This window comes from Gossypium arboreum, chromosome 3 (genome assembly GCF_025698485.1).
Source record: "Gossypium arboreum isolate Shixiya-1 chromosome 3, ASM2569848v2, whole genome shotgun sequence".
Taxonomy (NCBI): Eukaryota; Viridiplantae; Streptophyta; class Magnoliopsida; order Malvales; family Malvaceae; genus Gossypium; species Gossypium arboreum.
Window position 1 is genome coordinate 138,887,885 of NC_069072.1, and position 114,417 is coordinate 139,002,301.

A 114,417-nucleotide genomic window follows, 5' to 3' on the forward strand; every position below is an offset into this window, starting at 1 on the left:
AAAGAAAATAAAATACAATCCGATTCTCTTATCATACTTTTATTCCAGTTAAAATATGTACATCAATCATTGTTGAACAAAAGGGACTCGACATGTAAAAGGAAAGATATAATAAATTGTAATGAAATAAGAAAATCATACACCAAACATTCCTTAAACGACAAATAATTGAACATTGAACGACGGGCAAATTGCCAGACACCAAAAAAACAACAACACGCAATAAGGAGAAGTCTAGAAACCCCGTGGGACCCACCAGTACTAAACTCACCGTTACGTGTCATGATCTAAATGTATTAGTGAAACGTGTACGATAACAACTGGTCGTTGATGCTTCCCCGAAACATGATTAACGACAGCTCGTCTCGTTGTAACTCGCAGAAGAGTTTCCCGAGGAAGGTAACACCTAGGTTCTTGTGTACCCACGGAAATGCAACGCGTCGTTTGATGATTGGTTGTTGTTGATTCCCACAGTTGTCACACCGAATCTTCACATGGCTGCTAAAACAATAAATAAATTAACAAATTTAAAATTTAATCTACAAAAATTACGTACCAAATCTATAACTTTTCCAATATTAAAGAAAAATATAATAGGGTAAATTGCAACTAAGGTCACTAAATCATTAGTAAAATTACTTTTTAGTTACTCAACTTTAAAAAATAATAAAATATTTACTAAATTATTTGAAAATTTTTAGTGGGTTACTAAAATCGTTGTATGTCATTCTCTATTCGCACTACATGTACCAACGAAAGTTTTTCTTCCTCTTCTCTTCTATGGTTCAAATTTTTTTTCATGAAACAGCTTTAGATGTCACAATTTGCAAACTAAAATCCAAATAATTTCTTTCTTCGATATTCGACACTAGTCATCAAATCAGTTAGGATCTGAGGTATGTTCTTCTACTTGTCTCCACCATATTGATAATTGAATTGTGGGTTAGAGCTTAATAGCCAAACTTAAAAAAATAAAAAAAATAACAATTTAGTGACTTAAAAACTTTCAAATAATTTAGTGACTTAAACGAAAAATTTTAAATAGTTTAGTAACAAAAACATAAAATCACTAATAATTTAGTAACCTTAAGTTTAATTTACTTAAAAACTTAATTTCAGTATAGTTCAATGATAAAAAATAAACATATTAATAATTTAATGATGTAACTTAAATTAAAATAAATCCCAATAAAATTCACATATAATCAAATTTAATTGAGTAGATATTTACTAGGGTTAGATATAGGGTTTAGGGTGGATTGAAGTTGACGAATAAAAAAATCAACAATTAATTTTCCATAATAAAATATTCATGTTTGGTAGACTTCCCTTTTTTTAATCATAAAAACCCATCACATTACCTCATAAACCTTTCAAAAAAAAGTTCATTTGTTCACATTTTCATTTTCTCACGCCTCTGTTTGTTTCCTAGGAAAACAAAGTGAAGAAAGAAAACATTCTAAACCCATTTGAAGGTACAATTTTCAGCCTTGAATTTATAGTTTTTTCATTACTTTGGGGTATCATAATTTTGTCTCAGATCTTTAAATTTTGTTCCTTTTTTTTATATATTTTTATGGAAAATTGAGACTTTTTGAAGATTAGAAACTAGAGATTGTAGTTTCATGGTTGCTAACTAGTTATGCTACTTAGGGATTAAATAAATTTTGATCCACTCAATTAATAATTTTGAAAAAAAAAGGGTTCAATTTTATGTTAAATAAAAATTCCCCCTCTGCTACAAATCAATAAAAAAAAAAAGAAGAGACCTTTATTAAAGATTTCATTTTTTTCCCTTTAGATTTTTCAAAGATTATACCTTTAATTGTGTGTTTCATATGCAATTTGATCTTTAATTAAGCACCAATTTTATAGATTTTGTTTGAAACCCTTTCTGTTTTTTTCAGGTGAAAAATCCCATCTTTTTTAGGCCAAATCCGAAACCGGGGTCTGGTCCGGTCTGGTCTAAACCGGTTCGTGGTTCACAAGGGAAACCAGGGAATGCTGAAAGATGAGGTTCAAAGTTGAGCACCATTTGTTTGAGATTAATGAAGATATTGCTTCATTTGAACTGCCCTTATTATTATCTATACCTAATGAAAGTCAACATTTAACTTTGTATAGTCAACTGTGTTTCAATGGTATTTTGACTAGAAATTTAAGGGAACATGTTATGTCAAAGCATGATGTTTGTGAAGATGGTTGAACTTTTCGCGGTTTTCGGGTCGGTTTTCGGTTAGTCGGTAACCTAGGTGAGATATATAATACTAGTTAAGGTATAGACTGGTGTTGTTTTGGACTATATTCGGAATGGAACCGAAAGGGGTTGTGTTGATGGGAAGGTATGAAATAGGGAGGTTATTAGGGCAAGGAACCTTTGCTAAGGTTCACCGTGCTAGGAATCTCGAAACTGGTATGAATGTGGCTATTAAGATAGTTGACAAAGAGAAGGTATTGAAAGTTGGGATGATTGATCAGATTAAACGAGAAATCTCGGTTATGAGATTGGTTAGACACCCGAATGTCATCGAGCTTTACGAGGTGATGGCTACTAAGACGAAGATTTATTTCGTTATGGAATATGCTAAAGGTGGTGAATTGTTCAATAAGGTTGTGAAAGGGAAATTGAAAGAGGATGCTGCAAGAAAGTACTTTCAACAGTTAATCAGTGCTGTTGATTTTTGTCATAGCCGAGGCGTGTGTCATCGAGATCTTAAACCGGAAAACTTGTTGTTGGACGAGAATGGTAACCTTAAGGTTACAGATTTTGGGTTGAGTGCTCTTGCTGAATCGAAACAGCAAGATGGGCTGCTCCACACAACGTGCGGGACACCTGCTTATGTTGCACCTGAAGTGATCAACAGACGAGGCTACGATGGGTGCAAAGCTGATATCTGGTCTTGTGGGGTAATCTTATATGTTTTACTGGCTGGTTATCTACCGTTCCAGGATTCGAATCTGATGGAGATGTATCGTAAGATCGGGAAAGGTGAGTTCAACTTCCCGAACTGGTTTGCTCCCGATGTACGCAGGTTGATATCGAAAATCTTGGATCCGAATCCAAAAACAAGGATCTCCATGGAAAAAATAATGGAGAATCCATGGTTCCGTAAGGGGCTAGACCCGAAACCTGAACTTGTCGATCCTGAAGTCAAAGAACCGGCTATTGGACTCCAAACTGGAACTCCTTGCAACTTGAATGCTTTTGATATAATCTCTTTGTCTGCAGGCTTCGATTTATCCGGTTTATTCAGGGAACAAGAACAAAAGAAAGAGGTCAGATTCACGTCCAACAAAACAGCTTCGACTATCCTTTCAAAACTAGAAGATGTAGCTAAGCGTTTACGGCTGAAAATAAAGAAGAAAGGAGGAGGGTTGATGAAAATGGAAGGGTGTAAAGAAGGACGGAAAGGTGTATTGGGGATCGATGCCGAAATCTTCGAAATCACACCGTTTTTCCATCTGGTTGAGGTAAAGAAGAGCAATGGGGATACATTGGAGTATCAAAAGGTAATGAAACAAGATATAAGACCGGCTTTGAGTGACATCGTTTGGGCTTGGCAAGGTGAGCCGCTGCCGCAACAACTGCCGCCACCACCGCCTACGGAGGAGCAGCATCAAGAGTCGCAACCATTTCATGTAGTTTCAACTCAGAGTTCATGATGATCATCACCATGTCAAGTCACTTTAAACTATCTTCTTCCTTAATAAGCTATATATACATATGCATGTATGCATGGTTCGTGTAATAAAACTAGACTTGTGAGTTGTGTTTGGATTGGTTCTTGTTAGGTTTGTACAAGTACTAAAATTAAATCAGATCTTTGGTTTGAGTTTGAATTGAGTTAATTTTAGATCTGTTTTCAATTTAGTTCATTTCGAGATTGAATCATTATGAGTTTAGATTATTTGGATTTGATATTCAATTTCTTGTGTTGAGACATTACAAGGTCAATATCATTTCGAGTTTAAGTCGTTTCAAAAGATTAAGGTAATTTTAAATTCAGATCATTTCGAGTTTGAATTAGTTGGAGCTTGAAATAGATAAGCTTGAACTAATTGTTGCACACTACACATTTTGAGTTATGTCTTTCCAATGAGTACCACAACACATTAAATATATATATGATACTAGTTCGAGTTTGAATAGAGTTTCAAGTGAATTAAATCTAAACATGGAATAATATGGCAAGGCATAAAAATAAGGTTTTCAAAATTGGACTATTGGTTAAATCAGTTAGGTCACTGTCCACTTGTTTGTCAATCCAATCAATGCATCCGGTTCGATTAAATAGATCATTAATAATATTTGAAAAAAAAAGTTCAACTAACTTTTTACTCGGTTCAACTAATTCATAATGATTCTCAACTCAATCAATCTAATAGCTTTCTTCAAATTGACACCCCGATCGAACTGGTTCAACACGGTTCAAATATCATTACATGAAAATACACAAATTTGTTAGCGAGGGGATGACAAAATCTTAAATTTATGGATAATTCATAATAAATGATTCAAACCATATTTCATATCAAAACATATAATAAAGACGAATTAATAATTTTTTTTAAAAAATTTAAAAAAAAAAGTAAAATACCAATAAATAAAAACGAACTCTTTTTATGGTTATGGTGACCTTTAACCACAACGAAGGTAAAAAAAAATCACAAATGACCGTAGTGATAGTGAGTTGGAACAAAAATTACAATTCACCGCAATACCAATGGATAAAAAGCCATTATTCTAAACCGGTGGCACAGTTGAAATCGATTTCTAAGCACAAAATACATGTCGATATGACTAATATTTAACCCCGTTACAAGGTTGGAACATAGCATAGAAGGAAAAATTTCAAAATCATAGAAATTTGATTACTGGAAAATATTATAACTTTATATAAAATATATTCCTTATACAAAAACATAAATCGATGACATAATTTTTCAAAATACACTCTATATACCAAAATATAATTGGATATCATATGTATACCAAAAGCAATATCCAATAACATATTACACTTGAATAGCGATCTTCGTAAATCCCCTAGTTGCCTAAAATTTTAAGAACGGTACTTGAAAATTAAAATTCGATCAATATATTAGAAGTTTACAGAGTTACGTATTTCATCTCAGTCGTGTGACAACCCCTAACAAAATAAGACATAATTATACATTTTAATAGAACTATATTTTACCTCAAAAATAAGTAAATCAAATTTAATAAATACATACATGTTATAAGAAAATTTAATAAATCAATAAAAATCAGTTTAGTATGGTTTTCAACCAAATAATATGTATTTGGACTGAAAATATTTAAAATAAATTAAAAATTAAAATTTCGAAATTTCGAAATTTTAAATTTCATGATTGTTTGGCTTACTTGAAGCCATTCAAACTCAAAATTTACTTGGTATTTCAATAGCCAAAAAACACGAATTTAAAGAACAAATGTAATACTAAAACTTAAAAACTTGTTTCATCCAAATCAATAACCAAAAACTTAAATTTCGAAAACCAAAATATAAAAAATCGTCACAATCTGCTCAGATTTTTTTTAGTTAACGGTTTTGACTAGCTTACTTTGGGGTCTCATATCTTTTAACACATGACTCATATGATCGAGATAGAAATACCAAATGAAAGTAAAAACTTCATACTATGAAAAACATCTAAATTTCAAAACAAAAGAATACCAAAATATGATTTCTAGTGTGTCAAAATTGACTACTCGAAATTATCAAAACCCCATACGACAAAAACTTCAAATTACTATTTTTGGTCCACCGTATTATCAATGACAAAAACCCTGACATTATGTAAGGCTTGTATCTCGTCATCATCCAGATTATAAGGGCTTGATGAATTGGTGTATGGATTAAAATATCTATATTAGCACAAGCGTCATCAAGACCACATAATTCATCTCATGAATATAAAAAATACACCTATCTAGAAATATGTATATATAAAATAAAAGAAAACTCACTTTTGATCCTTAAACTTGACATTTCTTGATACAAACCTTCCATTACTCACCAAATCCCATATCCCTTTTTATCCTTCTTTTGTCCCACTCAAACAACATCAACAAGGGACATATTTAGATAAAATATACAAGTGAAGATCTTAACCTCAAAAAATGGGGGTTTAACATCACCCCCCAAGCAGCACCAAATTTATAAAGCTATAACCAAATGAAGAATCAATTGAGCAAGAATGATTGTGTCAATGGTGATGGCAGTCCAAAATGGATGGGATTGTCAAATGTTTTGTATTATTGAATGAGGGCATATAGGGTCTTCAAAAGATTAAAATTTAACATTAAATATAATGAGAACCAAATCAATATAAAATATAGGTTAAAATCCGAAATAATTCAAATTAAAATCTATGCATGATAATAGCACATGACAAAGCTAGAGATTTAGATACAACAATTACGCATGGTGAGACTTAAACCTGAATATTAAAAGACTCAGAACCTTAACTGTTGCCAACAACATTAAAGACTCGTTCACAACTTAAGATCTTTTGACTTTTAATTTCATGCATTAAGTTTGATGTTTTGATAATCTTAAATATATGGAATATTGTAAAAATAAAGTAGCTTTTAGGCATGTTCATAAATTTTGGGTAAACTTTAAAATAATTAATTAATTTAATATCTAAAATGATTATTCCATAAATTTATCATTTGGGTTATAATATTTATATTTATAATTTCTTTTAATTTTAAATTATGATTTTTAATAAAAAAATAAGAGGAATCTCTGAAGAAAACATGAAAATGAGCAGTGCAAAGCCATTGTTCATAAACTTTTTGTTCTTTTTCTTTTAAATACTAAACTCCAAACAACTTTAATTAATGGAGTTTTGACTTCAAATATGCAATGATTATAAAATTTGGACATTTTACTAAAAAAATTTACTTCACTTGTATAATAAATTTAGAATTGATGGTTCTTATTATATTTGCTATTTTTGATACAATATTTAGAACTACTTATAGCCTATCAATCCTTAAATAGGAGTATGATGCACTTCAACGCACTCAAACCCATACTCTCCTGCATTGGTAACAATACATATATCAATCGAATTAAGACTCAATCGACTAAATTTTAAAGATTGAGAGTCAAAATCATCTAATGAAAAAAAACTAAAACTAAAATGAAAAAAATAAGTAAACATTAGGACTAATTTTAGTATTATTCCTAACAATAATAATAAGGGTAAAAAAACCTAATAAAAATGTTGCAATTCCATATGACCCATGCCATAGTAAGAAATGGTCTATCAAATATCATTTATCTTTAAAAAGTATCTTTAAGAACTCCAATCATTGCATGCTTTGATTTGACATACAATGCATTGTATTCATCTTAATCTTATAAACACATTTTATTAGCTCCAAGCAACGTTTTGATGATCAATACAATAGATTAGTATCCATTGACGAGTAGAAATTATCTCAAAGATTCAAGTAAATCTGATAATCAATGTTGGAAATCAGAGAAGAAAGTTGTTTGAATTTTGACTCGTAGATTTGTGACGTTTAAATCTGTTTCATGAAAAAAAAATCGAACTATAGAAGAGAAGGGAAGAAGAGTTTTCAATTGATGCAGGTAGTGTAAATAGAAAAAGACATACAACAATGATTTTAACAGTCCAGTGACTTAGATGAAAACTTTCAAATAGTTCAATGATCATTTCGTATCTTTTTAAAGTTGCATAACCAAAACTTAAACTTACTAATAATTTAATGACCTTGGGTATAGTTCACCTTATGATTTATACTCTTTTTGGTACCATACTTAGAACTACTCATAACCTTACCGACAACCCTTAAACAAAAGGATAAACACACTTTAGTGTATTTAAACTCCATCTCGACTCACGTCCCGTTAAATTGATAATAATATTGATGCAAATCTATTACACCATTTTTAACATTTAAACATCATGCAAGTATTCCAATTAAGTTGTAGCCTATTGAGCCTTGTCCTTGAACTATGACATTTTATTAAAATGGTCAAAATATGTTATCCATCCCTATATTTTGATAAAATTTAAATTTTAATCTTTACTTTAAAACTCAAAAATGAGATTCTCCTTTTTCAATTTAAAAAAAAAATTGAAAGACTAAATTTTAACCATATTTATTTTCACTTACAATCGAATCCGAATAACATAAAATCGAACCAAAAAAAATTATAAAGATATCCTACTTAAGCTTGAGGCATCTCATCATCGTCCCCCTGAGTAGTAGTAGAATTATTGAAATTTACATTAGTTCTTTGATTCACCAAATTGTTTTCGGCCAATCCCAAATATTCAAAACAATATAAGTCCCGATGCCTCCAATTAGACCATATGCAATGGAATATGTCAATGGCATCAAAATCATTGTCACAAATGCAGGGATGGCCTGCCTCATGTCCTCCCACTTCACCTCCACCGCCGATCTCATCATCAACACCCCAACCAGTATCAACGGCGGCCCGACGGCCCATGCCGGGATCGATGCCAACAACGGTGTAAAGAAGAATGCCAAAAGGAAATACCCCGCAACCGTTAAGGCAGTTAGGCCAGTTCGTCCCCCTTCTCGAATCCCTGTTGAAGATTCGATGAATGTGGTCACCGGTGATGTCCCGAGGAGCGATCCCACTATGATGGACGCCGCGTCTGACATGAAAGCAAAGTACTGGCCCTCGAAATCGCCGGTTTCGTCAACGAAACCGGCGAATCGAGCCATGGAGTATAATGTAGCCGTGGTATCTAATATGTCCACATATAGAAACGTTACCAATGCTTCCCAAAAGTATCCTTTATTCATACCCTTGAAATTCAATGCCCCCGCCGTGGTTTTTATACCGTGAACGTCGACGATGTTTCTGAAATACCGATATGCCGAGTTTCCGGCATCGGTGTCCGGGAAAGCCGTGACGGAAGTGTTCCGAAACCACGAAACAACGGTGACGAAAAAGATACCATATATCATTGCACCTTTGATGTTTTTCACTAAACAAACGGCAATGATACAAAAACCAACAACCCCAAGCCAAAACGTAGGGCTTTCCATACGGTGGTTCATACAAAATACGTCACTCGACACGGTTCCGCCATCGACAAAGCTTAAACTACTGTTCGCCGCAGTAACAACCGGAGCTAAACCTTTCCTTGAAGATCTAGGACAAGCTGCTAGTGTAACCAACGTTGAAGGGCTAAAACCAACGAGACCAATGCCTTGGTTACTTTGTAAACCGATGAAAGCGAGGAACAATCCGATACCGGCCGACGAAGAGATTCGTACCGGTTTCGGAACAAGTTTAGCAAGCTTTGCTCGTAAACCAATGGCGGAAACGATGAAAAAAAGTAACCCTTCAATGAATATAGCTGTTAAAGCACTTTGGTAAGGTAAATTACCAGTACCATGATACCCCACAACGGTATAAGCAAAATAAGCATTAGTGCCCATCCCTGGAGCTAAAGCTAAAGGAAGGTTAGCGAATATACCCATGATTAAACACCCAATAAAAGACGATATTATTGTGGCTACAATCAAGTCCTTACGGGTCCTTTCGAGGCAAGCTGCATAGCCTGGGTCAAGTGGTGGAAACTTGCAGGTTTCGCTCGGGTTGTGACAGTCGGTGAGGCCGCATGAACCGCCTGAATCCGTTAATATGCTGGCGTTTACGGCTAAGATATAGGCCATGGTAAGGAAAGTGGCGGTGCCGGCTCTTAACTCGGTGGTGAAACTGGTGTTTCTTTCGGTTATTTTGAATCTTTTGCCTACTTTGGTGTTGGCTATGAAAGAATTTAAACGGGTTGGGATTGAATGGATTGTGGATCCTGGTGGAGTATCCATTGAAACCCAGGATCCGAAATCTTTTGCTAAGATTTAGCTTGAAGTAAGTGTGATTTGGTGAAGGTGAAATGAAAGGGAAAATGTACGAAAACGTGAGCTATGGATTTGGTTTCGGACAAGGAAGAGATTTATGGGGGGTTTTGGGTTTGTTTAGGAATCGATTGAAAGGTGTCAATTAATCAACATGTTGAAAAACAGATCAGTGAAAAACAGATCAGTAAATTCGATTATGTTTGGTTCAATTGGTTTCATCATTTAATTTATTGTTTTTATTTAATCGATTTAATTAATTTTTCATTTAATTTAATTAATTTTATTAATTTCGAATCAATCAATTTAATATCTATTTTCCAAACTCGTAATTCAACCATCTGATTTGATTCAAATAACCTTAACTTTAATCACCATGATAGCAGATTAAGTCGGATAAAAATGAGAATTCAAATTAGAATTTTAAAATATATATTTTAAATTATCTTAAATATATGCTCAACAGATAAAAATTAATCTCAACTTTGATATGATTTGAAAACTTATATTATTCCTTTTAAAATTTTTAATTAAGTTTTCATAAAGTTTTGAAACTTTTATTAAACTCTTTAAATTTTAAAAGTTTTAATTAATTCCACTAGATTTTTAAAAATCTCATTAAACCTCTAAAATATTTTAAAATTTTAATTAGAGTCTCAAAATTTTAAAATTTTTAATAGGCCTCTAAAATGTAATGGCACATTTTACCATCGGTTGAGAAAAATTGAGAAATCGAAAATTAAACTGAACCAAAGTGACAAGTAAAAAAATCACGGTTACTTGAATCGAATCATGTTTTATTTTTATTTAATTTATAATTAGTTTAATTTTTACAATGACTTAAATTTTATATAAAAATAATTTTTAAAGAAATACTATATAAGAATTATTGATTATTTTCTATTTATTTGAGAAATTAATTTTTATAAATATTTATAAAAAATTTAAAATTTTATCAAATAATATTTAAAAGTTATAAAACTTATTAAAATGGATAAAAAATTTTTGAACAATTTCATTACATAGCCCTCCTAGATCTATAAATAGGAGAATAATACGTTTCAACATACTTGAATCCACATTCTCTTACATTAATAACAATACTATATCAATCGAGTTACGACTCAATTCACTTTTAACGAGAATCAAATCAAATTATTTTAGAATTTAATTAAAAAAAACGCAATGATAAGGAAATAGGGAAGTATGAGAAAAAGGAGGCAGAAGCTTTGAATCATAGCATAAAAAGTGGGCCAAAGGCTGTCTTATTATGTTTAAATATTTTTATATTATTATAATTTAAGAATTAGATGCACAAATGATTGTGTATATTAATATTATAATATTTTATGATTTTATATTTGTTTGAATTAATTAATTATTTGAAAAGAATATATTTTTGTTAATTTAACCTTATTTTTATTTAAATTTGAAGTTCAACTTTTTTTTAAAAAATCATCTTTAAGTATTAACTTTTAAAAGAATCGAATTATTTTTAAATAGAAATACTAAGTAAAAGATAAAATTTAAAACACAGAAACTCGTAAGAAAGCCCAAGTGTACTTCATATCTTTTTTTTTATGAACTTTTATAATTTTTAAATATTTTATAATTTTTAAATTATTTATTGACATGACATATAAGACAAATAATGTCACGTCAAGATGAAGACACGTGGACTACCACGTAGATTATCAAGTCAATATTATTAAAAAAATTAATGTTTTAGTCAACTTTTCCATTAAAAAAAAAGTAATTTAACTCTTTTTGAAAGGTTGAGGGCCAAATTTAGTTAAAAAAACAGAATAAGGATCAAATTAAGAAAAAATATAAATATTAAAGGCTAAATTTATCATTTTGCCAAGGAATTTGCCTTAAATTAATTTTTGATTCCAAATTTCTCGAGATATTAACCAAATATAAAGAATTTTTTTATCCCAGATTCATCGTTATATTTTTACAAAGAATTTGCCTTGAATTATTATTTTTTAAAATATAGTTCACTGTTACACGTGACAGATTATTATTGTGACAAATCGTAATTTATAAGTTATGCCACATAGAATATAGAATTTGTTTCTTTTTCTTTTCTTTTCTATTTTTTAACATCATATTGCTATACTGTGTGTATATATATAAAAATTAGATTTGGATATAAATTTTGTTATTTTGTTTAAGGTAAACAACACTCAAAATCTTTAAATTATTAGTAAGTTTACACTTTGGGCACTTGATTTCAAAAAGTTACAAAATAATCACTAGACTATTAAAATCATTGGCCTTCTCTGTTCTCACAACTTGCACCGATCAAAAGCTCTTCTTCCCTTTCTCTTTTACAATTCAGTTTTCTTTTTCATGAAACAACTTTGAACGTCATGAATCTACGAACCAAAATCCAAACAATTTTCTTCTTTGATCTCTAACACTAACTGATAGATCACTTAGATCTATGTTCCTTTACTTATTTGTGAGTATTGACTGATTTATTGTATCGGTCGTTAAATTATTGCTTGAAGCTTACTAGTTGGACTTAAAAGAAAAAAAGAAAAAGAAAAACCTTAATAAAAACTTCCGAATAGATAAACAACTATTTTGTAACTTTTTAAAGTTGAATGACCAAAACATCTAATAGTTTAGTGATTTCGGTGTAATTCACATTTTGTATATTTATGGTGTGTTAATTTTTCTATATTGCATTTTAATTTTTTAGTTAAATTATGGTTTTAGTTTTTTTATATCTTAAAATTTAAGATTTAATTTTTTTATTTTTATAATGTTATTAATTAAACAAACTTAATAACACCATTAATTGTTGTCATTAAAGTGATCTTATCTATGTGACTAGATAGAGATAAGGAAAATTTAAAATATGCTTCAAGTCTCTATACTGTTCGTGCATTTTAATTTTAATCCATCTACATATATTTCTAGGAGTTTGGTCCTTCTATTTTTCATATTTAAGAATTTAGGTTCAATTGTTGAAATCATTAAAATTATTCTATCAAGTTTGACGATGCAATGAACTAAATTTAACATAAGAATTTTTACCAGGTTCACAATTGGACTTTAATTGTTAAATCTAAAAATAGAATTATTAAATTCCAAAAAAATATAAATAGAGCAACTAAATTTCAAATGTACGGAAAATACAAAAAAAAAAGCTTGTATCAATTTTAACCTAAAAGTTCTTTTTATATTAAAAATATTATGACATATTTGATTGTTAACATTGTAAAGGATGATTTGTGGATCATATTTGGATAGAACCTCATGGCATCAAGGCATTTTGCACAGTTTATTTCAAGGTGGATTAGATAAAGATAATATTTAGTGGGTTGATTTAGTAATTATTTTTAAAAATATTTATTATGGTCGATTGAGTCTTTAACTCGATTAGTATCGGTATTGTTGTTAGTGTAGAAAGATGCGGGTTTAAACACGCTGAAGTGTATTATTCTCCTATTCAAATGTTGGAAGGAACTATAGGTAGTTTTAGGCATTATATCAAAAAGAGCAGATATGATAAAAATTTATAACGAGATTAATGTTCAAAAAAAATTTATAATAAGATATCCTCCGTATCCTTTCATTTTCTTTTACTTAAACAAAATTATCAAAAATAATGTTATTTTTTTAAAAATCACTTTATTTATTTCATTTAAACCCAAAATTCCTCTTGCGAAAATGTTGATATAATTCTCAAATAAAATTTTAAAATAAATAAAGAAATAAATAAAAATATTTCATTTCTTCATCTGATAAAAAGAATCTCCTACGGCCAGTTATGAACCCTACATACTGGCCAAAAATTAAGTAATAATATAAAAACCCGGTTTTTAAAAAATTTAGCTTTGCTCCCATTTCCCGGGGAAAAAAAGACGCGGCGACTGGTACGGCGGCGCTGACAGCCTTCATTTCCGGTTGGGTTCTTTCAGAGTTACCCCATCAAATCCGTCCATCAAAGTTCACTTTCAGAATTATAGACCAGATCGGAAAGTCTGGGTTTCAATTTTTCATTCCAGATTTCATCACTTGACCCGGCGGTGAGTTCCCGGCGACCAGCTTCAACCACCACGAGCTCCTCCGTCAACTGGTTAATATCAATAGCAATAACCAAATTATTCCCCTGGTGTTCTAGCCGTATCCCACTTTCTCTCGTACTTATAACCTCCACATTCTCCATTTTTGCCACCTCTTCTTTAATTCTCTCTATAATCCTCCACTGCTTCTCCGCCGATACAAAACGTTCCCGTTGAACGGAAAATTCAGTATCATTAAATAAACCGGAAAGATCAAAACCGGTCGAAAAAGAAATTAAATCAAAAGCATTGAATCGAACATTGCTTTGAGTTTCTTCTTTTAAATCAAAATCAACCGGCTGAACTTTAACTTCTTTATACCCGTTTTTAAACCATGGGTCATTGATGATTTCATCAATGGTGATTCTTGTTTCTGGGTTTGTATCTAAAAGGCGGGAAATCAATCGCCGGAGCTCCGGTGATGTCCATTTCGGGAATTTATATTCACCTCTGTAAATGTTACGATACATTACCGTCATATTTGCATCATTAAAAGGAAGATAACCAGCATGAAGAACGTACAAAACGATGCCGCATGACCAAATATCAGCTTTAGCACCGTCGTATCCTTTTTTAGATAAAATCTCCGGCGCTACGTAAGCTGGGGTACCGCAAAACGTATGGAGGAGACCGTCTTGTCTGACTTGTTCCGTCATGGCGCTGAGTCCGAAATCGGTCACTTTTAAATTCCAATTCTCGTCGAGTAAGAGGTTTTCCGGTTTCAAATCACGGTGGAAAACGCCTCTAGAGTGGCAAAATCCGACGGCGGAGATTAATTGTTGGAAATACCGGCGGCAGAGTTCTTCACTGAACCGGCCTTTATTTATCCTTGTTAAAAACTCGCCACCTTTAGCGTATTCCATTACGAAATAAACCTTGCTCTTCGTTGCTAAAACTTCGACGAGTTTCACGATGTTGGGATGGTTCAGCCGGCGCATGATAGCAATCTCTCTTTTAACTTGCGCCATCATCTTACCATGGAGGACTTTCTTTTTACTCACCGCCTTGATCGCCACCGTCTCCCCCGTCTGCATGTTACGCGCTTGGTAAACCTTAGCGAACGCGCCGTACCCCAACAATTTCCCAACCTCGTACTTCCCTAACAACGCCATCTCCGATGAAATCTCCGACAAGTCATTGCTAGTGCTAGAACGGTCTCCGGTCTCCGCCATTGTTGTCTGAACCCTGAAAAACTGTTGAGTACTGAGTTCACAAAACCGAGTTTAAAACTTTTAAACTCAGTACTCAAGGTTTTTTTTTTCTTTTTTTTTTTTTTCTGGTGGGGAAGAGATTTACTTGTGTTTTTAAGGGGCCCGGTTAAGGGCATATTTGTCTTATTCTATCAGGTGAACACGTGGAATTTTGTAGAATTTTAATTTATTTTTATATTGAATAAACTGTTGGTATTCGTATAAGTGAGCTGTAGACAAATGGTAGCCATCCACGTGGCATAGTTGATTTCGTTGCAAAACATAGTTAGTAGTTTTGTTTTGTTACGTTTAACGGTTAACTATAACGAAAAAGAAAATTCGTATTATAATTTATTTTTTAAACTAATTTGTTAATAAAATTAGTTTTAAAATTATTTTCTTTCCAGATATTCCCAGAAAAGAATTGTAAAAATTTCAAATATTTTCTTTTTTTTTATTTTGAGAAATATTTAAATTTGGCACCTTTGATTTCAACTGAATTTTAGTTTCATTACAATACAACTGTATTAGTTTTTTTAGTTTTAAATTTGTAATGAAATTATATTTTCCTTTCTTGTATTAAATAATTAAAACATCAATAATTAACAATTTATATAGCAGTACATATGTGCTTCATGCTGACATGTCACTACTTATTTTATATGTCACATCAATAAATAAATTTATAAAATTATTAAAATAATAATAAAATAACTCAAATTTTAAAAAATTATAAATTTTAAATAAATTTAAATTAAAAAATAATGACCAAATTAACAAAAGATATAAACATTAAGGGTGAAATTTATCATCATACCTAATTTTTATATTAATATTTATACTAATTTATATTTTAATATTTACATGGGAATGGAAAATAAACAATTTTAAATTTTGTTAAAAATAATAATGAATAAGTGGACCTGACTTTGATAAATTCCAAATTCTGTTCAAAATCTGTGTACGAATCTGCAAATGCTGATTAGGATTGGTGGACTACGATACGATTGGATAACCATTTAAATTTGATAATTTTAAAGGATTAATATACAATTTTGTACTTAAATTTGTTTTCAATGTTCAATTTGGTACTTAAGCTTTTTTTTCTCAATTTGGTATCTTGACCAAAAAGCATCATGTGGTTTAATGAATATTTTATTGATGGGTGCATCAAATATTTTCTATATGCATGATAAGAGAGAAGTTCGGGAAGTCGTTTGCCAAAAACTGATGGACCCCTTAACGTATTCAGTACTAAGCTTAGGGTGATTGTGCTTGGTTTTACTCTTGGGTTTTGTCTACTCAACTTCATCTAGAGCCTCGAGGAAAGGAGAGAGGGTATTCACGAAGTGGTAGCGTCTTCACTTACCAAGGAAATTCACAATTTGATATTGCTCAGATTTAAACCCATGCCATAACATTTATCGATAAGATAAGTAAAACCTGAAGGCAAAGCGAAACACATATTAATACTAGATGAATACAACATGAACTAATTCTTGTATAGATATTCATTTTAACAAAATGCGAGACGCATTTCATAATTTGTGATATGTAGAAGTTATCACAGATATTAATTATGTAAATTCATTTTCAAGAAAAATCTATGAAGCAATATTAATAAGCTTCCACATCCTTCTCCATCGTTGAATGCAAGAAAAATCTTAAGTTAAACCTACACTTAGAAGACTGGTAATTGTTGAGATGCTGACATCAAACTATATATATATATAGTTATATATATATATATAGTTTAAGATAAGATTTTTAACTAGAATATTTGTGAATGGGTTTCAATATCTTTGGCTGAATGTAGAAGCAAATTAATCAATAAGAGAAGGAAGTTGAAGAAGTTGATTGTTTGAAGAGTAAGCAACTTAAAATGCTGCTAAGTTTTCAATTTTCTATTATTAATTTAATCCCATATTATTAATCAAAAAATTATTTCGATTAAATCGTAATTCAATTGACATCATTATTAACGCAACAATTAAAAGAATGGACAAATCCTCAAAATTTAACCCTCGGAATTAAAAGAATGAAACTCGTGGAGAAGCAAATTTATTTGAAATATTGATGGCTTAATGAAATACTCTAGTAAAACTAAAGTTACCAGAGTAAATAGTGTAAATCCTAAAGGGATAATATTGTATAGAGTTTAAATATCTTAGAACTCTCAATTGTAGATAAACTCTAATCTTGATCGTCAATGTAACTCAATCAGTATATGTGATTCTAGGAGAGTTACTTTCAATTGTAAATAGATAAAACTCGAGAATAAAATCAAATACATACACCTCGAGTTGAAAACCAGATGAGTACTACCTGAGCTCATTTTCTTTAACAAAATGTGAATCATTTTTGTAGAGATATTTATTTTAAAAAAGAAAAAGCAACATTAAATAAACTTCCACATACTTCTCCATAGTTGAATGCAAGAAATATCTAAAGTTAAACCTTCCACATACTTGTTGAGATGCTGACATCAATATATATATTAAGATAAGATTCGGCTAAATTAGCTTTATATGCTATTTATTTTTAATTACGTGTATAAGTCGATTTTTTAAAAAAATTTAAAGAAATATGTCGTTTTTTGAGAGAGAAAGGGAAATGGGGCAACGGTCAAATCTAATGACTTTTTGAATTTTAGTCGTGCAACGGTAAAAAAATTTTAAAAAGGGGAACAACAATAACAATTTTTTACCTATAAATACCCCTAAATTTATTTTTTTCACTCACATCCCATTTTTTCAAATCTCTCAACGTAGGGAATGAGGAATGAATTAGGAGATGCTTTTGCTCATATTAGAGAAAATTCTTGTAACAACCCGTTTTTTCAATAGTTTCAGGACCACAATTCAGATATATCAGTCTGTACATATTAATTATTTAATATTTACAATGCCATAAGTGTCGTATTAAAATTTAGTTGAGAAATTTCATTGTTTAGATAGTTAGTTAATAAAAAGGACTAAAATTTAAAAGATGAAAAAAAGTGCAAGTAAATACGAAGAAGTTACCCAATTTCAATAAACGGTACACCATGCGATTGGATCATCAATTTTAAAAAATTCATAATTGAATGACCTATAGTGTAATTTACCCTTAAAAAAACAATGATGTATTTATTACCATCTTAAACCATTGAAAAGCCCAATGGATCAACTATCTTTATGCCATGCCCAAATCTCCCTATGCCTTACTAGATACAAACAAATTGCATGTTAGCAATAGCTTCTGGTCTTCCACACATGGATTTGTAATTCTCTCTTTTTTTTCTCTTTAAATTTATGACTAAATCGATACAGTATGTAAAAACTAAAACCTATTGTCACATCACAACGGAAATAGAAAAAAAATCTTATTAATTGAATCATAAAATTTAAAAAATTCATACCATAATTGAATGATTTATAGTGTAATTTACCCTTAAAAAATTTAATGGTGTATTTAAAAAAATGAAAAGCAATAAATGTGCAACAAAACCAAGAGCTACGAGCAATGGTGTGTTTTTTTTCTTTGCCTAGATCTATATTCGATTTCAAAAAAAATTTAAACTCGAGTCCAGCCCATCTTGGCCCGACCAAATGGTTCATTTCACTATTCAAAAAATAAAATATGTATTTAAATTTAATTATAAAAATAAATAAACATTACTGTAAAATTATTTTGGTGATAAATTTAGCACTCAACGTTTACATTTTTTGTTCATTTGGGCCTTATTCTTTTTTTGAGCTAAATTTGGCCTTAAATATGTTAAAAAGAGTCAAATTCGACCATCAAGCTTTCAAAAAAGAATCAAATTATTATTTTTTATGAAAATACCAAGTTAAACATTGATTTTTTTTTAAACATGGCAGCATGTATGACAATCCACATGTATTTCATGATTTTCTTTAAAAATTTTATGAAATTTTTATTTTTAAATATTTATAATTTTTAAAATATTTATTGACGTGATGTATAATACAAATAATGACATGTTATCATAAAATACACGTGGCATTAAAAAAATAATGTTTTAGATTACTTTTTATTGGAAAGTTAACGATCAAATTAAGAGTTAAATTTACCATTCCACCTATTATTTTTTATAATTTTATTATTTTTAGACAGTAAAGCAAGACGAATCAAATTAGCTCAAAGTTCAAAGATATAAAACTCATATCCGAATCAAAACCAACGATATTACCCAAATCACCCAACCTTATGAATGCCTCTACGATACCCACTTTTTATTGGATCTTTTTGTCTAATTTCAGGCCAAACCTTAGCATACTTCCATTATTTTGGTTAATTATAAATTGAGCTTTTCAATGGCCAATGACCTCATCTTTAAGAGCTTCCTCCACCTACATCAATTTCCTTTGGATAAATAAAATACTCATTATACCTCACTTTGTATGTTTGGTAGATGAGAGAGTGTGGACAAATGATATATACATATTATATATACATATTCTCCTCCAATCATAATGGTGGTTGAGGACCATGCCATAAAAAGCAGCTCAAATGGCATTATCACCATACCTTTAGCAGTGCATCAATTTCCACATATAAAATGCTCCAAACCCTTATCATAGAAGCCTAGAATCTTTTCAATATGAAATATAATTGTCATTAGAAAATGAAACTCCAACAAACCCAAACCCAAAACTTCCATCCAACATTCACCCAACTTAGCAATCTAAAGCTTAACTATGCTAGTGGCCGCCATTGATGAATGCTTCTTGTATGAATATTTCAATTCCATCCATATGAATATTTCAATGCATGTATGAAAAAGATAGTTTCCAAGGATGTTGTATGAAACATTCAATAAAGAATCAAGGATTATTTGATGCGATACTTTTAAAGAAAGAACTCATATTCGAACTCTGAAAATGATATTATTAAGAGAAGTAATCACGGATCATAAAAAATTAATCTTCATAAACAATAAAAAAAAATTAAGAACACATTGATCTTACCAAAATAGTATCGATTTGGTCTTTATCAATATGTATTAATTCAACACTCACACTTTCACACTTAAATCCGAGTAAAAGTGTAATATCAACAATCCCATTAGATTTAAGTAGTGTAAATGCCCATACTTTTGTCCTTTTTTTTCTTTCGTCTTCTACTTGAAATTTACTATTTATATTTTTATTTAAATATTTAAATAATTTTATTAATTTAATATATAATATCTTAAATATTTTAATATTTTTAATTATTTATTAAGTTTTCAAATATATTATAAATTTTTCTACATATAAAAATTATTTTAATATTTTTAATAATCATTTTCTCTCTCGTTATAATTCATTTTACTATTATCACTATGATTAAATCAAAACATATATTCCACCATTAATTTTAATCTTACGATTATAAATATCATTATTTTTAATTTTACGAGATCAATATCCGAAACACCCATCAAGTTATTATTGCCTCAAAGCATTAAATTATGACATAGAAACATTATCCCATAAGGAAAAACTCTATTATAGGAAGTCATGGGCACATCATGTAGCAGTCACTTTCAAGCTTTTGATTATGTTCATAGATAAGAATATCTTCATTTATTTATTATTTTATGTTAATCAAATTTGAGAATGAATGTCATGTATGTATATTTTTCCTATTAAATTTGACTTGAATATGATGATTTGTTTCCATCAATTTAAATTTATATCCGATTTAACTTGATTTGGTTATAAAAAATTAATAATTTAAATTTAATGTGATTCGAACTTAAAATTAATTCAATTTGAAATAATTTAAATAAGTAATTCAAATTATTTGAATATATAATAACTCAAACTAGAATTAATCCAAAATTGAAATTAAATTGAATTGAATTGAAGATTTTAAAACTCGAATCTATGTTATTGAGATTAACCTAATCCAAAAATTATGGTAAGATTCAAGTATTAAGATTCAAGTTTCACCAATTATGGTAAAATTAGTATCATAGAGACTTTTATATTAGGAGTTAGATTGTGTTTTTTTTTTACTCAAAAAATAGGCAAATTAATCCTATACGTACGAGCATACGAGTCCTCCTCTCAAAACTTCCATCAATGTCTATTATTAAAAATTAGTCCATGTACATTAGTATGAGGTATACGTAGCATATACCACGTATAACAATCTGGTTATTTCGTCAATCACGTCAGATTTTAATAGTAAAAATAGATGAAATTTTTAATCAAAAGAATATCAATTTGCCCTTTGATCTAATTTGCATGCGTCAGTTTACCTGTTTTTTTAATAAATGGAATATAATGTAATCTAACTCCTAATACATGAGTCTCCATAATACAATTACCCACCAATCATCACGAGAAAAGATCATATGAAATATGGATATTATCACTTTCCAATAATTTAATGCCACTTTAGTAATTTCATCCTGAATTTCAGGATTTTCATTCGGATTTGATTTTTTTAGAATGAAAATACTAATGTGACATTAAACTATTAAAAAATATAAAATACGTGACGTCACTATTTCATATAATTCTTTCTCGATCCATCATCGCATTTAAAAAGTAATTTTTTTAATCTTTATCACCAATAGTAATAATCTCATTTTGACATTAATAAATAATAATTAATTAATGCGATGATTATTATTATCCCCAAATTGACTAAAAACAAATACTGATTTTGACTTTTCATTCAATCTCCAATGACGGCGTCATCTTTTAATTTCCCCACTGAAAACCCACAAGTGGTGCATTATCTAAAATCAATCATCTTTATCAACACTTTTCTCTTGACATTGACTCCCATTTTATCTTCAATGCTTCCTTTCCAAATTATCATTACTATTAGTCTTTTACTTTTGAATTTTGTCTTTATACTCTTCAAATTTTAAAATTTTAATCTTGACCTAAACAGTAGCAGTTAAATCTGTTTGATAAAATTCAATTCCTAGTCCTGTTCTATGTGTACAATTATAGATTTAGTCAATATTCTTCAATTGGATCATTTTAAATCCCTATACTCTTCGAATTTTGAAATTTTAGTCTTGAGATAAATGACAGTTGTTAATCTGTTATCTGTATTTTTAATGAGTAATATGTTGAAATAACAAGTTGATATGACATTACGCATATGATAATATGTTTGTCGCATTAGATTTTAGAAAGAGTAATATCTAACAGTTATTGTTTAGTGAAGACTGAATTTTAAAAATTTTAAAAATATAGAGACGAAAAAATAACCAAATTAAAATATAAAGACTAAATCCATAACTTTTGCCAAGTAAAGAGACTAGGCAGTGGTATTTCAAAATTATGAAATTTGTTGTGTTTTTTCTTACTTGTTTTACCTTATTAGTTTGTTTTCTATATAGAATGTTTTAAAGTTAATTCAACAATTAACTAAACTTGAATTAATTAACTATAATGATAATGAATTTGGAGAAAAACTCGTACATTTACATAAAGTGAGATTCGAACCCGAAATTTAAAAATTCTCAAGATCTCAACTTTATCATTAAACTTGAATTTTATTGAAGATCCTAATAAAATTTAAAGTATCCATGTTTGATACATATTTAAATATAGATATAAATTATAATTTTTGAATATATAAAAATCCTATAATTGATACTAATCTTAACGTAAGTTTAAAACATTATAATTATTTATTCAGGCCTAACTCTAGAGGTTATCTGGAAGTGTGGCCGTTCATAACCCAAGGCCGAAAGGAGTTAAAATATTATTTTCTAGTTTTTAAAGAACCTAAAACCTTATTTTATTATTTTGTCTAGAGCCTCAAAAATATAAAAACGAACCTGATTTATGGAAAGGCGAATCATTTTAACTGAATTAATCAAAATAAATTTAAAGAAAAACTGACGTATTTACATATTCGAACTTAAAATTTCAAAATTCTCAACACGGTTGAAATAAATTATTACTTAAAAGTAAAAGAGAAAGAAGAAATAATGCATTAAAATATAAAGTAAAAGAGAAAGTGGAGGAGGAGTGATTGAGAACAAGTCCACAACAAACTTCACCTACTGTCTCATTTGCCATTTTTGTTTAAACATATTTATTATGTGTCTTTTAATTCTATTATTCATTATTATCAATTTGACATTTTATTAATGGACCATTTATTTTAACTATTAAAATAATATTTCCATATCTTTTATTATATTCTTAGAATCTCTTTACTTATTTAAATAAAAATTATTCTAAAAAGATGAATTACGTTTGGAAATAACTTTCGAGTTAAATAAATTAAATTCGGAAATATTTGAGATACGATTAATCTCTTTCTCGCGAGTATAAACATCTAATCATCAAATGTACTCCATTTATCATTCATTAAACTCTTGATTACATGATTGAGACTGAATAAAACTCGATTCAATTCGATTAGGAAAAATAAAAAAAAATTAGAATTTCGAGTTGTTCAAGTTAAAATCTACGACTTGAATAATTCGAATAATAGATTGGTATAAATACTCTTTTAGTCCTTCTCAACTTGATTCGGAAAAAATTGAAATAAAATTAAGACGATAAAATAGGACTTGTAAACTCGATTAACTTAAAAAAATCTTATTCAATTATTCATTTATTATTTATCCGAACATACACTTTCATTTTGATTCCGCAACTTTTGTGTAAAGGTTGTTGATATAAGACCAAGTATTACCATAAATTATAGCATCCCAGCCGGAATGGATAAGCCAATAGATGAGCTGTAGAATGAGACGCAAGCAGCCGGCATATTTGTGTGTTGGAGCTTTAAAACAATGTGATGGAAAGCAATAAAATTTTCTTACAACACACAAATTCTTACTTGGTAAACCGCCAGCCCCAAGCCAACAGCAAATTTAAAAATTCCAGTCAAAAACCAACTCCTCTTATCAAAATCATATAAATTAATCACTAATTGCACCATGATTATCGTTTTATATTAAATTTGAAGCAAAACCCAAAATCATTTTCTTTTCGTAATCAACTACTATACCACCTTCTTCTGGAAAGTTGCAATGGCTGTTTCTCCTCATGCTTTTCCGCCGAGAAAGCGGCGGCCTTCGGCCGGAGCTTTTGTATCGCCCAAACTAGCCGATATCAACTTGGTAAAGTCCCTTCTTTCTTTGTCACAAGAAATCTCTTCTTTTAAACCATTTCAATGTCTTCTAAAACGGAACTCGGTTTCCGCCATTAACAAATCCAAGCTTCTCTCGATATTATTCGACGAGCTGATAAAAAACCCAGCTTGTGTTTTCTTTTCTCCTTCAACCCTTTTGTGCTTTGAAGAAATGTACATAGTTTTACAAAGGATTAAAACATTGCTCGAAGATTGTTCAAATGGAAGTAAGATGTGGATGTTAATGCAAATCCAGGTATTATCTAATAATTTTCATGAACTCACCCTCGAGTTATCGACTCTACTCGATATTTTCCCTTTTAAGGAGATTGAACTGAGTCAAGACGTGGAAGAACTCGTGGTTTTGGTACGGAGACAGTGTGGTAAGTCGAAGCCGGTTGTGGATCCCGGCGATGTGTTTCTCCGGCGAGAAGTTTTGACCATGTTGGATCGGATCGAAAAAGAGATCGTTCCCGATCAGTTGAAGCTTAAAAAAGTCATCGAGGATCTGGGATTACGTGACGGTTCGAGTTGCAGAGAAGAAATCGAGAGCTTACAAGATGAAATCCAGAATCAAGTCGACGAGAAATCGAAATCGGATATCGTTTCTTTGATTGGCCTTGTTCGTTACGCTAATTGCGTGTTGTTCGGATCTTCGACGGCAAGTAAACCGGATCATCGGCGGCAAAAATCGACGTCTGATTTGACGATCCCGGCTGATTTCCGGTGTCCGATTACTCTTGAGTTGATGAGGGATCCGGTTGTCGTGGCGACGGGACAGACGTACGATCGGGAGTCTATCAATCTATGGATTGAATCTGGGCATTCCACATGTCCTAAAACGGGTCAAACCCTGATCCATACCAACCTTATCCCGAACCGAGCTTTGAGGAATCTTATAGCTATGTGGTGCCGTGAGCAAGGAATTCCGTTTGAGACCGTCGGAAATAACGAGAAAGTTAGCAGCGTTAAAGGTACTAAAGCCGCCTTTGAAGCTACGAAGATGACGGTTTCTTTTTTGGTCAACAAACTATCGGGTAGTCAAACCATGGAGGCGGCTAACGGTATTGTTTATGAGCTTCGTGCTTTGTCGAAAACCGACTCGGATAGCCGAGCCTGCATTGCAGAAGCTGGAGCGATTCCGATCTTAGTCAGGTATTTAGGTTCAAGTGTTGGTTTGGAGCATCCGAACCTCCAGGTCAACGCTGTTACTACTATTCTCAACCTTTCCATCTTAGAAGCAAACAAAACGAGAATCGTGGAGACCGACGGAGCTTTAAATGGCGTTATCGAGGTGTTACGTTCAGGTGCCACGTGGGAAGCCAAAGGGAATGCGGCGGCGACGATATTCAGCTTATCGGGCATACACGCGTACAGAAAAGGTTTAGGAAGGAAGACTCGTGTCATAAAGGGATTGTTGGATTTAGCCAAAGACGGACCCACGAGCTCCCAAAAGGATGCACTCGTGGCTATTTTGAATTTGGCTGGAGATAGGGAGACTGTAGGGAGGTTAGTTGAAGGAGGGGTGATACAGACGGTGAGCGGAGTCATGGACGAGCTACCGGAGGAAGCGGTGACAATACTCGAGGCGGTGACTAGGAGAGGCGGATTGGCGGCAATCGCGGCGGCTTTCAACATAATTAAGAAACTGGGTGTTATCCTGAGGGAAGGGTCAGATAATGCAAGGGAAAGCGCCGCAGCTACGTTGGTCACCATGTGTAGGAAAGGGGGACCGGAGATGGTAGCGGAGTTGGCAGTGATTCCCGGGATTGAAAGGATAATATGGGAAGTGATGGGTGGCGGAACCGCAAGAGGGAGACGGAAAGCGGCGACGTTGTTGCGGATTCTTCGAAGATGGGCGGCCGGTTTGGATTTGGATACAAATAATGTTGTGGATAGTTCAAACATGATAACCATGACTGTTGGTACATCAAGAACAATATTGCAAGCATGATAGGATACGATTTTTTTTTTTTCAAATTTATTGTCAAATTGTAAATTGTGAATGAAATTTGTAAAATCTTAATGGGAAAAAGATCATTTTTTATAATTACATGACTTAAAAGTTATTTTTTAATAATTTTATTATAAGATTTAATCATATCTATTTTTTATAGAATATTTAAAATTATTAATAACCTTTCTCGACATATAAATAGGAAGATAATTCATTTTAATAAACTTAAATTCACGCCTTCTTACATAAAAAATAATTCTAATGCCAATTGAATTAAGACTCGATGAATAGGACTTAATTATTTTTAAATAAAATTATTGTACTTTTAAAACAGTTTATTTATATGTGTTGGGAAATTAAAAAGAAGAATCGATGCTTTATTGGCTATAATTAACTACTTTAGCAGACAAAAAAGGTCGCTTGATTTATTTATTGGCTGGAAATCAAAGCCTTTTTAAGTTGCTTTTATGCCATTGTTAAATGCTTGTACTCTTTGATGTAACAACCATTGGTGAAGAAGGAAAACAGAATGACAAATAGAAAAGGGTAAACTAGATATAAGTTCACTAATTTATTAATAAATTTACATTTTAGTCATTCGATTTCAAAAAGTTATAAAATAATCACTAAAAATTGTCAATTAAGACACTGGACTATTAAAATTGTTGTTGTATGGTATTTTCTGTTTGCACCGCATGCATCAATCGAAAGCTCTCGTTCTTTTTTTTTTCTACAATTCTGTTTTTTTCTTCATGAAAGAACTTTAAACATCACGAATCCACGAACTAAAATCGAAATAGCTTTTTTCTCCAATCTTTGACACAAAATATCAAATCGAATTGGATCTAAAGTATATCTTTCTAATCATTAATGGGTATTGATCCATCATATTGATCGTCAAACTGTCGCTTGGAACTCCTTAGTCATATTTTTTTTTAAACTTAATAGCTCGATAACTTAAGCAAAAACATTTGAATAGTTCAGTGACTTAAATGAAAGCTTACGAATAATCGAGTGACCATTTTTTAACTTTTTAAAATTGAATGACAAATACATAAACTTACTAATATTTTAGTGACATTGGGTGTAGTTTACCCAATAGAAAATAATTATACTTGTTTAAGGGCCAGGTTATCGGTCCAAGTTCGAAATTTGGAGAAAAATATTAGCCAAAAAGTATACTTGAATAAAAAAAATTAGACATGTTTAAAGTTTAGCGTTAAATATAATTTTAGATCTGACACAGAGTAAACTTAAAACATATGGATCGAACTATAAGCACATGTGTACTTATTGCATGAAGAGTTGAGGGCTAATATGTTTTAACATGCTCTAGGTCATATTTCTTTCTTTTAATACGTCTCTTTTTTATATAATGCCTAGAATTAGTTATAACCCTTCTGCAACTCTTAAATAGAAAGATAACGCCCTTCAGCACACTAGAATCCATGTCCTCCTACACTAACAATAATACTGATACTAATCGAACTAAGACTCAATCGACTGATTTATGTGTTTTAATATACTCTAAGTTACATTTGAATTGATATTTAATGTTTAAACTAAATGCCACGTAGGCAAGAATAAATATTCTTTTTCCTAATGGATCCAAAAACCCACTTAGCCACTTTCTGCAGAATTTTCTCGGGAAAAAAAAAGGGCTTGTTTGTGCTTTCACTCTCCAAATCCAGTACACAATCAATAAGCCCAACAATGTGAAAAAGATTCTAACAGAAAAACTACACAAACATCATTGTCAATAAAAAAACATTCTGGGTTTTTGTGCAGAAAAACATAAAAGAAAAGGAAAACAAAAAAACCTTCTTGAAGTTTATTCCTTGTCCTTGGTTGAAGATACCAACAAGGCAACATTAACTGCAAAATATTTTCAGGCACCACAACAAATCATTAGGTCCCCCACTCTCAATTGATTAGGGTTTTGGAACCATTTCCTTAACTTAAACCTTTTGTTGTGTTGTTCTGAGCGATCAGTTTGATACCAACAAAGTGTTGAACGGAGCAGTACGTCAGTCACGAATTTTGAAAAGATTAACTTTTTTTACATGGATGATATTTTAGCTATTAAAAAAAAGAAATTATCGTAATAATTTTTAAAATTGATATAATAATTATTAGTGGCTAAATTTAAAAGTTATTATTTCATCTTTTATTTTTCATTTAATAACGAGTGACTAAAAAATTAAATGAAAATTATTTTCACAGTTAAATAATAAAAAATATAGATAATCAAGTGATTATCGATATAAATTTACCCTAAAAAGAAGGGACCAGTTGACTAGAAACCTCAAAGGTGCATATAGTTGTGAAACACCGCCATACATGACCATGAATGCTTTGATAATGATTTGGAAAGACAAAGAAAAAGGCTATGGGTAGAAGCCAATCACTACTTTGGTAAGAGAATTTCATGTGCTTTCGAGCTGTTTCTGTTTTGTTGTCACTTGCAGTTTTGTCTTTTTCTTTAAAGGTCTTAATTAATGAGACGACTCACCGCCCAGAGCAGATAAAAAGATTGCTTGGTCTTAATGGCATTTGCGCATATATATACATATAGGTTTTTGAGCTTTTGGAATTGGTCACGATGAGATATGTTTGGGGGTGTGTGAAAATTTATCTAAGAGATAAGGTTGTAATAATCATCGGTACGGTAAGTTAGTGTTTATCGATGAGTAAAATAATATACATTAAAATTAAGTATTAAAATTAAGTCGATTTGAGGTTTAATGTATATGATAAGAAATTTATTTGAATTTGAATTTTTAATTTTTTTAATATTCAAAATTATTTCATAAAAAAATTTAAATTGTGGAAGCAAAATGAATGAGAGCTTTCAATTGGTGCAAGCAGTACGAATAGAAAAAGCCATGCAATAATAATTTTAACAGTTCATAGATTTAAATAAAACTTTTCGAATAATTCAATGTCTATTTTGTAATTTTTTAAGTTAAAGGATCAAAACTTAAATTTACAAATAATTTAATGACCTTACGTATAGTTCACTCATTAACTAATTAGAATAAATCTGGAAAAAACTGTCAATTGAGTCTTAGCTCAGTTAGCATTAGCGTTGTTGTTAATGCAAAATGATGTAGGTTTGAGTGTGCCGAAGTGTATTATCCTCTTTGTTAAGGGTTGAGGAGGAACTATGGGTAGTTCTAAGCATTTTATCAAAAAAATAAAGACTAGAAATCGTGATGTTGCACTCGTATGAAAATAAGTAAATAAAAACAATCTAGAGAAAACTTGAACATGAAGGTTACCCAATCTCAAACTTACCTTTGAGTCAAGGTTTTATTGTCTACTTTACTTGTCGGAGGCACCAAGGGTGGTTAAGAGCCTTCCCCAAGGGCATAGCCATGGTAGGGGTGTAATCGAGTTTAATCGAGTTTGAATGTTGTTAAGCTCGAGCTTGACTCAAAATTCGAAGTTCGATATTCAGTTTGGACTCAACTAAATATCTGTTTTTAAGCTCGAATTCGCTTAAGATATAATTGAGCTAATCAAATTCTTGCTCAAGCTTAGCTCAATAATTAAGCTTAAGGTTAATAATATATATTAAGAGTAATAACATAATTTAAAAATATAAAACTATGAAAAATTCGATAAGGCTCACAAACTATTCATGTCAAGTATTACTAAGCTTAAATTCGGCTCAATTGGCAGCTCGAGCTTAGTTTGATAATTACCAAATCAAGTTCAATTTTTTTCGAATCAATCTCGAGTATTCTAAGCACTAGTATTTCAGTTACACCTCCTAAGGTGTGAAGCCTTGGCCTCCCTTGGCCAAATGGGCAAATTGTTATTTTACCCTTCTCAAAAATTAAAAGCTTCAATTTAATCCTTTAAACCTTTGATTAAATATAAAATTTGAATTTTTTTTTTTATAATTTTATCTCGACCTGCTTAAAATAAAAAATTTTGTTTCACTGGCGTTCCTTTTTTTAATATTATAAAACTGTAAGCTAATTATAAAATTACTGAAAAAAATATAGCTAATTTATAAAATTGTATTAATAGATAATTTCTATTGTAGGCAAAAAACAAAAGGAAAAAAAAAAAAAAAAAGAGAAATGTTTGTGGGGTCAATCCAAGGGCCTGCATGATAGCCACGTCGATGGAACTTATGGGGAAAACCATGCAAAACCACTATTTTAGCCGTACTACCAACACAAACGTTCGAATTTTAGGCCTAATTGTGGTTTTAGTCCTTTTAGCATATTTAAATTTAATCCCACTACTTTTTTTATATTTTTTTTCTGATCCATCCATAAACCCTTTACCTTTAAACTAATTAAATGTAGGAAGACGTCTTGTCTAATTTAACAACAATGGTGCTAATCTAAACTAGGACTTGATTGGAAATTCTTCTATTTGGTATAATTTGGTTTACTTATTTTTATAATGTTATTATTAGGTCTAAGTTGACAATATCGTTAGTTCTACTGCTAAAGTGACGATATAAAAAAATTATTGTTATTCGATTATATAGTTAGAGTCAATCATGTTTAATTAATTATAAATTTATATGTTAATTTAATGGTTAAGATTGTTTTTTAAAGAAAATTGAAGCCTTTACTAAGGATTAAAATTCAAATTTTGGTAAATTAGAAAAATTAAAATCATAATTAGACCCAAATTTTTAACCAGGTTAACTGGATAAAAGTATCATGGAGGGCTCTGTATTAAGTGTGAGATTGTATTTTGCCCTTCTAATCAAAAAATGGGGAAAAAGACCTTTCCAGACCCTCTCAATTTTGAATTTGAGCAAATTGGTCCCTTTAAAAAAATTAGAGCAATTTAATCCCTATGAATTTCAAAAATAGCAACTAAGGCACGACATCGATGCTTTCTCTCAATTGTACATGATTTTGGTCGGTATAATAGCCCTCAAAGTTTACACATTCTACAATTTGGTCCTAATTTAATGAAATTTTCTCATAACATTTGTGTAACTGTGTAAATGTTGAGGTTGAATTTATTGATTTTTTTTAGACTTAAGACCAAAATGACAAAACCTATAAATATTAAAAGCTAAATTTATTATTATACCAATCAAAATTATATACAATTAATGGAAGAAATAAACTCGTGATTAATTACCATTAGTTGCGCAATTTCAAAATTGATAAACATTTAAGAAGGTTTTTTTTACCAAAACAATGGACTAATTAGTCCATTAACTTTTGCAAAGTACAAGAATTTATAATAAAATTTAACAAAAAAATTACTGAAATAATAAAAAAAATCTTGCAAATAAAAAATAAAAAAAAATAAAGCAAAAAGCTAGTTACCACCTGGGACCAATGTTTATTTTCCCTTTATGCCAACTATTTTTTCTTCCATTGTGGACCCCCAAACTTTTCTTTTCTTTATTTTCAATCACACTTTCCCTGTTTTTATACACCTTCTTACTCTCCCTCTTCTTCTTCAATCACTTCCCCCCATATCTCTCATCATCATCATCAAAGTTTTCATATTTCTTCAAAATAATCCCTTTTTCTTCATACAAAAGTTGCCATTTCCAATGGGTAATTCCAGGTTCAAGTTATCAGACATGTTCCCCAATGTCTGGTTTTACAAACTCAAAGACATGAACAAATCCAAACACCATGAAAAAAAACACCACCACCCATCATCATCAAAACAAGAACAACCCCATTTTAATCCCAGAAAATCCTATCATTTCACTAGAGAGCTTGTTCCAATTCATGTTTCCCCAGATCAACCACTGAGAAAATCCACCAAGAAACGAAATCCCAGAAGGAATTTCCGGTCACCGCCGTCAAAGGTGCTTACTTCTTCCGTCTCCGCCGGTTGTAGTTGCCGTGAAACTATCAAGAATAAACCCGATTCTCCACCGGAATACTCAGCATCTTCTTCATCTTCCTTATCGTCTTCCGGCGACAGTTCTTTACCGCAAGAATCGTTCGATAACTTGGTGTGGTCAAGTTCCAAAGCCAACGACGATATAATCTCCGATGCGGACGTTAAGAAAATCGACGAGTTCTTACCGGAGCTCGAACTCCCTCCGATCTTAACGAAACCGGCTAAATTCAACGACATGGTGAAGGACATCAAGAACAAGACAAAAAAATTCGGTCACAGTCCGTCGGGTGTAAAGCTGAGAGTGAATTCTCCGAAAATTGCGAATAGGAGATTAGTTCAGGGTCATGCTCGGCGAAGCATTTCGTCGAACAGTTCGAGTTCAAGTTCGAAGAGGAGCTTATCGGAGAGTTTTGCAGTGGTGAAATCGTCGGTCGATCCTCAAAGAGATTTTAAGGAATCAATGGTGGAGATGATAATGGAGAATAACATTAGAGCATCTAAGGATTTGGAGGATTTGCTTGCTTGTTACCTTTCTCTCAATTCCGATGAATACCATGAAATTATCATCAAGGTTTTCAAGCAAATCTGGTTCGACTTGATCGATGTCCGATGATGTTTAACGGTGGATGCAGACGGTTTATTCTAACAACAGTTCTCTATGAGGTTCCAATTTTAGAATATGCTTTACTGTAATTACTCTCTGTAATTTAATTCCCTTAAATACTCAATTTTAATCGCTTTTCTTTTTGCAAACTATTTATACTTTAATACCATTAATTTTTCGAATTTTTAAAGTTTAGTCCTCATTCGAAAAAATAGCAGTTAAATCTGTTCGGTTAAATTCAATTATCAGTCCTATATTATGCGTGTAATTATAAATTTGGTCCATATCTCCCAAATGAATCGTTCTAAGTTTTTATACTTTTTTCAAAATTAGAAATTTTAATTGTTAATCTATTAGCTGAATTTTTAATGAGTAATACGTAGAAATAATAAGTTGACATAGTATAATAATATCTTTGCTGTATAAAAAATTTAATAAATTTCACAATTAACTTTTGGTAAGGACTGAAATTTTAAATTTTGAAAAGTATATAGACTAAAAATGACCAAATTAAAGTATAAAGATTAAATTCACAACTTTCATAAAGTAAAGAAACTAATAATAGAATTTAACCACATTGATAACGCAGCAATAAATAGTAGTAAAAAGCGTGATACATATACAAAATGTCATTTTAAAATCGCTTCATCTAATGTTACCATTAAGCCGATAAAATGACGATTGATATCATATTGATATTTTAAAAATTCGGAAGCAATTTAGGAGTTAGAGTCTCACAATTTTGATTTTTTTTTTGTCATTGGTATGCCCGTAATGATTAATTCATCGGGGGTTTATAACTATTAATACTAAAATTGTCGTCTCTAATATTTAAACCCGAATTTTCTTTTTAAAATTGTTGATGAAACTGTGAATAGATACATGGAAAATGGTGAAAAAATAATAGAAATTGAAATTGTAAAAGGGGTCCCTCAAACAATGTCCTATGAGACAATTTACTGACAATTTCTTCCATCAGGGTTTTGGGCTGTAAAAGAAGATTGTCTTTAACCACAATTCTTCTGTTTCTTTAATCTTTTTTTCTCCACCCAAAATGTCCTCTTTTCCCACATCGATTCAAATTTATATAAACATATAGGGTTAATATAGTATTTGGTACTTAAGCTTAATCTTAATATTCAATTTGGTATTTTTTAGTTCGGTACCCGAATTTTTTCAATTTTATATTTGAGTTACTTTTGTTCCAATTAAACACATGTTTGTTTACTAGAACACACTGTTAAATATTAATTCAGTCATATGATGCTGTTTAATTTAGGTACCAAATTGAACATCTGAACTAAATTTATGTATAAAATAATGTATTAACCCATACGTATAAATAAAATATTCAAGATGAAGTAAATTTTGAGAAGTGTGGAATTCAAATTTCTGCACTGTGTTAAAGCCTCAAGGCTTTTTTTTTTTTTTAAATATATAATTTTTAATTTTGGTTGGACTTGGAGGATATATGCATAGAACTTTACCTAAAGTTGAAAAATTGATCTCTTGAAATAAAGTTAAAGTTGCTTCGGTTATTACAAAAGCCAACATGTTTCTTGAAATCCGGGCCTATATTCATGTTAATATGTTCATGATTTATATATATATATATAATTTTATACATAATTGTGATTGTCAAACAAGTAAGTGTGACTGTTAAGTTCCATGGCAGCGATCTTAATGGAGTGAGCTGTAGTGATCTTATTACTGTGAAAAAATATACTAGACGTGTTTAATTGGGTGAAAATTTTAAATTAGACCGTGTTACTTTAAAATTTGATGGTGTTTTTCGTAGCAGTTCAAGAGGTTGGTTTACTTTTGGGCATGCTTCATTTGCATTGCTTTTCTTTTTTGGACACATTTGGCATGGTGCTAGAACCTTGTTTAGAGATGTATTTGCCGGTATTGAGCCAGATTTGGATGCTCAAGTGGAATTTAGAGCATTCCAATGTGTAATGTCATATATGACCTTTGATTTTATGTGATTTTGTACGTGAATTTTTATCTCGATTCAGTTTTCATAAATCTTAACAATATTATCGAATTAGCATAATTTTACGTTGAAATATTGCATACACAAACAATTATATTAGCCCAATATGAAAATAAAAGTATATAGTTGAATCAACATCGAAGTTTCATGTATACATATGAACCACAATTCAGGTTTCATGTGTACAATTGTATCAAATTACACATTGAATCAAAGTTAATGTATAAATTTAATATTAAATTCTAATTTTTACTTCTCTTTTCGGGCAAATCCAAATAGGCGGCGGAGACTTTAACCTCTCAAAATTGAAAAAAAAATACTTTTAAATCCTTTTGTAAATTATGAAATTATAAATTGCACTTTATTCTACCCAATGAAAATCTTTTATCTAGTCCCTTCAAAAATATAAAGTTACATTTAACCCCCTACAAATTTATAATCCAATATCTTTAATGAAGCTTTTGAGAACTCTTTTGTTTCATGGTAACATACTTTTACCATTCTTTTCTTTTTCCCCTTTTATCCTTTATGAAAAGAGAGTAAGCATTTAATTTTATTAAACATAATTGAATTTAATATGATGGGAAAAATAATGTTAAACATATTTAAATAATTTAAATAAAATTATAATAGGTGAGTCGATTGAGTCTTAACTCGATGGGTATGGATATTGTTGCCAGTACAAGAGAACGTAAACTCGAATGCATTGAAACACATTGTTTAAAAGAAAATTAGAATAGGAGAATGAGATTGACGCTTGGTTTTACCTACTCCATATAATATATAAAATCAAATTATTTTTAATCTTATAATAAAATAATTTAGATTTTGGTAATAGGGTTTTTTCCTGTTCATAATCCCTAATTTTGCGGTTCATAATACCTTTTTTTCAGCTAATTTGCTTTATGCGTTGACTTTAATTACTTTCCCCACCGATGATAATCATTATATAAATTTACACATGTTAATTTTGAGGTGGATTCTAAAATTTGATCATAGAGATTTACTATAGTTTGAAAAATTACGTTATTTATTATTTATTGAGTTTTAATTTGATTGATATTAGTATTGTTGTTAATATATGAGAACGTGAGTTCGAGTATGTTAAAGCGCATTATCTTCTTATTTAAAGGTTGAGAAAGGATTAAGGTATAATAATTTATATAATTATGTAATTATAAACTGTTTCACGTAATTAGTGTTATAGAAAACAGTACAAGATATATAAATATTTGTATCATGGAGTCATGTCTTGTAATTAATTACAATGTTGTAATAATTTATGTAATAATAGAAGATATTAGGAAAATTGGTAGTAATTTGTATAATTTAATTGCATCACTGAATTTAATATTGTAAATTAGTCCAAAAATAAAAAATAAAAACTTGGATTTATTATAAAGATGAAGTGCACGAGTGGGGGACAAAAAATCTTGGGGGAATCTAAGATTGAAGAAGTTAGCTTTACTTCGTCTGTATTATTGATGTCCTTTCTCTCCATATTTTTCCAACACAAACGACGAATCTATACACATCTAATAAACACACAAACTACCAAATTTTGGATTTTATTGCCAATTCCATCCCCTTTTTTTCTCTTATAATTTTGCAATACCAATACTTGGTTAAGGACCTGGTGATAAAGCTCGTGACGGCTCACTCGAGGGTGTCAAGAGTGATTCAAGATTGTTTTCCACTTTTAGGGCCAAGACCCCTGCCTGTTTGTCCTCTTGAATTCGCCTCTCGTTGTTGTAGTTAATTTGGAGAGGTATGGGAAGTTTTAGGAAGCTTTTGGCGTAGTTTTGGTACGTAACTTTAGCCAATGAATTAGATGTAGATTTTTTTAGATCTATGATAAATTTATATTTTAACCTCTCATAATTTTATAATTGGCTGATTAGAAAAGTTTGTTGGCTTTGACCTTATGCCCATCATGGTGGCTCCCAATGGATTTTAATATGACTTGGTAATTCTCAAGAGGTATGATATAATCATGACAATCACTCAATATTGTATGAGGTGTTCCCTTTGAGTAAGGTAGCTCCTTAAATCCGAGTTAGATAAGCTCCTTATTATCTTCTCTAATCTAATTGATTAACTTGACAAGCTAATTACGTATAATCTTCGATTAAATCTTGAACATATAACTTGTTAATATCACATGTATTTTACATGAAAAGAGGAATGTAAGAAGCACCACTCATTTAGCATTATGAAAAGCCAAAATAAGGGGGGAAAAGAGAATCAAAAGGTCAAGTGGATTAGGACCCCCAACATGGCCATTAAAATTGTTAAGTGTGAATTGAATTAATTTAGGTGGACTTTTTTGATAAAGTAATAAATTGATGGGTGACACTTTGATATTGATATAAATCACTATGCCACTACCAAAATCTTTCGACCCATTATTTTGGTTGGGCTTTTCCTTCAATTTTACCCTTTTCTACAAGCTACTCCATATATATATATATAATTTTGCATTTCACCCCTCTACTTTATAAAAATTTAAAAATTAAACTCTAACACTTTTCATATGTTAAATTGAATTATGTTAAATATTATTTATACACTTTATTTTGTATTTTATAAAATTTGAATATAAATTTATTTTTGGTCATCTGCAATTGAGTGTGAGTTATAATATCAACTCAATTAAATATTTTAATAATAATTAAGTTAAAAGTTATGCAACAAATATATTAATCAAAATTTAATATAAAATTGAAATTAGGCTTTTGTCAAAATAATAATATCATAGGTTTAAATCATATTATGTGTTTATATTTCCAGATTTGATATAAAATACAAATAAAATAAGGGTAAAATACACCCAAGGTCATTAAACTATTAGTAAGGTTACATTTTGGTCACTTAACTTTAAAATGTTATAAAATAATTATTGAACTATTCTAATGTTTTCATTTAAGTTGTTGGGATGTTAAAATTGTTGTTGTATGACCTTCTCTGTTTGCACCATTTGCATTAATAAAAAGGTTTCCTTCCTTTCTCTTCTACAATTGAGTTTTTTTTTTCATGAAACAACTTTGAACGTTATGAATATATGAACAAAATGCCGAACAACTTTATTCTCTAATTTTCGACACTAACCATCAGATTGACTTGAATCTAAGGTATGTTCTACTTGTCAATAGGTACTGATCCATTGTACCGATCGTCAAATAGTATTGGAGCTCGGTAGTCAAATTTAAAAAAAACAAAAAAAAAACTTAATAGTTCAGTTAAATGAAAACTTTCGAATAGTTCAATGATCATTTTATAACTTTTTTAAATTAAGTGACCAAAACATAAACTTACTAATAATAGTTTAGGGACTTTAAGTGTAATTTATCTAGAAATAAAAGCATCATTATAAATTATACCAATATCGACACTTTGTGAAAATATTTTTAATAATATTTCAACTAAATAGTGATTGATGAATAACGAGAATTCAATCAAACTTTTAAATAATAATATAGATATAATTTTTATATTATAGTATAAATATAATATAAATATATATGATATGATTATGATTGTTGATAGATGAACTGAAATCTTTAATGTGTTAAATCATTAAATTTAAACAAAGCCTCCAAACATTGACATTTTAACTAAAATAATGAACTGTCAAAACCGACGACATCATCATTATTGTCAAGCTTCATTGAACTTCAAGTTTCCTTCAATTTTTTTAATATTCATTATTTAATTTTATCAAAATCTTACTTATATTTTGAATCAATCTAATTTCTTTTTTAAAGTATATTTTTCAAGTTTTATTATTTTGTCTAAATCCTCCTACATTTTAACGGGCCTTAAATCTGAACAGTTAACTCAACACTTAGATAAATAAATCTATTATACACTCAATTTTGTTTTCAATCTAAGTATATTTTATGTAGTCACAATGCATGAATTCAAATGCACCAAGTTACTTGTCACACGATTCAACAAAGAATCACATGATGCTCCAATATGCATATATGCTTTATCACTAATCATCTTGAAAAACACCACAAAACAACTATAATATTTAACATTAGAGATTTGATGAATTGGATCTTTACCATCTAATGATCTTGAAATCCTTCCATTCTGGCCGGTTCCTGAAATCCAATGTTCTCGACGGCTCCAATGGTCTTTAAACAAGCGCCTTTTGTTTATCTTTGCCGTTACGTAATGGTGAAGCAAGCGGCTACCTAGGTCGACGAGTGAACGGATCTTTGGTAGCTTTCGCTGGCCGTTTATGTGCAAAGATCTCCATGAATCGGGTTGAGCGTCGTATTGCTTGTAGCTGTAAGAACTCGTGCTCTCTGATAGACAAAACCTCGTAGACTTGACAGTCTTCGGGATGTCAAGAAGCTTACCTTGTCGGAGATTCGAATCGAAGTCATCTTCGTATAGTTCATACTGGAGTATCGGAACGAATTCGTAGAGCAAGTTGAACTTGCGTCATTCCCATGACGAAAACGTGTTTCGTACAATGAAACAGGTGTTGGGAGGGAGACATGGGAGGAATGGGAGGAGACGGTATAGAACGGATGGCAGATTTAGTTATACGATTATCTTCGTCATCGTACTCGAAGCTGTGTCGGTGATGAATTCAATAGGATCCCCAGTCTTTCCAAGTTGGGGGATAAGGGAAGATATCTCCTTTTCAATCATATTAGCAATCCCCAATGGCTCCCGCTCATTAATCTCCAATTCTTTAACCATTTCCGAGGCGATATTGATTGCAGTATCGTTCACTATATCGAACGGAAAATAGATGTTCCGAGCATGACCTACAAAACCCGGGTTTAGATCGGTCTTACAAACAACATATCAAAGTAACAAGTTAATACCATAGTACCTTCATTGTCTATAATTTGCACTTTCAGAAAAATTTTATCATCAGCAGGGTCCATTGTGGCAGTAATTAACATATTTTGTTTTTGGCTCAAGACACATGGGAATGGCAGAAACTTCGGCGAATTCTCTTCATCTGAGGCTAAAAATGGATCGAGCAAGAGCTCGTAAGCATGCAATCTCTTCGAAACATGGTCGAGGCATTTCCCTTCCCTACGAATCTCCAAGCTTCATCATCTTTAACCTTGTAGAATGACTTACAAAGTTAAAAGAATATGTCATAGATTGAATTCCGTGTTAACAAAACCGATAAATCAACTCACCAAAGTCACTTTCTTGTAGATTTGAGCTGGATTCGAGCACTTGCTAGACGGATACTGGGAAGTAAGCATCTCTAACATACACATACCGAAGGAGTATATGTCTATAAGCTCATTGTACTCTTCCTCGTATAGTTCCAGTGCCATAAATTCCGGCGTACCTATAACACTATGAGCATGTTTCGAGCCATGAAGGATGGCGGCTAATCAGAGATCACCTATCTTTACTTGTCCGAGGTGACCATGGACAAAGATGTTATCACATTTGAGATCTCTATGTATCACTGGAGGATCATGGCAATGGGGATAAGCTAGACAACGTACTCGTATATCGACACGCTGGCGCCCCTGCCGATACCTGTATGATTACGTAATAGAAAATGGTACTACGAATAAGGTTTCGTTGGATTGACGGTTAAGTTAAATGCGGTTTTACTCTCGAAGGGTGCTGTAGGTGAACATCTCGGTTGACGAAGTTGAATGTTTTTCTATGGATATCGATCCACGACTCATAGAATTGCATGATGGAACTGTGGTCGAGGTAATTGAGAAGGTGGATTTCAGAGTAAAGTCTTTGTAATTCGTCCGGTGAACGGAAAACATCGGCGAGCTTCACTTGATTCCATGCCACTTCCATTCCAAGGACCTCATCAAATGCCTTGTACACTTTCTTCATTGCTCCTTTACCCAGAATCTCTCTGAACTGTATGAATATATACATACATACATACATAAGAGATTAACATAAAAAAAATGTTGTTCAAATTTTCCAGGGAAAATGAAAGAATCTTTTCAGTGAGCTAGTCGTTGACCAAATGAATGGATCAACTAGTTCAATTTTATATGGCTTTATTAATAAACTCCCCTCTGATACCTTAATTCTCATACTAAAACTATCAGTTTTGCCAATAAGAATGTATACTTTTCACTAAATTGACAGTTTTTTTGTGTGTGAGTACAATACTAAATTCATAGTTGAGTTACCACTTCTTATCAAACAAAAAAAAAATTAAGAATCAATGTGAGAATTAAAATATAATTCAAGGGCTAATTTAATAATATAAGTAGTAATTTTTCGATACCATTTAAGTTTTTATTTTAAAGATAAACAAGTGTTAAAAGGTTTCAAATTCTTTTAAAATACTTTAATTTTAAGACATTAAATCCTTATACTCTTTTATATTTAAAATTTTGGTTATTTTATATAGAATTATTGACGTGAATCTTATAAAAATTTATTTTATTCAAGACAAAACCTCCTCTTTAAGAACTAAGATATGGACCTCTCTAACAGGATGTCATAGATTCGTGATCGTGCTCTTCATCGCCAGAAAGTGGATTACACATGCCGTAAGAAAGCATCCTACCAGAGTAGGCAAAACTCAAATACCACCGTCGCAGAATCAAATTCCTTCTGAGCCTATAAAATTTCTACTTTCTCGTCTTCCAACGATAAGCCAGCCAATTCATTCTCTATAGACCTGTATCAAAACTAATTACCGTCGTCGCCAAAACCAAGAAAACCAAACTAAAAAACTCTAAAAAAAAAAACCAAAACATGCTATAGCAACAAAAAAGAGACGTGCTGTTAGCAGACACATTATTACTTCAGTTTTGTCTAAAATTTTGATTGTTATGCATCTCAACTCCTTGGTTTCTTTACTTTTTAAAGAAATAAAAAGTATGCTTTTATAAACCAAATTAGATTTCTTCTTACAATACCTCTATACACAAGGGTTTGTTGTTTTTTTTTTCCACAATATACAACGAAAAATGTTTTTTATTGCGTATTAAATGAACTGCTAAACACTTTTTATAAACTAAAGCTGCTAAACACTTTGAGTTTGAGGTCAGTTTGGTTTTAGTAAGTTAAATCAATAACACTATAGCTCACCTCTGAACAGACCATTTGGAGCTTTTTTTACTTCTTTTCCCTTACTTGCCTTGTAAAGTGTATTTTGTTTATCATTCTTCTGCTTTGGTTTCTTTGCTGTCTGGGTTTTGAAGCTTTCTCCGTGGACCTTCCTCTTACAGCTCTTCCCATTTGTCTCCATGATCTCATCATCTGTTGTGAGGAAGCGTATGAAAGAGAAAAAATATTGTACTAAAAAATCACACTAAGTTCAATTCCCAGGAAAGAGAGGTAGATCACGAAGATCACTTAAATACCAAGTCTTTCCTAGCGAATATCCTCTATCGTAATTTAATAGCACAATAAATCACTACAATCACATTCATAAAATATGCAAAATAAATAATAAAGAACACCGAGTTTTAACGAGGTTCAAAAATTTTGCCTACGCCCTCTGGCACTACCAAATATATTTCACTCCAAAAATTACAAGTGAAATTTACAAATAGAGAGAGAGAATAATGCCTTAAGTAGAGAATGGCAATTATGGGATGAAGAAAGTAAGAAATGGTTAGGCCTATTTATAGTTGAGGTTCAAGGATCAACTTGCAATGTCCCTATACAATTAGGGACCAAAATTGCAATTATCCCATGCCAACTTTTAACCCAACTTGCCAACCAATATTACTTTCTACTTTCAGTGCCCACCCTTTTTGGCTTTTCAAACAAATGGGTGGGTTCCAATAATCTCCACCTTGAAGATTTGATTAGGATAATCTTATCTTCACACAATTCTTTCTACCTTTGACAACAATACTTGATAGTGCCTTCTTCAACTGTTAAACTTGCAGGATATTAATCAAGTTCAAACAATGTTCGAACTTGGTTGTCATTACTACCTTGGTCATCATATCTCGGGATTATCTGCAGTCTTGATCTTCAAGACAAATTTTCCTTCTTCAATAATTTCCCGCACAAAATGGAATCGACGTCGATATGCTTTGTATGCGTGCATGATAGACTTGATTCTTTGCTAAATGAATAGCACTTTGACTATCACAATACACGTTAATATGCTCCTGAACCAACCCCAAGGTTTTAGCCATACCTTGTAACCAAATAGCCTCCTTTACAGCCTCTGTTACAGCCATGTACTCGGCTTCTGTGGTTGACAACGCAACTGTAGACTGTAGTGTAGACTTTCAACTTATTGGTCCTCCAACAAGTGTAAACACATAACCGGTGGTTGATCTTCGCTTGTCCAAATCACTGGTATAGTCAGAATCAACGTACCCAATAACACCTTTACCAAGTGTATTATCCTGCTTGAACAGTAATCCAACATCCACGGTCTTCTGAATATACCGTAGAATCCATTTCACAGCTTGCCAATGTCCTTTTCCAGGATGATGCATATACATGCTCACTATACTAACTGCCTGTGAAATGTCGGGTCTTGTACACACCATTGCATACATCAAGCTACCCACTGCATTAGAATACGGAACTTGCAACATGTATTCTCATTTCGTATTTGTCGAAGGAGATAGTTGTGCAGAAAGCTTGAAATGAGAAGCCAACGGGTACTTACAGGTTTTGTCCGCTTCGTTCATGCCAAACCGTTGTAGTACCTTTTTCAAATCGCTTCGAGACAAGCTAACTCTATCATGAGCTCTATCTCTATATTTCCATGCCGAGAATCTTTTTAGCTTCTCCTAGATCTTTCATCTCAAACTCGAGATTGAGTTGAGTCTTCAATCTTTCAATCTCAACTTTGCTCTTAGATGCTATTAGCATATCATCAACATATAAGAGCAAGTATATGAAAGTTCCTTCTTGTAGCTTCTGAAAATACACGCAATGATCAAATTTGCTTTTTGTGAACCTCTGCCCTTTCATGAACTGATCAAATCGCTTGTACCACTGTCTCGGAGATTGTTTCAATCCATAAAGCGACTTTGTCAGTTTGCAAACCCAATTTTCTTTTCCAGCAACCTTGAATCCATCTGGCTGAGTCATATAAATTTCCTCTTCCAAATCACCGTGTAAAAACGCGGTCTTCACATCAAGCTGAACTAGTTCAAGATCATATTGCGCAACCAAGGCTAGCAAAATTTGAATAGACGAATGCTTCACAACTGGAGAAAACACTTCATTGTAGTCTATTCCTTCTTTCTGAGCGTAACCCTTTGCTACCAATCTAGCATTGTATCGAATTTCATTTTTATCAGGAAATCCTTCCTTCTTTGCATATACCCATTTGCATCCAATTGCCTTCTTTCCCTTGGGTAGTGTCACCAACTCCCAGGTCTTATTTTTATGAAGAGACTGCATTTCTTCATTCATTGCTTGCTTCCACTTTACACCATCAAAGTTACTTATTGCTTCTGTGTAAGTAGAAGGAACATAATCATCTGCAATTGGAAGTGCATAGGCCACTATATCATCAAAGCGAGCAGGCTTATGAATCTCTCTTCTTGGCCTTCTATATGCAATTGAATCTTGTTGCTGTAGAGGTTCTTGGGTAGGAACCTCTTCATCATTTGTCCCTTCAATATTAGCTGGATCATCGTTAACCTTTTCAAGCTCCACCTGCTGCAAAGTACTACTGGTTTTGTCATCCTTTTATGAATCATTGTACTTCAACATGGTTGATTCATCAAAAGTCACATCTCTACTGAAAATAATTTTTCTTGTATCAAGACACCAGAGACGGTATCCTTTTACTCCATCAGTTATACCCAAGAATAATGCTTTCTTTGCTCTTGGGTCTAACTTAGATTCTTTTACATGATAATATGCAGTGGAACCAAATACATGTAAAGAATCATAATTAATAGCAGATTTACCAGTCCACATCTCTATAGGAGTTTTTTCATTTATTGCAGCTGATGGCAAACGGTTAATTAGATGGCACGCATATGTAACTGCCTCAGCCCAAAATTCTTTGCCCAATCCAGCATTGGACAACATACATCAAACTTTCTCCAGTATAGTTCGATTCATGCGTTCTGCCACCCCATTCTTCTGTGGTGTATCCCGAACAGTGAAGTGTCGCACAATGCCCTCATCTTGGCATACTTGTGGAAATGGATCGTTTTTGTACTCAGTACCATTATCTTATCGAAGTCGTTTTACCTTTCGACCAGTCTGAGTCTCCACCATCTTCTTCCATTTTAGAAATGCATGCAAAACTTCACTTTTTCTTTTCATTAGATACACCCATACTTTTCTTGAATAATCATCAAAAAAAGTAACAAAATAGTGCATACCTCCCAAAGAAGCTACTTTGGTAGGTCCCCACACATCACTATGAACGTAGTCCAGAATTCCTTTCGTATTGTGAATTGCTGAACCAAATTTTACCCTCTTCTGCTTGCCAAGAACACAATGTTCACAGAATTCCATTTTGCAAGAATTTGCACCTTTCAACAAGCCTTGCTTCACCAATGTCTGCAAAGCTTTTTCACCAGCATGTCCCAATCGCATATGCCATAATCTGGTAGCCTCTGAATCTACATCTTTTGTAGAAACTGTTGATGTTGATCCAATAACTGTACTTCCATTTAAAAAATACAAGTTATTTCTTCTTGTGCCTTTCATCACCGTCAATTGCCCAGCTACTACTTTTAGTAATCCATCTCTCAAAGTGATTGTGAGCCCTTTGGATTCTAGAGCCCCTAATGAGATGAGATTTTTCTTCAGGGTAGGTACGTAGCGAACATCTGTCAAGACTTGGATTGAGCCGTCGTGATTCTTCAATTAGACTGTACCTACTCCCATTGTCTTACAAGCACTATCATTGCCCATAAGAACAATTCCACCTTCTAGCTCTTTAAGACTAGAAAACTAGTCTTTATTAGGACACATATGGTAAGTACATCCTGAATCCAAAATCCACTCATCCGTTTGACATACCATTGCCATGCCAACCAAGCTAAAATCTGACTCCTCATCATGCTCCGCTACACATGCATTAGAAATAGCCTTGCCCTTTGTAGCTTAGGACAATTCTTTTTTCAATGCCCTTTTTCACGGCAAAAGGCATATTCATCTTTGGCGGGTCTCCCTTTGGACTTTCCTCTTCTACCAGATTTGTCATGTGAACGACCTCTTCTCGTTAAGACTTCGCAGCTTGTATCTCTGTGATCTCTTTTATCTTTCTTTCGAGTCTCAGATCTATACAATGCACTACAGACTGCATCAAATGTGATCGTGTCCTTCCCATGAAGCAATGTGGTGGTAAGATGATCATATTCATCAGGAAGGGAATTCAACAACAATAATGCCTTGTCTTCATCTTTAAATTTCTCATCCAAATTTAGCAAGTCTGCTAAAATTTTATTGAATGAGTTTACATGGTCATTCATCGACATACCGGGTGCGTACGTGAATCGATAAAGTTTCCTTTTCATATAAAGCCTATTTTCAAGACTTTTCGTTAAAAACTTTTCTTCCAAGTATCCCATAACTTCTTCACGATGTCTCCCTCATAACAGTACTTCGCTCTTTGGCCAAACATAGGCGGATTGTACCACACGCCTTTGTCTATTGATCTTGGCCCACTCCTTGTCATCCATCTTGTCGGGTTTTTCTTCAAGGGCTATATCTAGCTCTTGCGACATAAGACATCCAGATCTCACATTGCCACATACCAAAATTATTGGTACCGCCAAATTTCTCTACTTCAAATTTTGCATTTGTCACAAGAATCCTTGTCGATGACGATGTCGCGCCATTTTCTCCTCAATCCCAATTCAGATATCGTGAACAGATCAGATATCGTGAATAGTGCAAGATATCGTGAACGATGATTGTATACGTGAATAGTCTCAGATATCGTGAATAGTATCAGATACGTAAATAGTGCCGTATATGTGAATAGTACCGTAAATGGTCGTATTTCCCAAGTACGAATCTGGCTCTGGTACCAATTGTTGTGAGGAAGCGTGTGAAAGAGAAAAAATATTGTACTGAAAAATCACACTAAGTTCAATTCCCAGGAAAGAGAGGTAGATCACGAAGATCACTTAAATACCAAGTCTTTCCTAGCCAGAATATCCCTCTATCGTAATTTAATAGCACAATAAATCACTACAATCACATTCACAAAATATGCAAAATAAATAATAAAGAACACCAGAATTTTAACGAGGTTCAGCAAATTTTACCTACGTCCTCGGGCACTACCAAATATATTTTACTCCAAAAATTACAAGTGAAATTTACAAATAGAGAGAGAGAATAATGCCTTAAGTAGAGAATGGCAATTATGGGATGAAGAAAGTAAGAAATGGTTAGGCCTATTTATAGTTGAGGTTAAAGGATAAACTCGCAATGTCCCTATACAATTAGGGACCAAAATTGCAATTATCCCATGCTAACTTTTAACCCAACTTGCCAACTAATATTACTTTCTACTTTCGGTGCCTATCCTTTTTTACTTTTCAAACAAATGGGTGGGTTCCAATATCATCACTGGCTGTCTCTTCTTCCTCCTCCTCTTTATCATCTTCTTCATTGTCTTCCTCCATGGACAATGAGGAAAATGACGAAGAGGAGGAAGAAGAAAATATATATAGGGTTGGGTTGTAAAACGGTGGGTAAGTCTGTTGGTAATGGAAGGACACAAATGCAAATTGCAGCATTTGCAGAGAGAGAGAGAGAATGACTAGTTTGATTCCTGTTAGTGTGAGGCTCGCATGAGCTATTTTTCCCGCTACCCCCAGCTAGTATCAATAAAACAATTTACCACAAACTTGTTTGCATCTCTTGCTAAATGTTATGTTAACTCCGGGACTTGGGTGCAATCACATTAATTTGTTCCCTAAAATTCAAGTGACAGTTTCAAGGCCTAGCATTTACACAATACTCAATGAGAAGAGAGTAGAAAGTATAACAATGTATCAACTAATCTGCTGTATGGACGAGCTCTCTGGGTAGCAGAGAAGAGGCTTTTGGTTTTTTTTTCTTTTCTGGAAACTGCTACCTCTTGGTATGGGCGATGAATGCGTGAAATGATGGAATTTATCTTTTCGGTTCTTTTATTTTCTTTGGGTCTGTTCTGTTTTGTAATTTTATTTCTGGTTTTGGGCTCCCTTAGGTGCTCTATCCAGTACAGTATAATTTCATAAAATCAAAGAGTAGATACATGATAAGGTCATTACTATATCACAATTTCCTTTTTATTATAACACAAATCTATTTGATTTTTATGATACTTCATTGGCCGATCTGGTAACAAAACAGCACATGTAATCGTACAAGAGAGTTTAAGCCGAGATGAGAATAGCTTCTAGGTCGAAGAAGCTCCAGTGTTGGTAGAAGCAGCAGCTGCAGAAGACTGTAGCCTTCATGACCCACCGTAGAATCGTAGAACTGTTAATTCTCTTTGAAGGACAGTGAGGATTTGCTATTCGAAGACCCCATTTTTTGTTTTGATTGCTCTATATTCAGTATTGTTAATGTTTTGTTTGAGCAGCAGGAGGCTGGAATCTCATAGCTGACGGTTTCCTTTTCGTGTTTTTCTTTTGACTGAAAGTTCATTTAATTGTCTTTTTACTTTGTTTAATTATTAATAAAGAGGCCGGCTTTTGAGATTTAAAAAAAAAAAAAAAAGAGCCTTGTAAGAATTCACTTGTTAATAGATCTAATCGGCTCGTTTGAATACTAAAACAAATTCCCGATAAATCAAAAATACAAAAACAGGCATTATAGAAAGCTAAAAAAAGACTATTTTGCGGTCTAACTTACATGAACAAACATGAATAACAATATCTGCGTCTATACTCTTTTTTCTTTGCCAGAAAACCAGTGGCAAAGATATCAAAAAAAGGGGCATAATTCAACAATCCTATACATCAATATAACTCACTATAAAAGTACAGCTATGACCAGATTCAGGAAAGGGACCAAAATAAAATTAGTTGAAATGTACATTATATGCCTTTGAACCACACAAAAACTAATCAAACTTAATACATGTAAATGAGCTCTTGCATACGCCTATATTCCAAGAGCAATATTCACACGAGCTGAGGGCTCAGGCTTGCCTTTGTTAGCGTTTTTACTGTCTCTATTCTTCGGTGTTTTTCAGATGGATAACGGTGGGAAATCTTCTTCGTTTTTTAAATGGAATGGTTGTATAAATATCCTGCATGTTAGGAGCGGTAAGAAAAAGGCTCAGAGAATAGTATTACATATTTCAGACGGAAAAGATGAATTGTCAAACCTGTCTCGACCCATGCTAGCGACCGATTTTAGCCTTTCCGTTCCAGTTGAGTTTTGAGTGTTAGGAGATCCTGGATTTTTCTGCTTGCTAGTTTCAGTACAGGCAGGCGCCAAAGGTAGGGCTCCAAAGGACCCGAATTCTACAAGCCTATCTGGCTGATCCATCAAGCCATTGGCATTAGGGGATAATGCTTTTTCAGAACCAGAGTGGCGGAGTCCCGAAGACCCGGATTTTCCAACACCCTGATTTATTGACTGCATTTGTGCCAGATCACGGTTGCTTCTCTCTGGTGAATTTGGCTCAGGGAATGTAATGGCACGGCCATTGTTACGAGGAGATCTTGCCAACGCTGGGTTCCTTCCCCTAGCTGTCAGGGACCTATCTTTGTAATAATTCTGCAAAAAGATTTAGACATAAAACCACATTGCGGCAACAAGGCCCAACCAGAAAATTTAACAAATAATAATATCGGTAGTAGTAAAACCAACAATAGCAAAATGACACTATGATGCTGTATGTTTACAGCAGACTAAGTTTGAGAAGCCCAATCCAAAGGATAGAATGAGTATACCGTATTGGGATTGGGGAAGTATGTCCCTGTTCCTCGAGGCTTTGGCATTTCTTCCATTCCGAAGCCAGAACCATGTAGAACTGGTGGGTTAATAGGATAGTAGGCTTGTCGAGGGACACCACCGTTGGCATTCATTGGGGAAATTGCATTTTGCCTGAACTGCACTGACTTGTGTACCGCGTCCCACGAATTCTTGCTCTGGAACTGAGAAACCAAAGGTGAAGAAATCGGAGGAATAGATGCACTAAAGGCATAGTCGTAGCACCACTGGCCATAACTCAAACCGTGTATATTGGCATCGTAATCCCCACAGAGATCAGACAATGAGCTCAAAAGCTCCTGACTTGGAGCTGCACTACTTGAAGCTGGATTACTAGAATATCCAGGATATCGATCCTCCGTTGACCAAGCAAAATTTGAAGTCAATGGCTGATTCTTCGGTCCAACAGGGGACTGAACCCCTCTACTAGCAACCAATTGATTCTCACTGTGATCACCATGTTCATTAGCACCCGTCTGCTCACTGCTTGCAGAAAGAATACCCGAAGTCGCACTCCTTTCAGACAAACCAGAGTTTTCAGGCTGTTTACGTTCCACGTTTCCATTTCTTATCTCTCCATTATCCAAAGACAAGTTACAAAAATAGAGATGAGGTGCATGCCTTACAGTACCTGATGAGGAAAAACCATCCCCTGCATTTGGAGGGCAAGATTTATGTGCATCATTTGAAATTACAAGACCTTGAAATCTGGAGGTTGCCAGGTCTTTAGCATCCCCTGTGAGACGGATTTCTGAAATACTTGATGCATTTGCAGAACCCTGTGGCTCCTTAACAGTTATACCAACATCTGTTTCCCTCTCAGACATATTACCATTATTGACTTTGTACAATGATCCCTCATTATCAGAAGATCTATAATTCCCAGTCACAGTACTTGAATTTGAAGATTCTGATTCATAAAAGTTTTGATCTTCTTGACATGACTCTGTACCTGACACTGATGGTGTTGCACCAAGTCCTCTGAATCTAGACAATGGAGCAGGATCTTGAACATCAGGCCTCTGTCCATTTCCATGCCTATCCAGAGTGTTCGAGAAAAACTTATGAAGTTCATCTCCTAGAGTTTCTTCAGACTGGGAAAGAATCTGCCCTAGCTTCCGAGCCCCGTAAGTGAAAGCGCTTCTTATTCGGTAAAAGTTCCCTAGAGGAAAACGTACATCATGATTAACATTTATGATTTATCCCTCTCAATCGGTTCAAGAATCACTGAAAACCTCTCAACAAGATTGCCAAAATATTCAGCACAATATCTAAAGACAAATGGCATTTGCCTATGGCAAAATGACCATACCTTTGCTCACACTGCGACCAAGATTATTGTTTTCTCTTAGAGGATCTACTATATTTAGATGCTTTTGAGGGAATATGCGTGAATTAGCTTCAAATCCCCTTGAAGGAACCGAGAACTTTTCCACACATTCCCTGAGAAAATCATTGCTAAGCAGCAAATCTCCCCCACCGTTTTCAGGCGTCTCAACTGCAAAATATAAGATAAATGAAATAAGCATCTTAATCATGTGTTGAGTAGAACAAACTAGATTTGCCATGAACGAAAAATGTAGTTGCTTACCCACAATATCTGGTAGGGAGGATATAGGGATTGGACCATTTAAACTGATGCAGTAATTTTCCCAATCAAATTTGCTAAAGTAATCCAAAAACTTATACAGAACCTGCAATATATTCAATCACTTAAAGTAATTGAATCAATTAGTGTAAACTGCCAAAATCCTGCAGTACTCACCGCCAAAGGGCCATCTAGGGATGAATGGAATAGATGGAAAATGTACAGCACCAAAGTCTCCAAACCATAGGTAGAAATCAAGCCATGATGAGCCCCCAAAATACGACTCTCATAGTAGCACCAAGCCTTGATAAGTACAATACTGCGTTTAAATAGATGATCCTTTCCGATAAGACGATCAACCTGTAACATTATCAGCAAAGTAAAAACTATTTATAAAGGTGCATTTCTGGTTACTGCAATATTATATAGCCAATTAACCACCCCCAAATACATGCTAGCTTTCCTAGTATGGGTAAATACAAATATAGATATAAACATTTATAAAGATAGAATAGCAGAGATCTGAAGTCCATATCTAAGTATAACATAGATTGGCAAACATTAGCAAAGAAATCAGGAAAGAAAAGAAGTATTGCCATCTATTTATTGTGCATGAGAAAGAGAAAGATTACACTGGAAATGACTAGGGAAAGCAAACAGAAAATATTTGTCAATTATACTAAATAAAATATAAACATTGCAGAAATTATCAGGTGAATTTCCTTACTTGACATAGTAAAGTTTCAAATATCCTAGAAGAATACATTCATCCTGCAAATTTCTCAACCAATGGAATGGAAGCAACTTTTTTTACTTCCAAAAAATGAAGAAGAACCACTAGAAACGCACCAAAAGATCCAAACCCAAGAAACATAAAGTGTGTCTGCATCAAAATGTTTCCAATATATACTAGCAACTAAACATTGCATATCCTTATTTCAATTTGCAAATGAACAGAACTAACTTGTAAGAAAAACAGATTTCATTCACACCTAAATTTTTATGGTGTAACCTACCTGCTCAAGAAAGCACAAGGTGCATAGCCCCCCTAATTGATTGAATGAGATATCCACCACAATGTTCTGCACTAAACACTTTACAAGCTTAACCTGCCACCAGAGAAGCCAAACTTAACAAGGCCAACTACATATGATACAAAAGATTTCAAAATTGTAAACTGTTACAATAATAAACCATCTTAAATAATAACCATGAAGTAGATCCCATATAATGGAAACGTATAAAAAATTCATTCACATCCAAATTGTAAACTGTTACAATGACCACGGTTGGGCTGCTGATTGACTAAGCTCCCTGATGCCTCTTTTATTAGGTTTTGTGGGAATATCTACTTTTCTTATTTCTGTAGTAAATTATTTTTGCCTTTTCGCAGAACGGAAAAAAGTGGAAGTCTTATTCCATTGAAATGGGAAAAGCATAGACATCTCTCTCAATCTAAAATGCAATAACCAACAAAGTAATGCTTGAACTGCACAAAAAACTGGCAAGGATGAGAAAGTATTCCTAATCACCTTATTAATTACTGAGTAAATGGAATTTAAAATCAAAGAAAGGAGAAGAAGGAAAACCTTAACAACCCACAAAACAATTGCTCACTTAGAGGCTTCAGCAAGATCAATTAAAGAAGAAAAAAGTTTTATATACCACAGTCCAAGTTTGACAAATAAGATCAGCCTGAAAAGCTATAAGAAAGTATTTATTTAGGAGAAATTAATTAATTGGCCGCAAAAACCGCTATATCCAATATTTATAAAATGAATGGTTGTCACAAATATCAGAATGCACAAAAGAAGAAGAGTGGACTCTTACTAAAGCTTGGAATATCTGAAAAATATAAATTCATAAACTTTTTAAATGTTTTACTTCTACTCTTGTGAGGAAAAAACTACAACTCTGCTATCTGGTCAGAGCATAGGAATCATTAGTCCTTTTGCTTTTCCCAAAATAGCATTCATCAAATTGAAAAGGGAAAACATGTCAAAGCATCAAGACCTTTTACTGCTGAGTTTTCTACGTAATAACGATGCTAAAATAATGGTTGAGGAGGCAAAACGCAAAATGAAAATAGATATAAAATGTCAACAAAAAGAATAAAGAATGAAGTAAACCTTATGTAAACAGGTTAGTCTCTTATGGATCACAAAACAAATAATTTGACTAATCAAAGATCTACAGAGACATATTAGTTGAAGTTAAAAACCTCTGCCCGAATTAATTGCACATCCTTCACTACAAACTCAGCAGCAGTGTTATGATCTTCTCTTTCAAGGACAGAACACACATCATTTGCCAGAGCCTCCTCAAAGATTAAGCCTCCGAAGGCAGTCAAGTCGATATCTCCATCAGGAAGATAGGTCTTCAAGGGCACTGACCCAAACGGAAATACCTGTAATAAATACAAGCTTAAGGATTAATATCTATACAAATCAATCGCTAATTTAAATGAATGATCTTAGGTTCATGATCACACCAATTGATAGCTATGAAAACCAAGACAGCTCTTAGGTTGATGATCACACCAACCGATAGCTATGAAAACCAAGACAGCAAAACGACAAAAACAATATACGAGACAATTATCACCATATTACTGAAAAAAAATGTATACGTCATATCGTCATTAACAGCCAGGTTGTTTTCAGCTGGAAACATTAAATGACAAATTTCCAAACTGAATTTTACCGTTATAGATAATTCCTTTTATGTACTCCGCTGTAATGTAACAAATATGAACCGCATTCAGTCAATCACAGATGTCAAATACTCAAAAGCACCCAATGAATAGTCCCATTATCACATCTAACTCCCAATGGACGAGACTTTAGCTAGACGTGACATTCATAAAGGTAGAACATTAACATTGTAGAAACCTCATCCATGTGATAGAGAATTTGCAATTTCCAAATGGATCGATCTCTACAACAACTATTAAGCCTGATTACGATGAATTAGAGGTTCTTCCACCACCATTCTTAGTTTTTATTTTATCAACAAATACTAATCATGTTTTCTCTTAGGTGACTCCAAACTACACAAGAATTAAGTTTAAAGCTTACACTCCATCCTAAAAATTCTTGTACTAGTAAATATAACAAATACGGTAGCCATTTCCATTTTCCACCTAAATTACTAGTTTCGAGAAAATGCTAACATTTTATCCATTTAAATCAATAAAAAGCAAAATTGAAAACTTAATTAATGTTTTTTTCTTCAAAAACCTAACCTCACAACCAAGATAATTTTTAATTAATCTCTGTACGTAATCGGTAACCGCTTTTCTCCTCTCTTCCGAAACAACAGTTGGCTGGACACGGGCTATGATCCCCTGCGTTGCTTCCTCGGCTTTTCTCCAATACTCCGCACTAATCCCCTTTTGATTCGGTGATGAAGATGGTGACGATGAATACCTGTCTCTTGACGAGACGCCGTTTGTTTCAGGCGACCAATCTAGGAGATCGCCCATCAAAAACATCAACAACAAAAAAACAGCCGCCCCTCTTCCTCCCTACGGCAAAACAATTCCGCCGCTTCACGTCTCAACGGAACGTCCAATCATTCAACGCGCTTTAGGTCGCCGCCGCCCTAAACCAACGTCCCTTCTGATCTAAAAACACGTTTTATTTTTTTGTTATTGTTATTCACGGTCAGGGTTTCGGGGAGGGGAGAGACAAAGGAAATAAAACGACAGGGGAAATTACGACAAAACGACGGTGAAACACTGTGGAATATCTTTTTCTTTTTGCGTTTTATTGAAATTGGGGAAAAATAAAATTTGATTGTTGTAAAAAGGTAGAATCTAAAAGTGTGCGATCACGGCGGCGGCTGGAAACAGTGGTGGTTAGGGTTTGTTCCCTTTAGGACTGGGCTGGGCCTTGATTGCCCTTCTACTATTTGTCTTAATTTAAAGAATTTAAATTTATTGTAAAATCTATGCAAATTTTTATTTGTTATATTTTGGTGAAATTTTTTTATTATAAATATATTTTAGGTTAAGTCAAAAATTATTTTAGACGATAAATTTAAATTATAACTTTTAGTAGTTAAAGTGCAATTCTATTATTATACTAATTCATATTTTTATAATTTTTATATCATTTTAGACATAAAATTATTAAGTATTCCTTAAATTCACCTTTTGATGGAACTCAATCTTGAAAATTTATTGACCTGGAACCTTAACTAAAGATGTTTATATTTTGAATATTGGATCTATTTTAGTGACCCATTTCCTATTTAAAATTAATAAAAAATAAATTTATATTTATATTTATATTTATATTTATATTTATATTTATATTTATCATTAAAATAAAATAAAAATATTTTTATTATTTATTGAATAGTAAAACGAGTTATTTTGGGCATGTCTAGGCAAGTAAAGCTTGAGCTTTGAAATCAAGTTTCAACTTAACTCCATTAATGAACGCCTCTAGCATTGGTCTTAACCAACAATGCAAATGCCAGTAATGTGTCTTTTTTATTACATAAATTGTGTCTTTAGGTAATATTTAAAAAAATATTTTTGACTACTTTTATTAAAATAAATTTAAAAAACTTGAATATTATTTTATTATATTGTAAAGATATGGGATATTATTAGTTATTCTAAACCTGGTTATGATTGTTTTAAAAGAAATAAATTAAGGATAATAACTCATACCTTATTTAGCATAAACTAAATTAAAGGAAAAAAAGTTTGGGTAAATTCATGAGGAGGGTAAAGCCCTAATAGCAAAGTAATTAGGGTGACTTGAACTCAAACGGTAAACATTCTAACCATCGAGCCAATACACAAAGTTCAAAGATATTTATAATATTATAGCCTTATTCAGTTTATATGGTTTGCCATATTCAAATTTAGTATATATTTTGCTACAAAATAATTCAAGGAACTTAATTACCTACTAATTAAATAATCAAGTCTTTGAGAATAATATATTAATTTAACATAAAATTACAAAAAAAGGTATTTTTAGATTTAATATATTAAATAATTTGTAATGCTTTGGGCTTAGAAAAATTATTCACTATTTCATGCTCTAAATGCTATATTTAGTGTATTGGTGATATCTACTGTAAATCATTAAAAGAAATAACATTTTTAATGTTGTTATTTTTTTGGATTTTAAATTATTTTTATATTTTATTTTAACTTTTAAAGTTCTTTTTGCAAGTGACTTAAAAGAGGATACTCTTTTCTTTAATATTTCACATAAGTTTTCTTTAATATTTCACATAAGTTAGCCAATGAACTATAAAGAACTAAAAGTAATCTTTAATTGCTTTTTAAGTTAAAGACTAAATTGATAAATTTTATAAATGTTGAAGGTCAAGTCAGTTTAATAGTAAAACAACAAATTAATAAAACAACATTATAGACAGCTAAAAGAAGACTATTTGACAGTATAAAGTTACATCAACAATAAGCAATAACAATATCTGTTTCTATACTTTTTTTTCTTTGCCAGAAAACCAGTGGCAAAGATATCAAAACCTGGGCAAAATTAACAACAAAAGAGAAGGCATAATTCAACAATCCTATACATCAATAACTCACTATAAAAAGTACAGCTACGACCAGATTTAAAAAGGGACCAAAATAAAATTAGTTGAAATGTACATTATATGCCTTTGAACCACACAAAAACTAATCAAACTCCATACATGTAAACGAGCTTCGGAATATGGCTATATTCCGAGAGCAATATTCACACGAGCTGAGGGCTCAGGCTTTGTGGCTTTTGTTAGCGTTTTTACCTGTCTCTATTCTTCGGTGATTTTCAGATGGATAAAGGAGGGAAATCTTCTTCGTTTTTTAAATGGAATGATTGTACAAGTATCCTGCATGTTAGGAGAAGTAAGAAAAAAGGCACAGAGAATAGTAATACGTATTTTAGATGGAAACAATGAATTGTCGAACCTGTCCTGATCCATGCTCGCGGCTGATTTTAGCCTTTCCATTCCAGTTGAGTTTTGAGCGTTAGGAGATCCTGGATTATGCGGCTTGCCAGTTTCTGTAAAGGTTGGAACCAAAGGTAGGGCCCTCATTGACCCGAATTCTACAAGCCTGTCTGGTTGATGCATTGAGCCATTGGAATTAGGGGATAATGCTTTTTCAGAACCAGAGTGGCGGAGTTCCGATGACCCTGATTTTCCAACACCCTGATTTACTGAATGCATTTGTGCCACCTCACGGTTGCTTCTCTCTGGTGAATTTGACTCTGGGGATGTAATGGCACGGCCATTGTTGCGAGGAGATCTTGCCGATGCTGGGTTCCTTCCCCTTGCTGCCAAGGACCTATCCTTGTAATAGTTCTGCAAAAATATTTAAACATAAAACCACATTGTGGCAACAAGGCCCAACAGAAACTTTAACAAATAATAGTAATATCGGTAGTAGTAAAACAAACAATGGCAAAACAACATCATGAGGCTGCATGTTTGCACCAGAAATCCAAAGGATTAGAATGAGTATACCGTATTAGGATTGGGGAAGTATGTCCCCGTTCCACGAGGCTTTGGCATTTCTTCCATTCCGAAGCCAGAACCATGTAGAACTGGAGGGTTAATAGGATAGTAGGCTTGTCGAGGGACACCACCGTTGGCACTTATTGGGGAAATTGCATTTCGCCTGAACTGCCCTGACTTGCGTACTACATCCCATGAGTTCTTGCTCTGGAACTGAGAAAGCAAAGGTGAAGACATTGGAGGAACAGCTGCACTAAAGGCATAGTCAATCCACCACTGGCCATAACTCAAACTACGTATGTTAGCATCGGAATCCCCACAGAGATCAGACAATGAGCTCAAAAGTTCCTGACTTGGAGCAGCATTACATGAAGCTGGATTACTAGAATACCCAGGATATAGATCCTCGGATGACCAAGCGGAATTCAAACTCAATGGCTGATTCTTCGGTCCAACAGGGGACTGAACCCCTCTACTAGCAACCAATTGATTCTCACTGTGATCACCATGTTCATTAGCACCCGTCTGCTCACTGCTTGCAGAAAGAATACCCGAAGTCGCACTCCTTTCAGACAAACCAGAGTTTTCAGGCTGTTTACGTTCCACGTTTCCATTTCTTATCTCTCCATTATCCAAAGACAAGTTACAAAAATAGAGATGAGGTGCATGCCTTACAGTACCTGATGAGGAAAAACCATCCTCTGCATTTGGAGGGCAAGATTTATGTGCATCATTTGAAATTACAAGACCTTGAAATCTGGAGGTTGCCAGGTCTTTAGCATCCCCTGTGAGACGGATTTCTGAAATACTTGATGCATTTGCAGAACCCTGTGGCTCCTTAAAGGTTATACCAACATCTGTTTCCCTCTCAGACATATTACCATTATTGACTTTGTACAATGATCCCTCATTATCAGAAGATCTATAATTCCCAGTCCCAGTACTTGAATTTGAAGATTCTGATTCATAGAAGTTTTGATCTTCTTGACATGACTCTGTACCTGACACTGATGGTGTTGCACCAAGTCCTCTGAATCTAGACAATGGAGCAGGATCTTGAACATCAGGCCTCTGTCCATTTCCATGCCTATCCAGAGTGTTCGAGAAAAACTTACGAAGTTCATCTCCTAGGGTTTCTTCAGACTGGGAAAGGATCTGCCCTAGCTTCCGAGCCCCATAAGTGAAAGCACTTCTTATTCGGTAAAAGTTCCCTGAGAGGAAAACTTACACCATGATTAACTTTTATCCCTCTAAATCAGTTCAAGAATCACAATATCTAAAGAAATATTTCAGCAATTCTCAAGACTTAAAAGTTCTGAGTTAAACAAAAGAAAAATGGCATTTGCCTATGGAAAAAAGATAATACCTTTGCTCACACTGCGACCAAGATTATTGTTTTCTTTTAGAGGATCTACTATATTTAGATGCTTTTGAGGGAATATGCGTGAATTAGCGTCAAATCCCCTTGATGGAACTGAGAATGTTTCCACACATTCCCTGAGAAAATCATTGCTAAGCAGCAAATCTCCCCCACCATTTTCAGGCGTCTCAACTGCAAAATAAAAGATAATGAAATAAGCATCTTAATCTTGTATTGAGTAGAACAAACAAGATGTGGCATGAAAGAAAACTATAGTTGCTTACCCACAATATCTGGTAGGGAGGATATAGGGATTGGACCATTTAAACTAATGCAGTAATTTTCCCAATCAAATTTGCTAAAGTAATCCAAAAACTTATACAGAACCTGCAATATATTCAATCAGTTAAAGTAATTGAATCAGTTAGTTTAAACTGCCCAAATCCTGCAGTACTCACCGCCAAAGGGCCATCTAGGGATGAATGGAATAGATGGAAAATGTACAGCACCAAAGTCTCCAAACCATAGGTAGAAATCAAGCCATGATGAGCCCCCAGAATACGACTCTCATAGTAGCACCAAGCCTTGATAAGTATAATACTACGTTTAAATAGATGATCTTTTCCAATAAGACGATCAACCTGTAACATTATCAGCGAAGTTAAAACTTTTTATAAAGGTGCATTTCTGGTTACTGCAATATGATACAGCCAATTAGCCACCCTCGTACGCATGCTAGCTCTACCAGTATGTACAAATGCAAATATAAATATAAACATAGATATAAATATATAAAGATTGAATAGCAGAGATCTGAAGTCCATATCTAAATATAACATCAATTGGCAAACATTAGCAAAGAAATGAGGAAAGGAAAGAGGTATTGTCATCTATTTATTGCGCACAAGAAAGAGATAGAGACATTAAACTGACAATGACTAGGGAAAGAAAACAGAAAACTATTTGTCAATTATACTAAATAAAATATAAATATTGCAGAAGTAATCGGGTAAATTTCCTCAGTTGACATAGTAAAGTTTCAATGATCTTAGAAGAATATTCATCCCTCAAGGTTCTCAACCAATGCAATGGATGCATCTTTTTTTACTTCCAAAAAATGAAAAAGAAACACTAGAAGGCACCAAAAGATCCAAAACCAAAAAACATAAAGACGTGTGTCTGCATCAAAATGTTTCCAATATATACTAGCAACTAAACATTGCATATCCTTCTTCTTTCTATTTGAAAATGAACTGAACCAACTTGTATGAAAAACAGCTTTCATTCACACCCAAATTTTTTATGATGAAACCTACCTGCTCAAGAAAGCACAAGGTGCATAGTCCTCCTAATTGATTGAATGAGATATCCACCACAATATTCTGCACTAAACACTTTACAAGCTTAACCTGCCACCAGAGAAGGCAAAGTTAACATGGCCAATTACATATGATACAAATGATTTCCAAATCAAAAACTGTAACAAATAACATAAGCATATAGAAAATTCATTCACATCCAAATTCTAAACTGTTACAATGACCAAGGTTGGGCTGCTGATTGACTAAGTTCCCTGATGCCTCTTTAGGTTTTGTGGGAATACCTACTTTTCTTATTTCTGTAGTAAATTATTTTTGCCTTTTTGCAGACCATTAAAAAGGCAAAAGCATAGACCTATCTCTCAATCTAAAACGCGATAACCGACAAAGTAATGTTTGAATTGCACAAAAACCTGGAAAGGATGAGAAAGAATAGTATACTTGTGAATGCAATTAGAGCATCCCTTCGGTTGTTCCATAACAGTATGATGTAAATCATGCAAGGGGGTGTATCTCTAATCACTTTATTAATTACTGAGTAAATGAAATTTAAAATCAAAGAAAGGAGAAGAAGGAAAACCTTAACAACCAACAAAACAATTGCTCACTTAGAGGCCTCAGCAAGATCAATTAAAGAAGAAAAAAGTTCTATATACCACAGTCCATATTTTGACAAATAAGAACAGCCTGATAAGCTATAAGAAAGTATTTATTTAGGAGAAAACAATTAACTGGCTGCAAAAACCATTATATCCAATATTTATAAAATGAATGGTAGTCACAAATATCAGAATGCAAAAAAGAAGAGTGAACTCTTACTAAAGCTTGGAATAATATCTGAAAAATATAAATTCATAAACTTTTTAAAAGCTTTACTTCTAGTCTTGTGAGGAAAAAATATAACTCCGCTATCTGGTCAGAGCATAGATATCATTAGTCCTCTTGCTTTTCAGAAGTAGCACTCATTAAATTGAAAAGGTAAAAACATGTGAATGCATCAAGACCTTTTCCTGCTGCATTTTCTACTTAATAACAATGTTAAAATAATAGTCAAGGAGCGAAAACTGAAAATAAAAATAGATGTAAAACGTCAACAAAAAGAATAAAGAATGAAGTAAACCTTATGTAAACAGGTTAGTCTCTTATGCATCAGAAAACAAATAATTTGACTAAGCAAAGATCTACAGAATCATATCAGTTGAAGTTAAAAACCTCTGCCCGAATTAATTGAACATCCTTCACCACAAACTCAGCAGCAGTGTTACGATCTTCTCTTTCAAGGACAGAACAAGCATCATTTGCCAGAGCCTCCTCAAAGTTTAAGCCACCGAAGGCTGTCAAGTCAATATCTCCATCAGGAAGATAGGTCTTCAAGGGCACTGACCCAAATGGAAATACCTGTAATAAATACAAGCTAAAGGATTAAGATCTATCCAAACTGACAACTAATTCAAGTGAATGCTCTTAGGTTCATGATCACACCAATCGATAGCTATGAAAACCAGGACAGCAAAACGACAAAAACTACATACGAGACAATTATCACAATAGTACTGAAAAAAAATGTATAAGTCATATCGTCATTGACAGCCAGGTTGTTTTCAGCTGGAAACATCAATTGACAAATTTCCAAACTGAATTTTACCATGACAACTGATTATTTTTAAGTACTCCGTTAAATTGAAGTTTAAAACACGCATTGATAACGTAATATAAATGAACCGAGTTTGGTCAATCACATATGTCAAATACTCAAAAGCACCCAATGAATAGCCCCATTATCACATCTAACTCCCAATGGAGAGACTTTGGCTGGATGTGATATTCATAAAAGTAGAACATTAACATGATAAAAGCTTCATCCATGTGGTCGAGAATTTGCAATTTCCATATTGGTCAATTTCTACAACAACTATTAGTCCTTATTAACAGTTTTCATCTACCACAGACACTTGATTAGTAAAGAATGATAGAGATTAAACAATAACAAACACCCCACTTTCTATATACTAAAGTGATGAGGCTTCAGTTCATCATCTTGTGCCGAATTAGAGGTTCTTGAAGCAGGAAAACCGATAGCTATGGGATTAATATCTGTACAAACCGATCGCTAATTCAAATGAATGCTCTTAGGTTCGTGACCACACTAATCTATAGCTATGAAAACCAGGACCGCAAAACGACAAAAACTATATACGAGACAATTATCACCATATTACTGAAAAAAAAATGTATGTGTCATATCACCATTAACAGCCAGGTTGTTTTCAGCTGCAAACATTAAATGACAAATTTCCAAACTGAATTTTACCGTTATAGGTAATTCCTTTTAAGTACTCCGCTATAACGTAACGTATATGAACCGAGTCTTCATCTATTTCTACAAGTATTAAGCCTTATTAACAGTTTCCATCTATAACAGACACATGGTTATTAAAGAATGATGGAGATTTAACAATAACAAACACCCCCACTTTCAATATACTAAAGTAATGAAGCTTCAGTTCGTCGGAAACCACATTATCTTAAGCCAAATTAGAGGTTCTTCCACCACCATTCTTAGTTTTTATTTTATCAACAAATACTAATAATTTTTTATCTTAGGTTACTCCAAACTACACAAGAATTAAGTTCAAAACTTACCTCCATCCTGAAAATTCTTGTACTAGTAAATATAACAAATACGGTAGCCATTTCCATTTTCCACCTAAATTACTAGTTTCGAGAAAAGGTCAACATTCTATCCATTTAAATAATTAAAAAGCATAATTGAAAACTTAATTAATGTTTTTTTTTCCTTCAAAAACCTAACCTCACAACCAAGATAATTTCTAATTAATCTCTGAACGTAATCGATAACCGCTTTTCTCCTCTCTTCGGAAACAACAGTTGGCTGGACACGGGCTATGATCCCCTGCGTTGCTTCCTCGGCTTTTCTCCAGTACTCCGCACTAATCCCCGTTTGATTCGATGATGAAGATGATGACGATGAATACCTGTCTCTTGACGAGACGCCGTTTGGTTCAGGCGACCAATCTCGGAGATCGCCCATCAAAAACATCAACAACAAAAAAAAAAACAGCCGCCCCTCTTCCTCCCTACGGAAAAAACAATTCCGCCGCTTCACGTCTCAACGGAACGTCCGATCGTTCAACTCGCTTTAGGTCGCCGCCGCCGCCGCCCTAAACCAACGTCCCTTCTGATCTAAAAACACTTTTTATTTTTTGTTATTGTTATTCACGATCAGGGTTTCGGGGGGAAGGGGAAGGGGAAGGGGGTGGGGGAGAGACAAAGGAAATAAAACGACAGGGAAAATTACGACAAAACGACGGTGAAAAACTGTGGATTATCTTTTTCTTTTTTCTTTTTATTGAAATTTGGGGAAAATAAAATTAATGGTTGTAAAAAGGTAGAATCTAAAAGTGTGCTATCACGAGTTATTTTAAACCTTTTCTTTTAGGAATTTATCTAATGACGATAGTTCAACTTTTTATTATTACTAACTTGTAATATTAGAATTTAATTTTATGTGTTTAATATTTAATTATTTTTAAAATATACTTTTAATTATATTAATTAAAATAAAATAATATTATTTATTTAATTTTATAAATATATTAATTTATTAATTTAAATATCATAATAGAAAATTTTAAATAATAATTAAAACATTTTTAATATAATTTTATTTATTAATTAATAGAAAGTTAAGTTATTCAAAATAATAACTAATTAATTTTAATATTAATTAAGTGATAATTAATATAGTTAAATTTTTATTTTTAAATATGTAATTATTGTAATTTCTATTAAATTATAATTATTTTTAAATGCATACATTTTATTTCAACTTTCTTCAACTAATAATTCTAAAATAAAAATTAGGTATTATCGTAGTTCAAAATTCTTTCTAAACTCGTACTTTTATATATAGTTATATAGATTTTTCATTACAGTAAAAACATCATGAAAACCCTGTATTAATAGTTGAATTACATTTTGACTCATTTTGTTCAAAAAATAGATAAATTGGGTTATGTATGTTAGATCAATAGCAATTTCGTCAAATTGTTAAAATTTTCATCGAAATATACAATTAAAAAATGGTCTTTTTACGTCAACATAAAGTACACATGACATATTTAGTTATTCTATTAGCAACGCCAATTTTTATTAGCACAAATAAATGAAATTTTTAATCGAAATGATCAATTTACTATTTGATCTAACATATAAAGACTAAATAGCCCATTTTTAATAAACGGGACAAAAATTTGACTTATAATACAAGAACCTTCATAATAATAATATTTTCTTGATAAACGAGATAAAATATTCTTATATATTTTTGTGAAAGTTTATTACTATTACAAGTACAATACAAATGCAATTTCGAGTACAAAAGATGAAGAATCGTATAGAATTAAGTAGAACTCGCTCATTGTAAATTTATGTTAGGATCGAAGATCTATACGTCAATTCTGACTAATGTGCATGGTAAATTTAGGGGTGAAGCTAAAAAATCATTTTAGGGAGATAATTTTAAATTATAAATTTATGGGAGCTTAAAACGCAATTCTATCATTGTACTAACTTATATTTTTTATAATTTTTTTAGAAGTATTTCGATGCCATTTTATCATTTTGGTGAGCCAAGTCCATTGTTTGCCTCTTAGATTTGTTCCTGGAAGAACTCGAACATGAATACCTAATGACCTAGGACTTCAATTAGAGGTATTCATATTTTTCAACCTCGGGCCAACTCGATTTGAGTCAAAGCGGGTTTACTATTTAAAAGTAATAAAAAAATAAAAGATATATTAATATCTATATATTTTTATAGTTGAAATTAAATTAGAAATATTTTTATTGGTTTTTTGAACAATAAAACGAGTCTTTTGAGCATGTCTAAGCGGGTAGGACTTAAGTTCAAGCTTGAATTTTTTTTTTTTGAAACCGAGTTTCAACTTAATCCAACCAATGAACACTTTTAATAATGACTTTAATTAACAATGAAAATACCTTAAAAGTTGTTATGTGTCCTTTTCAATAACTTTAAGGTATTAATTCATTAATATATCATTATTTAGCATAAACTATAACACTTTTCAATGGTAGTTTAGGCTTATATCACAAAATTCTTTAAGAAATGTATTAATTTCACATCTAATTAATTAAGTTTTTCGGTAACCGTTTTCATCATTGATTACATTGACGATTAAAATAAATTGAAAATCCAATTAGGTGATGACACATGGCAGCTTATGGTTTATTCTAATATATTTCTCATAAAAATTAAAATCACAAAAATATATCGAATCATAAAAAAACTACAAAAATCATTAAAATAGAAAATATATAAAAGTATTAAATAATAAAACTATGAAAGCTAATATAAACTTATAAAAATATAAAAAATATTTAATATCTTATAAAATTAATAAAACATATTCGAAATGTTTAAATTTTTCTAAAAATATATTGAAATTCTATAAAAACTATAAAAATAAATTACTAATTGTGAGATAACATCACGTGACCCATCCACGCATGGGCACGTGATTGTTTCAAGATTTGGATTGGGCCAGAATCACCCACAGTTAAGAGTTCAAGGGCTGATTGTATCCAATAAACTATGGGAAACAGAATAAATAGGTTAAATTCTGTAAAAGGTCCTTGTATTGTGTGTTTTTAACGGATTTAATATTGTATTGATTTTCAAAATATGTATTTTAATTTTGAGACTATTTTTCATTAATTCTATCAAATAATCTGGCATTGATTATTTGTTTTAATCATGCAAATATACAATTTAGCTGTTTTTTTTTTACAATCAAAATTCTTTGTATATTTGAAAAAGAAATCAATCTCAAATTTACCGTGAATTTCGATTCAATGTAGCGCAGTTATATATGTAAAATTTTAGTTTTGGTTCAATTGTAAACTTGAAGCTTTTATCTTAATTCAGATGTACACATTTAGAAAAAAAAAACGTCTATTTATTTTTCATGTTAGTTTAATATAAGTGTTCATGCGTATAATATACAAACATAAAATGTTACTACAGTGATAACGGTGTTAATTAATTGTAATCTTATAATTAAATCAAAATTTTATATATATAATTACACAAAATTAAATCTTGTGTATCGTGTATATATGCCACGTCATCACTTACTTTAAGAAAACACATCATATTATTTGATGGAGTACATATTTTTTGGGAGAGAATGACCAATTGACCATAAATGATCAAATTATAGTAGATAGATTAAATCCGTAAAAAAGAAAAGAAAAGAAAAGAAAAGCAAAGTATTAAGGCCTTCTAAAAGTTATACCAAATAAATAAGATCATAAAAGTATTATTTTCTTATTGCGTGAATATCTTCTATGATAGTCGAAATAGCAAGTTACCGGTTTGATTTGTCTAATGATCCGATTAAAAAATTATAAATTTCTATTTAACCGGTTTTGTAATCAATTCATACCAGTTCTCGATTTAACCGGTTCAAATTCACTATTCAAGTCAATCCTCGATCCAATCAATCAATACGATCCAATTCAAACAACACTACTTTATACTTTTTTGCCTTTTTTAAATATATTTTTACTTTAATCCGCAAATTCAAATTCAAATTGTTAATTAAATAAGTAAAGTTACTAAAACAACAAGATACAACTTGTTTTAAAATAATTTCGATCAATAAATGTATTCTTTTCACACACTACGTTACCACACAAGCAAATTTATAAATCAAACCCTAATCTTGAGTACGAGTGAACTATTTTATAATTTGATAATATTTCATTGGACTTACAAATAATTTTTCTTAATTTTGAGAGGTGGGGGAATGGCAACTACCTACCCCTAAATTTGCCCATGTTGGCAATGACTCACGTGTTGTTAAGAGTCATATTCACTCGTTATACATCACAAAGCTCATAAAAAAACGAAAAATCAAACCAAACCTACTCATAATAATTGCATTTAGTGAAATTAAAGATCTGTATATAAAATTGTATTTAATAGAACTCGAACCTAAAATCTCGAATCACATCAAATTTTGCCATAATCAAAACTTACATCATATATATACTAAAGTACTATAAAGTTACAATTTTCGCATAATTTAGAAGTTGCCATGTGTACATACTGTTCAAAGTTGCAATCAAGCACTAAACTTCTGTTTGAATGAAAATGTTGATATATATGTATATGTTAGCATTCCCTAAGGTTCGTAGTAAAAACATTACATGTATTTATATATATTTAAATATTTTTATTATAAATTTTGATTATATCTATTTATTTTGACATAATATTTAAAACTATCATAATTTATCTGCAATTCATAAATTAAAAGATAATATACTTTAACATACTCAAATTTATATTTTTTTATATTAATAATAATACTCGTGTTAATCGAGATCAGAATCAATTGAATAATGATGCCATGTATATTTATAAATGTGAAATTTGAACCACCTTATCCAGCATTGCAGAAACAACGTATTGTTTGATGCCACGTCATCATGCAAGTGTGTCGAGTTGGATATATATTATAGGATCCATTGTCGTGTTTGGTAAAATGATTATTATTTGTCTTTTGGAAAAGGTGGGACCTCTCAATTAATGCTCTTCATGCCCTTTTATCAGGTGCCACCAATTGTATTGAACAAAACCATCCATGACTTATCACAAATATTTGTGTTTATCATAATAATTACCATAGTCATAGTGCTTGCTTCCATTAATCATATTTAATTCCCGCTTATAAAAATAAAGAAATCGATTTGATCAATTTTTTCTGATTTGATTTAATTAATTTTAATATAAAAATTGTGTGGATGACTTTAATTGAGATTATAGGGTTATATTTATAAGGTTATATATTTATTATATTTTATAAAAATATAAATATTATTTTACTTAATTCAAAAACAATATAAAAAGTTTATATTTTTGGTAGATTTAATTTTGACATTTAAAATCCAATAATCGATCGAATTAATTGATTAAATTAATGTAAGAAACGAGCAACCTACCTTACACGACTAAACTAAAATTGAAAAAATTGAATAGATTAATTTTTTGGATTAAAACAGAAAATTGTTCTCCCTTAAAATGGAGCACATTTATTGGCTAACCATTTTATTATTTGAAAAGCACTTGCAACAAATGGATTAACCACAACTGTTAACAATAAATACTCTTAGTATTTTGTGTTGTAACAATTATAAATATATTTTAGGTTAAAGTATCAAAGAGCCCCGTTATAATAGGAGTCAATTTGTATTTTGCTCCGTTTACTAAATAAATAGGTAAACTAGTCCCTGTACATTAGAACAAAGACTAAATTAGACCATATTCGATAAAAGTCTGTTAAAAATTGACGTAGTTGATGAAATAATCATATAGTTATATATCGACATACAAGAATTTAATTCAATGACAGGGGCTCCAACCCCTCTAAAATAGTTTTTTTTTATTTAGGATCCTTTATAATTTATAAAATTTTAAATTAGTAATAGTAAAATTGTACTTTGACCACCTAAAATTATAAAATTTGATTTAATCATTTAAAATTATAAAAATATAAGCTATTAAAATGCTAAATTTGTATTTTCTTATCGTAAAAATATACAATTTAATTTTAAAAATTTTTACCTTCGCTCCTAACGACATACCATGTATATCTCATGTTAATATACAAAACCAAGTTTTAATAGTCAAAATGGATTATTTTTGACAAAATAACTGATTTATTCTATTTTATAACATACAAGATTTAAATTACTCATTTTTGAATAGAAAAACGAAACACAATTCGACTTCTAGTATGAAAATTTTCATTTACCATATAAATTATATAAATTATTAAATCTGTAATTTTCTTTTTCTGTTAATTATTTGATACAATTGAAAGGGTGAGACCTTTTATCGATAAGTAAACCAAATATTATAAAAAATACAACTCGAAATTTTTATAAAATAAAAGCAAAAGGAATTTATTTATTAATATAATATTCTCAATAATACCAAAAATAAAAAATGTTATAGTAGGGAGCTTGGTCCGAAGAGAAGAGACAGAATAAAGGAAATATTTATTGCCAAAATAATTGAGCCGCTTTATTAAAGATTGGAAGCCGCCGAGCCGAGCCGAGAGGCACGCCTTCCAAGGTGATAACCATTAACACTAAACTCGGTCAAAAGTCAGAACCATACATCGTATAAAATGCACTTCCTACACTTGTATCTGCTGTACCTATATATTTTTTAAAATATAAATATACGGTTGTGATGAGATTAAATATTATAGTACAAGAGAAAAGTAAGTTAATTATAGCTTAGTATTGTTCATTTAAACTCACCTTAAGCTTTCAACCTATGAACACTTCTACTTAATTAAAAAGAGACAGTAATTAAAAAAAAGAATGTAAATTATATTAATAGTCACTAAATTATAAAAGTTACAAAATTATTATTTAATTATTTAATTTTATTTTTTGTCACCTAATCATTTTAAATTTTTGGATGTTTTTATTTTTATATTAGTCAATTGATAATGAGAAAAGATAAAATTAAATAGTTAAATGACTTTTATAATTTTTATTATTAGATGACAAAAAGGAAAAAATAGTTAAAGTAATTATTTTGTAAATTTTCGTAAAAAAAAAGTTGGATATTTAACAAAAAAAGCTAAGCCAACTTCAGCCGAGCATAATAGAGCCGAGTCAAGTCTCTCTCTCTCGAGAGGTGATTGTTTTTTCATACGAGAGCTCCATCAGAGGCATCGTAGACCAGACACGTCCAAATCACTGATGCTCACAGGCGGCTCTTAATTGAAAAGCTCTCTGTTATCCACGTGTTCTTCTCTCATTAGTCCTTTACTCGTCTCAAAAAAACACTGTTTTCCCCATTTTCTCTATAATTATTTTCCATTTCCTTCTTTAAAAATAAATAAAAAAATAAAAAATTTATTAAAACCCTCATCGGAGCAAAGACACACAGAGAAGGAAAAAAAAAAGAAAAAAGAAAAAGAAAATCTGGGAATATTATCTTCATCGGAAGAGATTCTTACTCTATTTTTTTTTCTCTAAATATTTGATTGATAGTTAGGTTTTTAAACAAATCTCAACTCAATCTTTTCCCTTTAAAAAAATTATTCTTCCTTTTGATGTATTGAAAAAAATTCACTGTTTTAAAGCGATAGGTTAGGCCTCATCTGAGAATTTTCTTTTTTTTTTTTGTTTTGGTTCTTGTTTTGCTTGCACTGTAAGCTGCTTGTTTTTTTTTTTTTCATTTTTGTTAGGTTTTCTTTTAAAATCTTCAGTGACGAGAATTTGAAGCTCAAGCGAAAAGTCAAAGCAAATATGGATATAAAATCGTTGTGGAATTAAAAATTGTTTCGAGATTCGGTGGTTTGAAGATATGCAGAAATCTAATGAAGCTTTCTTTTTTTTAAAAGAGACGTTGATTGAAATGAGGAATTCGGGGATAATTTAGAAATTAAAAATTTCAAAAAAAACTTGCGGGAGTTGCAACTATGAGTTGCAGCGAAGCAGAAACGAGAAGCGTCGCCGTTTCAAATGGGTTGATAACGAGTGCTGATGAGTTGACTATCGATCAAAATTTGCTTATTGACCCGAAATCGTTATTTATCGGCTCCAAAATCGGCGAAGGAGCTCATGGCAAAGTATACGAAGGAAGGTCAGTCTCTTAACACCTTTGTAAATATTAATAATAATTGTATTAATTTACTAATATATGTTTTCTCTGACGCCGAAATTATATATATGTAATAGCCATGATTGATGTTATTGGTAAAGATTTTTTTATTTATATAATTATTTTTATTGTAATCCGAACTTTTTGTTGTTAATTATCCTCAAATTAACAAGTTTAATTTGTTTTTTAGATAGAAAAAAAAAGGACATATTTTATGTTCTTATGTGGATGTAACAGTAGAAATCAATATATGAAAAACATTGCTATTTCTTCGTAATAATTATTAAAATTGCTGAACGAATTTTAGTGAGTGAAGACAAAAATGATGGATATGACATTTTAATTTGTGGAGTTTTCAAGTGAAACAATGTAAAAAAAAATGGTTGTGCAAATAAGGCTACCCTCTTAGTTACATAGGGGTGAGTCTAACATTTTTTCCAGGTATGGTGATCGGATTGTTGCCATTAAAGTTCTTCACCGTGGGAGTACGGTCGAGGAAAGAGCTGCCCTCGAGAGTCGTTTTGCTCGTGAGGTTAACATGATGTCTCGAGTGAAACATGAGAATCTTGTCAAGGTGAAGATTCTTTGAAGCTTGCATTTCTGTGTAACTTGTTCATTGATGGAATATGCCGATTATATGTTGTTCTCACCTGCAAATTATGGGATTTGTTTACCTTGACAGTTCTTTGGAGCTTGTAAGGACCCGCTGATGGCGATAGTAACCGAGTTATTACCAGGAATGTCCCTCCGCAAGTACTTAATAAGCATTCGTCCGAAAGTTTTAGACCCTCATGTGGCTTTGAATTTTGCACTGGACATTGCGCGTGCCATGGATTGTCTGCATGCTAACGGGATTATACATAGAGATCTGAAGCCTGGTACTTCTTGAATATTCTTCATCAGTTATGTTAAACGCTCTATATAGAATATTAGTTGGTGATTGGAGAGGCTGGCTTGTATAATTCAAAGGCCATGCAATGATTCCTTTTATGGCGGCATCAGGATCTCACTCTGTCCCTTTCATGAATGTGTGCACGAAATCTTCACAGCAGTTAACTAATTTGCTTTAATTCGTATTTTTTTTGTTCTTTTCTGTGCATTAGTGGCTTAAATGATTTTCTTTTCGAATTCTTTGCCGCTTCAGTTGTCTCTTTTCTATGACTGTTTCCTATGTTTTGATTGAACTGTGTGCTTGAAAACTGGAACACCTGAACGTGCAATTACATGCATTTTACCATCAGATGCCTATCTGAATGAATCTCTGCCTCTGAGAGCAGAATGTAGCTTGCAATTTACTCATTGGTGTAATACTTTTGTTCGTAGTTCAGTATGTATTTCTTGATTCCTTTTGCTAATCGCAAATATATGTTGGAATTTATCCATGCAGATAACTTGTTGCTTACAGCAAACCAGAGGTCTGTAAAACTTGCAGATTTTGGTCTTGCGAGGGAAGAATCCGTGACAGAGATGATGACTGCTGAGACTGGGACTTATCGTTGGATGGCCCCTGAGGTTTGTGCAATTGCACCACTATTGTATTAGCAAAAATGAGAAGTTTTATTTATATTAAACTATATTCAAGGTCACTAAACTATTAGTAAGTTTATTTTTTGGTCACTCAACTTCAAAAAGTTACAAAATGCTTATTAAACTTTTTGGTCACTGAGCTGTGAAAATCGTTGCTGTATGGCCTTCTTTGTTCGTATCGTTTTCCCCAATTGAGAGCTCTCTTTATCCTTCTTTTCTACAGTTTATTTTTTTTCTCATGAAACAATTTGGATGTTTATTGACATTTTGTAACTTTGTGAAAACTTTTGAATGGTTCAGTGACCATTTTGTAACTTTTTTAAGTTGACTGACCAAAAAGATAAACTTACTAATAGTTTAGTGACATTGGGTGTAGTTTATTCTTTTATTTATAATGAAGATTGAAGCATTTTTGTTTCTGTTTAATTATTTGAGTGATGTTAGTTATGAAATTCTAATGTTCTAATGCCGATACGCCCACGCATTTATCTATATGCTTATATTTGAACATTTCAATTGATAATGCATGCCCTTAGCTGCAGACCGAATGATCTACTCTTTATGCCAAAAATTTACGATCCTCGCAGTTTACTTTAGAGATTGCTTGACAATTCATCTTTAGGTAATAAATGATTTGTGACTTTTGTTGTAGTTGTATAGCACGGTGACATTGCGTCGAGGAGAAAAAAAGCATTACAATAACAAGGTTGATGTTTACAGCTTTGGAATTGTCTTATGGGAATTATTGACCAATCGCATGCCATTTGAGGGCATGTCGAATTTGCAAGCAGCTTATGCTGCTGCTTTTAAGGTGAAAACTCTTTCAATGCACACAGTTATACAAGATAAATGTTTAAACTAACAGATAGCTAACTAGGTTGATGCAACATGAATGTGCAGCAAGAACGACCGAGCCTTCCGAAGGATATATCCCCTGATCTAGCTTTCATCATACAATCATGTTGGGTTGAGGACCCTAACATGAGGCCAAGCTTTAGTCAGATAGTACGTATGCTGAATGCTTTTCTCTTCACACTCACACCTCCTCCATCGTCAATACCTGAATCCGACACTAGCGAGAAAGCAGGAACAAGTAATGGAACCATAACTGAGTTATCTGTTCGGGCAAAGGGGAAATTTGCTTTCCTACGCCAATTGTTCGCCGCAAAGAGGACAAGGAACTGATAATGAGGGTAAAACCGGTAAAATTTTGAAAAAAAAGGTTTCTTTTTGTTCCAACTCAAGAAAGTTGGCATGTGATAGTAGATATATATGTTCTAACTGAACCTCTTCATAGTTAGCTTTTCTAGTGATGATTTTTTCATCAAGTAAATGTAGGAAAGATGTTTGTTTGGGGGTAACTTGGCAAAATAAAACAAAAATAGAACCATTTACGTCGTCTAGTCGACATTGTTGTAAAGAAGGTATACGATTTCGAATTTTCCCTGTTCATATTAATGTTACCCTTCATCTGAAAAAAGAAGGCTATTACAGTGCATTTCATTCTTGTTTTTGTTTCCTAATGAGATGATGGTATGCATTTCATGTGATACATTTAGATTTGACAGATGCTCGGGTTTGTGCTTTAGGCATTATTAACAAAGCCAGAATCGCAATGATGCATGAGGAGCCAGAGTAGCTGATCTAGGAATGGTGGTAATTTCTTTTGTCTGCATTGACTTGTTCTAAATTGCCTTGGTAACTTTGAACTCGGCATGTTATACTTGAAAAGTGCTCTGCATTGTTATTATGTTTGCCATTGCATTGCTTTGTGTTCATTTTGGGATCAAACATATCTGATTTATGGTCTAAATTGTTCGTGGTTTGTGGTTGCTCGTCTAACAATGTTGTCTTTAAAGTTCGAATTTACGTTCTCTCTTTGAGAGTGTCAATATGTGTTGCTATTACATCCGAACACTTTTAGTTGTTGCTATCACCATTTATCATATTGAAGCCTTAGGCATCGACTTTTATTTGGAAAGATCAAATGTAATAGAGATTCAAATTTTAAATTCGTAAATGTCATCTTCAAGGATTGAATTTGCATTTTTATCTTAAGGCGTAACGTGTTTTACTATTTCACTCAACACTTGTTGATTTTATTTATTGTTATTATACATATTATTAAAATTTTAAACATAAATAACATATTTTTAATATTTACTCTATAATATAATATAATATATTTAACTTAACATGATATAGATTACATAATATATAAAATAGAAAGGGATAAAATAATTTTTCGCTTATGAATTTGACAATTAAGTTCATTTTGTTACTTGTATTTTTGTTATATCTATTTTAATAGCTAATTTTAAAAAAAGTTTGATGATATGTCATTATGAAATTGTGTTACATTATTACTTAAAAAAGAGTATATAAATTTTAGATGATGATGTGGTGTTATCTTAAAGTCTCACATACAGTGTTTTGATAATCGAACCAGTAGTTGAACTTCTCAGATCATTAGTTTTTGATGTAATCAGTTTGAATTAACAAATAATAATTAAAAATTCATAAAAAAAACTAATTATTGATTTTTGCCTCGGTTTTTGATATTTGACAAGTTTCAAGCCATTCTTGATTCAATTAGTTAAACCTTTTTGTTTAAACTGGCATACCAAATGGTTTTTGGTTTAATTAATTTGACCAATTAATAAGAACACTGGTTATGTCATTAAATTTAATAAAGTTTAAATTCAGAGACTAAAATAGATTTAATTGTTTTCGTTACACAAGTGAATCTAAAAATTACAAATATCAAAATTGATTTAATTGTCAAGTTTAAGAGTTAAAATAATTTTATCCAAATAAAATATTATATTATAAATTTAAAATCAAATAAACTAAATCGAGCTTGGATGGTGAATATTAAAATATATTAAATTTTTTTAATTTAAAAAAAAAAATCAATAAGCCTTCTACTCTAATCATAGCAAAACCCTTAAACAATTCTAATTCGATGAGCTAAATATGGAAGTAGTTGAAATAACTCGCCTTTGGATGAAATCGAGAGACCCAAGACTGGGTCTAGAAGAAATAAACGGCTGAGATTTCATACAGAAAAGTACACGCCAGGATCTCAATCGTCCATTTGCCAAAATTAACTCTTTTCATTTTCTTTTAAGAGAGTCAATGTTTTTTTAAAAAAAAAAAGACAAAAACATATTCTACAGTGGAACACATATTTTTATTTATTTTTTTGAAGAACCCGATAATAACAGGGGAAAAAAAGAGTAGAGAATTTCAAGAGAAACCATCGGATTCGAATTAAATTGTGTTGTCTTTTTTTTCTTTAGATCTTTTCCCCAAATTACAAATTAAAATCCAATAGTCACTTTTAGTCAACTCCACTTTTTTTTTTCTTTCTCTATGTGCTTTGGTGAACTGCAACTCGAATTATCTTCACCATTCATTCGATTTCTTTTGTTTTCAGTACCATAGGAGAATTGGGTTTTTCTTTTTTTGGTCAATTGAGCTTATTTGATGGTCTGGGTATGATTCTAATCGAGGAAAAAGTTGGTATTTAAAGTGGGATTCGGGGGATGCAAAAATGGGGGAAAATGGAAATGCAGCTGCTTTACACACAGCAATCAACGCGGTTCAAGCATTGGGGAGAGGATTTGATGTTAATTACGATACGAGGTTATTGTACTGTAAAGGTGTGATGGGTTCTAGGATAGTTGAAATTGATGAAGAACATGTTAGGGATATTTACTTGGATGATCAAATTGTTCTACCTAATATTTCTAGAGATATTAAGAGCTCCAAGGAGTCTATTGGTCGTCATAGTTCTGGGGTTTGTAATTTTCATGAGGTAAATGTTGTGATTTCGGCTTTTGGGCATGTTTTATTCATCAAATATGGTGTAGATTGTTAGTTTTTTCACTTTGGGTTTTTTATTAAGTTATTGTGTTATTGTGTTTTTTCTATGGCTTTGGTTGATCATATTCATGGTTAGAATTGAATGTTTCTTTTGGGAATGACCAATGTATCTACATGTCCGTTTTATGGTTCATAATGACTAAATTTTAGGAATTTTTTTTGGGATTCGTAGCTATCTCTCCTATCACTTCCAGGTTCAAGTTTAAGTTCTCCTTGGGAGTGCAGTGATGTTTATCGTTAGTGTTAATGGTTAGCCTAAAGGCTGGCAATTGATTCTGTTTGGACTTACATGTTATCTCCTATGGAAGTATGTAGGTCATGTTTGATTATTAGTGATTTGATTCCAAATTATGTTGCTTGTTTGAAATTTAATTTGAGGGGTTAGCTTCAATAGAAGTATCATGGAGGCCTTGAATGTTAGATCAAAGAGCAAACTAGTCCTTCTAATTTCGTTCCTTTCATACGTTAGCATGAGGTATACGTCACTGTCTGGTTATTCCGTCAGCTAGACCAGTTTTTAATAGTGCAAATGGATGGAATTTTTAACAGAAAGGATCGATTTGCTCTTTGATCTAATGTTCAGGGATTAATTTGCCCATTTTTTGACTGGAGGGAGCAAAATGCAGTTTGACTCCTAGTACAAGGGCCTCCATGGTACTTTTAGCTTCTTAAAATGTAGTGTTTTTGGTGGTGATTAAGAAAAAGCATTAGATCATTGAATTTGATTATGATGGGCCTACTTATGTTTAGGAGAAAGAGTGTATGCTAATTGAATTTCTTAGTACTTTGTAATCAATTATGAAATGAAGAATTAAGCATTATTTAAACTATTTCCGACAAATGGCTTCGACTTGATGTGTTTCGATTTGTATTGCTTTAAGATTTTTCTAATTCACTTTTGTTAACTTACCAACTACAGATGGTGGAGTATTTCAATAAAAAAGCCAACGTTTCTAGTTGTTTTGCGCTCGGTAGTTTCAATTCTGTGTTTAGCTTTACCGGTTCAACAAATATTGATGCTGCGACCACAAAGATGCTCTCTATGGATGGATTTTACATTCCACTTGCCAAGCTTCAGCTTACAAGGTCACCATTGGTGTTGCAAGATAAGGTTAAACGTGCCGTCCCAACTTCTTGGGATCCATCATCCTTGGCTAGGTATGAACTGTTTGTCGATTAGTGTAAAATTCTCAGAATATAGGCTTGAAGTCCTAATATTGCTCTATTTTTACAGTTTCATTGAAAATTTTGGGACACATGTCGTTACTTCCGTAACTATTGGTGGTAAAGATGTGATATACATCAAACAACATCATTCTTCACCTTTATCTACCATGGAGATTAAAAACTATGTGCAGGATATCGGAAATCAAAGATTCTCTGATAAAGAAAGTCATACGAGTTCAGGTCAAATCAAATTAAAGGACAAGGCTAGTTCCACTATTTCCATTGGATGTTTGTCTTCCTTTATTTGTTTTGCTTTCTTGACCATTGCTGACTTAACATAATTTGTTGAGTTTTACAGGGTCTTGATCCAGGCTTATTCAATAGTCAAGGGATATACCCTCAGCCTTCCAATGCGCCATGTCTTAACGGGAAAGAGGTATTTAGATGGCTTGACGGTTTATTAGTGGAAATCACTTTGCTAATGGATATTCAATATCTTTGGGATTCTATTCTGTTATTTGTTTATTGTCAAATCGAATCACTGTAGTCAAGGCCGTGTACTGAGATTAACCTTTGTTTTGTCTGGTTGTTGTTCTTGTTGTACTTCCTACTTTTTCGGCTACATGCTCAAATTGTGGCCTAACCTTTTAGGGGTAGCTCATATAAGGGCCAAACTTTTTAAAATAGTCATATAAGGGCTTAACCTTTACAAAAGTGATCAAATGAAGGTCAAACTTTTCAAAATGGTCAAATAAGGGCCAAACCTTTTCAAAAGCACTCAAATAAGGGCTTCTCATATGTCATATATCAGGTTTCAAATTATGTTTTTTATTATTTTCTTTTTTTTTAAGCAATATCTGATTCGACTGTTATGTGTTTTATTCTAAACATGTCAACCTTCACCTAATTTTTACTACAAACTAGGCTGATGTGTGTGAAAAGCTCTTATTTGAGCACTTCTGTAAATGTTAGGCCCTTATATGACTACTTTGAAAGGTTTGGTCCTTATATGAGCAACCCCAAAAGGGTTGGCTCTAAATTGAGCAATTAGGCCTACTTTTTCCTCTTAAAATATTTGTATGTCGATGATGTTGAATTGTATTTTATTATCGCTTTTGGTTGCTAATTGTTTATTTATCATTCACTCTTTTAGTCAATTCTAATTGTGTGACTAGATGGTGTTTCACTCTGTGCCTTGGTTTCTTATTTTTGCAGGATGTTACAGTCATTTTTCGTAGGAGGGGAGGAGATGATCTGGAACAAAACCACACACAGTGGGCAAAAACCGTGCGGTCATCTCCGGATGTCATCGAAATGACTTTCTATCCTATTAATGCTCTACTTGATGGAGTAGCCAGAAAGGAGCATCTGACTCGTGCTATCAGTCTTTATCTCGAATGTAATACTACTAATTCTTTCCAATTCCTTATGTTGCTAATGTTTAACCCTCAGGACTAACTTAAATCTTCTGACTGATTCTTGGCAGACAAGCCTCCAGTCGAAGAACTTAGATATTTCTTAGAGTTCCAGATTCCTAGGATATGGGCTCCGGTACAGGACAAGATTCCTGGCCACCAGAGGAAGGAACCTGTTTGCCCGTCTTTGCAATTCAGCATGATGGGGCAAAAACTTTATGTCAGCCAAGAACAGGTATATGTGTATGCAATAACTTTTTCATCTTAAAAATTTCAAGCTCTTCGATTTGTTGGTGAAATGTGTTCGTAAGAACGGAAAGAGCATGATTAAGGCTCATGGTTATTGCTGCCCCCGGATAGCTCATTGTCGTGAAACAGGGGCAAAGTCAGAAATTCTTTTAAGGGGGGGGCCGAGATTAAGTTATACATTGTTGTGAGTTAAAATGTAATGTCATCTTTGTATTGGCTTATATCTTTATGGTTTTCAAAAGGACTAAATCAAAATTCTAGCATTTTTGGAGGGGTAAACTATAATCTTATCATATATTAACTTAAGAGTTTATGAATTTTGGGGGTCTAAAGCTGCAATTTTTAATTTTTTTTGTTGGGGGGTGGAGGTACCTTCCCCCTCCCTTCACCCGTCGTGAAATGTTTAATAATGAAAGCCATCTTTGTGATGTCTCTTGCCTTGAGAAACTTAACCCGCGTTAGTAGCTGTTCTTTTTCTCCCGGAACATTGAGTTGAGCTTTATCTAAGCTTGATAGCAATTGCATAACCTCTACGGGCATTCTAAGAGCCATAATTGTGGTGTATCATATATAACTAAAATGCATTGGTTATAGACCACTCCACGAAAGAGATACTGGTTGATAACATGAATTGTTATAAAAATATTTTGCATCTAATCTGGTGCTTGATGTAAATTGCAGGTCTCGGTTGGACGTAAGCCAGTAACAGGCTTGCGATTACGACTAGAAGGAATCAAGCAGAACCGTCTGAGTATTCATCTTCAACACTTAGCTTCTCTTCCGAAGATCCTACTCCCACATTGGGACACCGATGTTGCAATCGGTGCTCCTAAATGGCAAGGACCAGAGGAGCAAGATAGCAGATGGTTTGAACCTGTGAAATGGAAGAATTTTTCTCATGTTAGTACGGCACCAATTGAAAACCCCGAAACCTTTATAGGTGACCTCTCTGGCGTCTACATTGTCACTGGGGCACAACTCGGAGTCTGGAACTTCGGGTCAAGAAACGTCTTGTATATGAGGCTCTTGTATTCTAGGCTTCCAGGTTGCACGATACGAAGATCGTTGTGGGACCATTGTCCAAATGACAAATTGAAGAAAGTTGTTGCTACTATAGGTACTACCAACTCCGGTGATTCTAGTTCCGGTTCACAAGAAAATGTTGTAAACAAATTGGCTAAATTCGTTGATATGTCCGAGATGAGCAAAGGACCACAAGATCCTCCGGGTCATTGGCTAGTAACCGGTGGAAAGCTCGGTGTCGAGAAAGGCAAAATCGTATTAAGGGTAAAGTACTCCTTGTTGAATTATTGAATCTCTTGGCATATGCTTGGTATGGTCTCGTGCCGGTCCATGTTTAAGTAGAGGCGATGTTTTTCGTTCTTTTTGCACGTCTGTACGTGTTCGTCGTGCTTGTAAAGAATTGTGTTTTGATGAATTTGATTTTGAGTGGTTTTCTAGGATATGTATGTTTAAACATGGAGTTTTTCTTACAATTTTGGTAGCAACTTGTGTCTTGTAAACATTTTTCAAGTGCTGTGAATTATGTAGAAATAACCTTGGAGGAAATATGTCTTAATTGTATCTACATGAGATGTATATATACACTTGCTAGGTAAATCATAAAACATGTTTAAGAAAGGTCTAATTTCGGTTTTAGTCCCTCTATAAAACTGGGATATCATGTTATTTGTATCATTCTTCAATAATTCAATGCTATTTTAGTATTTTCATCCTGAAAATAATCAAATCTAACATGATGTGTTGAAATTTAAGATGAAAATTTTGAAATGACATTAAATTATTAGAAAGTGATACAATGACATAATATCCCGATTTAGGAAATTCTTCAATTTTACCACATCCAGGAGGCTCTACAGTATCATTAATATGAGCTTCCACACTCACTTCACTGCATGCCACTCATGCTATAAAACAATATCTCAAGAATTCACATAAACACAAAAATTCTTTTCAAAATTTCATAACTATAAAATTATAAAAATCCCATGCTATAAAATTACTTTTAAAATTAAAATATTTAAAAATTATAAAAAAATTTAACCTTTAAAAATTTAATTAATTACTTTTGTAAAATAAGAGAGTCAAACAAGTCATTACGATTTAAGTATAAAAAGAACCTAGACAATACCCATTTATACCAAATGCATGTATTAAAATAAAAGACCCACATAATAAAACTCGAACTTTGTCACTAAAACCCTAAAACCTTAACCATAACAAGCCGAAGTTAGCAAAGTAGTGTTTTTTTTATGTAGGAGTAGAGTAGTTGAGATTAGCATAATTTAAAAAAAATATTTGATATTAACCTGAAATTCAACAAAACCATTCCAACACCACTTGTTTTATATATCATCACCACTTGTTTTATATATCATACTTTGTGATTTAATTTATTGAAATAAATTAAATAATTAATTATTATCGTCTAAATTTTAGGGTGTTCTCATTTTTGTCATTTAATTTTTTTTTTTTGTAATTTGGTCACTCAACTTTTAGGATGTTTCCTTTTTAGTTACTCAAGCATTAAATCTTTAACGTTAGTTGTGTACGCCACATTATGTTTATACTCTCATTTTGATCATTCAACTTTTTGATCACTTTCATTTTAGTCACCAAAATTTATTTTTAAAATATTGATTTGGACAAAAAAATCAAGGATTAAAGTAAAAAAAACGATAAACTAAACTAATACACAAAAATAAAATGAATACACTGTTGACATTTTGTTATCCTTTAATAATGTCAACTGATTTTTACTATACCATTAAAATTTTTAATTTAATCTCCTTTTAATTTTAATTTTTTATGTTTCAGATTATTAATTTAATCTAAATTAGAGTTTGAAACTCATGTAATTAACCCATTTTGGTTAACCCGAGACAAATCTATAGATCTATGAGAAATCTCATTCAATTGGATATATTATATATTATTTTAGTTTCTACCGCTTTTTATTTTAATCCATGATTTTTTTTAAGCCAATCAATACTTAAAAAGATATTTTTGAGTGACAAAAATGAAAGCGGTCTAAAAGTTAGATAACCAAAATGAAAGTGCAAACATAATATGGCTTGTGCAGTTAACTACCGTTAGAGATTTAACGCTTGAATAATTAAAATAAAAAAATCTCTAAAAATTGGGTGATCAACTAAACAATTTACCCATTATTATACAAAAGAAATATCTATCATAGTATTTATATTAAAAAAGTAAAGCTTTGGTTGAATTTGTATAGTTGATGTGTTGGATTCCATATTGTTTTTGATTCTAATAAATAAATTGATTTTTTTATAGATTTTATATTTTAAAATATAAAAAGATAAAAGTACTCTAAAAAAGATATTTTAGCTTTGTAAAATAGGTTTTTTTTGTCATTTCTTCAATTGAACTGATATTCGGTTAACTTATGACAATAACTCAATAATACGATAACATGTAATTCATTAATAATGCTTAAATATATGCACGATTATTATTATTTTAATTATAAACTTTTCTTTAATTGAAGATGGGGTCTTGAATTCTCCTCTCAATTTATTCAAAGTAGTTAATTTGTGTTGATTTAATTATTAAATCAATTATTCAATTTAGTACTTACAATGATTGGATTTATTTTAATAAATTAATTAGTTTAAATGTATTAGTTATTAAATTAAATATTCAGTTCGGTGCTTGTAATTTTTATTTTAATTGAAATCGAAAAAAGAATACTACTTATTATTTAGTAGTGTGATTTGTATTTGTAACATTATCAATATATAAATTTATACACTAACACTGAACCATATTATGTCACATATAATGTATTTTTTTCGGTTAATTACAAGAGTAGGGTAAAATCTTAACAGTAACCGACAACACCCTAACCATCAGGTCAACATACGAGATTCTTGATAGATATCTTTTTTTAATAACACAATTTATACACTGTTAAAATATCAAATACAAATCGATTAATTTTATTATTAGAAGGGTGTTAGGGTTACTTGCCCAACTTGGAAAATATTTTGTGTATATATATATATATATATATATATATATAAATCCAAGTTGCATTTTCTTTTAATGAAAAATTGCATCCATTGTCAAAATATGGATAAATATCAGTTCACTTTTCTATTGAGGAAAAGACCAAAAGGATATGATTGTACCAATCATAAGAGTTATCTTCTTTTCACTTGGCAAAATTAAGGTTGGGGATAATTAGGTAATTTTTTTGATTAGTTAGAAAATTAATTTAAAATTTAAAATATTTTAAAGTAATTATAAAATAAATATAAAATACAAATAAATTAAGAATTTGAATAATTTGAACATTCACATATTAGGATAATACATTTCAATATACTCTAACTCACATTTTCTTATACTCGTGTTAATCGAACTAAGACTCAAATCGTTAAAATTTAAACCTAATTATATAAAATTATATATATAAAAAATAGTTATCTCCTTATGATGATGTCAAAAGTGGTATGCAAGAAGCCAATGAGAAGATGGCAGCCAAGCTCCCACTACATGACCAAAGCTATTGTGATTGGGTGCAACTACAAGGTTTTATCAAACAACTGTTACATCAATGGCATACTCAATGGATTTGGTACTAAAAGTATATATCACACTGCCCTACCCAAACTAAACCATTCAATTTTGTATCTCTTACTTTCTTTTTTTTTTTTATAAATTTTGGATCACTGATTTCTGTATCTCTTTTAAAGTTTCTTTTTTATCAATAAAATTTATCGAGTGATAAAAATTTTGATATTTTAAAAATAAGATTTTTAGTTTGAATTTTGTGAATAATAAAAAAAAACCGACCTTATAAAATAAAGCTGAGGGAAAGAAATTCAAACTGTGATATTTGGGAGTAAAAAACGGTGGTTAATCGAATTGAATTGGAATTTAATTTTTTTATTTTTATGTAAAATTATTTAATTTTAAAAAATTATAAAAAAGGCTTGAAATTTTATCAAATAATATCTAAAAAACCACAAAATAAAGTAAATTTTTTTATCAAAATAGAGTCAAAAGACATAAAAGAAAAAAAGTTAAAATAATGATAGGTGTCCATTTATTTATTTATTAGATTTTTAGGTGTTGTAATAGTCTAGAACCTACTTGTGAAAAATTCTCTTGTAGTTAACTAAATAGAATTACAAAGATTAATTCGAAAAATTAAAGAAAAAAATCACTCAATCGAATCAAATCGAACTTAATCCTATTAAAATAGAGATTCGACTCAGTTCAATTCTAAATTTAATTCGTTAAAAAACTTAGGAAGTCCCTGTATTACAAGGACTAGGCCAAATTAGTTTATTTATTATTGAACGGATCAATTTAGTCCCTATACTATTTAAAAGAATCAAATGAACTCAAATTGTAACATACTTAAAATTTATTGTATAATAAATATCTTGATAATTATTTTTTCAATTTCCAAACAAAAGATTTCATTTCCAAAACATAAAATTTAAAATTTTTTAAATTTACTAAACAATAAATGTTAATTCTACTCCAATATGACATTATTTGTATTTTTTAATAATATATGAATTAAATTAATCTATTTAATCAAGTCGCTGTAATAGAGGGACCTTTTAAGGAAATTCACCTTTATTTAGTTGGAGCCAATATAAGAACCAAACACCGAGTTGTCTCGAAATGATAAAACAAAAGTTGACCCCACAAACACAGCAATCGGTTTCATATAAATAAGGATTCCACCGATTGTTTCACTGCAACTCGGCGATTGCATATAAAGTTAAATTAGAGTTCTGGTTCTCATGATCTCCTTCCCCTACAAAAACAGACATTAAAGTAAGGCTTTAAACATCTTTTTCTATTAAAAAAATCTTCTTTTTTTTCTCTCTTTTAATTGTTGGGTTTTTTGGGATAAATAAAGAGACATGTTCCAGTATGATGAACGTTAAATCGGTCCCGAATTCGGATAAATACAACTTCCCTTCTTTTTTTTGGCTTATCTGTTCTTTTTAAGACACAACACTTGTTATGTTAGCAGCAAAAATGGATCGGCGGAGCATGGGGGAGACACAGATCAGTACATTAGTACCTGCAGATGAGAAACAAACCGATGATTCTTACATTACCGAGACGACGAATTTCGACACCAATATGGTTATCATATTAGCAGCACTTTTGTGCGCGGTGCTATGCGCGTTGGTGTTCAACTCCATCAATCGTTGTCGCCGTAGGGAGAGTCCGGAACAAGCGGCTGCTCGGCTTGCGGCAACGGGGTTGAAGAAACGAGATTTGAAACGGATCCCGGTGGCCGTTTACGGGATGGGCGCCACTAGCTTTACGGCTACCGAGTGTCCCATTTGTCTTGGAGAGTTCTTGGATGGTGAAAAGGTACGAGTGTTACCAAAATGTAACCATGGGTTCCATGTGAAGTGCATAGATAAATGGTTAATGTCGCACTCATCGTGCCCGAATTGTCGGCATTCCTTGCTCGAACATAAGACGGAGAACAAGGATGTGACCGCCGGTTCCGGTCGGCAACCGACGGACAATGGCGATCTTGTTATATTTGTTCAGTAGGGAAGCTAGTACATTCGTTGCTTCATCGTACTTGTTTGTTATAGTTTGCATATCCTTAGGGACTAAATTGCAAATACTAGGATTTCTTTTTTATTGTTTCTTGCAAGTCTCGCAAGTTTGAAGTTTATTACATGATAGTTTGCTTACAGAGTTACATTGAAGATAGAACTGTTCCATTCATCATCTTGTATCATGATTGGTCAAATATCGTTTTAGTTCCTCTATTGTGGTCAAATTTAATGATTAGCCCCTAAAATTTAATTTAGAACGGATTCCATGTAGTATTTTAACTGTATTATTATAATATTACAAGGATTAAATCTCAAATTCAAACATATTAGAGGGATCTTGATCAATATTATTAGTAAATGTGTGGCCCATTTTGCAACTTGCAGTGTTTAAAAGAGCCTTATTGGCTCATAGATTCACTTTTGTTGCAAGTGTTAATTAAATAATTGAAGATAAATAGGAGAAAAAATATCAATTGGAGAGACACATGTCTCGATGGCGTAGGTACAAAAGGGAGGTTAGTTAACTATGGATTCCTATTTAATATATATATATATTTTAAAAAATTAATACGAATAAACGAGATCTTGACATTGTTAACAAAAGTTAAGGTTGGGTTGGGCTAGGACCTTAAGTACCAAGATTCGAGTCTTATTCAAAATAGTATCGTATTAGCAAAAACTCTTTATGTTCTAATTTATTATTGATATAAATTGGTATTGATCGGAATGGACTGAAATGTTTTGGTATGATTAATACTATTCAAAATTTAGATAAAAATAAAAGTTAAAATTTATCATTCCAATTTACTATCGAATAGAATGTTTTGACCGATACAAATGGTATCAATATGGAATTGACTTTCTTTAATGTCAACCGAACTAGTAATCTTTTAGTCCTAAGTTTAATATAAATTCACTTTTAAAACAATAAAAAATTATACAATAATAAATTTAATCCTTAATGTTTATCTCTTCGATTACTTTGGTTCTCTACTTTTAAATTTTAGTCATTTTTAAAATATAATTTTGATTGGTGTAGTAACAAATTTAGTATTAATATTTATATATTTAACAAAATGTTGATAAAACATATAAATGTTACTTAATTAAATTTATTAAATCAAAATTAAATTAACAGAATAGATAAATATTGCACGCTAAATTTCTCTCATAATATTAAACTGAATACTAGTCCAAAAATTTTAAAACCCAAAATTAGTACGAAAATTACTGAAAAAATCTAACTCAACTCAAATCCGAAATTTAAAAAGATATAATATAACAACCAAACACTGAATTATCTCCGAAAACAGAAAAGAAATTCACCCCACAAACGCAACAATCAGTTTCATATAAATTAGGATTCCACCGGTTGTTTCACTGCAACTCGGCGGCGACTGCATATAAAGTTAATTAGAGTTCTGGTTGTTATGGTCTCCTTCCTCAACACAAACTGAGGCACTAAGCTAAGTCTTTGGGGGGGATGTATAAAGAAACATGTTCCAGTACGATGAACGTTACATCGGTGATCGGTCCCCAGTTCTGATAAATACAAATTTCAATCTTCTTTTTATTGCCATATCTATTGTTTTTAAGCCACAACACTGATCGGCGTAGCACAAATGAGTACATTGGCACCATCCAATGAGGATCAAGCCTGTGATCCTTTCCTTACCCCGATGGAGAATTTCTTCTCCCATGCGATTATGAAATTGGCCGTACTTCTTTTTGCAATGATATTATTGGTTCAGTTGAATTCGCTCATCCATGGTCGCTGTAGGGAGAATCCGGAACGAGCGGCAGCGACTCAGTTGGCGACGGTGGGGTTGAATAAACGGGACTTGAAACGAATCCCGGTGGCCGTTTACAGGACTGGCGGCACAAGCTTTACGGCCACCGACTGTCCCATTTGTCTTGGAGAGTTCTTAGATGGGGAAAAGGTACGAGTGTTACCAAAATGCAACCATGGATTCCATGTGAAGTGTATAGACAAATGGTTAATGTCGAAGTCATCGTGCCCGAATTGTCGACATTCATTGCTCGAACATGAGACGTTGAACCGGGATGTTATCGCCGGTCCCGACCGGCTACCGTCGGATAGTGGCGATGTTGTTATAGTTGTTCAAGAGGGAAGCTAGTACATTCTTGCTTCATGGTACTTGTTTGTTATAGTTTGCATATCTTTAGGGACTAAATTGCAAATATTGGAATAATTTTTTATTTCTTGGTAAGTCTCACAAGTTTGAAGTTTATTGCATTATAGTTGGTTAGAGAGTTACATTGAAGATAGAACTCTTCAGTTCATCATCTCGTATCTCGATTTCACAGAAATTGGAGCTTTTAGAAATTATTGGTCAAAATATCGTTTAGGTCCCTGGTCAAATTTAAGGATTAGCCCCTAAACTTTAAATTGGCGTAAGGTTTAATTTTGGCCCATTACTTGTATTCTTTAACATTTCAATATTCACATATTCAAATTTAACAAATTGTTATCTTTGAAATTTAACAAATTGATCTCCTACTTTTATAATATTATAAATTAGTCCAAATAGTTATGGTTTTATTTTAAAAGAAAATTAAATACAGAGTCTTGGCATTGTTAGCAAAGGTTGAGGCTTGGGTTAAGCCCTTAAGTATCAAGTTTCTAGTCTTATTCAAAATAGTCGGTATCGAATTAATAAACGCATCGTTTTTTAACTATAATTTTTACGTACCAATAAAAAAACTCTTTTCATTCCAATTTACTACTAATATAAATCAATATTGATCGGAATGGACTAAAACATTTTGGTATGATTAATACTAACCTACTTTTACACCGAAATGGAAGCTAAAATTTGTCGTTCCAATTTACTATCAAAATGGGGTATTTTGATTTGTATGAATAGTATCGGTACAAAATTGACTTTTTATGATGTCAACTTAAGAATGAGTCGTAATTAGGGGTGAGCAAAACTTGATTTGACTCGAAATATTTGAAAAAAATTTGAATTTTGAGTTAATTGAATCTACTTATCCTGTTTTCTCGAGTTAAATTGAATAAGTAATTCGAGTTTCAAGTTTGAATAAGTTAAATTTTACAATTCGAATAACTCAAATAACAAAGTCCATGTCAATTTTGAAAATGAGCAAATTTATTTCCTTTTCAACAAAAATTACAAAAAAATATTCAAAATGATTTTTAAAAATTCAAAATATTTTTAAAAATTCTAAAATATTTTAAATAAACAAAAAATTAAAAATTCTAAAAATTATAAAGAATATGTAAAAAAGTTAAAATTTTAAAAAATTCTAAAACAATAATTTTCAAATATATACGATTTCAAGTTTATAAGTTTTAACATGGAATTAGTTATACTTTAATACTATTTTAATTTGATATGTTTAATTTTTAATTTAACTCGAACAATTCACTCGACTCGAATTTCATTTCACTTGACTCGGTTTGAAAATTTTTAAATTAAGTTAGGGTGATAAAATGAAACTCGTCAACTTTATTAACTCTAATTTTTTTCCACTTTGACTTGATTCTATTAGGTCGAACTCTCACCTCTAACCATAACGAGATTACACCCCATATTACGAGATGATTGTAATGTGAGATTACAAAATGAATGGAATGTTGAAATCCAATTATTATAATTTCATTCTGGAATATGACATTACAGGCCGTAATGTTACATTCGATAAACCAAACGCCCCCTAAAATTTAGTTAATTGTTTTATTCTTTGAAATGGAAAAGTTGATTCAACTATGAAAATTTTGATGACACTAACATGGAAACTCGAATAGCAATCCATGTGTATTTAAAAAAAAATTAATCAAAACAATAGGAATTCAACGGTTAATAAAAAATACATATTTAAAAAAGAATTACCCATATCATATGAAGTATATATAAACTGTCATGTAAGTTATTACACAAGTGCTATTAAAATTTTAATAGTTGAATCAATATTCCCATCTAAAACAAAACAATTTGACTAAATTCTTAAGATTGAAAATCAAAGTGTTAATAGAAATTAGGACTAAAATGAAAAAATAATAAATGTTAGGGATTAAATTTGTCATTGATCCTAGAAAGTAAAGTAAAACCAAACCCTAAATATTCCATGTACAACGGCTAGCTTCAGCTAGCTATGGTTTAAAAGCTTATATTGTTGCTTGTTACTATTTTCTTTCATCGATCAATGCGTTTTCGCGAATTAAAAAAAATGCAACAATCCTGGAAACTAAACATCCAAGCCCGAACCCAGATCTTCAATTTCAAATTAAAAGCCACCAAAATCTTACCTTCCGGCGAATTCCATCGATTCTCGCTCCTCCTTAGGCTCCACAAATTCATCCTCAAGCTCCGGTTGAAATCAGGGTCAACGGTTTCGATTTCCTCTCAACAAAAACGAAGCTTCAAATCCAGATTTCTCAGTTTTCTCGAGAAAATCCGTCTTCGCCGTGAGAGGAAAGGGCTAACGATCCAACACCCAGATGTTAAATCGGTACTGAATCGAGTGAAGCAGTTCGCTGACAAGGTATTTGAAGTTTTTGCTTTTTCTTATTTTTGGTCAAATTGTGTTTTAATCCCATTACTATACTCAATTTTAAGATTTAGTCCCTATAATTTGACATAATTTGGCTCTATTGATTTTCTTTTTTATTTGGAAAAATGTGCTTTTAATAAAAGCCATAGAATAATTAATTGCAATTGAGTTTAATGTATACTATGCATGAATTATGAATTTTGAAATTTCAATTTTGTCCTAAAATGGTAATAGTTAAATTCTTTTGGTAAGGCTGAAATTTAAAAAAAGAAGAAGAAAGAACTAAAAATGATGAAAATGCATAATACAATGACCAATAGCAGAATTTAACCCAGTATTATTTACTTTCATCAACTAATAAGTAGAGAAACTAAATTATACCAAATTAGAAAGGACCGAAATCAAAATTTAACCTTTTTTTAGTTGAAACACACAATTAAAAGGTAATTTTTTTATTTTTCATTTTTGTTTTGTAGAAATCAAACTGGGCTGGTTCTTTGGTAATTGCGATTCTCAGTTTGCCGCAGCAATCGATTTCCAAGAAAGATGGTAAAGGAATTATAATTCATACATGCATTATTTTATTGTCGTTGTATTGGATTTTGTATTTAAACAGAGCAAAAAACAGAAGGTTTTGGATGGTTGGAACAGCTGTTTCTTGGGTTGTCTTCAATTTAGGCAAAGATTATGTTTCAGAACATGCTTGGAATTGGATTCCATGGAGCCATGCCCATAGATATACTGTTTTTTGGTTTTGGTTTGCAGCTTGTCGCCTGATTTTGGCTCTTCTTAATATCTTCTTCTCGTATATTTTGAAACTCAAAGAGAAATGATGGTTTTTGATGTATAGATTTTAGATCATTGTTTTGCTGTGGATTCTAACTTGAATAACAACACAAGTAACTTAAATGATCTAATTTGAAAAATTTCAATCCTAAACTCAAATGATTCGAATCTAAAACGGGTTAAATTCAACTTGACAGGACTTAAACTCGAAATAATCATAAAATTTAAGGTTAAATTAACTATTTAAAAGCTAAAACGAGCTAAACCACTAGTAAGTTTATGTTTTGATTACTTAACTTTAAAAAGTTACAAAATAGTTATTAGAGTATTTGAAAGAGCAATTAGAAGAACATACATTATATTTAAGTCGATCTGATGGTCAGTGTTGAAGATCGAAGAAGAAAGCTGTTTGAAATTTGGTTTGTAGATTTATGACGTTGCTATTTCATAAAAAAAAAGTTGAGCTGTAAAAGAGGAGGGGAATGAAAGTTTTCGATTGGTGTAAGCGGTGAGAACAAAAAAGGCAATAGAACAGTGATTTTAATAGCACGATGATTTAAATAAAAACTTTCGAATAGTTCAATTATCATTTTATAATTTTTTAAAATTAAATGACCAAAATGTAAATTTATTAAAATTTCAGTTTTACCTAAAATTTAATCATTAAGAACCAACTCAACTTAACCAATTCATAAGTTAATAGTAATCGGATTAATTGGTAAAGCACAAAGATCAAACTATAACACATCAAAATAAAAGGACTACTTTCTTAATTTCCTTAAAGTAAAATGATGAAATTCAAAATTAGACCCCTCCGCAATTTTATTATAATTTTCCCTTTTCTTCTCATGAGCGCGTAGGCGCGTGTAGAACCGCTAGATTAAGGCAAAGGAAAAAATTGTTGAAAGTCAATTGGGTCCCACCAAAAAAAAAAGGACAGATCTTAACCGATGGATTTTTCAACGGAGAACGAATCAGACGGTCAATGCATAGAGTCAAATGCTTACCTTGATATCTAAGTTTGACCACACCCGACACTTGCGTTTTTTGAAAACACCCTATTTTTTCCCTGAACTTTGACTGCCCAATCTCGAGGCACCCTCCTTTGAAAAATTTAGGTACTGAATTTACCCTTTTACCCCATTCTTCCTTTAATATTTTCCTTTATGCGACAACCTCCTTAAAATATAGGTTAAAATGTATTTGGTAGTCCCTATACTCTTTGTAAATTTAGAATTTAGTTTATTAATTTTTCATATTTTTAAAATCAAGGTCCAACTATTAGCACCGTTAAAATTATTTTGTTAAATTTAGGTTCATTATAATGTCATTTTTTTAGTTACATGGTTATGAAGTGAATATTTTTTTATTTTAAAATATCACACCAATAAATTTAACAATATTAACAATTAGAGCTAAATTTTGAAACTTGAAAAATAGGAGGACTAATCCTGAAAATAAAGTATAGGGACAACATCTCTAATTTTTGAATAGTACGAAGACTTTTGACATATTTTAACCTAAAATATAATATATGTTTGTTTTCGAAATTACTCAATTACTCCACTAACAGTGTACGCATGTAATCTAGTAAAAAAATATAAATACTTAATTGTAACAAAATAAAAACTCGAGTGTCAAATTAAACATTAAGCTAAACTTAAATACTTAACAGAGGCAACAAAAACTCAAAGCATGAAATTGAAAAAACCCATGTACCAAAATTAACATTAAGCCAATCTAAAGTATCAAATTGGGACAAAAAAATTAAGTACTTAATTGAATATTAAAGCCAAACTCAGACACTAAAAAATATATTAACCCTGTTTATAAAGCGAAGAGGACGAAAATGTCAAATAAAAAAATTGGAGGCAGGTTTCTGTTGTAAAGAGATGATAACAAATGATTCTAAAATTTCAAATTTGGTAAATCAAAATTTGGGTTTTGGTTGCTTTGACCTGTGTTCGTCACCCTCCATTCTCTTCAATTTGTTTCGAAAATAAAATAGTAATAATTATATTAATATTTAGTAATAAGATAGTTTTCCCATCTTCTACATACTTTTTCTTTCTAAAAAATCTCTGAACTTTCAACAGCTTTTTTATTTCCCCATGTAACTTTCTTGACTTCCAAACAGGATTTCTGGGTTTTGTATATTTCTCCATTTTTTTTCAAGTTGCATGACCTGGTTTACAAGGTTTGATTTCTTAAACCTTTTTTGTTGAAATTCATTGATGATTTCATGATGGGTTTTATCATTGCTTTAATGGGTCTTGTTTTGATTTGCAAATTCATTTATGATAGATTTGCAAATTGCTTTTTCGGCCCTTGTTGTTTGGATTATTTTGTATTCTGGGTATGGCTTGTTTCTATTTTTGTTGATTCAAATTCATGTTGCCCAGTTTAGCCTATGGTGATTTGGGGCCATGGAAATGGTTGCTGAGCAGTGAATTGCAGTGTTTTGTGCCATGAGATTGATGTTATTTTCAATGATTTATAGACAATATCTACTTGGTTCAGCTTAATCACTGTATTGGTTATTAAAGATTTGAATTTGAAACACTTTCCTTTGATCAGGTTTTGTTGTTGCCTCCGCTGTAAAATTTTATGCAGTTCATTGAATTGGAAATTTTGGGGTTTGGTTTGATTTGATTTGGACATGATGTAAAATTGCAATGCAATCTTTATGTACTTATCTATATGAAGGTAAAAGTAACGTGGAGATCCTTGTACTAGGAGTTGGATTGTATTTTGACCTATTTATTCAAAAAATGAATAAATTAGTCCTGTATATTAGATTAGAGAGCAAACTAGTTTTTAACAATAGAACTGGATGAAAATTTTAAGAGATAGATTAATTTGCTCTCAAATCTTAACGAATAGGGACTAATTTACCTAATTTTTTTTAGTATAGAGGGCAACATACAATGTGAGTCCTAGTATAGGAGCTTTCATGGTACTTTTACCATATTTTGTATTATTGGTTTTGTTGGCGGACATAAATTGCTCCTATTGTATGATAAGACATTGAGCTGTATGCAATAGAGTTCTTATGCCTATATTGGCGTTATGTTCTCGGCCATGCAAAACCGGTGTTGATTCGTGTTTTTATTTTCTTGTGGCAGAAGCGTATGGGATTTGCATATATGATGGGGTGTTTTACAGTTTTGAAAAGTAAGAAGAAAAAGTCCGAGCAGGTAGTTTTTGTAAAGCCGATTGCTTGTAAGGAGCTTGTGCCCACAGCACTGCCTGAGCCCCAAGTTCAGACCCGGTCATTGCGGTCGGCGCCCCCAAGTTTTAGAACCAGAGTGAAACTGATTCATCTTAATAATAAGACAACCTGTGATAGGACGCATGCATTATCTGCACCATCAAGCTTTGATGCTGCTGAGCAAGATGCACTGACATTTGCTGAATTCGTAGAACAGGAAGAGTTCAAAAGTCATGTTGGATTAGTGAAGGAACCGAGGTCACCAAGTCCGCAACCTCTTCCACTTCCTTCTCCCCGTGGTACCGTGTTGAAGACAATGGGAAGCTTTAAATTAGCGAATGCTAGTGTCCCTTTGGTTGCTTCCGGACCATTGCCCCTGCCTCCCTGTGGAACACTACGAAACTTTGGTTACGAAGAAATCGCTGCAGCTTGCCATCATTTCGCTTCTGATAGATGCATATCCGAGGGTCTTTCTTTTGTTATGTATAAGGCTTCTTTTGGAGATGATGCATCGAGTTCAAAGAAGTTTGAAGCTACTGTTATTCGCCTTAACTCGTCTACTCAGGTAGGAGATCATTTCTACTAATGAAAACTTATGGCTCACGAGATGATTTCACCTGTCTGACTGTGTTTTTTTTCGTGTTCGTGTAGGGTTTAAGGGAGTTTATCAACGAAGTAAACACTCTTGCATTGTTGCAAAATCCAAACCTCTGTAAATTGCTTGGATACCATGCACGTGATAGTTCGGAACAAAGAATGTTGGTCTACGAGAGGCTGTTTCATGGAAGTTTAGATCGGCTTTTATACGGGAGGTCTGATGGACCACCACTTGATTGGAATGCCCGAACGAAAATCGCTTTATGTTCTGCACAGGGTCTTGCTTTCTTGCATGAGGAAGGACCGTTTCTGGTATATATATATAAATATCTCCGTGCATCTACATTTCGAGATTATTAAAACGATGACAATGAGTTGTGTATATGCAGGCAATGTACAATGAATTTTCAACTGCCAACATACAAATCGATAAAGATTTCAGTGCAAAGCTATCGGGATACGGGTGTGTTGGTCATATACCTGAGACGGGAGGGATTTCTGTTAATGCAGTTGTAAGTCATTTCCCTTGTTCTTGTAAAAAGGCAAATCTTGGTGTTTTGAGTTATCTGGTGTTTGATTATCTTTCCATCTGTGCAGGCTGTGGCAAATCTTTCAGTCGAGACCTTGGAGAAAGGATGGTTAACTCCAAAGAGCAACGTTTGGAGTTTCGGAATTGTCTTACTGGAATTAGTTACTGGCCGGAAAAACCTCGATAACCGTTATCCTAAAGAAGAGAGGAACTTAGTGAAATGGAGTCGGCCATTCTTAGCCGATGGTTATAGATTATCACTCATCATGGATCCTCATCTTAAAGGTCGTTTTCCTATGAAAGCGGCTCGCACTATTGCTGACATTGCACAAAGATGTCTCCAAAAGGATCCATCCGAAAGACCGACAATGAGAACCGTAGTTGAGAATCTCAAAGTCGTCCAAGATATAAAATATTCGTGCTGGTTTCCGTTACAAGAGCCAGCGACAATTGTCGGAAAACAAATGTCAAGGTCACCTAGTTTTAACGGGGTTATTACTCTGGCACCTGGGTTAAGTTTCTTACCATCGCCACCGTCAAGAACCGGACTATTCATTTCTCTGACAAGACCACCTACTTCGGTATCGGCACTTCCGTCCCGAGCTTGTTCTTCTACACTTTCATTACAAGAACTTGAAAGGCAAGAAGCTAGAAGATCAGCAGCAACAACCATTGGAAGGACTAGCGTGGAAGTGGAAGGATTTTGATTGTTTATAAATATGGATTTATTTCATTTGTTCCATTTAAAAAAAAAAATTATTCATTTCAATCCAACATATACAAAAATTATTCATTTAAATTCTGTATATAAGAGTGAAAATCTAATCTGAAAATGGATCCATTATTTTGTGCCAATCCATATTGTTTATGGTAAATATTAGATATTTGTTTCATTCAACTTTATTTTAAGTAAAAGAGCCCTTAGGTCATTAATTTTCATTGGTACAGTAATAAAAAAATTGGAGCAATTTAATCTGTCAACATTAACGTTTTTGTCAATTGTACATAATTTTCATTCATGCAATAATAAATTTAGTTCTCGATATTTTTATATTTCATGTAAGTGTTGATAGAATATGTAAATATTACAGGTTAAATTTATTAACAAGGTTAAATTTATTAAAATGACAAAATATGTAAATCTTATGAGCTAAATTTATTAAATTAATATTAAATCGATAAAATGTGTAAACTTTAAGCGTTTATTTTGTTATTATACCATTCAAAAGATGTATAATTGATGCAAAACATTAGTTATTCACTTTTCAAATTAGCAGAGGATTAAATTGGTATGATTTTTAGAATGATCAATTTACTCAATATTAAAATTGAAAGGGACCAAAGAGATTTTTACCTTAATATCGTTAGTAAATAACTGATAAAAGGTTAGGCCATAGTTCGAGCTTGAATGTCCATTTAAGTTTTTAATATATTATGTTATTTATAACATATATTTATAAAATTTAAAAAATATTAAAGTTATTTATATATAAAATTTTAATAAATAACCAAAAATGTTGAGTGTAATGATAAAATACATTATATTTTCAGAAAAAGAACTCGGTAATCGGATTCAAATATTTTAGTTCTCTATTCTTTTACAATAAATATTTTAACTCTCATTCATCATAAAATTGACATAAAAGATACATTCATTTCACTAAACAAAAATTAAATAAATGAAAAATATTAAATTAAAAATAATATAAATATTTTTAAAAATTAAATGTAAAAAAAAGAAGAGTTTAGATTAACCATTTATAAATATGAGTATGCTTAAATAAAATTTTAAGCTTATATTTCAAGTCGAATTAAACTTAAGCTAGTGGCAAAGCTAAGGGGGATTGGCAGAGCCCGATCTCCTCTAAATGGAAAATTTTCATTTAGGTCATTTTATAATTTGTAAAATTTTAAATTGTAATGATAAAGTTGCACTTTGGACCCAAAATGATAAAAATTAATTTAATCTTTTAAAAATTAAAATTATGAAATTACATTTTTACTATTGTAAAAAAAATACAATTTAATTCTACCTCTCAAAATTTTTTTTTTTGACTTCGCCTCTAACTTATGAAAACTCCGACCCATGAATGGATATATCTAAATATATTTGAACTGAAATAAAATTAATTGGTTTGATTTAGTAGATAATTCAGCAATGTGAACGACATTTTGATGAGATTTGTTGTATATATGTATATAGTTTTGTGGGTCTTTCAAGTTTTGTATATAATACATACTTGGGGATTGAAAAGGCAAAAGCAACCTCTAATGGAAACAATGCCAAATGCCTATAGACATTACTAGTAAAATGAACACCAAAGGGGTTAAAAGAGATTATAAATAAAATAACAGTAGAAATTCATCAAGGATCGATCTCGTTATTGATTCTAACCGTTTTAGTTTCGATGTTTACTTCATCCCTAGTCTCATGTTCTTTGGTGGCAGAATGGAAACATTGATCGTCATGTGGCTCGCTTGTATTGCCAGCCTGTGGTGGAGCATGTGACGTCGAGATTGCTTGTTGATCGGATACCAAGCTTGTAAGGCCATTCTCCTTAAGGTAAGTCTCCAATGGAAGGCTTGCAACATGAAGAAGATTCATCATGCTCATGCGAGTGGAGGAAGCAAATTGCGAATCATCGTCACGACAAGGGTCGCAGTTCAAGTCTATCCGTCCCTTGTTGGCTTCAACCGATTTGGACACTAGTTTGTTGTTGTTGCTCTGGTTCTTGGATTCTAACTCGTTAACTGACCTTGCTTCATTCTCAGAAGGATCGTGGTGCGATGATACATGTTTAGAGCTGCTTTCAACTTCTGCTTCTTCTCTGGTACGCCATGCTTGCTGATTCCTCAGAGCAATCTCTGCTTCACGCTCCGACTGACGCTTTTTCTTGCGCATCATGAGGGTTTTAAAACGACGTTTAACCGTCAAGCACACATTACACGTGCATGTTGGCTTGTGTTTTCCTTTCCCACTCGGAGGCTGGATGCACACGATGCAGGAGCAACCAGGACGATGCCTCGGGTGTTTAGTTGTTGTCGCCACCGGTGTAGTGCCAGAATCAGCTACATTGTCTCCAAGGATTGCAGCATTGGCTAAAGCATTCAAACCAGGTGATGATTCATGCTCCTGAGTTTGTCTATGAAATGCTATGATTCTCCTTTTTTTGAAATCTATATATAAAAGACAGCTTAAACTTCATCATTTATATATCATATATACATATATATCTTAAACATATCTTGAAGTGTAATATTAGCATATTAATGTAGAATAATTAAAATCCAGTTAATTAGGTTAACTGATTGAATTAACTGAAATAATTTAAATAAGCAAAAGCACTGTGTTATATAGTCTTCAAGTAAGAATATCTAGTTTAACTTGAATCCGGCTTTCCCTACGCACCCGTAATTAGTGTAATACAATATTTATTTGTGGGCAGTCTTAGCCTACTAGAATAAAGATTAGGCAGAAATCTGACATAGTTATATACAATCTTTTAAGAGGAAAATATTCTGAGAATGTACCTCTGTTCAACCTAAGAAGAATTTCTAGCTCCCTTGGGGTGAGTTCATCGGGTAAGGAACATGAAGACCTGACATGCAGAGAAAAGGAAACAGATTTCTTCCGGAACTTGTCAAGGATAAAATAGGATTGTGAATGAACTAAGCTATAGAAAATGCTGACCTGCTTTGGTCCCAGTTGTTGTCTGCACATGTCCACTTAGGTGGAAGAAGAGCATCGACAGGCACCCTTCTCCATTTAGAACAATTATCACACTGAGCCCATTGCTCTTGTCCCCTGGAGATCATGCTTACTAATTCAAGACTAGATAGATAAACACAACCATAAACTTGAGAAACAAATCGATCCTTCCAAGCTCAGAAACAGAAACTAAACGTGTAATAAACATAAATGTGTATGCTCACCCCGTTGAACGAACTGCAAAGATACTCCTCTTCCCAAAAACTGGAGGTTCCTGTAGGACAAACATGTATGAAAAGTTACATTATAAATCACACTGCTTTGCTGAAAATTGATAATTCTTCCAGGAGAAACATTGTGTTCATAAACATGTGCAGACCTTATTTCTATCACATGGTGAGATTAAAAAGATCAGTTAATGGTTTCCCGCCCCTCAAAATAGAACAATAAAATCCTTTTTTCTTTAAATTTTAACTAAAAATACCAAAAATATTGGCAATTACGTCTTACTCAGGGCATAATTGCCTGATTTTTTCATGCACTGGATAGAGTGGAATCACAAAAAGAAAACTGGTATTTGAACAATCATCCAAGTGCACCAAAACAGCCCAACATACAAGCATTGTCAAACCCCAAGTATTCCAGGAAATGTACTCACATCATATTCTTCAAAATCATGATCCTCAATTGTAACAATGCTTGGCTTGGTACTGGGGGGTGGGTGGAGCAAATCCTGAGCCTCTTCCCAGGTAAGTTTCAGCTCCAAAGCATCCTGACTGTCAATCAGCAACCTCTTGCTTTTGGACCCAATATTCCGAGTTCTTTTTCTCTCTGGGGTTAACATAGATGGTAGTAATAAGTCCTCCCTGATCCTGTCCTCATGCATATCAGATTTATGCCCACTAATATCACCACCAGCTAAACTCGAATGTTTTGACAGTCCATTTAGGTGGGGATCTGTGCTTCCCTTCAATGACTGAAGAAGGCCAGAGTAACCACTAATTATAGGCAGGTTCTCAAAAACACCCGAAAAGTAACTTTCACTTGAAAGAGTGCCATTAGGAATGGCAGGTGGTAAGGTTTCCTGTTTATTTGATAATTTATATATCAATATTATATGATCAAATTTGCTAACATGGAAGGTGATTGTTACTTTACCTGCACCACAGCAGTGTTTGTTGCTTTACGAAACCCCATAACAAGCTTCCCTTCTGGATCCTTACGGCTAAATGTTACTATATAAGAGAACCGCAAGTGATGTTACTCAATTAGAGCTAACAACAAAATGCTTCGATTGTTCCATAACCAGGTTCAGAGTCGTACCAGTATCTCCAGCTTGCAACTGCATGGACTGTATGCAAGGAGTCACACCCTCCAAAACATACATCCTGCTGTTGTTATTAGGCCAGAATCTGAACTGAAACACCCATTCTTTTCCCTTCACATCTTGAATTCTTAGGGGAAGACCCTCTGGTTGAGATATGGGGGGAAAATAAGCCTGCCAATTCATTCTTTGTTATAACTTACATGCAACAGCTCTTCTGAACAGACAAGGTAAATCAATATAAGTTGCAAGTGTAGCATTATTGAATAGAAACTAACTTCAGCACATGCTTTTGGCAGAACCAAACGACCAATCCGTCCAGCATCACTTGCACTCAAAACCTTTTCAAACAGTGGAACAATGGTGGAATTTGAACTGAAAAATTACATGGTTAAGGATTTGACATGACTCCCCAGGTCATCAGATAGACATGAAAATTTTTGTAGTCTAACATTCAACACATGGTTGTGCACATAAACCAATAATGACAAAATGGTGGATACTCTCCAGAAATTTGTTGTAATTCCTGGTCCGTAATCCTGGGCCAATAACGAGGAAGCAACTGATTCCGTCCACGTCCCTCTGCTGGGGGCCTAGCAACACGTATCTGGGGTACCATTCCTGCATTCATCTCCAAACCTGTTGCAAGGACCGACCTTGGAGGTTTGGGCAGAAGATGGCGAGATTTGGATGCCTGTTGCAAGACTGAAGACATCTTACTCTTTTCATCTACAACTGAACTAGGAAAGCCATTTTGGTTCCCTAACGAGCCACCCAAAGAAATACTCAAGTTGGTTTGTGGCAATGAATCAAAAATATTAACTTTACTAGTGGTAGGTTTCACAGCTTGAACTGATCCATTAGATGCTTGATTAATACTTGTCAAGCATGTGCTTCCAATTTCTCTAGGAGGCAAAAATTCCTCCTGTTTCATTTGCCCGAGAGACCCACTTGAGTCATCATTGTGAAGCTGAAGCAATTGTCTCAACCCAATGCTTTCTGCATTGTTGCTCAACTGCATAGGCTGTAGGTTTTCAATGCTCGCACCACTCAATTGGTTGTCTGCAGAGGTTGAGTGCAATTGATCAGCATCAGCCTTCACCATACAAAACTCATTAGGCTTTTCATCTTCAATCATCTGAAATACATAAGCTTCATCATAAATATTTGAACTTCTACATGTAAAGGCCTAAAAGATCAAGCATCATTAAGCAATAATCAAACGGAAATAGACTGAATCATAGAACTAATATAACAAAGATATCAATCAGAAAACAGTCAATATCTTGACAGATACCATTTATCTTCCTTTTTGTATCATTCATTTTATAATCGATTATCCTCGGTTACCCTCAGAATAAAGTACACAGGTCATAGGCCATGGTACAACCCGTGCAAGGCTACTCAGATTTGAAATGATTAAACGCCAAGGTGTTTCAATGGAAATAATACAGAGCCTGTTTCTTTTACTGTTTCAAAACCAAACCTAACATAGTAATTTGTAATAGATCACAGATGAGAACATCACAGGGTTGTGATAACAACTGAATCTAATTCAGATGGGGCAAAATGAAGTATGTTAGAGGCATACCCTGATTAAAATGTTTGTCCCATTACCATAAACCTTACAGTGTCATGTTTATCGTTGAATTTGGCATGAGACTATAATGCAGGGTTACAATTTGATCTTCTAAAAAGGGAAAAGATTGAATAAGCTGATCTTACATGGTTAAATCCTGACTTTTTAGCACAGCTTACACAGTTGATACCCCCACCATCAAGAAGCTCGAGCAAAAACCTTGAAGCAATGCATCCACAATGGAGAGGCTGCCAACAGCAAAAGCATTGAGATTAAGCACCATAGTATTGACGGGAACAAGGCAAGAAATTAAAAGTTTAGGGTGACCAACCTTGCCACATGAATTGCAATCCCTCCACCCAGAATCCTTTGAGTGGAACACATCACAAAATATTGATTGTTCATATGCAGACCTACAGCGAGTCAAAATCATAAATAAATTGTTTCTAACAATGGCGTTCTTAAAATAGCACCAGCTGGGCAAAAACACTTTGTCTTGTTTGGATTCCTCTGCTATATTTAACCACTTTATATGGTTCAGAACATGATCAAACTTTTGGCAGTGTTAAATAACTGTTCCATTACTCTTTATCTCCCATGAAAGAAGAATTATATTCCAAATTTCCAATTCACTATAGAACAATTTATTATAAGCTTCACTAACAAGAACAAAAACATTCTAACCATTCGTAAATCAAGTAAAACAAAATTTACAAATGTTCTGTCTAAGACTCGTCAGCACAAGCTTATCTAATTATTAAGCTTAAAAAAATACGATTAAGTGATTATAATTTTTACAATTTACCCGCACTTGTCGCAGAGACTAGCAAAATCTCCAGATCGCAAAGTCCAACCGTTTCTCCACTCAATCGATGTGGACGCGCCGCAGAGTACATTCATGCAGCTCTTCGAAGCCATACTCCAAACTTAATTCCTACAAAATTTTCAAAATTCAATATATGTATCAAAAACAGTGAAAAATTCACCCGCAATAGATAAATATCTCTCAAGGAAAATCAACGAGTAAGCTAAAAGCAAAACAGAACAGATTCAAAATTGGTCAAACAAAGAGACTAAATCAATTAAAAAAAAAACAAACGAAAAGAAATATAACCTTTTCGAAGAAGATAATTAGAAACAGCTACTACCTTCACCGGCGTTAAAAATCGTTACAAAAGGAAAACATGCTAAGTTTCCTTTTCGTTGTACTATTGCCAGCGTTAAATATATGTTAACTAGCGATGCTTGAATATATATATATGGAGAGAACCGTGAAAACGAGGAGCTCTGACGACGGAAAAGACAAATCGGCGATGAAAAGAAGTAACGGCAAACAAATCGTGTGCATGCAAAAGCAAAACAAAAAGAGAGGAGATGGAAAGAAAATAAAAGAGAGAGAGAGAGAGTTTGGTACTTTGTGAAAAAAAGTGGAAATTGCATGCACGATGATACTTCAAGACTCGGCGAACTCCTTCCCCACCCTCTTTTTTGGTTAAATGTTATATTTGCCCCTCATGTTTTACAAGATTTTCAAATTTGTATCTATATCCTTAAATTTTGTAACATGATTAATTAAAGAAGATATTTTACATTATAAATATTTTTTAAAAAATTATTCAATTATGAAAATAAGTGAAATGGTAAGAAATTTGTATTTTAATACATTAGAGCACGCATTTTATTTTTGAATTTGTAATTTGTAATTCTTTTATTCAAGATGGTATGAAAAGACAACATCATTACTATAATTATAAAAATATTAATTATAATTAAAAAAAGAATATTTATATAATTTTATAACTAAATTGGTGATCCGATTAAGTATCACACCAACTAAGTAAAGTGTTTAAATAAAGTATAGATAGATAATTTTAAAGAAGTAGTATTTCTATAATTTTATAGTGAATTGATGATTCCGTTCAGAGTGACACCAACTCAAATAGATAATTTGATACTTTAAATTAACATTTTATACATAAATTATTTTTGTTTTATTTTTATCAATAAATTAATAAATGATGTGATAAATATTAAAACTATACATAAATTTTGATTCATTGTGTAATATTATACATGAATTTTGATTTGATTTAATTTTTATAAATCATTAATAACATTATCAAATTAATATCATTTTACATTGATATATTGTATACACAGATAATTATATTAATTCAATATGAAAATAAATGCATGTATTCCTTTCTTTAAATGTGTATAACTGAATCAAAATCAAATTTTTATGTATATATATGAACCGCAATTTAAGTTTTATGTATATAATTACACCAAATCAAATATATTGGATCAAAAATCACATATACATACATATATATATATATATATATATATATATAAGGGAATGATTCACTTATATTCGTGTAAAAAGTGGTTTTATACCTTTTCATGATTTTTTTATAATTAATATTTTAACAATTCAACCATTGAATTTATCAATATATTTATATTTGTCATTCATGTAAAATTTTAAATCAATCCGATATCTCTATCATATCGATCTAAAATATTGTCGATATTAATATATATTTATTTACATAAATCGAAAAATTAAAATCGTTTATATCTCCCTTTGGTTTTTATTGAACTTAAGAAAAAAGTTAATATATTTTTTTATTAGTTTGATATTCCTTTTAAAATTTTATATTAAAATAAAAATTACAAAATTTTCTAAAATATGAAAATTTGTTTTTTAATTGAAAATTCTAAAATAATATTTATGTTATTATGTTTTTGTTCTATTCAATTTTTATTATTTTAATTAAATAAAATAGTTTAAATAAACGATTGGTTTATATTAAATGTTTATTTCAAGTATAATTTTTCTAAAAAAGTAATGTTGTATTTTGATAAATTAAAAGAAAAGTATAGAAATTGACAATTTTGAAATATAATAAAAATATTGATTGAGTTTTAGTTTAGTTGATATCAATATTGTTGTTAATGTAAAAAGATGTGAGTTCGAATACGGTGAAATATATTATTTTTATATATAAATTGATAATTAAATTATTAAAAATATATAAAAATTTCTTTTTGAGAGAAAGTATAATAAAAAATAATTTATAAATTTACGTTATTGCGTCGAAATTACATTTATTCGAAAGCGTATAAATATATACGGCGTGTGGATACCACCGTAAAGTGCGCCACTTCTCATGCAATAAATATGAGACTTAAGTTCCTAACATAGCCTCAACTCTATCCTTTTATTAGTATAAAACCACGAGAATTTGTTGTTTTCCTTTGGAGAAATTGGTCTTTTGAATGCCTGCGCCGTCAACGGGATTCAGCGTGCAGACGCGTCAACTGTCAACGATCATTATACCGTTGATTCTTTTTCTCACGTTTTTGTCTATGACGTCATGTTAATGACGTGCTGATGTTAGGTTACTGGATGCCCGGTTTACCTACCGCGCTGAAAGAGAAAGGCCAACGCACGCGCCGGTGAACTCGAAAGCTCTCGTTCGATGAGTGACTTCACGCTTATCGGCGCGCGTAGAATGTAATGGAACAGTGAACCAGTTCGATTCTTGCGCCTAAATTCTTAAAAACCGGCTCTAAACAGGTTTTTAGGAAAAAAATAAGGTACAATGTGAAATTTAGTATTTAAGTCAATTTAGTTTTTATTTTTAAAAGTTAAATTGAATTTTAATGTTTTTAAAAAATAAATTTGATCATATCTTTTAAACAGAAAATAAATTAATTTTTAATAAAATATTGACTAAAATATTAATTTTTAAATAGTATCATGTCAACACGAAGTGTACATGCCATGTCACTTGAGTTGCCATACCACATCATTAAAAATTATTTTTAATCAATATTTTTATTAAATAAAATTAATATGATTATTTTAAAAAGTTAATAACTAAATTTAGCTCGAAAAATAAAATAATATCTAAATTAATAAAAATATAATTATTAATTTAAGCCAAAAATGTCAAGTTAATGAGTAATGATGACTAGATTATGCCACACTGCAATATAAGTAAAAGAAACAATTTTTTTAATAATAATTATAAGTGAAGTGAAAAAATTATATATAAATTTTATTAAACACGTGTTAAATCTTTAAATGTATAGGTTTTATTTTATGAAAAGACGAAAATAATACTTTTAGTGCTCAAATATTTAGTTCTTATCGATAATTTTACCATAATTTATCTCCTTCTACTTATGTTTAATTAAAAATATATATATGTTTGTTTAAGTACCTTCCTCCAATATGGTATTATGAAAAAATAATGGTAAATTACATTTAAGGTCAATAAACTATTAGTAAGTTTATGTTTTAATTACTTAACTTCAAAAAGTTACTAAATGGTCACTAAACTATTTAAAAGTTTTCATTTAAGTTGTTAGGTTGCTAAACTTGTTGTTGTATAGCCTTCTGTGTTTGCACCACTTACACAAATCGAACGCTCTTCGTCCCCTTCTCTTCTATAGTTCAATTTTTTTATGAAATAACTTTGAATATCACAAATCTGCAAACTAAAATTCAAACACCTTTCTTCTGTGATCTTCAACACTGATCATCAGATCAATTTAAATCTAAGATATATTATTCCACTAGTCGATAGGTACTAATCTACCATATAGATCATCAAATCGTCTTTTGGATCTTATTAGCAGACTTTCAGAACTTTGAATAGTTCAATGGCCATTTTGTAACTTTTTAAAATTAAATGATTAAAATATAAACTTATTAATAGTTTAATAACTTTAAGTGTAATTTAAGAAAAACTCATGAAAATGTCAGCATGATGTATTGTGTTGATTCAACTATATGTATATGAATGTAGGTGAAGTTATTTTTATGTTAAAATAATAATAAATATATTTTTGTGATGTACATTAGCTTTTTCAATTATGGTCACATTATGTAGTATTATATATAAAGAAAAGAGACAATATGTTTAGATTTATGTCCTCTTATCCCACAAGATTTTTCTTCCACTTAACAGATTTGTTTATTTTGTTTTCAAGCAAAGGAAAATTCCATTTGATGTTGAGTGGGATGGTGGTCATCACCTACACTTTCAATATCCAACAACATTCTCTCTCTTTCTTCCATATACAAAAATTCCACCATTTAAAAAAAAAAAAAGAGAGTTATAATTGATATTTTTATATTTCAAAATATTATACCAATTAATTTAATAAAAAGTTAATATTAACAATTAGATTTAAATTTTAAAATCTAAAAAGCAGAAATACTAAATTTTTAAAAAAAAGTATAGGTACTGAATTCCAAATTTACGAAGAGTACAAAAATTTCTAATATTGAGAAATTCAACAACAACTATGGCAATCTAATGGGGATCCTATGCCGGACTACACCTTGCTTCAAAGCAGCATGGTAGACAATAAAAGCACCCAACAATTGGCTCTACCGATTGAAATTTTCAACAAATCCAGTAATGGGTCCGAGATACTTATTTTCGATTTTATCTTGAGTTGGATTCATGGAGTAAAAGCGTTTTCATCTCATCTATTAAAGAGATCTCAATATTTGCATTCAGTGAGATTTGATGAATTCAGTAAAGCTCCCAAAGAAAACAAGAGGAAAATCCCAAAGATAAAAATCCAATATAAACACTTCATGCCCAAAACAAATCTGTTGAGAGATCCATTGGTCTAGCTAGGAAGAGTCAATAACTATGGCTATTTAGTCTTAGTGGGATCCTATGTGGGACTACACCTTGCTTCAAAGCAGCACCATAAACATTACAAGCACCCAACAACAATCCCTGTCGATTAAACTCTTTAACCAACATGTCATACGATGTTCTACTTGGGATTTTACCATTTTCATACATAGTAACCAACACCACCAATGCCTCATGGATCTTTCCTTCAATGCAAAGCCCTTGAATCACATTGTTAAAGGTTATCGTCCTAGGAATGTACCCCATTCCAATCATTTCCTTCAAATGGTAAACAGCCTCCTCCATTTTCCTCACCATGCAAAGCGTTCGAATCATAAACCCATAACTACTATGATCAATGATAGAACCCCTCTTCCGCATTTTATCGAACATTTGGTATGCATCTTGAACCAAGTCCTTTTCTTCCCATGATTTCATGCATAAACCTCTAAGCAAACTGCTCAGCATCTTTCCTTCAACTTCAAAGCCAATACCCATCATTTCTTTATACACTTTTAATGCAGCTCTTGTTTTTCCCCATTTCAATAACCCACTCATTAAGGTGCTGTAACTAATACTATCAGGGCTGCAATTTTTGTCCTTCATAAGCTTTAACACTTTAAACCCATGTTGTGGCCTTCCTTCTTTGTTATAACCCGTGAAAAGAGTGTTGAAAATGACCACATTTGGTTGTAACCCCATAACCAAAGCTTGGTTAAGCAATCCCATTGCCTCATCTGATCTACCCACTTTACAAAAACCATCCATAATAGCTGTATATGAATAAATATCAGGTTTTAGTGATTCTTTCTCCATGTTCATCAACATTTCATGAGCTTGTTCGACTTTCCCAATATAACATAATCCCTTTAACAAGCAATTGTATGTTTGAACATTTGGTTTGCACCCAATTCCACCCATTAATTCAAGAACTCGAAAAGCATACCCCAATTTGCCTCTTTTGCACAATGAATCAATGAGAATTGTAAATGTTATCACATTTGGATTGTACCCATTTTCCATCATGTGGTGTAAAACTCGTTGAGCTTCATCAAGGTCGTTTTTCTTACACAAGCATCTAATGATGATGGAAAATGTCCAACCATTCGGTGATAAACCAAAACCTGATGCATTGGAGAACAGTTCCATGGCCAGATCAGCCTCGTCTGCTGTAAGCAATGCCATTAACAGCCCATTGAAAGCTGATAAGGTCCAATTGCTCGCATCTTTCTCCATCAAGCTGAGAATTCCATTCGTGTCTTTAAAGGGTATTGCTTTGATTTTGTCCAGGAAATTCACAACCCGAATTCTGGCTGTTCTTTCATCAGAGCAGCCTGGTGATGTTATGGTTCCATGAGTTTTGGAAGGCATTGAAACCATTGTAAGAACATGAAGCTTGCAACCATGGGTTCTCGTGGGATTGAAGAAAATGGAAGGATTATGAAATATAGAAGACATGGCTGATTATGATTACAGAGAATAAGAGAGAGGTATGGTGGACAAAATCAGCTGAGTGGCAGGAAAGCGAGCAAAACAGGGAAAAAGAGCCTTATCCAGATAAAGTAAACCTGAATCAAATCATTATTATAGGCATATGTCTCAGATTATAGACGAAATAATTTGCATGAAATGATTTTTATATTTATTGATTAATAAAATATAACTTATTTTTATTTTTGTAGGTCAGAGATTAATATTATTATAGGCATATATCTCAGATTATACATTTTATTATTCAAAAAAAAAAATTAACCCAAAATTTCGTAAAACATAAGCGTTGGCATCGACTGAATTCTGAATTTTGTAGCATTTCTTCATAATTTTATTTTAATTTCTGATTTTCTTGTTGTTTCCATTCTTCTTCTTTTTCCAAGGTTGTTCATCTCTGGTTCTCCACCAGATCTATTATATTGTCGTTGTTTAAGAAGGTGATGGATAGAAATGCAATGACAACATCGATTTTATTGTTTTTAATCGTCACTGATGTTTCCAATGCTTCTTCGTCTTCGTCTTTGAAGCTTAGATACTTAGCTAATGAATCTCCATCAAAGAATGACACCGTTTCTACTTCTACAACGCCGCCTGTACGTTTCTTTTTCGCTCTACCAATCTAATCTGTCTCCATCATTTATTATTTCATTTACTATTTTCGTTTTTTGTTTTTATTTATCAAGAGATTAAGAAAAAACTATTTGTTGTTGGGATTTTAGAGCTCTCCGTTGCCAATTCTTTTATCGGCTTCAGGCAAGAAGAAATTGGATCCAAAACTTGATCCGAATTCATCCAACAAAACGGATTTTGTGATGCCACTTCTCGGTGACAAGAAAGATCCAAAACCATTGGGTAAACCGAAGAAGGTGAGTGCATCTCCTCAAAAGGAAAAAGTTAGTGGAAACAATCCAAGTTTAACTCCAAATCCGAAAAGTGATAAAACAATGAAGGAAAATAAGGAGAAGAAAAATAATGTAGGTGGTGGAAACAATCTAAATAGTACAAACACTGTGAAAAGAGGTTATACAAACAAGGATAAGGAAAAGAAGAAGACGACAAAGTCAAACGTGATTGGAAATGATTCAAAGTCAAATATTGATGATACATGTGCCGGCATAGCTAGTAGATGTGAAGACCAAAACTCTTTGATTGCATGCGTTAAGGGTTTTGGAACTGGTAATTTATTTTTCTCTTTATTATTCATTCAATGCATTGATGGAACTTCAAATAAGCAAATTATATGTGTTGTTTTGCCTTTATTATAGAAATGAGAAGTGGAATTGAGTATGCATTGAATGCCTAATAGGGTACTTATGTACAGTAAAAATTCTTGATTTTCAGTCCTCTAAAATGATTGAAGAAATAGAGTTATGAAATGTTTGTATCCACTGGAGGAAGAAAGAAAATTTGTTTGGTAACCGTGTAATCCATGGACTGATTGTTAAAGTTGCATATGGCTACACCATTTGTACACTAATTGTGCAATCCCAAATTTCTTAACTTTGGTTTTTGTTGTAGCCTTAAATTTGGGTTGATCCTTTATTGAACTGTCATTGCAACTTGTTCTGCTGCTAAGGCTACTTTCAGTTTTCCCTAAACAACATGGTCTGAATAAGCCATCTAGTTCTAGCTTAGGATTGAAATATTACTAGAACCAAATATGATAATATCCTCCGCAAAACATGGATGATAGAGAGGCAATAACCTTCCTTCTATTTTCTTTTGAAGTTATTGATGTAAGGTGGTTTCAGGGAAAACAAATTGGAGGCTAAAACCTGGAGTCAGTAAGGTAAAAACGGTGAGAATGTTAATGTTTCTTAATGGTGCAAAATTTAGGTATGATGGAAAAGATAAATACTAGGAGTAGTGGATTACAACTCCCTTTTAGGAGTTGTTTCTCCACAATGAAATATAAGTGATCGAAATCTTATTGTTAGGTATCTGGTTTTTTATGAAAATTAAAATCTTTAGAATATAAGGTTATGGTTTTCCTTTTCATGTGAATGTGTTGATTTAAATAATGTGGTTCTAGGATTTATTTCCATTAATACTTCTTATGTTGAGAGAACATATTTTGACAGATACAATAGATCAGTCAAGTGCTTGTTTCTATTTTCTCTGTCTCCTTTTTCTGTTGCTCACTATATTTTTCTCTCTTCCATCATCTTTCACAATCACTTCCCTTCTTCACCTTCTTCTCCATGGCCTGTTCCTAGTTCCCTTTGTGTCCTTGTCTTGATTCACCACCCGATATGTAGCTTTAGCACCAGTGTCCCTTCATTTCTTTTCTTTTTCCTTTTTTTAACTTGTATTGCATCTGTTAAGTATATTTCCATCCTCCATCAAACTTGACAATGTTTTATATGTCAAGTTAACTGTGTAAATATGACACTATAAAATTAGTAAACATGTGTTTATTAAATCTGTAGTGTTTCATGTCATGTCTACCTCCATAAATGCTTTTCCTTTTTAAATCTAACACGTCATTTAGTGGTGTTGAATTTTTTTTTTTTTTGGTCATTGTTGCCATAAGAAAAAGGGAAATTTATGCTAACAGTGATGTTTAATTCAGATGTATTATCTAACCTTGTTCCATCCAAAAGATAATCAATTAAAAGCAATAAATCAATAAATGTTTGTTCGAAAATTTTCATTTTTACCACGTTGAAGGCAATAAAATAGTATGTCTTGTGGTTTCATATTTACCACATCCTGGTTGGATTAAATATGGTATGCTAGATTGTTACTCCAGTGTTAAGTGATGGATCTCAGTAGAGATCAGAGGTGTTTACATATGTGTAAAGCTGTATGTAGTACATAATGTTTTATGTGTTTAATCAGCTTGATACCCATCCCTTTTTCTTTCCCAAGTGAAAATTATAAGGAATACGGTGGACATGTTTATATGCACATGTTGATTGATGACAACAAGAAGACTCCATTAGTAACATAATCTTTCCTACATTTTCTAATGGATGAATAATTAATTCGATTTCCTTATTCCTTTCCAGGGTCCAAAGAAGGGATTGTTTTGGTCCATAATAAGGGAGAAAAAACTTTGAATGTCAATCTTATAGGCCCTTTTGGAGCATCTTTTCCCAAGAGACTTAGAGTACCAAAACATGGTATTGAAAAGGTATCTTCTTATCTTTCTCTCTTATGCTTTGTCACTCTTTCCTCATTATCTTTAGACCTTGTGAGACCTATTTCATGAGGAATAAGATTCAGAATATATATATGTATATATATTTGTTTTTGGTAGGCTATAACATGAGTATGGAAGAAATATTGTTGATGTTGGGACTTGGAACTTCAGATTTGTTAAGGTCGCCTCTTAAGGTTGACCAAAAAAAGGTGACCTCTTAAGTATGACTAAATATACCATCTAAGCTCTAATGTTAGATGAAAGCACTTAATAGGACTTTTCCCGGTTGAATATTAAATATATTGTGTTCAATAACTTTGAGTTCATTAGGCATGTAGATACACACTTTTGACTCTGAAAAATGTTCCAAAAAGTGTTCATGCTAGTAAAAATACCATGGAGGCCCTTGTACTAGAAGTTAAATTAGATTTTGTGTCTTCTACTAAAAAAATGGTCGATTTAGTCCTTATACATTAAATCAAAGAGTAAATTGATTCTTCTTTTAAAAACTGGTCCCTGTATGCTAGAATGAGGTACACATGGCACACAATATGTAACTGTTTGGTTATTTCATTAGCCACACCAGTTTTAATAGTAAAAATAGATAAAATTTTTAACAGGAATGATTAATTTGCTCTTTGATCTAACATACAGGAACTAATTTGCCCATTTTTTGAGTTAATGGGACAAAATGCAATCTAACTCTTAATATAGGGACCTCCATGATACTTTTACCGTTCATGCTCAATAATTGTACCCCATTCCATGTACTTATATGTATCCAGTAGTAATATGTACATTTGCTTGTTTGTTTCAGTTGAATATCTCTTTGACTATTAGTGAACCCATTGCGCTAGTGTTAACTGCTGGAAATGGAGATTGTTTCCTTCCTCTAAATGCTCAGGCATCTGAAACATACTTTTTCTCAAAGCTACCATCGTATGACAAGCTGTTGACTCCGATAAATGGTGCCTACTTCTTGATTGTAGCATTTATAATATTCGGAGGATCATTGGCTTGTTGCATGTTTAGGAAGAGTAGACGACATGATAGTGGTATACCTTACCAAGAGCTAGAAATGGGATTGCCTGAATCTATGGCAACTACCAATGTAGAAACAGCTGAAGGTTGGGACCAGGTTTGGGATGATGATTGGGACGAAGACATGGCTGTGAGGTCACCATGGGGACGAAATGTAGCTAATATATCAGCAAATGGCCTCACTGTTAGGTCTTCAAATAAAGATGGCTGGGAGAATGATTGGGATGATTAGCCTTAATTTTTCTTTTAGGGTAAACTACACCGATAGCCACCTAACTATTAGTAAATTCTACGGTAGCTACCCACTATTAGTAAATTCTATTTTTTGGTCACTCATCTATGAAAAGTTACAAAAAATTATCACCCGACTATTCAAAATTTTCTTTTTTTGATCAGTTAAATTTCTAACAGAAAGATAACTTTGTTAGATTTTAAAATTAGCATAATAGTAACTTTCACCCTTAGCATTTATACATTGTATCAATTTAGTCTCGATTCCAAAAAAAATAACCCTCAACATTTACACATTGTGTAATTTGGTCCTTTTTTGCGGGTTTACTTTTATTTGTGATATTGAGGGTTAATTTTAAAAGAATGAGAAAATATGAAAATTATTATCTTAGATTTTGAAGTGTTTCTATTTTTGGTATATTTCTGATCAAATGTAGTTTATAGATTTGTTTTTTTTAGCTTGTTAGGTGAAAGTGTCACAAAGAAAAGCAAAATTTAAAAAGGATCAAATTACACAATATGTAAATGTTGAGGGTTAATTTTTTAGAATCAAGACGAAATTGACATGGTGTATAAATATTAAGCGTTAAAGTTGTTATTATGTAAATTTTAAAACCTATTAGAGCATCTTTCCATCAACCATTTAACAACTAGTGACCAAAAATTAAAATAAAAATCAAATAGTTAAA

At 32.1% G+C, this 114,417-nt stretch overlaps 18 protein-coding genes and 1 pseudogene across 24 annotated transcripts; 11 read left to right on the plus strand and 8 right to left on the minus strand.

The window, feature by feature from the left end:
- Positions 1-1,234: 1,234 nt before the first annotated feature.
- Positions 1,235-3,849, plus strand: LOC108476042 (CBL-interacting protein kinase 2-like). 2 transcript variants are annotated; one of them, XM_017778106.2, is made up of 2 exons: positions 1,235-1,475; positions 1,908-3,849. In XM_017778106.2, exon 2 carries the CDS (start codon positions 2,311-2,313, stop codon positions 3,661-3,663), a length of 1,353 nt encoding a protein of 450 aa, XP_017633595.1. In that variant the 5' UTR covers positions 1,235-1,475; positions 1,908-2,310; the 3' UTR covers positions 3,664-3,849. The 2 variants fall into 2 exon arrangements, with proteins under 2 accessions (XP_017633595.1, XP_052882071.1); XM_053026111.1 differs by having other exon boundaries at positions 1,468-1,520.
- Positions 3,850-8,080: 4,231 nt separating this feature from the next.
- Positions 8,081-10,066, minus strand: LOC108475764 (adenine/guanine permease AZG1-like). Its single transcript, XM_017777752.2, has one exon. It carries the CDS (start codon positions 9,872-9,874, stop codon positions 8,309-8,311), a length of 1,566 nt encoding a protein of 521 aa, XP_017633241.1. The 5' UTR covers positions 9,875-10,066; the 3' UTR covers positions 8,081-8,308.
- Positions 10,067-13,529: 3,463 nt separating this feature from the next.
- Positions 13,530-15,256, minus strand: LOC108475505 (CBL-interacting serine/threonine-protein kinase 14-like). Its single transcript, XM_017777478.2, has one exon. It carries the CDS (start codon positions 15,153-15,155, stop codon positions 13,863-13,865), a length of 1,293 nt encoding a protein of 430 aa, XP_017632967.1. The 5' UTR covers positions 15,156-15,256; the 3' UTR covers positions 13,530-13,862.
- Positions 15,257-23,810: 8,554 nt separating this feature from the next.
- Positions 23,811-26,331, plus strand: LOC108474785 (U-box domain-containing protein 16). The gene has a single exon (XM_017776800.2). It carries the CDS (start codon positions 24,181-24,183, stop codon positions 26,233-26,235), a length of 2,055 nt encoding a protein of 684 aa, XP_017632289.1. The 5' UTR covers positions 23,811-24,180; the 3' UTR covers positions 26,236-26,331.
- Positions 26,332-31,633: 5,302 nt separating this feature from the next.
- LOC108475439 (transcription repressor OFP1-like) lies at positions 31,634-32,838 on the plus strand. The gene has a single exon (XM_017777400.2). The coding sequence runs from the start codon at positions 31,784-31,786 to the stop codon at positions 32,696-32,698; it is 915 nt and encodes a 304-aa protein (XP_017632889.1). The 5' UTR covers positions 31,634-31,783; the 3' UTR covers positions 32,699-32,838.
- A 5,691-nt stretch (positions 32,839-38,529) lies between these two features.
- Positions 38,530-40,003, minus strand: LOC128290630 (probable serine/threonine-protein kinase WNK4; annotated as a pseudogene).
- A 60-nt stretch (positions 40,004-40,063) lies between these two features.
- On the minus strand, positions 40,064-41,910 carry LOC108475128 (probable serine/threonine-protein kinase WNK5). Its single transcript, XM_053026364.1, has 3 exons — positions 41,800-41,910; positions 40,293-40,559; positions 40,064-40,204 (listed from the first exon to the last, which is right to left on the minus strand). Exons 1-3 carry the CDS (start codon positions 41,908-41,910, stop codon positions 40,064-40,066), a joined length of 519 nt encoding a protein of 172 aa, XP_052882324.1.
- A 6,509-nt stretch (positions 41,911-48,419) lies between these two features.
- LOC108475915 (uncharacterized) lies at positions 48,420-55,045 on the minus strand. The gene is made up of 9 exons (XM_017777906.2): positions 54,383-55,045; positions 53,360-53,545; positions 52,155-52,247; positions 51,316-51,498; positions 51,142-51,244; positions 50,863-51,048; positions 49,511-50,712; positions 48,940-49,334; positions 48,420-48,861 (listed from the first exon to the last, which is right to left on the minus strand). The coding sequence occupies exons 1-9, from the start codon at positions 54,629-54,631 to the stop codon at positions 48,801-48,803; spliced, it is 2,658 nt and encodes an 885-aa protein (XP_017633395.2). The 5' UTR covers positions 54,632-55,045; the 3' UTR covers positions 48,420-48,800.
- A 1,486-nt stretch (positions 55,046-56,531) lies between these two features.
- LOC108475916 (uncharacterized) lies at positions 56,532-63,719 on the minus strand. Its single transcript, XM_053026112.1, has 9 exons — positions 63,119-63,719; positions 61,519-61,704; positions 60,304-60,396; positions 59,446-59,628; positions 59,272-59,374; positions 58,994-59,179; positions 57,637-58,838; positions 57,080-57,474; positions 56,532-57,000 (listed from the first exon to the last, which is right to left on the minus strand). The coding sequence occupies exons 1-9, from the start codon at positions 63,365-63,367 to the stop codon at positions 56,940-56,942; spliced, it is 2,658 nt and encodes an 885-aa protein (XP_052882072.1). The 5' UTR covers positions 63,368-63,719; the 3' UTR covers positions 56,532-56,939.
- Positions 63,720-70,217: 6,498 nt separating this feature from the next.
- On the plus strand, positions 70,218-74,048 carry LOC108476420 (serine/threonine-protein kinase STY13-like). 2 transcript variants are annotated; one of them, XM_017778638.2, is made up of 7 exons: positions 70,218-70,523; positions 70,623-71,020; positions 71,480-71,612; positions 71,721-71,916; positions 72,426-72,550; positions 73,218-73,376; positions 73,466-74,048. In XM_017778638.2, the coding sequence occupies exons 2-7, from the start codon at positions 70,857-70,859 to the stop codon at positions 73,748-73,750; spliced, it is 1,062 nt and encodes a 353-aa protein (XP_017634127.1). In that variant the 5' UTR covers positions 70,218-70,523; positions 70,623-70,856; the 3' UTR covers positions 73,751-74,048. The 2 variants fall into 2 exon arrangements, with proteins under 2 accessions (XP_017634127.1, XP_017634129.1); XM_017778640.2 differs by lacking the exon at positions 70,218-70,523 and having other exon boundaries at positions 70,854-71,020; positions 71,509-71,612.
- Positions 74,049-75,665: 1,617 nt separating this feature from the next.
- LOC108474389 (MACPF domain-containing protein CAD1-like) lies at positions 75,666-80,853 on the plus strand. Its single transcript, XM_017776296.2, has 7 exons — positions 75,666-76,385; positions 77,373-77,611; positions 77,688-77,883; positions 77,979-78,056; positions 78,836-79,019; positions 79,107-79,270; positions 79,966-80,853. The coding sequence occupies exons 1-7, from the start codon at positions 76,122-76,124 to the stop codon at positions 80,596-80,598; spliced, it is 1,758 nt and encodes a 585-aa protein (XP_017631785.1). The 5' UTR covers positions 75,666-76,121; the 3' UTR covers positions 80,599-80,853.
- A 4,124-nt stretch (positions 80,854-84,977) lies between these two features.
- Positions 84,978-86,034, plus strand: LOC108475646 (RING-H2 finger protein ATL74-like). Its single transcript, XM_017777629.2, has 2 exons — positions 84,978-85,125; positions 85,328-86,034. The coding sequence occupies exon 2, from the start codon at positions 85,333-85,335 to the stop codon at positions 85,864-85,866; it is 534 nt and encodes a 177-aa protein (XP_017633118.1). The 5' UTR covers positions 84,978-85,125; positions 85,328-85,332; the 3' UTR covers positions 85,867-86,034.
- Positions 86,035-87,177: 1,143 nt separating this feature from the next.
- On the plus strand, positions 87,178-88,129 carry LOC108475129 (RING-H2 finger protein ATL74-like). Its single transcript, XM_017777122.2, has one exon. It carries the CDS (start codon positions 87,500-87,502, stop codon positions 88,013-88,015), a length of 516 nt encoding a protein of 171 aa, XP_017632611.1. The 5' UTR covers positions 87,178-87,499; the 3' UTR covers positions 88,016-88,129.
- A 1,858-nt stretch (positions 88,130-89,987) lies between these two features.
- On the plus strand, positions 89,988-91,259 carry LOC108475760 (uncharacterized). The gene is made up of 2 exons (XM_017777749.2): positions 89,988-90,407; positions 90,893-91,259. Exons 1-2 carry the CDS (start codon positions 90,069-90,071, stop codon positions 91,247-91,249), a joined length of 696 nt encoding a protein of 231 aa, XP_017633238.1. The 5' UTR covers positions 89,988-90,068; the 3' UTR covers positions 91,250-91,259.
- A 1,833-nt stretch (positions 91,260-93,092) lies between these two features.
- On the plus strand, positions 93,093-96,414 carry LOC108475529 (probable serine/threonine-protein kinase PBL1). Of its 2 annotated transcripts, XM_017777500.2 has the most exons (5): positions 93,093-93,399; positions 94,328-94,978; positions 95,065-95,322; positions 95,400-95,522; positions 95,608-96,414. In XM_017777500.2, the coding sequence occupies exons 2-5, from the start codon at positions 94,334-94,336 to the stop codon at positions 96,244-96,246; spliced, it is 1,665 nt and encodes a 554-aa protein (XP_017632989.1). In that variant the 5' UTR covers positions 93,093-93,399; positions 94,328-94,333; the 3' UTR covers positions 96,247-96,414. The 2 variants fall into 2 exon arrangements, with proteins under 2 accessions (XP_017632989.1, XP_052882073.1); XM_053026113.1 differs by lacking the exon at positions 93,093-93,399 and having other exon boundaries at positions 93,751-94,978.
- A 1,259-nt stretch (positions 96,415-97,673) lies between these two features.
- Positions 97,674-103,610, minus strand: LOC108474843 (B3 domain-containing transcription repressor VAL2-like). Of its 4 annotated transcripts, none has more exons than XM_053026115.1 (13): positions 103,300-103,610; positions 102,957-103,085; positions 102,483-102,564; positions 102,298-102,399; positions 101,076-101,710; positions 100,851-100,947; positions 100,572-100,746; positions 100,407-100,483; positions 99,907-100,224; positions 99,473-99,522; positions 99,231-99,344; positions 99,071-99,138; positions 97,674-98,716 (listed from the first exon to the last, which is right to left on the minus strand). In XM_053026115.1, exons 2-13 carry the CDS (start codon positions 103,067-103,069, stop codon positions 97,905-97,907), a joined length of 2,643 nt encoding a protein of 880 aa, XP_052882075.1. In that variant the 5' UTR covers positions 103,070-103,085; positions 103,300-103,610; the 3' UTR covers positions 97,674-97,904. The 4 variants fall into 4 exon arrangements, with proteins under 4 accessions (XP_052882075.1, XP_052882074.1, XP_017632361.1 ...); XM_053026114.1 differs by having other exon boundaries at positions 99,907-100,332; XM_017776872.2 differs by having other exon boundaries at positions 103,266-103,610.
- Positions 103,611-107,823: 4,213 nt separating this feature from the next.
- Positions 107,824-109,278, minus strand: LOC108474865 (pentatricopeptide repeat-containing protein At5g64320, mitochondrial-like). Its single transcript, XM_017776894.2, has one exon. The coding sequence runs from the start codon at positions 109,276-109,278 to the stop codon at positions 107,824-107,826; it is 1,455 nt and encodes a 484-aa protein (XP_017632383.1).
- A 94-nt stretch (positions 109,279-109,372) lies between these two features.
- Positions 109,373-112,761, plus strand: LOC108474866 (uncharacterized). Its single transcript, XM_053026116.1, has 3 exons — positions 109,373-109,904; positions 110,031-110,487; positions 112,323-112,761. The coding sequence occupies exons 1-3, from the start codon at positions 109,752-109,754 to the stop codon at positions 112,523-112,525; spliced, it is 813 nt and encodes a 270-aa protein (XP_052882076.1). The 5' UTR covers positions 109,373-109,751; the 3' UTR covers positions 112,526-112,761.
- On the plus strand, positions 112,582-113,869 carry LOC128290631 (uncharacterized). Its single transcript, XM_053026365.1, has 2 exons — positions 112,582-112,665; positions 113,274-113,869. The coding sequence occupies exons 1-2, from the start codon at positions 112,582-112,584 to the stop codon at positions 113,727-113,729; spliced, it is 540 nt and encodes a 179-aa protein (XP_052882325.1). The 3' UTR covers positions 113,730-113,869.
- The last annotated feature ends 548 nt before the right edge of the window (positions 113,870-114,417 follow it).

What these genes read in the sequence shown, in the direction of transcription:
- LOC108474843 (XM_053026114.1), bottom strand. Translation starts at nt 103,069, where the DNA reads ATGGCTTCGAAGAGCTGCATGAATGTACTCTGCGGCGCGTCCACATCG. An exon ending in CAAACACTGCTGTGGTGCAG is followed by an intron (nt 100,333 to 100,406) that starts GTAAAGTAACAA and finishes TCAAATAAACAG; the next exon opens with GAAACCTTACCACCTGCCAT. An exon ending in TTTGCAGTTCGTTCAACGGG is followed by an intron (nt 99,345 to 99,472) that starts GTGAGCATACAC and finishes CATGATCTCCAG; the next exon opens with GGGACAAGAGCAATGGGCTC.
- LOC108474865 (XM_017776894.2), bottom strand. Translation starts at nt 109,278, where the DNA reads ATGTCTTCTATATTTCATAATCCTTCCATTTTCTTCAATCCCACGAGA.
- LOC108476042 (XM_017778106.2), top strand. Translation starts at nt 2,311, where the DNA reads ATGGAACCGAAAGGGGTTGTGTTGATGGGAAGGTATGAAATAGGGAGG.
- LOC108474389 (XM_017776296.2), top strand. Translation starts at nt 76,122, where the DNA reads ATGGGGGAAAATGGAAATGCAGCTGCTTTACACACAGCAATCAACGCG. An exon ending in GATCCATCATCCTTGGCTAG is followed by an intron (nt 77,612 to 77,687) that starts GTATGAACTGTT and finishes CTATTTTTACAG; the next exon opens with TTTCATTGAAAATTTTGGGA. An exon ending in TATCAGTCTTTATCTCGAAT is followed by an intron (nt 79,020 to 79,106) that starts GTAATACTACTA and finishes GATTCTTGGCAG; the next exon opens with ACAAGCCTCCAGTCGAAGAA.
- LOC108474866 (XM_053026116.1), top strand. Translation starts at nt 109,752, where the DNA reads ATGGATAGAAATGCAATGACAACATCGATTTTATTGTTTTTAATCGTC. An exon ending in CTACTTCTACAACGCCGCCT is followed by an intron (nt 109,905 to 110,030) that starts GTACGTTTCTTT and finishes TTGGGATTTTAG; the next exon opens with AGCTCTCCGTTGCCAATTCT. An exon ending in CGTTAAGGGTTTTGGAACTG is followed by an intron (nt 110,488 to 112,322) that starts GTAATTTATTTT and finishes ATTCCTTTCCAG; the next exon opens with GGTCCAAAGAAGGGATTGTT.
- LOC108475646 (XM_017777629.2), top strand. Translation starts at nt 85,333, where the DNA reads ATGGATCGGCGGAGCATGGGGGAGACACAGATCAGTACATTAGTACCT.
- LOC108475505 (XM_017777478.2), bottom strand. Translation starts at nt 15,155, where the DNA reads ATGGCGGAGACCGGAGACCGTTCTAGCACTAGCAATGACTTGTCGGAG.
- LOC108475529 (XM_017777500.2), top strand. Translation starts at nt 94,334, where the DNA reads ATGGGATTTGCATATATGATGGGGTGTTTTACAGTTTTGAAAAGTAAG. An exon ending in ATGAGGAAGGACCGTTTCTG is followed by an intron (nt 95,323 to 95,399) that starts GTATATATATAT and finishes GTGTATATGCAG; the next exon opens with GCAATGTACAATGAATTTTC. An exon ending in GGATTTCTGTTAATGCAGTT is followed by an intron (nt 95,523 to 95,607) that starts GTAAGTCATTTC and finishes CCATCTGTGCAG; the next exon opens with GCTGTGGCAAATCTTTCAGT.
- LOC108475439 (XM_017777400.2), top strand. Translation starts at nt 31,784, where the DNA reads ATGGGTAATTCCAGGTTCAAGTTATCAGACATGTTCCCCAATGTCTGG.
- LOC108475916 (XM_053026112.1), bottom strand. Translation starts at nt 63,367, where the DNA reads ATGTTTTTGATGGGCGATCTCCGAGATTGGTCGCCTGAACCAAACGGC. An exon ending in TTCAATTAATTCGGGCAGAG is followed by an intron (nt 60,397 to 61,518) that starts GTTTTTAACTTC and finishes CTCTGGTGGCAG; the next exon opens with GTTAAGCTTGTAAAGTGTTT. An exon ending in TGGTCGCAGTGTGAGCAAAG is followed by an intron (nt 58,839 to 58,993) that starts GTATTATCTTTT and finishes TTTTCCTCTCAG; the next exon opens with GGAACTTTTACCGAATAAGA.
- LOC108475760 (XM_017777749.2), top strand. Translation starts at nt 90,069, where the DNA reads ATGCGTTTTCGCGAATTAAAAAAAATGCAACAATCCTGGAAACTAAAC. An exon ending in TGAAGCAGTTCGCTGACAAG is followed by an intron (nt 90,408 to 90,892) that starts GTATTTGAAGTT and finishes TTTGTTTTGTAG; the next exon opens with AAATCAAACTGGGCTGGTTC.
- LOC108475915 (XM_017777906.2), bottom strand. Translation starts at nt 54,631, where the DNA reads ATGTTTTTGATGGGCGATCTCCTAGATTGGTCGCCTGAAACAAACGGC. An exon ending in CCTTGTGCTTTCTTGAGCAG is followed by an intron (nt 51,499 to 52,154) that starts GTAGGTTACACC and finishes ATAATGTTACAG; the next exon opens with GTTGATCGTCTTATCGGAAA. An exon ending in ACTTCCCCAATCCCAATACG is followed by an intron (nt 49,335 to 49,510) that starts GTATACTCATTC and finishes ATCTTTTTGCAG; the next exon opens with AATTATTACAAAGATAGGTC.
- LOC108475764 (XM_017777752.2), bottom strand. Translation starts at nt 9,874, where the DNA reads ATGGATACTCCACCAGGATCCACAATCCATTCAATCCCAACCCGTTTA.
- LOC108475128 (XM_053026364.1), bottom strand. Translation starts at nt 41,910, where the DNA reads ATGGAGACAAATGGGAAGAGCTGTAAGAGGAAGGTCCACGGAGAAAGC. An exon ending in AACAAAATACACTTTACAAG is followed by an intron (nt 40,560 to 41,799) that starts GCAAGTAAGGGA and finishes ATATTCATACAG; the next exon opens with TTCAGAGAGATTCTGGGTAA. An exon ending in ACCTACAGCACCCTTCGAGA is followed by an intron (nt 40,205 to 40,292) that starts GTAAAACCGCAT and finishes AGGTATCGGCAG; the next exon opens with GGGCGCCAGCGTGTCGATAT.
- LOC108476420 (XM_017778638.2), top strand. Translation starts at nt 70,857, where the DNA reads ATGAGTTGCAGCGAAGCAGAAACGAGAAGCGTCGCCGTTTCAAATGGG. An exon ending in GGCAAAGTATACGAAGGAAG is followed by an intron (nt 71,021 to 71,479) that starts GTCAGTCTCTTA and finishes CATTTTTTCCAG; the next exon opens with GTATGGTGATCGGATTGTTG. An exon ending in CTTATGCTGCTGCTTTTAAG is followed by an intron (nt 73,377 to 73,465) that starts GTGAAAACTCTT and finishes ATGAATGTGCAG; the next exon opens with CAAGAACGACCGAGCCTTCC.
- LOC108475129 (XM_017777122.2), top strand. Translation starts at nt 87,500, where the DNA reads ATGAGTACATTGGCACCATCCAATGAGGATCAAGCCTGTGATCCTTTC.
- LOC128290631 (XM_053026365.1), top strand. Translation starts at nt 112,582, where the DNA reads ATGAGTATGGAAGAAATATTGTTGATGTTGGGACTTGGAACTTCAGAT. An exon ending in TTAAGGTTGACCAAAAAAAG is followed by an intron (nt 112,666 to 113,273) that starts GTGACCTCTTAA and finishes TGTTTGTTTCAG; the next exon opens with TTGAATATCTCTTTGACTAT.
- LOC108474785 (XM_017776800.2), top strand. Translation starts at nt 24,181, where the DNA reads ATGGCTGTTTCTCCTCATGCTTTTCCGCCGAGAAAGCGGCGGCCTTCG.